Source organism: Electrona antarctica, assembly GCF_951216825.1.
Source record: "Electrona antarctica genome assembly, chromosome: 16".
Lineage (NCBI taxonomy): Eukaryota > Metazoa > Chordata > Actinopteri > Myctophiformes > Myctophidae > Electrona > Electrona antarctica.
This window is the reverse complement of record NC_136797.1, coordinates 33,823,118-33,967,296: the sequence shown is the minus strand read 5'-3', so window position 1 is coordinate 33,967,296 and position 144,179 is coordinate 33,823,118. Positions and strand designations below refer to the sequence as shown.

Sequence of the window (144,179 nt, the reverse complement as noted above, 5' to 3'; positions counted from 1 at the left end):
GCTGGCCTGTTCTGACATCATTCTGACGTCTGCATAGACTCCATATGCCTGACAAAGAACTCCATATATGGTCATAAACACAGACATAATATCTGGGTGGGGCATTCATTTCCAACTTGCATCGTTCCAAGTAGGCCAGTGCCCAACGGGCACCGCTGTAGTGAAAATAATATGACTAAGGTCGACTAAAGAAATTCTTAGCCGATTAATAGGAATTTGTAGACTATTCGATTGGTTGATTTATTTGACAAATCTAAAACTGTTTGCCGCAAACAATCAGCATTTTCAGTTTCATGAGATTGAGAACTGAACATTATTGTTGATTTCACAATGGCTACTGGCAATCAGCTTATGTATTGTATATGTTTTCAAGAATTTGTTAAAGAAAATAGTTAACTACTAAAGTTTTGATTGACTAAGATTCAGAATATACTGATAAACCGATTATTCGACTATGCAGGAACAGCCCTAAGGAATAATACAGTAGGCCTACTTAGTTTTTCCACAATTTCCTGCAATTCCAATAAAACAGCAACACAGGACAAAATTACACTCGTGTAGTTTTCAGTCATGCATCCCATAGGAAATGACTCAATGTGTGATAATGGTTGTGAACCAGTCAAAGGACACTTATTCGGAATAATAAATGGAACCTATTAATACGGTGCGTGATAATTCCTCTACTTCAGATCTTACAAAGAACAAAGAGGGGGACAGGAGTGATGTGCGGCCCAGAATTCATCAGTCAGAGTGACAGTCTTGAAATGGGACAATACCATTGTCCCCTCCCCTCCTGGGCTCAGCTCTGTTTCAGTGAAATAAGTCCTGTATTCATGAGGCTGTGTCCAAGTATTGGTGCTAAAAATCTACCCCGCCCCAATCAAACGTATCATGAAAAATGAGTAACGGTTCTTGGTAATGCGCTCATTTCAGATCAGCCACCTCCCCCTTAAACATTAAATAATGACTATTTCTAAGGAGTCCATATATCAGAAATATATTCATTTCGTATACAGTATAAATGAGGGATTTGTATAGTGTAATAAATAATTAATGATTATGATATTAAAAACAGATACTGAGGTAGAACGTACTGTATAAATTGTATTGTTCCCTACTGGCAATTTTTATTGCCAAATTTTGCCATGGGATGATGAAGTCAGTGGCAGAGGTCTCAATGCTTGAATGGGTCAGTATATCATCCCCTCCTTTCATAATGCTGTCATCAGGGGATAAGAAAGAGCTCATAATGGAGGAGTAGTTTATTTTACTCTCAGTGGACAGTATGTGCAGTCTCAGGCCAGTCCTCTGTGCTATACGAAGGAAATAAATCATTGAAACAATAACAAAAATGACCAGGGACTAAGCAGCGCTACTGAGTGATAAAGGTGAGGCGCCTGACGAGCTCAGAGCCAATAGCAATGCAGCCATGGCATAATAAATTTAACACAAATTGTCTGCTTTAATTGGGTTCATGATCCGTGGACCTGCAGGTGTCAGGAGCCTCCAGTAAAAAGGCCTGACAAATGGGATACCCTGATTTTGAGCGCTAGTCAATGCTATTATAAAGATTAAAGAAATACTAGGTCGGTCTGTAAAAGGCAATAGAGTTCCAGGGGTTTGTATCACCTGGGTGGTGACTCGGTGAACACTCAGCAGACCTATAATGGATCTGTCTGGTTTATGAGACAGACACACATGCACACACACACACACACACACACACACACACACACACACGCACACACGCACACACACACACACACACACACACACACACACACACACACACACACACACACACACACACACACACACACACACACATTCACGTGCGCGTGTGCGCACAAACACACATGGTTGGTTGGTATTACTACAGTATACTACCATTTTTAACCAAGCCTGAAGCCTGAGTCATACTCGTACTCATATATACTCTGTTATTTTTGGTGCAAGGACACTAGGCACAGCCACTAGTATAAATCAGGCATAACTCCAGCACCAATCCCTAAACCTAAACAATAACTGCCTAATCCTAACCATTACCCCAACCTGAATTTTTTCCTTTTGCCCCATTTACACTGGCAGCCAAATCTAGCCTGAATCTAGTTTGAATCAGATCAGCACATCAAGGTTGAAATCAGATTTGTTTAAATAAGTCTAATTGCAGACTGACACATATTATGTGACTTGAGTCACATTCAGAGGTGGTTTCAAATCTGATTCAAATCTGATTTGAGGAGATTCGTCGGATTCCAAGTGACTTGTATGTTACTTGTTTGTGTTGTCGACTTATTTAAAGTCGGATTCCAATCTGGATGTGACTGCAGTCTAAATGGGGCCTAATTGTAAGCCTAACTCCCCAAATCACGACCATTTTCTGCAGTCTATACTACAGACTACTTTCTGTAGTCTATACGCATGCACGCACGCACGCACGCGTGTGCGTGCGTGCGTGCACACTGCACACACACACACACACACACACACACACACACACACACACACACACACACACACACACACACACACACACACACACATTCTAATCTAGCCAGTCTGTCTTCTGCCTTTGTCCCTTTGCTATTAAGTGGTCATGTTTTAGCATTAAAATATTGATGCGACAACCACAATAATTAATGTCCATTTTACACTAAATAAGAATGGTGTTCCTGTTTGTGAACATGGCAACATGCACAATTGATTCTGGTGAATTCTCAGCCACTCAGACAGAAAGTATGAACAAAGTAAAATGCTCAGTGATAATCTAAAGCCCCTCCCACCATCCCCCACCCCCAATATTGTTTATTGTTTGGTAAATGTCCTTTTGATGCTTACCCATGAATTTTGTTTTTGCTTCTTGCACTCTGCATATCTTCAAAGCATTAATTCTCCAGTGTGCAACGCCGTTCACGAGACAATTTTAATATTGAGCTATATTGAGCTATAAAAGAAAGCACACTTGGGAAGGTGAGCTATTTCCATTCAAGTTTCATGCAATTCACACGGCGGCCATTTTCCATCCATCCATCCATCTTCAAACGCTTATGCGTAGTCCGGTCGCGGGGGCAACAGCTCCAGCAGAGAGCTCCAGAATTTTTGCTAATGAAATGCCACCCCACTTTTCCCAACACATGCATGTATGACGTGAGAGCAAAGTGGCCGCTGTGTGAATAGTCATAGGTGGCAGTGGACAAACGTATTGGCTGCAATTCAAATGGCCACATACTTAACGCCATTGGCCTATCATCTGCACAGAACACACTGATAATGATTTAAAAGTGAGATTCTTTTGTTTCTAAATTTGCAGACTTTATTAATCCCATTGGTGGGAATTCTGTTTCAGCTTCACCAAGCTGATGGCTGGTCTGACGGTCATCATGAGCACTCAGAAGGGAGCAGTTATGAGTTGAGAGTCTTGCTCAGGGAGACTTTGACACGTATTAGCCTACTTGGCAGGCCGGGAAGCGCATCAATGACCTTCTGATTATCAGATGGCCTCTCTACCCACCAAGCTATGGCCCGCCAGCAATTGAACAAGACAGGGTTAATAACTTCATTGCGCAAACTGTAGCTATACGTATGTTTAGCAAGTTACTAGGCGTGTAGTTTGGTAGCAAGATCTCAACCTTGTAGAACATAGTCTAATAGGATCACATTCACATCTCTGAGAGGTGTCTCAGAGATGAGGGGCTCCATTTTCATCACCGCTAAACCCCTTATCCCTAAACTTCTTTGCCTTTTTTTACTATTTGAAAAACATTTTTGAATAGATTAACTAGCCAATCTACATTGACACGTTGTGAGCTTGTAGACTGGCCATTTTAACTATTCAAAAATGTTTAGCAAAATAGTAAAAAAGGCAAAGAAGTTTAGGGATAAGGGGTTTAGCAGTGACGAAAATGGAGCCCGAGTTCTCCAAGATGACAGTGGATATTTTCCATAATATTGGAGCACCAATGTTGTTATGTGAATGCGAATGTGACTTTTGTATGAGCCGTGATATAGCGATTGGCATTGCTAGCACCATCAGCATATCTTGAACAATAGTAAAGTTAGCCTTAGCCTATACATCTTAAAGTTTCAATTGAAAACATATTTCTTCACTTGGTTTTCCTTAGTTCATTTTTTCTGTACAGCACCAGGAACCTACAAAGACAGTGAATGGAATGCAACTGTTTCAGTCAATCGTGAATTCTCCTTCCAACCCTCCAAACATTTCTTCAGAAAAGGAGGTGATATAACTACAAATTGCGAGCTTCGGAGTGGAGTGGGGGGAAATGACGCTCCTGACTCCAGGGAGCTGTTGTCACGCTCGCTATCTGCGCATATTGATCCCCCTCAACGCAACACGTGTCTTTGTGACTGAACATGTGAGGGTACTCCCAGACAGTCGAGTCACAAAGATGCAAGATGCAGCTAAGAGCAGGAGCCACACACATGGAAAATGAAGCTTGCGCGCCGCTGCAACTTGCAGCATGGGCGGTGCTATTGGGAAGCACCGCCCACACATGCAGGTTGACCGGGCATGCTTAAACCAGCGCCGTATAGATGAGAGTGTTGTGACAACTCTGTTCACTTCATGGGGCCAGTTCAATGGCTCTTCTCTTCTACATAGACTTCTATTGGCGAGGCGTGACAAAGTCCTGCACCGGAAGTTGGCAGAATACATTGGACTCAGGCAACAGCCCAGCTTTAATGATCTATATAATCCCTTTATTTTAGATAATTTTTTAGACTTTAGTTGTCACTGTACAATACTAGAAAACAGTTGTCATGTTGCACACATGCCTAAAATTGCTGATATTTGCGCCGCCCTTGTTGAAAACATTGTATTTAAGACTCCAGCTTGTCACACTTCAGCTCTGCTTGACTAGCGCTCGAGCGCTGTTTTAATAATAGAGACTTCACCGAGAGGAAGCACTGAAGTGCAAAAGACATGGTGGCCGAAAGTGGTATTACATTATGGGCCAAGCACTATGTATTGCGTGTATTCACGTGCCATGCTCCATACATGAAAGCCATACGTGAACGCGCGCAATGATATCAACGGCCCAGCGTGTTCACGTATATGGCCCATAACCAATCCCAGAATGCACTGGTTCCAACCCGGAAGAACGCCTCATGCGCTGGGTGAGCAACTCAATGCAAGTGGATGAGAGGAGAAATCCGGTGACGTCTCTAACTCTATAAGAGTCTACACCACTTTGGCTCAAACATGTGGTCCATGCTTCGAGTTTGCTCCTACCTATTTTATAAGCCCAACTAATTGTTCAGTTGAATTAACACGAATGTTTTACAGTGTATACACGAATGACACTGTGGGTACCGGTAATATGTGACACTGAAACTTTCAGAAGTTCTTTTGTCTTATGCATTCTTGTTTGTAAGAAAGAGAATGAGCACCTGAAAGGCATGTCAGAGTCACTAGCAGCCAGAAGGGACAGTGTTAGAGGCATGATACGCAACATCTGGAACCATAAGGGAGACCGCATGTACCGCTACACCCTGGACCTGCAGGATCACAGTCATACATGCATGCACACAAACACACATGCACATGCTCACACGCACACACGCATGCACACACACACACACACACACACACACACACACACACACACACACACACACACACACACACACACACACACACACACACACACACACACACACACACACACACACACACACACACACACACAACAATGTTCATTCAATGGACCTGTCTTGCTGCCAAAAAACACAATCCAGTTATATATTTCTACATGAAATATATGATGTATTCCGATTCTGTATTCTGAAATGTGTGTCAGTGTCAGCATTAACTAATGGCACCTCAGACCGATTATAAGCAAACTCTGTAATTAGGGCTTAACTGTCAAGGCTAAATGATAACCTGGTGGAACGCAGATTGTGCATTGCATGATTAATTCAACCATAATGTGACCTGAATGTGAGACAAATTCACAATGCCACAGAATATAATTTTAAGGACACTGTTTTCCAGTGCCTGTCACTTTGATGGGCATGGGGACAGAATCTCATATACATACTTACACAATATATATCTCTCTCTCTCTCTCTCTCTCTCTGACATACACACACGCACGCACGCACAAACACACAAACGAACACACGCATATCGGTATGTATGCTGCATGCACACAGCCACACAGACAGAAAGAGAGAGAATGCACATCAGTGATGTGACTCTCCCCCGAGTATCACCACAATGTCAGTTTTACCCAACACACATACACACACATGATGCACACACACAAACACCATGCACGCACTTGCACGTGCACACACTTGCGTGCGTGCAGACAGACGTGCATGCACAGTCTAGGGTGGGATCCTAGGGGGAGCGGGGAGCTGTATGCTTCAGAGATGACTGTCCACTGATATCTTTCTCTGATAACTATGTGTGAAGGTCATTTGTCCCCTGGCTTGGCAAGCCTTGCCATAAATCACTGTGGAATTGCCATGATGGGTATTCATGGAGGCAGCACACCGCCTCCCAGAACCTCCCTTCTCCCCCACCGTATCCTTGTCTCCCATAACCCAAGCAGATGTGTGCAATAAATAATGACACATCAGGACAATTTCATCTATTACACCCGTGTACCTGCGTGACATGACGCAGTTATACGACCGTCCCCTCCTACACACCCCCAAACTCACTCTGTCTTCTTGCAGGCACCTCCTAGCATCTTGTCATCTCAACTATTACGATTGTTCATTAACGGCAACATTAAAACAACACAACCGTTTTTAACCAATTAGATCCAAAATGTTCATCCCTGTCTTTAAAACGTGCATTACTTGAAGTCTTGTTTTGCACACCACACAATGACAAGCAATACAACCAGCCTAAACCTCATACTGTACACCTTGCACATTCCCATGGGTGTGCGTGCGTGCGTGCGTGCGTGCGTGCGTGCGTGCATGTGTGCGTGCGTGCGTGCGTGCGTGCGTGCGTGCGTGCGTGTGTGAAAGAGAGAGAGAGAGAGTGTGCATGTGCGTGCATGTGCGCATGCTTGTGGACCAGAGAGGGAATGGCAGGTTTGGCCCCTGAGGCGATGACAAAGCGATCAAACTCCACGTGTCAAATATAAATTGCTTTGACCTTTTTTCCTCGCAGACTCCTGGCTCAGTAGCAGCAAGGGACATTTTACCCAACTGGAAATAGTGCTCAAGTCCGCAAAACATGGGGAAATGGCAAGTGAGGAAATTAACAGCGGTAAGTGTTTGTCCTCTATGGGGGAGAAATTCACAACTCAATTCCTCAGGGTATATGCTTTGCCAATTTCCCAAAAGACATTCCAGAAACCTTGAGCATTTATTTCAACATTTTCTGTTCTCAAGGTAAATTGCGTTTCTGTTATAAATGATAATAGACAGCGTCTGAATGCCAAAGCATAATGCTGCCCCACTGTATATCAACCATTATTGCCATAGCCAGCAGACAGGTCAGCAATGTTAATTCAGGCGCAAAAGAATGTCCTACCTTGGCAGCATTCATACTGCATGGGCACCACCCCCACTCCATTAAGTAGAGTGGCCATTTTGTTTTCAAGATGTGTTGTCAAACACTTGACCACATTGACACGTTTCTGTTCCTCATGGCTGCATAAATAGATGCCACAAATGAACTTGTTTTCTATAGTGACCATCTCGACAGAAGTCATGTTTATAAATGGACCCATGGACACTTGACCTTTTGTTTTTTTGGCCTTGTAAATGGCCTATCAATTATTTATGCATAAGACTGGGCGTGTATTACTTTATTTTCCTTCTCATGCTGCTTCTAGTAATTAAAATTTCTGAAGTGTGGCATGTTTAATAACGGAATTAATTTTCCATGGAAAGAATATGAGATTGACCATGCAATGTGTGTGCAAGCTGCAGGCTTCCATTTAGTAGAGAGAGAAAGAATCTAAGAAAGTATCAGGCTGGGAATCACATGCAATATATAGATTTGCATTGCTGCACTAGTAATAATGATGACGACGACAACAACAACAACAATAGTAGTAGTAGTAGTAGTAGGAGGAGCTAATGTATTAATGTATTATATGTTAGTTATTGCAACTTGTTATGAGGAATGTACATAATGGGCTCGGTAAGCTCAAAGACACATTTTAGGTCTATTCACATAGTCTTTTCACCAGTAAATACAATACAATTCATTAAATCTCTAAACCTACAGTGTGTAAACAACTCAGTACTAGGGGCACACATTTGCAGTCACTGCTTGAGTAATTTCAGGCACTTAAGCCACTTTGTAATCCTGTGTGGTACTTTGTGGCTGTAGGCTACAACCTGTACAGTTAACCTGCTACAACTTGTTTTAGTTGGAGCATCTATAGCTATTGAAATGTGTCAGAAGTGTAGTGACCATGTGACTAATCTTGACTCTGTAAGTGTTTCATTTTTGAGCAGTGCACACAGCTCCTTTAAATGGCTATGTGTGTGTCCGTCTGTCTGTGCCTATGTCTCTCGCTTAGAGTAGGACCTATTGACCTCTTACGACCTATTGATCCCCAGATGCTGGGCCATTCACACTAAGCACTCACCCATTGACCACTGCAGCACACACACACACACACACACACACACACACACACACACACACACACACACACACACACACACACACACACACACACACACACAGCACCGCTCAGTTCGCACAGGTGGGATTTTGAATGTACTGTAGGCTACATGTTTTTGTCATACGGAGAGAGAGAGGGAGATAGGGAGAGACCTGAATGAGCTGGAACAGACATATTGGTAGCCAATACCAAGTCCTTTACAGTGCTTTATGGTTGGTGATGAATTAAAGAGCGAGGAGGGTATTGCTCAGAAAGCTAATGATCAAACTGTTTGACCTCTCATGCAGTTAATGTGGAACAGACTGCTCCTGGCGAGCCATGTCTAAATGACAGGCTGTCGCTGAGAGAGAGAACAAAGGATTGTCTCGCACGTTAACGCCACTCATCACTGGCCACTCTCTTTAAAGACAGAAATAAAAGATACCAGATCCAGTGCAAGGAAGCGCATGTCTAACATCACTAGCAGGTCATTTTGTACTTTTGTACACAATTTCTGTTCTTGTGACTTGCGGTATACTTTTCTAACATTTTTTCTCTTCACTTCCTTCCAGTGTCACTTCCTCCCTCATTTATTTTAACAGTTGTTTTTAAGAAAACAAATAATGAAAATAAACTTCAAAGAGGCGCTCTATGGGGCACGTATATCCGCCAGGCTACCCAGGGCTGTGTAACGGCCGAGCTACAGCGATCGTGCTTGTGTGCGTCTGTGCGTGGAATTTACTGCACACATAGTGCGTTTGGAAAGATCCAATGTATGTCAATGACACCGGCTACACCAGATGCACGGATAGTGCGAGCCCTGGATATGCATGCTCTAAAAATAGGATCGGTTCTATTTTTTTACGTGCGTATGCGGCCCCACACGCACGTATATTGTCTCCCAAATGAAGATCGCCCACAGATCTCGTGTAGATAGGAGAGTTTCGCACATACGTCAAACACGCATTCGGTGTAGCTCAACCGAGTCGTACTCGTGGCCAAGACGGAAATAGCAAGACATGCCATCTCCTGTTTATTTACCGTATAAGTGGGCGGACACTTTTTGAGTGGTACAACTGGCTTTGTTATTGAGTGGTGTAAACCACTCCTACAACTGGCTTTGTTAGTGCAGAAAAAATGAGCATGGTTGCTATGTTCACCCTGTTCACCCGGGTGTGATTTCATTACGTCAGACATGATTTCATTACGTCAGACAGGCTATATAAGACCTTACACCACTCAGTTCACACGGGTGTGATTTTTTAGGAGATGGGAAGCAAGTCTATTCATTCCAATGGGAGAGTGGACGTGAACACTAGCCTGGTTAATAAACCAGACCGAATCAGCCGTTGGCAAAAAATGTTTTGCCTGCCAGCGGATTAGGGTCTGGCGAGACTCAGTAGCACGCCTCTTTCCTACAACCGAGAACAGGTCGGGCCAATCGGGACACGGTATGCAATATGGGCGGGCTTTGGTACAGTGACGTTCAATGCTTGAGACCTTTGACTGACAGTAGCTCTGACCAATTGCGTCAAAGAGAAAATGTTTGAACCCACCCCCCGGGAAATGAAATTAAAGTGGAGCCAGCCCAGACTAATATACCGCGACAGTGTTGTGTGATATTAGTCTGGCTTATTAGCCAGGCTACGTGAACACAGCTTCTGAGCCATTCTTTTAGCCCCATGGTCACTGAAATAAATATTCGTCCCGATCGCCACAATTGAAGCCACACAAATCCCCAAGATTTTCATACTAAAATGCCTATTTTCAGAAATACAAATCAGGAGAAATTTTAACTTAGAAGATCATTTGTAGGATTTGTGTACCGTGTCGCCTCTAGTGGCTCCAATCGGGATGGTGTATTTCCTAAATTAACAATCTTTGGTCGTTGTGGGTTGCAGCCGTTAGGACCCGAGTTGTGGCAAGTAAATGGCGGTTCTATGATAAGCGGTTCAATGCATTTGTGGTTCCCTTCCCCCTGGGGTCAGAAGTGAGAGCGCTGTATATAGGCAGGCAAACAGTATGGAACATCAAGAAGATGTTTGACGCTCATTGTCACGTGACTCATGTGTAGGCTACATGATTTGGTGAGGACTCATATTTCTGCAACAAATAGTGACATTTATCACATTTGTGGCTCCTGATCTCTATATAGGGTCTAAGTTAAGTTGCTTCTGGCTCTGCATTGTGTATAGGCCCCTCAATATGTGTTTCTAATGTGGGGTTGATCAGAAAATCGGTTTTATTTAATTCTATTTTGTAAAATAGGTCCCTCCCACAAACCTTTGAAGACAGCTGTTACCAATCTCTGTCTGTGCGTATGCTGAAATGCACGTAACTCAAGAACAGTTAGTCCACCGACTTCAAATTCGACACACAAACCCACAGGGAGTGCAGTGCCCGGTGTCGAGTCGGTCGGACCCACGGTTGTCCAGAACCGCCACAAAAGGCCTCTGTCGGGCTCTGGACAGGGCCCTTGCCCAATGCCCATGATCCATATATGGAGCTGGCCTGTTCTGACATCACAACACTCCATATTTGGGCATGGCTGACACAGAACTCCATATATAGGAATAAAGGGACACAGAGAGACAGATACAGAAATCTCCATATATGGGCATAAAAGGGACACAGACAGATGGGTGGAACGGGTACTCTGACACGGGTACAACGGGTAATGCATAGCCGGGTGGGGCATGGATCTCCAACTTCCATCGTTACTGACTCGGTGCTCTACAGCCGGGCACAGGTCTAGTATTTGAAAAAATCACACCCGTGTGAAGTGAGGGGCGCTCTTGTCGTCGTACATCATCAAATAAAAAAATGATACACTTCTTCATTAATTAATTCGTTTTTATTTATTTTCTCCCCACAAATAGATTATTGTATTCACCAGCCATTTATGTTGCAAGGTTACAGGCTATTTTTGGGGTGCGCAGTATACCAATAGATGGATTGGATTGATGTATTGTAAAATGTAAATTAGCCATTTTCCGTCTTATAGGACTACCAGTGTTTTGCAATCTGTCTTTATCTATCACAGGGGTGGGCAACTTTGACGATGGAGAGGGCCACTATATTTCCACACTCACTCCCTAGGGCCATATATTACTGTCGTAGCAAAAATAGCCGATCTACAAGCTCAAAACGCGTCGCGCTGCGACGCGTTTTGAGCTTGTAGATCGGCTATTTTTGCTATATTCGAATTGGAATCTTGTGTTGAGCAATGAGCCACTAATTTAGACTGAAGTAATTAAAGCAGGTCATGTTTGCATGTTGTGCAATTGTAACAGCTGAAATCAATAATATATCAGTATTCTGATATGTACCTGAGGGCCACATTAAGTGAAGGTGGGGGCCGCATGTGGCCCCCGGGCCGCCAGTTGCCCACCCCTGATCTATCAAAAGGGCAATACGCCCCCTTCCTGCACCAATCGTGTCCCACCTGTGGGGTGCTGTCTGCCTCCAAACCCAATGGAGTGTGAGGGCCGTGGGGACAAGAGCAGGCCTGGTGATGTGTCCCAGTCCAGACATATTAGGTTAATGAAATGTGCACATGCTATAATTGTTATAGTGGGAGGGCATATCCCCCCAAGAAGGACTTAAAAGAGCACATGCACAGTAACATCCTCTGTGGTCATTTCACTTTGAGTGCAGTGTACAAATGGAAAAATACAGACTAAATCTATCATGGCCATGTCTGATGATGACATAGTCATAGGCTATTGATTGCAACTGTAGGTCGCAGATTACTATGAAAACCTGCAAAACCTGTCAGTCAGTCAGGCTGTCCGTCCATGACACACTCCATATGGTCATCTCCATAAATGAAGATCACGACACTGACCTCATCAACCCTGGATAGCCATACATGGAGAAGACTGGATTGTTAGTTCGTTACCCATAGATTTGCATACTGTATATGGAGCCGGCCAGCAACTCTACATCTGACCTCAAACCTCAAATCCTTAGATCTCCATATATGGAGCTGACATGTTCTAACATTCCATATGTTGATCCTTCCCCATTAATATTTCCTCTTCGATGTCTCCCTTTTGACTGATGCTGTCAGTCAAAATTCAAACTCCTGTCCATTACTGTAAAACTCTAGACAGGCCCGCCCCAAATGTATTAGTGCAGACTATTATTAGGGCAGCGGGCAAAAACTAGAGTTCTGAACAGGCCCGAAAATTATTATTATTATTTTTTTACTTACATTGGTACTGCAGCCAACCCACAAAAATATTTTCATTCATATTATTAGGCCTATTAATATTAAAACATGTTATTGTTATCCGCACAGTGTATGTGACAATAAATACCCTTGAACCCTTGCATCTATACCTTATCTCTGACAAATAATGAATAATTAAAGAGTCAGGAAAAAAAAAACACTGATTATGTTAAACAGAAAAACAATCTTGATATGCAAAGAGATGTGGCTAAGCAAACAGTTAACTCAAAGAGGAATGGTGTACACAGTGAAATGTTAATTCGTCCATTTGTAAATTAACTTTACTGTGTAGGAGGTAGGAGAAAGAAGGAGGAGAAATGTGATGGAAAACAATGGCACTACAGAAAGATTGAGAGAGAGAGAGAGAGAGAGAGAGAGAGAGAGAGAGAGAGAGAGAGACATTAAGAGAAGCAAGCTGAATTCTAATACCCAGTGATTACATCTTTTACCATGTCAAGTACATTTCCATTTAAAGTGCATGCTGCTCAAACATCCATGAAGAAGGGCTCTCTGGTTGCCATGAATACTGTAATGACTGGGGGGTCTCCCAGGACCCTGGAGTCACACAGTCCCCACTTTCTTCCTCATCCCCTTCCCTGCCGTCTCAAAGGAATAGTGTCTGTGACAGACTTTTAACGTACAATAGAACTGTGCCTAAAGATACATTATGCAGAATGTGAAGTAAAACATTGACGTTTACCTATGGTATTTTAGTTCCTTTGAGACAATAAATAGTTTTCTTTGCACTCTACTGAGGTGATTATTTACCCTATCATGTGTTGATTAAGGTTCATGCAATCTACTCTGATCTCACACTTCACTCTGGATAAGAGCATAGGGCAGTATTATGAGTGTCTTAAGTACCAGGTCTTATTACTTAACTTAAGACCTGGAGGCGTGATCAATGCCATTTGGCTATTCTGAGTGGCCAAACAGCATTGACCACGCCTCCAGGTCTTAAGTTAAGTCATAAGACCTGGTACTTAAGACACGCATAATACTGCCCTATATCTGCTAAATTGCCTAAATAGCAACTGTAAATTGAAAAACGGAAAGATCATACTACTCACAGGCCATATTTGAATGCATGCCTATAACTGCAAAATGGGACTCAGTCAACGCTAGTTAGATTGCTGCCATCAGTGTTTGTATAGTGAATGCTGACATCACTGAAGGTGTGGTGACTTCCCAAAGTTCTCTCTATTAAAATGCAGCGCTGGTGTTTGCCAATATCAAAGTGCCCTCACCTACCAACACATTACAGCCAGTAAACAACATGACTGATGTGCTGAATTCTGCAGCCTTACACGCATTTATTAAATTACACTTTTCGGCCACACATCAGCTTTCTCCTTTGATTCATGTCCTTTAATGAGTTTGCTGATGTAGACTGGCATGCTGTAATGAAAAGGTAAAGACAGGCAAACAGGAGTGCCATAAATAAGTCTCAGCGCTTGAGAAATAATGACAGGACTTTAATGTCCAATTAGATTAAAAGGCTCAGAGACACAAAGGCAGGATGCCGGCCATGGTGAGTGCACTGCTCAATGAGCCTGTGAGCGACATTGATTAACGCTAAACGGATCTGTTACTCCTATCCACGGTGCTGAGCAACAGCTCCACCTGCCACTGCTCTAACACCATAAATGTGCACAGGCCTATACTGTGTGTGTGTGTGTGTGTGTGTGTGTGTGTGTGTGTGTGTGTGTGTGTGTGTGTGTGTGTGTGTGTGTGTGTGTGTGTGTGTGTGTGTGTGTGTGTGTGTGTGTGTGTGTGATAATATCCCTCCTTGTGTTATAGTCTAAACAGACCTGAAACTGAAGTATCCATCAATTTAGTTTGATGGATACCAGCTGATTATTTATTCACCATTTGTTTTTGCTTATTAATTTCATTCGTAAACGGGAAAAAAGCAAGCTAAGCCAGGCTGGTTTTACAATCTATTACCTTTGATATACGAGTTGAATAAAACACAGGGGAGTTGTCTCTCTCCAATGCCAAAGATCTGACAGTGGCAGCAGCACATGCATAAGATGCATTACGGCCTTTACCAGATTTTGTGGGATCTGTCCATCGGCACATTACTTTTTAAACACTTGTCACAGGCTTAAAGATTCCGAGTTTAAACTTCCTGAAGGCACTTTTTTTGCAGAACAAGAGAACCAGACTTTTAAATGTGTCTGACTGAAGGGAGAGGAAGTAGCCCTGTAGCCTTGTTCCTCATTATCCGTTCCAGACAGTTGTGCGGCTCCTTCCAATGCTGGAGAGAGATGGATGGGCTGATGACAGATATTCCTCCCCTGGATGAGACTGTCAACACCTTTGACATATCACACACAGCCCACATCAGCTCTCCACTCACAGCTCCCAGGATCTGGTGTGCAGCTCCCAGATCAAAGAGGTAACACCATCCTAAAAGGACTGCACTGTGCTTGGGTTGTCCCCTCTTTAAATGTGAGGTCACATGGATGTTCCTCACTGACAGCATTTACTGTAGAATCCCCTTTGGTGACTCACCAGTCAACAGCAACATACATCAGTAAATGTCTTTGTGTCAGATGCTAAACTTTTCACACTGGGAAAAGAAGCATAGATTTTCGTCTTTTCCTCCAAGTAATGTGTATTATATTTCTGACATTTTAGGAACAATGTTTAAACAGGATAATCCTCACTCTCTAAAGATTCTTCTTTTTCAAGTAATGACATGTCAGGTGAGGTCTCTCATTTATTTTGCTTCATAAAACACCTTAAACTAAACTCAGGCTTTATCCATAAAGGTGTTCAAATGTCAAAAGTTAAAACCAAAAGAAGAGGGGCAATTGAGGACAAACTAGAAAAAGTGCCCTTCTGGGCACATGTCTCCACCAGGAGGATAGGACTGTGTGAGATGTTTGGCAAAATGTTTAGGAGTAACATCTTTTTTTGTTTGTTAGTTTTTTGCAACAATTTTCTTCATTTGGTTGAGGAAATGCAGAGTGCCTGGTGACGCCAATTGGATGATTTGAGGCATTTTGTTCCAAAAATGTGTTTTGCAAAAATCAACCTGTTGGTGGCGCTATAACAGGCCAATGTGAAAAGGGTGGGATATATTCCTCAGCCTAGTAAGAAAATGTGTGAAAGATTTCACGTAAATTGCATGCTGCGTTCATGATTTGAGGCTTTTGTTCAAAACGGGGCAATCTTGCAAACTGTGAAAGCCAATTATAGCCAATTAGGATGGAATATGAAATATCGGACAGATCCGACTTGAGCACATGACCATAGAGATACTGTGTAACGATTTGTGAGATTTTTGGACAGAATCTGGAGGAGTAATATCAAAAATGTGTTTTACAAAAGTAAAACTTTTGTTTTACAAAAGTCGGCCTCCTGGTGGCGCTATAAAAGGCAGATGCGGAAAATGCAGGTCAAAGATTTGTCCTTGGCCTCTAGGGAGTGTGCATGCAACGTTTCACGCAGATCGGTGCAGTTTTAGGTAAAACATGTGAAAAGCTGCCTCATGGTGTCGCTATAACAGGCCGTTATGGAAAATGAGGTTCATCATTGGCATCCAGGGAGTGTGTGTGCAAATTTTGGCATCGACCGGGTTAACGGTGCCGGAGATTAGCTGGTAACGGACGGACGGAAGGACGGACGGACGGACACACGGACGGAGTGCAAAACATACTCTCTCCCCATGCCTTCGGCCTGGTGGAGACAATTACATCAAACAATGACAATTCATAATCTCCGTGAAAAGTTTGAGAATATATTTATTGTCCTTTTTGCTGCACTGAAACAAGATCAACTAGAAAAAGTGCCCTTCTGGGCACAGGTCTCCACCAGGAGGATAGGACTACTGTGAGATGTTTGGCAAAATGTTTAGGAGTAATATAAACATGTTTTTTGTTTGTTTGTTTTTTGCAACAATTTTCTTTTGTTGACGAAATGCAGAGCCGGATCACTCAGCATCTCTGAGGATAGAATTCTGGATGCGCAGGACATGTGGTAAATGGTAAATGGTAAATGGTGCATTTATATAGTGCCTTTATCCAAGGCGCTTTACATAGATGAGGCATTACATTCACCCATTCACACACACATTCATACACCGATTGCAGCGGAAGCCATGCAAGGTACCAACCAGCACATCGGGAGCAATTTGGGGTTCAGTGTCTTGCCCAAGGACACTTCGACATGTAGACAGGAGGAGCCGGGATTCGAACCGCCGACCCATGGATCATTGGACGACCTGCTCTACCTCTTGAGCCACAGTCGCCCCCATTTTGAACAAAACGGGCCACTCCTGAAAACTTTGGAAGGCAATGTTAGCCAATCAGTGTAGAATATGAGAAATCCAACAGACTCGTCTTGTTCACATGACTATAGAGATCATGTGTACCGATTTGCGTGAGATTTGGATGAAATCTGTGCGACTAACATACTGTAAGCAATGTGTTTTGCAGAAATCGGCCTCATGGTGGCGCTATAACCGGCAGATGTGGAGGGATGCAGAGACAATGTTTTTCCATGGCCTCTAGGGAGTGCGCATAGATAAGATTGTATACAGATCGATGCAGTTATAGCTAAAAACAGGAATTGGCCTGTTATAGCGCCACCATGAGGCTGATTTGGAAAGAAATGAGTGGCATGTTGTCCTCGGCCTAGTGGAAATGTGCGTGTATAATTTCACGGAAATTGTACACTGTGTTTGTGATTTGTGGCATTTTGTTCGAAACGGACCAATCATGTGAGCTTTGGAAGCCAATCTTAGCCAATCAGGATGGAAGATGGGAAATGGTGCAGATCCGTGTTGATCACATGACTATGAAGATAGTGTATACCGAATTGTGTGATGTATGGATAAAATGTGTACAGTAATCTACAGAAATGTGTTTTGCCTAAATCGGCCTCATGGTGGTGCTATAACAGGCCGTTGAAGAATATTTGGGGCAGAGGTTCATGTTGGCATCCAGGGAGTGTGTATGCAAAGTTTGGCATGGATCGGGCCAACGGTGGCGGAGATTAGCTGGTAACGAACGGACGGAAGGAAGGAAGGAAGGAAGGAAGGAAACACGGACACACACACACACACACACACACACACACACACACACACACACACACACACACACACGGACGGAGTGCAAAACATACTCTCTCCCCATGCCTTCGGCCTGGTGGAGACAAAAAGGAAATGGGCATAGAGGAGTAATGGTGTGCAACAGTGCAACAACAAATATCTTCAGACGAAATCAGGGACACCACCATCTATCCAGCCAAGCAACAGTGTGCCGCAACCTTGTTGTTGTTGTTGTTGCAGTCTAAATAGGCTAGCCATCATCATAATCTTCCTCTTCTATTCCCTCTCCTTTTCCATTCAATCTCTCTTCTTTAAACCAGCTGTCTGGTGTTAAACACATAGTTATGGGTTCATACTGCCAAATTGGGTCTGTTCCGGCCTGGCTGAAAGAGAGCTGACCTTCTCTTACAAGACCTGAGGCTGATTATACAAAATACCTTCTAAATCAGTAGTTCTCAAACTTTCAAGATTTTTCTAAAATGTTGAACAAGCTCACGACATGAAGTGATGCGCTGTGAGCTTGTATATCTGCTATTTTTGAATAGCCAACAAGAATTCTTTAAATGACAGATGCTTTCCTGATTTGAATGGGTCAGAATTTGCACAGTGTGGTATATCCCTGTCCATCAACATGGATGTTGTGGGTTCGAATCCATCGTGGTGCATCTGGCTTTGTTGGGCGTGCGGGGAGGGTGATACTGGTCATTGCACGTAGTCCTATGGGCTGGGGCGGCACATGCCAGTGGGGAATGTTGGGGCGGAAGGAGTAGGATGAAGGCTCTACATCCTCATGGTGGGGGCAGTCAGTAGGATGAAGGCTCTACATCCTCATGGTGGGGGCAGTCAGTAGGATGAAGGCTCTACATCCTCATGGTGGGGGCAGTCAGTAGGATGAAGGCTCTACATCCTCATGGTGGGGGCAGTCAGTAGGATGAAGGCTCTACATCCTCATGGTGAGGGCAGTCAGTAGGATGAAGGCTCTACATCCTCATGGTGGGGGCAGTCAGTAGGATGAAGGCTCTACATCCTCATGGTGGGGGCAGTCAGTAGGATGAAGGCTCTACATCCTCATGGTGGGGGCAGTCAGTAGGATGAAGGCTCTACATCCTCATGGTGGGGGCAGTCAGTAGGATGAAGGCTCTACATCCTCATGGTGGGGGCAGTCAGTAGGATGAAGGCTCTACATCCTCATGGTGGGGGCAGTCAGTAGGATGAAGGCTCTACATCCTCATGGTGGGGGCAGTCAGTAGGATGAAGGCTCTACATCCTCATGGTGAGGGCAGTCAGTAGGATGAAGGCTCTACATCCTCATGGTGGGGGCAGTCAGTAGGATGAAGGCTCTACATCCTCATGGTGGGGGCAGTCAGTAGGATGAAGGCTCTACATCCTCATGGTGGGGGCAGTCAGTAGGATGAAGGCTCTACATCCTCATGGTGGGGGCAGCCAGTAGGATGAAGGCTCTACATCCTCATGGTGGGGGCAGTCAGTAGGATGAAGGCTCTACATCCTCATGGTGGGGGCAGTCAGTAGGATGAAGGCTCTACATCCTCATGGTGGGGGCAGTCAGTAGGATGAAGGCTCTACATCCTCATGGTGAGGGCAGTCAGTAGGATGAAGGCTCTACATCCTCATGGTGGGGGCAGTCAGTAGGATGAAGGCTCTACATCCTCATGGTGGGGGCAGTCAGTAGAATGAAGGCTCTACATCCTCATGGTGAGGGCAGTCAGTAGGATGAAGGCTCTACATCCTCATGGTGGGGGCAGTCAGTAGGATGAAGGCTCTACATCCTCATGGTGAGGGCAGTCAGTAGGATGAAGGCTCTACATCCTCATGGTGGAGGCAGTCAGTAGGATGAAGGCTCTACATCCTCCTGGTGAGGGCAGTCAGTAGGATGAAGGCTCTACATCCTCCTGGTGGGGGCAGTCAGTAGGATGAAGGCTCTACATCCTCATGGTGGGGGCAGTCAGTAGGATGAAGGCTCTACATCCTCCTGGTGGGGGCAGTCAGTAGGATGAAGGCTCTACATCCTCATGGTGGGGGCAGTCAGTAGGATGAAGGCTCTACATCCTCATGGTGGGGGCAGTCAGTAGGATGAAGGCTCTACATCCTCATGGTGGGGGCAGTCAGTAGGATGAAGGCTCTACATCCTCATGGTGGGGGCAGTCAGTAGGATGAAGGCTCTACATCCTCCTGGTGAGGGCAGTCAGTAGGATGAAGGCTCTACATCCTCCTGGTGGGGGCAGTCAGTAGGATGAAGGCTCTACATCCTCATGGTGGGGGCAGTCAGTAGGATGAAGGCTCTACATCCTCCTGGTGGGGGCAGTCAGTAGGATGAAGGCTCTACATCCTCATGGTGGGGGCAGTCAGTAGGATGAAGGCTCTACATCCTCCTGGTGGGGGCAGTCAGTAGGATGAAGGCTCTACATCCTCATGGTGGGGGCAGTCAGTAGGATGAAGGCTCTACATCCTCATGGTGGGGGGCAGTCAGTAGGATGAAGGCTCTACATCCTCATGGTGGGGGCAGTCAGTAGGATGAAGGCTCTACATCCTCATGGTGGGGGCAGTCAGTAGGATGAAGGCTCTACATCCTCCTGGTGGGGGCAGTCAGTAGGATGAAGGCTCTACATCCTCATGGTGGGGGCAGTCAGTAGGATGAAGGCTCTACATCCTCATGGTGGGGGCAGTCAGTAGGATGAAGGCTCTACATCCTCATGGTGGGGGCAGTCAGTAGGATGAAGGCTCTACATCCTCATGGTGGGGGCAGTCAGTAGGATGAAGGCTCTACATCCTCATGGTGGGGGCAGTCAGTAGGATGAAGGCTCTACATCCTCCTGGTGGGGGCAGTCAGTAGGATGAAGGCTCTACATCCTCATGGTGGGGGCAGTCAGTAGGATGAAGGCTCTACATCCTCATGGTGGGGGCAGTCAGTAGGATGAAGGCTCTACATCCTCATGGTGGGGGCAGTCAGTAGGATGAAGGCTCTACATCCTCATGGTGGGGGCAGTCAGTAGGATGAAGGCTCTACATCCTCATGGTGGGGGCAGTCAGTAGGATGAAGGCTCTACATCCTCATGGTGGGGGCAGTCAGTAGGATGAAGGCTCTACATCCTCCTGGTGGTGGCAGTCAGTAGGATGAAGGCTCTACATCCTCATGGTGGGGGCAGTCAGTAGGATGAAGGCTCTACATCCTCATGGTGAGGGCAGTCAGTAGGATGAAGGCTCTACATCCTCATGGTGGGGGCAGTCAGTAGGATGAAGGCTCTACATCCTCATGGTGGGGGCAGTCAGTAGGATGAAGGCTCTACATCCTCATGGTGGGGGCAGTCAGTAGGATGAAGGCTCTACATCCTCCTGGTGGGGGCAGTCAGTAGGATGAAGGCTCTACATCCTCATGGTGGGGGCAGTCAGTAGGATGAAGGCTCTACATCCTCATGGTGGGGGCAGTCAGTAGGATGAAGGCTCTACATCCTCATGGTGAGGGCAGTCAGTAGGATGAAGGCTCTACATCCTCCTGGTGGGGGCAGCCAGTAGGATGAAGGCTCTACATCCTCATGGTGGGGGCAGTCAGTAGGATGAAGGCTCTACATCCTCATGGTGGGGGCAGTCAGTAGGATGAAGGCTCTACATCCTCATGGTGAGGGCAGTCAGTAGGATGAAGGCTCTACATCCTCCTGGTGGGGGCAGTCAGTAGGATGAAGGCTCTACATCCTCATGGTGGGGGCAGTCAGTAGGATGAAGGCTCTACATCCTCATGGTGGGGGCAGTCAGTAGGATGAAGGCTCTACATCCTCATGGTGGGGGCAGTCAGTAGGATGAAGGCTCTACATCCTCATGGTGGGGGCAGTCAGTAGGATGAAGGCTCTACATCCTCCTGGTGGGGGCAGTCAGTAGGATGAAGGCTCTACATCCTCCTGGTGAGGGCAGTCAGTAGGATAAAACACAGAAATGTGTGTGGGGAAGAATTATTAAAAATTAAAATGGGTTTAGCCTCTGAGCTGGAGAAGACAAAATACTGAATTTACACCTTTTATTGCATAGTAAGAATATAGCAGTTTATATTTTTTTATATTTAAATAATATTTGTGAACAATATTTTTCGGTAGAGCACTCGCCTTTCGACCGCAAGGTCATGGGTTCGATCTCATGAGTAACACGGCTTGATGTCGTACGGTAGGCTACTGATGGTAGGTGAGGTGTTGCGCTCCACCTCAGCATTCCATCTGGCAGAGGTCTAGCTAGCGCATTGAAACGGGGATAGACTCCCGCACCCTGGATGATACCGACAATAAGCCTCTCTGACTTATTTAATTTGAAATGGGGGTTAGTGTAGTGGCCTAATGAAAGTCAATTTGGGAGACCAAGTTTGAAAAGCCCTGGTTTGGAATCAATTTATCTTGCACACACTATAGCTGCTGTATCGCCTACCTAGTGTCAAATGTTAATTGGTTTCTTGTGGTTCTTACAGTAGATGGAGTATCACCCACACAGGGCTATATCCAGATCTTTCTCTGCATCTATTAGAATTCAAACTTTGTATCACCAAGACAACTCAAATGTGTCCTTCATTATCCCCTCAGACTTCTTCTTCTTTTACTAGTGAAATTCAGTTGTTGATAAGACTATGTATTATTTGTGACACTTTTCTGTAAATTATAAATTGCATTTTTAAGGAAATATTTGGTTTATGTCAAAACACATTATGGTGTTAACACGACAGTAACATATTTAACAAACAAGCAGCCATTCAAAGGGAGATTAATGTCTATCAGTTTTCAAATGGGAAGATAAAATGAGCTTTGTGGAAGAGTACAATAAGTAGTTACATCATTTTAACAGCACCAAAACTTAATTAACTAGGTTAGCCTTGGGGGCTCTTACAAAATGCCTCCTCAAGCAAGAGCAATGAGCAAGAATGACCCCCAGCTACCACAGACCTGCTTACTGATACAGAAAATATGATTGCTTTTCATATTCCAGTCAATTTCCCACATTTCCCATTTTACCCCAGGATACACAGTAGCCCAGAACACATTAGAATAGGTGCATTGAGGAAAAGGGGGCTGTCCGTGTGGGCGTGATTAGGGAAATGCATTTTAATAAACAACTCTGAAACATAATGAAACATAAAGACAACATAAAAGAAATTAAATGCTTGTTGAAGTATGCAAGACAGATAATGGGATACAGTAGCATAAACAGAAGGGTTTAAAGAGGTGTGTTAATACTGCTTGTTCAATTTATATGTAAATGCAACAACCACCCTAATGGAATGACCTCCGTCAGGTGCCAGAGGATATGAAAACCATCCCCACCCAAAAGCATTCTGAATTTGAGGTTTTACAGGAACAGGATGTCAGCTTGTTATTACAGTAAGCCATTAGAGAGCAGACTAATGAGGTGATCTATTTGGTTTGTCTGTGTAACATCAGAGAGAGATGGAGAGAGAGAGTCTGTGTGTGTGTGTGTGTGTGTGTGTGCGTGCGTGCGTGCGTGCGTGCGTGCGTGCGTGCGTGTGTGTTGGTGTTAGGGTGCAACCGTTAATCAGACTAATTGATTTACCTGATTACAAAAAACAATCAATAAAAATAGCTGTGATCTATAATCGTGTGTAGTACGGCCGTTTGTAAATGGGCCATTTCGGTTGTGTAGCCTACAGTCTTATGTGGTCAATCATGACCACTAAAAAAATTTAAATAAGTATTGTTAAAAATCTGCGTCTGAATTATTCGATTAATCAAAAAAGGTAATCGATAGAATAATCACTAGGAATCAATAATCGATAGTTGCAGCCTGTGCATGTACAGTTGGAGGCCATCGATATTGTCCTTTTCTTTTTGCTGAGGTTTGCGTGATCTGCGCAAAAGGACAGTTAACCCATTTTGGGCGGGTACCCCTTTTGGTGTTTTAAACATTGTTATAATTTAGCTATTGAAAAATAGCAGATCTACAAGCTCATAGCGCGCCACCGAGTGGCGCGCTACGAGCTTGTAGGTCTGCTATTTTTGAAAAATCGTGAAAATATTTATTTCAGAAAACTGGAGGATTTAGAAGGATTTTTTAAAATTTTGAGGTCAGGCCTAAATGGGTCAAATGATAAGGGACAATATCGGTGGCACCCAACTGTAGCCTATGTATGTGCTCATGCATGTGCTCATGCGTGCGTGGAGCAGTAGCTAACCATCTGTGGAGCCCCACATACACCAGATATTTATTTATGTGCCGGCCTGCGTCCCGTGCTGGTGTGGCGGTCGCTCCTCTGTTAGGGAGCAGGCTGAACTTTCACCTTTTCGTGTTCAGTTTAAGGCAGATTGACGGGAGAGCAACAACCCGCCACTGTCTGCCACTTCTCCCTTTCACCTCGTCGTCCTGTCTGAGGGAGGGGCCGAGACACTATTTGTCGGTCTCACACCGAGTCTCCTTGTTAGAGAGACAGCAGGGGCTAATAAGACTGGGGACAAATGATCTACCTCAGATCCCCTCTGAGGGTGAACTTTGACCCTTGCGTGCCCTGTGGACACGGGAGCCCACTTACCTGCTTCCTGTGCCATACAGACAGTAACAAAACACGTGACGGTGTACATCAGAGAACTCTGTGCCCATTTAACAAGATCCACACAAATGCATCCTTTTCGTTGTTATAGGGTTGGTCCCCAGTGTGTGGGAGAATTGTGTAGGATAAAGGCATCAGTACACTGTCAATCAGTCACTAATGGTGTGGAGCAGCGGGAGACCAGGACACCTGCTTCTGCTGGCTGATAATGAATATGATGAAGATGGATAATACTTTGCCCCGTCTGAACCCTGCTTCCAGCTAGGGAGTGATTACTGCAGTAATTGGGATCCATGGTGGCTGCCGCTCGCAGATCGAGGCACTCCGTGATGAGTCTGTCTTGGCAGAAATGTAGATAACATTGACATTACTCATCTCCCCACTGGACCCAAGAGCTGGAACTTCACAAATCACCTCTGACAACTTCATAATCAAAGCTGTGAACCCCGCCTCTGGTTTGGGAGTCTTTTATACTGTATTCACAGTATGGCATAGTGTGATTATCTTTTTCTTTTTTTACGCACCTTATCGTGTGCTTTGTGTGATTTACAGAGAGTGCACATAGATAAGCTGTCAGACACTGCAGGGTTTAGGGTTAAGATACTTACAGATACTTACAGAGCAAGACTAGTCTTCAGTTCAGGCTTAAAAGTTAAGATGATGATGGCACAATCCTCATCTCATCAACAGACCCTGTACGACTGTCGGAATGTCCACTGGCCTCTTTCCATGTGATATTGCCACGCCAGTCAGAGGGAGATAGAAGGACATGTGATCGGGACATGCAAGGAGAAAAGAGGAACGTGAAGGGCACATAGACAACAGGAAGTGACAAATAGATACAGTGACATATTTTGTAATCTGTTGTATTGACTACCACTCTGTGACCGTTAGTGAACAAAATAATGAACTATTGATTCATATGCTACGCGAGACGTCTTCAGACTTGATGTCATTGTTTTAGAAGCAGTGACATCAGAGGGCTGAAGTGGAAGAGGTCCACACACCTCTGTCACTTTGTTCAGTTGAACTGAGACACTGATGTAGCATGGGAGGAGCGATGGGCGTCCTCTAGGTAGTGTCCTAGTGCAGGGAGGGTTCTGGGAATGTGGTGTGCGGGGGGGGGGGGGTTTGTGGGGGAGACGCTCTTAACGACCATCTGCTCAAAGAGGAACGAGCATCACCTTTTTAATGAAGATGGATGTTGGATGGGTCTGACCAGGAGGCTCTAAGCAGGGGTCTAATGACACACTGTCCGATGTGTGTGGACCTCCTAGGTTGCCCTGCGTCTATGAACACCCTCATCGGCCCACGCTACTGCATCGGCATCTACATCAAAGCTGCCATCAAAGCCCACGCACTTATACACATGGGAGTCAAAGCACTTTATACCCGTGACGACGCTAATATATTTGTACATCACATCAAACTTTTATTTTGGGGAGTTTAGCCAACACTCTGGGCATCAACTGATTCTACTTGATAACAAGGTGTTATAATGACATGCCATGAAATACGAGATTCATCCTTTTTTAATCACTATATTTTTTAACCCTATATCGGTGTCCTAGGCTCTTGTGTCTTGTGTCCCTCAGTCTACAGTAAGCATCGCTGAAGTTAGCCAGTCTACAAGCTCACAACTAGTCGCGTTGCGTTCTACTCGTCCTCATTATGCATGCCTCAATGGCCTAAAATGCTAAACATTGCTTGTACTGTTCATAGCTTCTAGTGGTCGAACCCGAACCCTTCAGATTTGCTGATTTCTTGACACAAGTTAGTGTAGAAGGACAATTCAGATGGGCCCTGCATATTGATATCACACCCTTGTTCACAGAAGCCTTTTCTTTGGATTACATGTGGGAATACTGTACTGTACAGTTGGTCTTCTGTCAGCACTTGCTCAAGAGGGTTCAGTAATGCAGATCCCAGGTCAGGATAGCTAGAGTGAAACCTGTAAAGTCTTTCTGCAGATTGGCAGACTTATATGCGATGCCGTTGTGTGACAAACTATAAAAGTGACTTTAGAGTTGATGCTCTGATTGAACCTCATCATAGATGCGGGGAATTATGCAGTTAATATTATAACATCCAAAGAGGAGAGTGGGAGCTTAACACACACATACCCTTTGGCGTTCCCCTGGAGGTTTTCTAAAAAAAAAAAAAAAAAGCCCATGGCCTAACCGCAGTTTTTAACATGGGAACTGTTATATCAGCAGTATTTTATTAGAGTCACCATGTTAAAATAGACAAGACTGGGGTAGAACACAGGCCCTTCTGAATGATTCCTGCAATCCAACCATTTACATCAGCCTGTGGTTATTTCTCTACAAAGATTAGTAGATGAATCACAACAGACTAATGGATAGAATTGAAGGAAGCCCTCCTCTTACCTTCATCTTAGCATGTGGATGGATATTAGACCAAGAGTCCTCTGATATTAGACCAAGAGTCCTCTGATATTAGACCAAGAGTCCTCTGATATTAGACCAAGAGTCCTCTGCGAGCAGTCCCTAAAGATTCAGATTTATTTAACACCCTGAGCGGCATAAACTGAGTTCTCCATCCTATCAAATAGTAACACCCAGCGCTCAGGACGGAGATTAATAAAAGGACGGAGATTTATTGATATCAAAACCGATCGCATCGCTCCACAGGCTGGGAGCGTCTGTTGGGCAACATTCGATGTCATTCCCGGTTGGGACGTCATCCAAAATGTCCCCCCCCCCCATTTTAGTGGATGAGACCGAAAATCTTAAAACGTGAATAACTCTTGATCTAAATCATTCCGTCCAATTCTAAGCAAAGATTATGTTTTAGACGGGCCATCGCGGTCCCGTCTCTAGTCGCGTTAGAATTAATCATACCTCCCGTTGTTGTCGATCGCCTCGGGGGTGTTTTGGCTACATCTAGCTACTTCAGCTACATCCGGGATAGCACCTGGTGCGTCGCAAAATGTGCTCCGTTGCTACAAATCGCTGGGCGCTCTGATTTAATGGTCCTAAATAACGTTAAAAAGACAATTGAGTATGAAAGTGAGTGGTACTGTACTGTACTGTACTGTACTGTACTGTACTGTACTGTACTGTACTGTACTGTACTGTACTGTACTGTACTGTACTGTACTGTACTGTACTGTACTGTACAAGCCCTCCTCCCTGGCCTGTGTGTGTCTGTGTGTTAGGCTGTGCAACAGTGACACTTGGTGGTGAACAAACGCTATAACACTATTTTCGTGCTCGGACAGACCCAGGGACACACAAGCTGTCTATAGGAGTGGTTGCACCACTCAAAAACATAGACATACTGTACATAAATAAAACAGAAAATACAAAATGGTTGAGGCTAAAAATCTAATTACAGCAAATGCCTTACATTCTTTGTTCAAACAATAGCCTAAGTAAAATGAGACTGTGACACTGAAATACAATAAGGCAATAATGCATTAATGCAATAATGCTGCTTCTTACACCTAAGGGTGGCACTGGAGGAAAGGCCATGGGGTCACAAAAATCAGTAGGGGCCATGCTCTCAGGATCATGTATTTGCACAGCCAGTGTCATGGCAATCCAACCATTCAATTTGGAGATATCTGGTGCACAACTGGAAATTTCAATCAATGCCATGGGGTCAACAAAACCAGTAAGGGACATCATCTGGAGAGCATGAGCTGCACAGCAAATTCCATGGCCATCCATTGGTTGTTTTTGAGATTTCTTACTTGAGTGAGTAAATTGTGTGCAAGAGGACATTTGGCCTAATGGTAGCGCTAAAGGAAAGTTATAGGCCATCGACTAGGGACAATGAAGGTGCACAGCAAATTCCATGACAAACCAAACCAGCCAGTATCTGACTGAGGCATGTTGTTCGGGACCAAAGTAGTGAAAGCACAAATGGATGGACTGTAGTATAGTGGGGCTAACAGTATGAGAATGAGGAGACTGGAAAAATGACTGTTCCTCTCTCACTACTGCAGACAAAATATTCAATTCTGGAATGTCACCGACTACAAAGACTATTGAGCACATACCGAGAGTGCATTAAATATTGCCTTTTTACCTAACAAAGCAGTTCAGATTTCATTACTGTAACACCATCGACTATATTACAAGATGAATAATTCTAATGATTGTGGGAAACTCAGCAAGATTAAACACAAGTCCAGATATTGGTGTATGCAATTGCTGTCTATTAATATGCTGAGTGAGAGCATGTGCTGTGCCTGTGCCTTAGTGTAAAAGGGGCTGTTGTAATGAGGGATGATTCAAATAAATTGATACCTCTAAATCATTACACCCTTCTCTCTTACTGCAGTAAAAGAGTTGACTCAGCATTCCCTAACCTTGTGTTTGACTTGGACTGTCATTAGCAAATATAGAGTAGATTAATTAATTGTGGGATCAGAGGGCATGCATTATCTTAAGTGACTATTGTAATATAACTTCAAGAGAAATCACCAATAATCCCTCATCCTGCCACCAGAATGAATGCTCCACTACCTCCAGGAGGGCTGGTCCTGTCATCAAGAATGGAAATGGATTCACTGAGTGCTAGAGAGCCCTGTTTGAACATTAATTCTGCTGCAAATGGAGCTCTTCAAGAAGAGTTAACACAGCTGCTCTCTCACCTCTCTCCTCTTCAACTCTCTCCCTCTCCCACCCCTCCCTCTCTCTCTCTCTCTCTCTCTCTCTCTCTTTCTTTCCCCCGTCTCTCTCTGTAGCTCTCTTATCCATAACACAGTATCTGTTCTCCAGTTCATCTAAAGCCCCATTACGTAATGCCGCTACAGTATGTAAAGTCACTACTAGGTTATAGATGCTTAATAGAGGGGGGAAATATCTTCAGGGGTAAAATGGGCATGTGTGTATTTGACCCAGGGGCAATAAACTAAATATTATTATCAAGTATGAACAGAATGGTGAAAGGTGTGCTCCTGGAGTCAGTGTTTGTTGTTTGGAGAGGGGAATGGCTGCCTGTGTCGGTGTTGCTGTCCTGCCTCCAGCTGTAGCACAATTTAATCCTACTATGCTGTGACATTTTGGAAATACACTGTGACTCATGTAGCCAGGGGAAGCAGAGGCCAAATCACAGTGGGGCCAGTATACAGGACTGCAGCTTGAAGCAGACAACACCACAACCACGTAAACAACTAGTTTCGGTCTAAAATGACCTTCACAACAAGCACCACATTTTCCTCCATATTTAGATGATATTTTTCTGCCCCTGAAAAGATATCACAAATGCTATTTGCCTGATTGTAATACAGTGTAATCTCGTTGGTGAAGTAATACTAACCCCTGCTGGCAAAAAAGAGAACTTTTTCTTTCTTTTCTTTTCTTTTCTTTTCTTTTCTTTTCTTTTCTTTTCTTTTTCGCCTGGCAATGTCACTAATTATTTTCCCATTTTCAGTGAGAAGGTATTTCAACTTTCTCACTGAAAATGGGAAAATAATTATATTAGTTTTTAACTAATATATTATTCAACTTTTCAGTTTCAGTTTTCAAAAGTTGAATTATTATTATTATTATTATTATTATTATTAAATGTATGTATTTACGTATTATAATATAATAATCTAGAACTAATGGAGATATAAATGGAGTTACCTTTAGGTGTTATTACCCATATAAAGCCACTAGAGGTCCCCAAACTATTGAAGATATAATTTTGGAACCTATAGGCTACTTAAATTGCAACATAATGCACAAGCCATACAATTTTAATCCAGCCGTCATTAAAAGGGATTGTGAAAAGAATTGAACACTATGAAAGGTTCAAGGCCACATTTTGATTTGGGGGTTCCAAAATATTTTACAAAAGGATAAATGTCAAGTCAATGAGACAGTGATAGACTACTGTAAGGATAACTGACAGGAATTTAATTTCCAAACAAGAAACAACCATTATATTCTGGGAACAATGTTCAGAAAAGCTGATCCAGGGCTCCTAGGGGGAGTCCCCAGCTATTGAAATTTAGGAACCAAATAGGCTACTGCCTGATAATATTTTTTTCTTTTATCTATTTTATTTTTATTTTACCGTTTTATCATTATCATTATTATTATTACCATGCTGTTGTATTGCCGAAGAAAGCTGAACAGAAATACAGTTTGTTTTACTATGTAGGCTACCTGTTAGTATACACAAGATCGAGATGTAACAATAAAGCACAACCTTGAACCTTGCAACTCGTAACCTTGAGATATGGGGGCCCGGTCCGGTGGTGATGGACCTAATGAACTGCACGGACGTCCTTGGAATTAAAAGGTTTGAGAATAACTGCATTAGAGCTTCCCCCCGCCCTGTGTGCTACCAACTCAAGCACTACCTCCCCTACTCCTTCAAACAGACTGGTTTCCATGCCAACGTGGAGAGAGCAAACACTCCAGCAATGAGGAGAAAAGGTGCTCGACAATAAAAGTCTCCATGGCCAGGGGTTGAGACGTTATAAAGTCTCCATGGCCAGGGGTTGAGACGTTATAAAGTCTCCATGGCCAGGGGTTGAGAGGTTATAAAGTCTCCATGGCCAGGGGTTGAGAGGTTATAAAGTCTCCATGGCCAGAGGTTGAGACGTTATAAAGTCTCCATGGCCAGGGGTTGAGAGGTTATAAAGTCTCCATGGCCAGGGGTTGAGACGTTATAAAGTCTCCATGGCCAGGGGTTGAGAGGTTATAAAGTCTCCATGGCCAGGGGTTGAGACGTTATAAAGTCTCCATGGCCAGGGGTTGAGACGTTATAAAGTCTCCATGGCCAGGGGTTGAGACGTTATAAAGTCTCCATGGCCAGGGGTTGAGACGTTATAAAGTCTCCGTGGTCAGGGGTTGAGAGGTTATAAAGTCTCCATGGCCAGGGGTTGAGAGGTTATAAAGTCTCCATGGTCAGGGGTTGAGAGGTTATAAAGTCTCCATGGCCAGAGGTTGAGACGTTATAAAGTCTCCATGGCCAGGGGTTGAGACGTTATAAAGTCCCCATGGCCAGGGGTTGAGACGTTATAAAGTCTCCATGCAGCGCATGGCAGGGGTTGAGACGTGATAAAGTCTCCATGGCCAGGGGTTGAGACGTTATAAAGTCTCCATGCGCATGGCAGGGGTTGAGACGTGATAAAGTCTCCATGGCCAGGGGTTGAGACGTTATAAAGTCTCCATGCGCATGGCAGGTGTTGAGACGTGATAAAGTCTCCATGGCCAGGGGTTGAGAGGTTATAAAGTCTCCATGCGCATGGCAGGTGTTGAGACGTTATAAAGTCTCCATGCGCATGGCAGGTGTTGGCCAGGGGTTGAGAGGTTATAAAGTCTCCATGGCCAGGGGTTGAGACGTGATAAAGTCTCCATGCGCATGGCAGGTGTTGAGACGTGATAAAGTCTCCATGGCCAGGGGTTGAGAGGTTATAAAGTCTCCATGCGCATGGCCAGGGGTTGAGACGTGATAAAGTCTCCATGGCCAGGGGTTGAGAGGTTATAAAGTCTCCATGCACATGGCAGGCAGGGGTTGAGACGTTATAGGGGGCAACGAAAAACAGGCACATATAGGGAAGGTATACATCATGCAATCAATGGAATGCAATGCAGTTGTATCAGCTTTATTGTGTTCGGAATCGTTATCATTAATCGTCCAGGGAGAGATGTAGCCTATAGGCTAAACAGATATCAAATCACAGTGTGTTAAAAAAAGAAGAAGTGTAGGCCTACAAGTGTATATTGTCTGTGTAACAGAGAGAAGGGGGGGGGGGGGGCAGTATTGTATTTATGTAATTCATTAATTAATCTATCTATCTATCTATTTATTTTGCTTAGCTTTTCTGCAACTTTGTGTAATTTCCGCATCAGGAAAAGTTCTCAGAATTTGCTGACAATATTTGACTTGTGACTGCACTCACCACCTCATATGCTTGCTGGGTGGCTCCCTGAAAATATTTTTTTTTAAAACATTTTAATGAGCCGAGCCTATAGAGTGGTGGCATGTCAGATGGCGGATCGACTAATATTCATATAACTTTTACCAGTGGTTTATTATTATTTATTTATTATTGGCTTATATTATTTTCTACTTTTCTATCCCATTAGGTCCCAATTTCCATTTCCAATTTAGGCCTATCCCATTTCTATCCCTTATTTTTTGTCTTTGTGGAAGTCTTGCTTATTGTTGTTGCTTTCATAATATCTAATCACTTTCACCTTTTCATGTCCTTGTAAACTATATAGAAAATATCAATAAACAGATTGTGGGGGAAAATTGTGTTGTGCTTAGGCATAACCTATTGTGAACATTTTGTGGGTCTTGTGTTTTTTATTGATACCCGCATAGGCCTACATGACTGCATAACCGACTAGGTGCAGCAGTGGGCACCATAGAGTTAAGGTGAGCACTCACTTGCGCCGCGCGCGTGTGTGCCATATATGTGTGTGCGCACGCTTGCCGTGCCGTGTGCGCGTATAGCCTAAAACAAGCCTATGGCTATTATAGCTAGTATCGGCTTCAGTCAGTTATTGTTACGATTGTGAGCAGCAGAGCAGAGTGTAAAATTATTAGGCCTGTCCGGGGTGAGGAGGGGGTGGAAACGCTGACCAAATTAGAGAGGTTGGACACGTCGCGTCATTCCAGAAAGGCGTGACTCCTTCGGACTGTCTGTGTGCAAGCAGTCAATGGTCTCACATGGTATCACAAACTATCTCTGACAGACAGACACAACAAGTCGCATCCCAGGGTGGCTGAGTGAAACAGCACGACAAAATGCAGCATCTTTGACATGTCGCGTTTATAGATAAAGTTGTTGCGACCTGGGTAATAGGTGAGTTAAGACCTGTTCATTAATATAGCATTTTGGCAATTTTATAAGCCTTTAGAACTTGTATAGAACTGTTGCGTAGACCTATGGTCATCATAGGCCCAATTGTAAACTGTTTAGATTATGACACACTGCTTTTTTAAGTAGGTGTGTAGGCCTATTCAATTTGTAGGTGTTTATGATGTTTATGATGTTTTTTGCATAGTACATTTTTATGTCATTAATGTTCAGATGACTTGAATATGAAGGACCCCAAAGCAGACAAGCCATAGTGCTTTCTTGGGTTATAAAAACTAATAGCAGACCTTGCATTGAACTGTACTTCCCTGTGCTTTTTTTCTGCACACTTGCAAGTAATCAATCAATCAATAAATAAATCAATCAATAAATCAATCAATCAATCAATCAATCAATCAATCAATCAATCAATCAATCAGGTTAGTCTACATAAGCAGCACAAGTTCTTTTAATTATCCATTATCATATAGATTATCTTCTCCTTTACGTTTTGATATAGGCTAGCTATACAGAGAATAACATATTAGATTTAGTTACAGATCATTTAATTTAATGTATTACTTCTAGTTTAATGTAACTTATTTTTAACTAATTATCATTTCTGTGTATTTTACTTATATTTTTTATTCTACTGTGTCCTGCCAGGGCTGTACATTGTTTCTGAGGACCTATAGCCATGAATGGAAAAGGTTGCCAACTCCTGGTGTCTCCCTGCGGTGTGCCCCCATCATTGTGCATGATGACAGGGCACCAGTCGCCATCCATCAGGATGCCCATGCATAGTGCTCTGTCTCTCCGAAGGGCCGACCTTAGTTCTTCCACAGGTATGGATAAAGCAAGAGGAGGCGCTATCCATTCCCCTGCCTCCGGGAAACAGCTGGGTGGGAATGCTGTCGTCTTCCCAGCACTGAGCCTCCGCAGGCAGTTGAGTAACTTGAGTACAGGGAGACAGCCATATTTGTCAAGCGCTTCACCTTGCCATCAACTGTCTACTCTTCAGCCTCCCTCCAACACAGTGACAACTGCCATCCAGACAAGACTGGGCGTCTCTGATAGTTTCAAAGGTAATGCTTCAATCTCATATCAATCTCATAATCATCTATAACTAGACTGGCGCCCGGCTGCCGGCTGTAGAGCACCTAGTCAGTAACGATGTAAGTTGGAGATCCATGCCCCAGCAGCCCCACCCGGCTATGCAATACCTGTTGTACCTGTGTCAGAGTACCCGTTTCACCCATCTGTGTCCCTTTTATGCCCATATATGGAGATTTTGAATCTGTCTCTCTGTGTCCCTTTATTCCTATATGGAGTTCTGTGTCAGTCATGCCCAAATATGGAGTGTTGTGCTGTCAGAACAGGCCAGCTCCATATGGACCCTGGGCAGTGGGCCCAGTCCAGAGCCCGGGCAGAGGCATTTTGTGGCGGTTCTGGACAACTGTGGGTCCGACCGGCTCGACACCGGGCACTGCACTCCCTGTGGGTGTGTGGAACGCGTGTGTCGAATTTGGTGGGGCGAACAGACAAACAGACAGGCGTATAGAGGAATGGTGCATTTTCAGCCTAGTTAAAATAACAGATGTACCAGCTCACAACACACTGTGAGCTTGGATGTGTGAGCTTGCAGCTTGTAGACATGAGCTACAAGCTCCAGTTGGGAGCTTGTAGATCAAACCCAGAAGGAAGGAAGGAGACAAAAACAAAACAAATCAATCTCAATCTCTGATGCAGAAGTACACGTGTTCAACCTAGTGAAGTTCTGCTTTAACCTTCTGGGCTACCACTGCCATTAAGTAATGTTTGGATCGAATCCGTCCTTGCTCCCTGTGCTCGAGCACCAATCTCAGAACCTCATCGATTAGACGGACATCTTCTAATGATGGATACTGAGGTTATGAGGTGGTTTCCATCTCATTACTAGCATCCTCTTTTCTGCCGTTATACCGGCCAAGATATGAGTCATTGTTTAAATTAATAACAGAATGTGGTAAACAAGGTATATTTGTCTCAGTTATTTGGACATTCCCACATTGAAATTTGTGACCAGATTTGACTGAGGGACTGCCATTGGATTTTTTGTTATATGAAAGCAGGGAATCATAGCTTCAAATTGACATATTGGTTGCTCAGTTTGACCCACCAGTTTTGGAGATATGGCTTATAGAAAACAGCGAGTTGAGAAAACAGGCTTGAAAGGTTCACTTCTGTAGTCTCTAACATTACACCTAGCTACATGTCTAAGCATTGATTTCATATTTACATGTCGATTTCAGCTCTGATATTTATTTCAGACATGCTCTAGTATGTGAAGAGTTTGCCTGTGCTAATAACTCATTTTGGATAAAAAATACTCTGGTGAAAAGCTGGAGGTTGCACGATGGCAGCCCCTCAGTCAAATCTGATGATTTTGTTGTTAATTGGACTCTATTTCTAAGCAATTTCCCAAACGTTCATGAGCCAGATATTGCTACGATTCTAAAGAACAATCTGATGTTGTGGTGTAGGAAGAACTCTCCCTAGAAGTACAACTCACAATACAATTCTGAATGTTAAATGTAACTTTAGTTTTAACTTAATCAATAATCAGAATGTGACTTCATACTTCACTTCCTCTCAATGTGGCCCTCCCATGCCTACAGTCCCCTCCCTAAACTACTTGTCCTCTTATTTATAGATAATTAACCAAGCATAAAGTTTGTCCCTAAATTCTCAACAGAGGAGAGAAGCAGAAAGAGGAGAAAAGCTCATTAGTGATTAACAGAGCAGAAAGCTTCTCTGGCCTGCTCAGGTCTGGACAGGGATTTCAACAGTCTGCAAGCCTCTGGTGAACCACACAAAATCTGTTGCATTTGTTGTGGTTTCTATTATGGCGTGTCCCCTTGTCAAGTGTAACCAGGGTTTCCGTGTAAAATCTGAAAATATATAAGTGCTCCTTTGACAACATCTTGGTCTGTTCCCAGTTGAATCATTGAGACTTGACAATTATGATGCCTAGTGATACTTCTGGCAAGAAATACTTTTATTTAAATTTAAATTACTAAAATTGTTTAAATTAGCCTACAGTAATCTTGTATGACATCAGTTCTAGCTGAAACGTTAGATCATTGGCAGTGTGAATAAATAGGCAATAATGTATCCTCAGATTCCTCAGCAGTGAGATGTCTTTTTAAAAGGTCTCACCAATTAAAATAAATTCACGGTACTGGTGTGTTACACACCCATTAAGATGCCTTCTAAATCAGTACTTCTCACACTTTCAAGTGTTAACATGTTCAAAAATAGCAGATGTACAAGCTTGGCGCGCTGTGAACTTTTATATCTGCTATTTTTGAATATCCAATGCTAAAATCTAAAACACAGAGCCTTTCCCGGGTTCTAATAAGGGGGGCTGCCCTTATTAGAACCCTCCCGTCCGACCTCCTGTTAGTCCGACCTACATGGCCGGTTAATACTGAGGTTAGCGACCTACGTGGCTGGTTAAGACTGAGGCGTGGCCGGTTAAGATAGGTTAGGGTTTGGATTCTGCCCGGGTTTGGGAGTGTTGTTAATCCGTCAGACGAACGGGAGGTCGGAACAATGACATGTTACCCCGTCACCACCACCACTCCTACTACTCTGCCTAAGCTGTCATGTGGAAGTTGAGTTAGTGAAATCTGACAACTTTTTACCTTTGTGTCCAGCAGGTAATTGTACACCAGGGCCTTCCATGAAGGTGTGTGGCCAGACAGCCAGTGCTAACTTGAGGGTGTCCAGTAGTCCCATGGTTGTCCAGAGTATGGGTCCAGCATCACGGGTGACAGGCCATCTTTTTACATCTGGTCCGCCAGCAACACACACCACCGTACATCCACAAGGTGTTCCTCCACAACACACTGATGCCAGGTTGGTAAGACTTAAGTATGATTTATACATAACCAAGTATAAATCAGGCATTATGTTTCTAAGTGCTAATAAACGTGAACACTCCAACTGCAGTGTATTTGTCATTAAACACTGAAACTGCTTGTATTTCAGATCCTTGATGTCCAGAGAATCTTTAGCCTCCACTACCCTCAGTATAGCTGAAACACAGTCGATGTTGAGTGGCAGACAGGACTGGACCTATGGCTATCGCATCCTTCCTCCACTAGGGCCACCCCAAGGCTATACCCAGGCCAGTGAGGGCGGAGAACATTTCAGCCTTTCCTCAGGCACTGCCATGTCTGGTACAACAGCATCAGGCGGCACCAGCAACTCAGCCTCTCTGCCTTCCTACCTCTTTACGGGTGATTCAGGTAGCCCCAAACAATCGTCACGTTCTAAGAAGCGAGCCCTCTCTTCGTCGCCTTTATCAGATGTCATGGGCATCGATTTCAACTCCATCATACGCACCTCACCTACCTCACTGGTGGCATACATTAATGGTTCCCGGAGCTCTCCGGCCTCACACTCCACCAGCTCACCTGTGCAACCCGAGGTCTACGGTCACTTCCTGGGTGTGAGAGGCCGCTGCATTCCCCATGTCAACACCCGCGGCCTCCCAGGGTCTTTGATGGCCCTGGCACCACTGACAGAAGACCGGTCTGGGGCTGAGTGTGACCGCATGCAGAGGCTGGAGGAAGGTGGTGCTCTGGAGAGTCAGATGGCTAACATGGTGGTGGAACATCAATGTCTCCCAGAGGAAGGAGTAATGTTGGACAAGACCTCAGTGCATCACATGGAGCCTACCAACAACCTGCAACCTTTGCTACAATTACAACCAGCACTGTCAACAGTTATACGATCATCACCTCCTCCCCCCCAGGGCCCACCACCGCCATACCACGCCCACCAAAACATTCACATCAACAGGCATCACAGACAGATACAGACTCCATCCCATAACCCCCATTCCCAAGTTCTCAGACATGGGGTCAGCGTCTTACCCCAAATTCCAATGCTGGAGGAAGAGGAAGGAGAGCTGGAGGACTATGGAGGGCATGGCTGTAGATGGCTGGACTGCAGTGCTGTCTGTGACCAAAAGGAGGAGTTGGTAAGGCACATAGAAAGGATTCATGTGGACCAGCGCAAAGGTGAGGAGTTCACATGCTTCTGGGCGTGGTGTCCACGCAGATTCAAGCCTTTCAACGCACGGTACAAGCTTCTCATCCACATGAGGGTCCATTCAGGAGAGAAACCCAACAAGTGCACGGTACCCATCATTATCCATTTCCTGTGTCTTTTCACGCAGTTATCTTACATGTGGATACTCTATATACAACATAGTAGAGAGATTCATGAAGACTTGAGTACAGTTTTCAGTGTTTCAATGTTCCAAAGGTGGCTCCAGTTTGTGTTCACTGCATCTATGGGTAAGGCTAAAGCTACAGTATGCAATGAATACACAGAAATCACCTACTGATAAACCAGGGGAATGACAGAAACAAGCCAACTCTCCTCCTCCCATCAGCATCTCCCGCAGACTCCCCATCCCATGTCAAAACATGTCACACATGCTCACATTTTTTGTTTATTATCATGTCGAGTGAAGATGCAGTTAGTGTAAATGTATCTACCTAATTATTTTGGTTGTTCAGCACTTTGACTCATGGAGTTCAGCTGAAGCGCCACGTGGAAGTCATCTTGAGCTGGAAAATCTGCCATAACACAGTAGTGGAGTATGTGAGAGGGGAAGAACAGATTCTAAAGAGCGTGGGGGGGTGCCTGGGTGTTTCGACAGATCTGGCAGGAGCGCTTGGGGAGGCTGAAGCTTAGAATCAGGAAAGATTTTGACAACATAGAAGCAGGCAGGGCGTTAGGCAATAACATGAATGACCAGTATGTTTGTACAGGCTTATGTCTCAATGAAACCTTCATAAGACGCATCACACAATGCATCTTAAAAATATGGCTTGTCCTTTTCCCAACTATAGCAATGGGCTAAATTAGTGGAACTGTGAAACTGACATGGCAGTTAACTCAATTATGTAGTTATTAAATCAGCACAAAGGCAGCCTAGCACTTCAGATCTGGCAGGGCCCCAGTTGGTTTCCCGTCTCTCCAAGAATCGTCCAGCTGCCCCTAGGCCTGTCAGCAGGAGAGTGTCTGCCAGGTCATCCTCTGACAAACTTGGCCCTTCTTCTGGGAAGGTGATGCCCCCTAGACTGGCGTTACTCTGGTCTGGTTCTGTAGCCAAAGGCTTTCAGTTAAATTAATCGAAAGCTGTTTATTAATGGGCCTGCCTCTGATGTGTTTTTAGCTTTATTTGTCTGGAAAAGTGATTCAACAGGAAACCAATTCTTCCCAATAATTGACAGTATGTAATTATTATTATTATTATTGATATTAATTTGGCCTGTTGGCAGATCATTAGTGAGGTACCACAAGATTTCATGAAGAGATGGTGTGCACATCCAAATCAATTGGGTTCATAATATGCATGGCAAAGGAGTAATCTTTTCTATATTAGAATGTCCTTGTGGGTTAGTGGACGGTAGCAGTCACAAACGTAATATGCCCATATATGGAGACTGTGGCTCAAGAGGTAGAGCAGGTCGTCCAATGATCCATGGGTCGGCGGTTCGAATCCCGGCTCCTCCTGTCTACATGTCGAAGTGTCCTTGGGCAAGACACTGAACCCCAAATTGCTCCCGATGTGCTGGTTGGTACCTTGCATGGCTTCCGCCGCAATCGGTGTATGAATGTGTGTGTGAATGGGTGAATGTAATGCACAATCTATGTAAAGCGCCTTGGATAAAGGCGCTATATAAATGCACCATTTACCATTTACCATTTTACAACTTTAAACTTGATTTAAAGGATGAATAGTGGCCTAAAATATATACATATCAATATATACATATCTACAGTATAATAATAATAATAATAATAAAACTTTATTTGTATAGCACCTTTCATGACATGAAATGCAGCTCAAAGTGCTTTACAGAGCAATGGAGAGAAAAAAAAATCCAAGGCATAACCATTAAAAAACAAGAGCAGTAATGCAATACAGTGAGGACATGAATAACAAAAAAAATTAAAAGATCAATTAAAAGCAAGAGTATAGAAGTGGGTCTTGAGCTGCGCTTTAAAAATGTCTACAGAGGCTGCCTGTCGAAGGTACAGTGGGAGTTTGTTCCACGCCGTCGGCCCGTAGAAGCAAAACGCTGCTTCCCCATATTTTTTAGTTGCCATTTTTTTAGGCAAAGCGAGCAGGCCAGCAGTGGAAGACCTTAGGGGGCGGTTTGGGACATATTTAGGCAGGCAGTCATGTAGGTAGGAAGGTGCGAGACCATTGAGAGCTTTATAAACAAGTAAAAGAATTTTAAAATCAATCCTAAAAACAACCGGAAGCCAGTGCAGTGAAGCCAGAACTGGAGTAATATGTTCTCTCATCTTAGTTCTAGTTAAAACTCTGGCTGCTGCATTTTGGACAAGTTGTAATCTGTCAGTTGTTTTCTTAGGCAGTCCAGAAAAAAGTGCATTGCAGTAATCAAGCCGAGAAAAAACAAAGGCGTGGATTAGTGTTTTTGCATCGTCCAATGACAAATAGGCTCTGATTCGTGCAATATTTCTAAGGTGAAAAAAAGCAATCTTGGTAACATGATTAATGTGTGAATTAAAATTCAATTCAGAATCAATAATGACCCCCAAGTTCTTTACTGTACTGTTACTTTCTACAGTCAGGTTGCCAAGTCTGCTTATTATTGATTCTTTCTGCTCACTAGAACCGATTATGAGAACTTCTGTCTTATCCTCATTTAGCTTGAGAAAGTTCTCACTCATCCAGCATTTGATGCTAGACAGACAGGTCAACAACGGGTCTAAGGCACAGGGATCATAGACGGTGGGCGGCACGATTACTAATGTAACAATGCCATATGGAGATTGGAGACAACTTTAAACTAGGTTGGCAGGCCACAAAGTAGTCTGAACATCTATATGTGAACTGAAGGCCCGAACATCTAGTTACAAAAAGAAGGCATCTAGTTACAAAAAGAAGGCATCTAGTTACAAAAAGAAGGGATATTCCACACACTGAAAAGTAAGCCCCCAAGGACTGTGTCACCAAAACGACGTGAATAAATGAATGAAATATTGAGAGTTTGCAGTCCTTATTTTTGTACCACATAATTTGAGTATTTTCTCATTTCTATGGTATGCTCATGGAAAGTAAACTGATGATCTCAGAATATACAAATTATGTTTAGGTAAAAGAGAGCACTCTTTCTGTTCCTTGAGCCCACAGGGAACAACATTTATTCTTAGATGAGTAAGACCAACCATTCTTCATTCACCAGTCAAATATTAACTGCACTCACACCCTGCAGTCGACCTTTTGTACCAAAATACTAACTTATTAGTTGGACCCAGCTCTGTTGCTATGGCCCTCAATCATTGGATGAGTCTGTTTATTATGAATCATGCACTTACAAGAAAATGATTTTGCTAAACATAGAATAGATAGAAAGTAACATTTAGTAGTATTTTTGTCATCTTCATTTTATGTTATTTCGGCAGTGAGTGTGCGTGTGTGCATGCATTCGTGCGTACGTACATGCGTGCGTGTGCCTACCGTCCAGGGCTAATATCGCTGATTGGACCAATCAGCTCCACATTTATTGTGCATGCTACCAGTAGGCCAAGGAAGTTTCCCAGAATATCTTTCACATATAAAAAATGAAATATTCCTCAATGGAGGTCAGATTGACCTGGAACTATGCTCAAATATGACAATATGTCATTGTACAGACATTATACATTCTGATGTACAGACTGATGTCATAGACTAGTCACATGACATCCAAGATTCACATGCCATGCCATTATTAGACCCTATCTTGTTTTTACCAAATGAGATATTATAGTGGTTAAATATCTGCAAATGACAGAGGTCAGAGTATCCCTGATGAGAAGCCATCAGAATCTCAGAAATCAATCAAGCAAAACGTGTAGATACTCGGAGAGAAACACTTGGTCAGGCAGCTTGAACAGAAACCACATAGCAGACCATATAATTATCGTAGAGGTAGAGTCCAGCTTTCGTAAAGCAGCATTGGCAGGTACAAGAGCATGATGAATGGCAAATGATCCATGAGCCAGTTTCTGAACAATGACGAGGCTTTGGTTACACAGCAAACATGCAGGGCACGCACAGACTTGCACCTGTCATTTCATAATCTGTTTAATGATGATTGAACACTTTATTAACACATACTTGACTCATATAGACTACCATATCTGTTATATGTGATTATATCTGTTATACCTTCACACAAAGTGAAGAATTCTATTGTGAATCACCACATGGCTAATCTCTATCCATCCATCCATCCATCCAGCCATCCATCCATCCATCCATCCATGTCTGTCTGTCTGTCTGTCTGTCTGTCTGTCTGTCTGTCTGTCTGTCTGTCTGTCTGTCTGTCTGTCTGTCTGTCTGTCTGTCTGTCTGTCTGTCTGTCTACACAGTACCTCACACTCCCTTACTACAGCTACACACAGTCAATTCTTTAGTGTTCATTTATCTCCGAGAGTGTAAAAATTGACCTGTAACAGTTAGTAGTTACGGAGACATACAGTAGCACTGACAGTGAAAGTTCCGTTTCCTGGTTCACAAATTGAACACTTCTCTGTAGTACTTGACCCTCTGAAATCAGTAAAGTACTGGGATGGTGGTTTGGTTGATGAATTAAGTTGAATATGTGAACCCCATCGTATATGATTGATTTTTGATATTTTTATCTGCTTTAGTTCCACAATTAGGAACTTGATATTCAAGTCCTGCTGATGCCAAGAAGTTTTAAATAATTTAATTAGTTTATCATGGATATGAATCTCTAGAAGGGTTTTGATTGTGTAAAAATACATTTTCAACCCACAGCTGAGCCAACACAGTAGGCATATACATACATAATTTATATACATATATACACACACACACACACACACACACACACACACACACACACACACACACACACACACACACACACACACACACACACACACACACACACACACACACACACATACAGTATGCACACATGACATTCACCCTGTTCTGCCAAACAATACAGTATGAACAAAGAAAAGAAAGTCAGATTGTTTTACTCCCACATTTTCCTTCAACAAGTCATATTTGATTTTCTTTTTTAAGAGCAAACAGAACAAATTAAATTCTCTGAAAGTGCCTTAAGATTGTGATGAGGTCTTTGTTTGTTTAGAAACTATATATATTACCTCATGACATTGAAGATAATGTGAAAACTAGAGCTAATTTCATGGCAGTTGGTGTGCTTTTGGACAGTGGAGTGTGAAGAGAGCAAGGCCAGAGAGGATGAATTGAATGCACATGTTAATGTCAAAACTAATTCCTATGTGCGTACACACAATGGCAAATAAAGGTATCTGAATCTGAAGGAGGTGATGCTATGAACTGTATGCAACACAGGTCTCTGGGCAGGAATATAACCCATATAGTATATAAAAGGATAGAGACTGAACTGGCGCGAAGCTCCGCCCCCCCAGCTATTCATGTCAGTGGAAGTTGCTCAGTGGCGTTTTGAAGCACCCGGAAGACTGCCGGAAGTACCATCTCAGAACGTCTACTTCCGCATTTGACCACCAAATTTTGGTGGTCAAATGCGGAAGTGCAACCGAGCGCTCAATGTTAAAGCCCAGCTGCACGGGGTTTCCCGGTCATGAATCCACGGGTCCGCCTGTAGTCCCTCCTCCTACCACTAGGGCCCAGAGCTTCAACGTTGAATAGCCTCACTGGCCCCTTGATATAACCAGAGACGGCTCAGCCGATGCATGCAAAATGCTGTGATTGGCCAGTCTTGACTGGCAGTTCTGCCTTATAGTGCATTGGCAGATGCCATGAAACTCATTGTATCCCCTATAATACAGTCAATGACCTAGCAGGGACCCCCTGAGTCTATACATTTATGGAAGGATGATTGTTATTTCTTAAACATGTAACTTTCTAATTTTGTGGGACATAATATGCTATATAGTTGTTAAAAAGTTACATAGTGCTGCTTTAATATAAAAAAAGGTAATAAAAGTCAAAAGTACAGGTATTAGGAAATGTGCTTGATAAATGACGGTAAGGATGGAAGAGAAAAAGAGAGACAAGATATAGAAATAACTGACCTCAGAGCAAGACAGTGGGCTGCTGGGCACCAGACTGACTGCTGGCACTGACTGGATCAGTCATTGTTTACCGAGAGGCATGCATGGGCGCTTGCCAAGAGCTGTCAGAGACTGGCTGTGGCATTGAGCTTCACTGAGTATCCATGTTGCTGCCTTTTCAGACCAATGAAACATCTAAAAAGCCTCTACGCTTTATGAGAGCTTCATGAGAGCTTGGTGAGATAGAGACAGACAGAAACAGTGAAAGAAGTGAGCGAGAGAGACAGAGAGTGCTGACATATATACAGCCACCCCCTGGCCACTGTCTGGAAGTCTCCCAGTTCTATTTGTACTTTGATTCAGAATAATTATTTATCACGTTCCCTCTGCCTGTCTATATATTTTTTATCTTTTGCTATCCAGTTTAAAAAAAGTGTTGCTTATCCTTTTCATTCCACCATGTTTTGGAGTTGTCAGTGTGCCGAAGAGCATTACAGACAGAATACACAGGCTTGTAATGCTCAATTTATGCCTTGCACATCCTGAATATCGCAGATCTACAAGCTCACAAAGCACTGCAGTGTGTTGTGAGCTTGTCGCTTTTGTCACATTTGAAAAAGAAGTTGCATTTTCCCCACAGTGGGATACAATAAACTGATGATTAGTTCTGCATGGACTGCAGTCAGTGATGTGATCTAATTTGCATTCAGTAGCCTACTATGATAACATAAGAAACAAATGCAAAGTCAAAGTGTAACTCCCAGTCAGTCTGATAACCTCTTTGATATGTCAGCTTAAGAAAGTGGTGTGTTCTATACCGTTATACACTCTATATCAGGGGTGGGCAACTGGCGGCCCGGGGGCCACATGCGGCCCCCACCTTCACTTAATGCGGCCCTCAGGTTAATGTCAGAATTCTGATATAATATTGGTTTCAGCTGATTACAATTCCACAACATGCAAACATGACCCGCTTTAATTACTTCAGTCTAAATTAGTAGCTCAATGCTTCAACACAAGTATAATTAAAGGCATTTGAAATGAAAAATATAAATTTTCAGGATTCTGATTAAATAAAATAGCAAAAATTCAAGATTTCAATTCGAATATAGCGACGACCGTAATATATGGCCCTAGGGAGTGAGTGTTGAAATATAGTGGCCCTCTCCATTGTCAAAGTTGCCCACCGCTGCTCTATATATATATATATAGTACGCCGTTGACCACGTGCAAGCGTATAGCGGCTAGCCTGTACGTCGCACTGGGAATAATTATGGTATACCTACATCACTGGCTGATAGTGGCATTCTCCATCTTTTTTATTTCAAGGACACCCAGTTTTATATGCATTGATTAGGCCAGGGGTTCTCAAAGTTTTTGGCCGGGGACCCCCGGAAATGCTTTGGCAATGTCTCGGGACCCCCGCCCCGCCCCCTCCCGACCCCCAATATAAATTGACTGCTACAATAACCTTAAACCATTTTGGGCGGGAACCCCTTTTGGTGTTTTAAGCATTGTTATAATTTAGCTATTGAAAAATAGCAGATCTACAAGCTCATAGCGCGCCACCGAGTGGCGCGCTACGAGCTTGTAGGTCTGCTATTTTTTTTAAATCGTGAAAATAAAATTTATTTATTTTTTATTCTTTTTTTAAATAATTTGGGGACCCCCCAAAATAATTTGGCGACCCCCCGAGGGGTCGCGACCCACGGGTTGAGAACCCCTGGATTAGGCCACGGACACCCATGAGATTTATTTCTCTGGTACCACAATAAGAATCTATAAGAATATTGTCCAGCATTCCTTTAGTACTGTACTGTACTGTACTGTACTGTACTGTACTGTACTGTACTGTACTGTACTGTACTGTACTGTACTGTACTTATCCTACCCCCTTAGATAGCACTTTTTAGACTTAGATAGCATTTGAAACAGACTTATAGCATGTCATGTAGACAGCACAATAATTGCATTGTATGTAGTCATAGCACATCATAGTACATATGTATAGCATAGTATAGTATATATGTATAGTTAATATGTATAGTGTCGTTATATAGATATGTTCTAGTTACATTCTTAGCTTACGCATGTTTCATGATAAATGCATTTTATATATGTGATGTATTCCCATACTTTTGTTCTTGCCTAATGTAAATCGCTCTGGATTAAGAGCGTCTGCTAAATGCCTAAATTGTAAATTGTAAATTGTAACAGTGAAACCAAGATTGAAATAACCATTCTTGTACATTCTGTAGCATGGTTAAATATTTCGATATGGACCCCCTGGAACCCCCACCAGGATACCGGGGGTCCCTGGACCCCTCGTTGTGAACCGCTGCTCTACAGCATGGGTTTTCAACAGGTGGTCCATGAAGGTGTTGCATGTGGTCCCTGACTATGCATTTAGTAATGTAGGAAAGTGAAGATTCATATTTTAATTTATTGTATTGACCACAAGTTGAGAAACAATGCAGTAAATTATCTGGTGACAAATGATGACGCGTCGATGTTGTCAGTTACTGGGAAGTCGGATGTCAAGAACTTGCACAGAAAAGTGAGTTAGAATCTCAAGGGAAACCGTACCGGATTGCCTGGTTGAGTCACCATTATAAGGAAATGTGCCCCTAATCAATCGCAAGTGTCTGCTTACTCATAGAGTAAGTTACAATGAACAGTAACATGAGTTTAATATGGAAGGTTAATTTCTTTCCCCCACACCACGACCAACACTACAATGGTCCCCAGGTTAATTCTCAGTCAGGGTGGTGGTCCCCAGGTTGATTCTCAGTCAGGGTGGTGGTCCCCAGGTTGATTCTCAGTCAGGGTGGTGGTCCCCAGGTTGATTCTCAGTCAGGGTGGTGGTCCCCAGGTTGATTCTCAGTCAGGGTGGTGGTCCCCAGGTTGATTCTCAGTCAGGGTGGTGGTCCCCAGGTTGATTCTCAGTCAGGGTGGTGGTCCCCAGGTTGATTCTCAGTCAGGGTGGTGGTCCCCAGGTTAATTCTCAGTCAGGGTGGTGGTCCCCAGGTTAATTCTCAGTCAGGGTGGTGGTCCCCAGGTTAATTCTCAGTCAGGGTGGTGGTCCCCAGGTTGATTCTCAGTCAGGTTGGTGGTCCCCAGGTTGATTCTCAGTCAGGGTGGTGGTCCCCAGGTTAATTCTCAGTCAGGGTGGTGGTCCCCAGGTTAATTCTCAGTCAGGGTGGTGGTCCCCAGGTTGATTCTCACTCAGGGTGGTTGTCCCCAGGTTAATTCTCAGTCAGGCTGGTGGTCCCCAGGTTAATTCTCAGTCAGGGTGGTGGTCCCCAGGTTGATTCTCAGTCAGGGTGGTGGTCCCCAGGTTAATTCTCAGTCAGGGTGGTGGTCCCCAGGTTAATTCTCAGTCAGGGTGGTGGTCCCTGGTTCATAATCAGTTGAAAACCCCTGCTCTACAGGATGGTTGTTTTTGTCTTCTGTTTATGAGCTTCGAAAGATAGGTCTGGCTTATCATCCTTTTTTTAACGCAGATGTTCCCAAGAAATATCCCAAGCACGCTAATTGAATAGGAAAGAATGACAAGCATTTGTCATTGGAATTCAAGTAGTAAGATATTAAAGGAAGCTTAATTTTAGTTTGGGCCTTTTCACTGGTTAATGAAGAGGTAGTGGTATGTAAAGAATCCAGTTCTGGAGGAAGAATAACAAAACCTGTCATGGTCTATGACCTATGACTCTCCCCTATGAAGTTTAGGACATTCCAACCTCCCGTGACCAGAGAGAGGGAGAGAGAGAAATGCTGGCTGTACAGTAGGAAAGCATGATGATGATTCACATATTTTAAAAATGAGGTCACTGTAATGGGGGGTGGTAATGAAAGGTGGGCTGCTCTGCTGACTTGCGTGTGTGTTGTATTTATAAATATACGGTAAACGGTAGTTATTCTTCAACTTCAAGTTTATTGTCACTTCACAAGTTTGCAGGTGTAAAAGAGAGGGTGGAATTACTTTTCGAACAATCTCACAACAATCATAAGTCATAAGATTAGAGAAAGAAACAATGGGGAGAAAAGTCAAATAACAGGACAACAATAGTACATTTAAAAAAAGAAAAGAAATGAGGCCTGCAGCATATCGCAGTCTCTTGTTGACCTGTGTTCTACTCTATCCTGTAGAGATCATATTGTCTGTCTGATCATCATTAATGTATTCAGAATGTGTTGCATGCATTTGTTTGGTTAGATCAGCAAGCGGCTGTCAAGTACAGGTGATGCTAGATGAAGAATTAGGAAGCAATTTATTTCCCTGTGCATAAACACTGACCCCTGCTGGTTACACGGACCACAGCCAGAAATGCCTGGCAAAATGTTTTGGCAAAATAATCCTGATGTTTTTTGCAGATATTTTATTACATTTTAAATTTAAATGTGAAGCTGAAAAGGCCTTTTACGACGATCGAAGGCTGCAGGTTCAATCTGCGTTTTCTGGGGACATCTACCTGTAGAAAAAATAATATCAGATATTGTGTTCATATATGTGGTTAAAATAAATGTACCGTAGTACTGCCCCTGTGTAAAAGTGACATTTTGCGTGTGCATTGTTTGTGTCTTTGCAGTTTGAGGGCTGTACAAAGGCATTTTCTCGGCTAGAAAACCTGAAAATCCACCTGCGTAGCCATACAGGGGAGAAGCCGTATGTGTGTCAACACCCTGCGTGCCACAAGGCTTTCAGCAACTCCAGTGATAGAGCTAAACACCAGCGCACCCACCTGGACACAGTAAGCATCCGGCATCTCACATCCCAAATGCATGCTCTCATGCAGGGTTTGCTTTGCTGGGGGTGTGGAAGTCCATGCATGCCTCTTCTTTGGTCATTCATTCATATCACAGGTGGGGATATGTTTGATCTCTTCTTCTGGTCTGACTGAATCAAATACTTGTACTTACACTGTCTGATATGTTTATTACGATTGATAATATGACAGCTTATTAGTCCTGAATTCATGGCACCCTTTTCACATTGGCTTATTATAGCGCCACCAGGAGGCCACAATTACCTACCTGACCTGGCGAGGACCTGTGCTCCAAGGAGCACCTTTTCAAGTTTCTTTTTTGAGGGGCGCTATGCCCAGATTTGAGTGTTTGTGTGAACACAAACATTAGTTTGTGATTGGCTGATCACTTGTGATTGGCTGATCACCCCATAGCGATGACGCCAAAAGTGATTGGCCGGAATGACTTTTGTGATGATTTGATTGGCTGAGCGCGGAATGTGATGTATGATGATAAGAGCGCACCTCACTTCACACAAGTGTGATATTTATATATTTTTTTACTAATTGAACCCTTCTCTCATGTGTATATGAATATGTAAATGGACACTGAAAGAAAATGATGGGATGTATTCAAAGTGTGTGTGTGTGTGTGTGTGTGTGTGTGTGTGTGTGTGTGTGTGTGTGTGTGTGTGTGTGTGTGTGTGTGTGTGTGTGTGTTTGTGTGTGTGTGTGTGTGTGTGTGTGTGTGTGTGTGTGTGCGTGCGTGCGTGCGTGCGTGCGTGCGTGCGTGCGTGCGTGCGTGCGTGCGTGCGTGCGTGCGTGCGTGCGTGCGTGCGTGCGTGCGTGCGTGCGTGCGTGCGTGCGTGCGTGCGTGCATGTTTTCTTATGCCTGTGGTGGTTTAGAAGCCTTATGCATGCCAGGTCCCGGGCTGTGTAAAGCGATACACTGACCCCAGCTCCTTGAGAAAGCATGTGAAATCCCATTCTTCCAAAGAGAGGCAGTTGCGCAAGAAGGTAAGGATTACTCTAACTGCAGTATATGTACAGACGTTTACTTATTCCTGGTTTGATTCTCAGAGAGACGGACCATTTTATGCATGCCACTCCTCTACTGTCTCCCCGTGTTTCTTGTCTCTCTCCACAAATAGCCTACCTTTCAAATAAAGGCTCAGGAAATCCCCCAAATATATCTTTTATACCACCAACATAATTGTATTTTATATAGGGTACTGTGATTTACAATTCAACAATAGTACGCACAATTCAACACATTTTGAAAATATCAGATCTGCAAGCTCACAATGTGTCACGATGTGATGCGTTGTGAGCTAATAGATCTGCTGTTTTGTCTATTTTCTCCATTTTCTCCACAGTTGAAACTGTTTAAGGGGTATTTCTTGTGGCTCCTTCCAAGTGTGATTGATCTTGGTGATGTTAAACTGCCTCCACCATCTGCTATTGCCACAGTATTTGGTCAGTGTAGCACAATGAAGTTAAGAGATTGTTGTGTGAGAATAAAGTGTGTTAGCTCTCGTTTCAGTGAAGGTTATGTCGCCATAGATACAGTCACAGAAGGTGGAGAGATTGTTACTAAAAACAGTAACATTTGATAAAGTCTCCCACTTGCACAGCTTCTTTCAGTAATGTGTTCAAAGTGCTCTTCATACTTTTTCATAGTGTAATACAGTAATAATTCCATCATGTTCTGAACGCTCTAATGCATTTTAGAATAGTTTCTTACAGTAGGACATGCAAATTGGTTCTGTAAACATCTTTGTGTTCATGTTATTTTTATGTCTGCAAAAATACTGGAATAATATACTGTATATAGCTTTATGCAGCACTAGCAAAGAATTTGAGCAACCCTTCATGGGCTTTCACTTCAGTTCATTTTGACCTATTACTTTGAAAGTAATAAATTGCTTGACCAAATGCAATGTTACAGTAATATCATACTGGAATTGTAATAATCTGAAAGATTAGAAGGCACACAATCCAAATGTAAACAAAACGGAAGCCACACCACCAATATTCTATCAAGATTTGAACAACCAAGTTGATTTTAATAGAAGGTCTAATCATTTCCTTCAGCTTGACTAATACAATTTTCATCCTTTTTCCTCTCTTCACATTTAGCCAGATATCGCAATTGTATAGCTCATTAACTCCACACATGAAATCTGGACACTACATCACAAGACCGGTCCAGCCATTACAGTCCACCACAAATTGTCAATCAAGTGTCATTTGCAATTTCAGGAAGAGTTAGAATAGGGAATAGAGGAGAATAAATAAGAAAGCAACACAAAACTCTTCAAGGAAGAACTTCAAGGCACAGTCAAATAATACGATATATGATTAAAACAGCAATGGATCAATAGCACAAAGGCAAACGTGCTCATATCCATGAAAATAGAAGCAGGTAAAAACAAGTACTGTAATTTATTATTACTTATATTATTACTGTGTGTGTTGTATTGTGTACCAATAGGTGGGAAAACGTCAGAGTAGAGGGGAGATATGAGTTAGTGGATGATTGCTAATGTGTGTGTGCGTGCGTGCGTGCGTGCGTGCGTGCGTGCGTGCGTCATGCTGCTCTCAACAATAACCATGATGTTTTCTTTTTCTTTTTTATGCTGGGTCTCTATAGCTTCGCTCCATTGTTGATGTGACCCAGGAAGCGCTGACAGACTGCTTGACCATCCATCCCCTGCAACCAAGCCATTCCCCTCTGGAGATGATTGACAGTGCCTTGGACCCGTCCTGCAGTGCCTCCCATGAGCCATACTCTGGTAACTACAGTATGTTCTCCTCTAGGCCTCAGAGGCTCATGTTCAGGATGACAACCCAAATCCCATGTTTGATTCATCCAGATTGGAATCAGATTGGTTTTATCAAGTCTGAACAACATGCGAATCAGATTTGAACCACATTCCTACGTGGTTGGAAATGCCATTCAAAAGATTTCAAAAGATGTGTCTTGTCTGGACACAAGCCTGATTTATACTTCCTCGTGCGATGGGGTCACCCATCGCACGAGGAAGGTCACCCATGCGATGGGGTCACCCGTGAATTAAGTATGAATTAAACATTACTCACCACTACAGTATGTCATTATGTATGAATCTGAATAAACAAATCCGATCTGGTTACTTACTAAAATAAAGCCATGGAGAACCTAGGGAATGTTTGATTTAAAAACTTGTTAAATATTTACCACCTTTGTGTAGCGATCTGCAAAGGTTTTAGGGAAATACTATTTCTGATTTAGTTTTGTCCTTTCCATTTATGTTATGACATCAGCAGTCCTGATTGAAAATCAGGACTGCTGATTCATTGATGTGGAATAAACAATCTGCTCATCAAGCAGATTGTTTATTTTAGTCTGAAATGTTTCAGGTTCATTGATGCATCATCCCACCAGCTCATCCCTGGGAACCAACATGGACCTTGCTCCTCTACTTACCTCCCCCATTCTCCCACTGCTGCATCCCTACTGAACACCCCACATCTGAGACAAACCAGTCAGCCCTCTGCACAACCGTACCAGTACACAGGTACCAAGAGTATACGTAGTCGTATGATGAATAGAGAAAATTACCGATCTACAGGCTCACAGATTTATATAATAGCTCACTGACATTTTTTCAAACATGAATTTTGTTAGACATTTAAAAAAAATCCTTCTTTTTTTCACCTATGATGCCCAAAAAAGGGCTGCCAGGTTTAAAGTGGTTAAAGGCTATTTAAACTTTGTCACACCAAAGTGTTCAGCAGGTGTATTATCCACTTTCAACTGATTTGCTTGACAGAAATGACATCTATGGGAAGTAAATTGACTAAAATCAGTTTTAGTTGCCTATTAGGTAACTAAATGATGACAACACATAGGAATTTGGGATCCTTGACATGAAAATGTTTGAAAACCACTGATTTATAGAATATGTTTCATATCTGAGTAGCCTTTTAGCAAATGTGTGGGTGGTTTGACAGTCTGTGCAGTGTTCCTTGCCTTTCTTTTTCTTTTGTGTAGCAGGTGGCTGATGTTTTTCTTGGTTGTCTCAAGCATGCAGCTCCACTCAGTGCTGCTTTAAATAGATATCACCCTTTTCCCTCCAGACTTGAAATCCGCAGTGAGGTTGACACAGAAATCACAAAGGCATAATTCAGCTTTTAGTGGGGTGATAAGGACAAGTTTAGAAATGATTCAACTGAGATTTGTTTCATTATTTAGAGTTACGACTTCTTTGTAGAAGGTCTCCCTGAAAAATGACATGACACATAAGGCAAAGAAATGCTACAAACCTTGTTCAAAACTCTGGCTTGTTCATTGAACTAAGTAATGTAAGCTTTTTTCATCTACTCCTATGATCTGTAGAGCTTTCAGAAGAGATCAAGATGCTGTATTGTCCTCCATCATACAGTGGGAGTACAACATGTACCAGTTCACATCACCTGGGGCCAATTCCAGCATTTGATGACTGCCTCCCTAGATCCAGTATCCAGTAAACAGAACTGGGAAAATACCTCACAAAGAGCAATGTCTGGTATTACAGGTGATGAAAACATAGCCTAAAATAACTGTTCTATGAACTGCACTTTTAAAGTAATGTTATGTGTATGTGTAAAATATGTGTAGTGTGTGTGTGTGTGTGTGTGTGTGTGTGTGTGTGTGTGTGTGTGTGTGTGTGTGTGTGTGTGTGTGTGTGTGTGTGTGTGTGTGTGTGTGTGTGTGTGTGTGTGTGTGTGTGTGTGTGTGTGTGTGTGTGTCTCTTCAGAATTTGACTTCCACAGACAATAAGAGCATGTGTGTGCGGTCAGTGGACCAATGCCCGAGCCAGGTCACCAAACTAAATGATGATACATTTGGCATTTTGTCTGCCAAACCAAATTAAGCCAACTGATTCCATATTGATGCTTGAAAATTCAGGATACATGAAGCAGTACAGCAACATGTTTTTTATTTTTTTATTTAGAAAGATCAAGGTGCAGAATCTAACATGCTACATAATATCCATACACTATTAAACTCCTCATGGTAAATGTCTTAATCCAAACATTGTCTTTTTAGATCTTTATTAAGGAGTTAAGAGGTTAATCAACAGGAAGTTGATGTTTACTTGGATTCCTATATTTTAACTACAGTTTCTTGTGACATTTTGCATAAAATGTTGACTTTGCAATCAATGAATAAACATCAGAGATAATTGGCTATGCTTTTGTTAGACCCGCATCATCTAACTATAGTGACAAGACAACAATGCCATACTTAATATATGCATAGACAACCATCTTCTTACATGCATACATATTGTTTATTTTAAGACAGATTTATATTGTATTTTGTATATATACAAAAATGAAAAAATATATACAAATAAATAAATACATGTTTACACGTTTCATTTTGCTTTTGCTGCAGATTAGACGTCAGCTCTTTGTGGTTTTAAAGCTTGTTACTAATGTAATTGCAAATTACAAGTTTAGAACACACTATGAGTCAACCGAGCCACGCAAGCTTTATGTGGCATAGCTGTTGCACAGCAACCAGTTATCTGAAACCTCAAAACTGTTCATGTCAGGATGGCAGCATATTGGGGAATGAAACCAGGGGGGGGTACCAAACATTTGGCCAAAAAGGAAAAAAGGACTATTACAAGTAACAATGCCAAAATAGTGTCCGGGAACTCCAGGGGCAGTTGAAGTAACACTAAAAACAGTCCAGAAACGCATCGGTAGCACTCCTCATCCCGCTGGTAAACTTTCACCAGCACACCAGCACATTCACAGAAGTGAATGTATTGCACATTGTAAAGCGCTTTGGATAAAGGTGCTATATATGCACCATTTACCATAGAAGGGACACACAGTCACATAGTCAGAAAAAACAAAGGGGAGAAACTAACATGCCTCCATTAAAAGCACCAACGTCATGCAGCATGTAATGTTAAGTATAGACTGAGCTTTCAAAGCAAAGACTGATGACAATTATGTAAACACAGCAAGTACAGTATTCTATGTACCAGAATGCAAAGAGACTTAAATGCTCAAAGTTCATAGTGTTTCGCCTTCCTCACCAACCTTGTAGTTTTTTACTTATTTTACTGTTTTGTTGCTGCTGCTGTTGTTGTTTTTCACCTCTGAAGATGCCAGTTACTTGAGGTATGAGAGACACATTAATGGGTAGGGTATATGATATTTTTCCTTTGGGACCTGTCAACGGAGACTAAATCAGTGAACTATCTTCCAGGTTTCAACAAGTAGTCTTGTGCATTGTTAACAGTGACTGCTTGCAAAGAACAGCCCCTTTGGTTGTGTTGGCTTTAGTGTCTACCAGTGATCTTTAATTGTCTCATTAATTTCAACAGATGTTAAGCCCCAGGTGCATGCTTTTGTCAGTGTAGCAAGTGTTAAAAATAATTCAACATTAAGAAATAAAGTGCCTTGCTCCAAATGGGTTTTCAATAGTCGCTTAGCAACAGGAGTTATAACAGCAGTTATAACAGCCTTTCCCCCCCAGTATCTCAAGGGTGGTCAAATAATCTGATAATGGATAGACTGTTGTGATAAAAGATAAAGGTTTTAGGTGTTTTCAAGTCTAAGAAAACAAAACTGTAGTCAATGCTGTAACTATTTGAATATTTCATTATCATCATTTGTCATTTATTTGACAGCGTCAATGCCATAGGATAGGTGCACACATATTGTAGATGTAGCTACCAGAGTTAGGTGGAATTGGGTCTGAATTATAGGGTTGTTGCTCCTTTTTGTAATTCTTGTCGTGGACTCACATTTTCCTCATTTTGGTTTCAAAAGTCAGGCCATGACATCGATGGATGTCCTTTGATAAGAGCACACAAAGGGCAATAATGAGATGTTCATTTTTATGTTGGTGTCCATCTTTACACTTTGCAAAAGTTTTGATCAGATACATCCGTTCATTTAACTAAGGGGATGATGAACAAGGTGACTCTTCCGTAGCCACAATGTTTGATGCTGGTGCCAAAATGTTTTGGTACCAGCTTTGTCAGATGTCGTGCCAGTTCAAATCTCAGATGAGCTGCACAGCAGCCATCCAGGGGTGCAAATTTGTGGCCCATGGGTATTCAAGGTGGTATATGTCACCTCAATCCTGGCACGCCTCACCAGACCACTCACTTTAGGTACTGTATGTCTATTGTACAGTGTAGGGCAGGCTACATACTGTAGGGTACTAAGGGATTGGTTACTCAAATGTAGGCTAATACATTATGTAGCCTACATATTTTTTTTTAAAAAGAAGAAAAATAATATATAGTGCAATATATTGTATATATGTTATGCTTCAATATAAATGTCTATGCCAAGCAATTTATTATATTACTTTTGTAAAAGGAAAAACATATTTATGGAATAGAGAAGAATGCCACAATGTAATAACATAATTTTGTAGCCAACTTAATTACTCACTTACTACTTAATTACTCACATACTACTTACTTATTAGACAGCTAACATTTCAATGTCAAAGGCTGCAGCACCCTCTATCGGTGCAGGATAGTACACTTTTAAACTGTCATTCAGTCAGTAGCCTAGTGGAAAGGCACTGATGAGCAAGGAGGATGCAGAATGACTCATGAGGAGAGAGCAGGATGGAGTCCTCGCTAGCCAGCCTCTGTATATTTTCAAATGATAAGAGACCTAAAACTAACTAACTAATTAACTTGTTTCCTTGTTTGTTTCCTTCAGTGAGTATACAATGTAGTGTGCATGCATAGTTTGCATACTATATTGCTGGTATGCCCCCCCTTTGTTCCTACCCCCACTAGAGTCAGTGCAACACAACCTCTTTGTGGCCTGCGTCCGCAGGTCACAGTTAACTATGAAATTGTGCATTTCCCGCCAGTCAGTCAGTCACTATCCCTGATGTCATCAATATTAAACCCATATATGGGAAACCCCCCATATATGGTCATGCCTTGTGACATCACGTGATGTCATCAATATTAATCCCATATATGGAGATCCGATCCCTGATGTCATCAATATTGGCAAGCAACTCTACATCTCACCTCAAACCTCAAACCATTAGATCTCCATATATGGAGCTTACCTGTTCTGACATTCCATGAGTTGATCCTTCCTCATGCATCCTTCCTCTTCGATGTCTCCCTTTTGACTGATACCTGTCCATTTAAACTCTAGACGGGCCTGCATGCCCCAAAGGTATTGAAGTATTAGTGCAGCCGCGCCCGGCAGCCGGCGAAAACTAGAGTTCTCAACAGGCCCGAAAATGAAGGCCCGGCCCTACCTGGGCCCTCATCAAATCCTGTACACTCAAGACACTGCCCCCGCTGCCACCCTTAGATCTCCATATATTGAGCTGACCTGTTCTGTTCTGACATTCCATATTGATCTGACCTCATCAAACCCTGCACACTCAAGACACGCTCTATATATGGCCAGTACAGAATTCATTCCATATGTTGATCTGACCCCCATGCCAAAGCGCCAGGACTCGCCCAGCAGTCTGCTGTCACCGAGGCGGATGCGTGCACGCGAGGTCGCTTCTCGCCCTCAGGCGTCTTACTGGTTATTATTATTACTATTATTATTATTATTATTATTATTATTATTATATATATTTTAGTTCTAAATTTTTTTCTCTTTTATGTTTTAACTGATTTTTTTTTACCAGCCAGGCAGTGAGTGTCCTGTTTATTATATTTGTGTCTAGTTTGCTGTTATGTGAAGTGAACCTGAATATTTTTGTAGGCTACTTTTTGTATGTAATAATAATGAAAAAAGTAAAAAATAAGTCTTGACGCTGATTCATTCATATTTATGATTATTTTATGCAGCCTGCTGTCTGTCTGTGGGTTGTGTGTAGTGGTGGTTGTGTGTCAGGTCTCCACCCACTGCCATCGGCAGGCAACAGAGGTTGCGCGCAACGCAGCGCTCGGTGAGTGAGTTTTCTAGCAACTGTTGCCCGGCGGTGAGGCAGCGCAGCGCCATAGTCACCGTAGTCCTGGCGACTGTAACCCACCAACAACAACAACCTCTCGTTCCATCATTACCACCTCCTCCTCCACCATCCTCATCCTCATCAACCAGCCCTCAGCCAGGTTTGGATCATAACCTCTTGCTTTTTTTTAATAACACGTTTGCACACAGGTCACCTCTCGCGTGGGGATTCTCTCGATTCGGGGGGACGAAAATGCGTAAGTTTTGCCTGTTACCGAAGCAAGACTGGGGGCGAATAAGCTAGTTAGTTAGCTAGATTGCTAAGCTAAGTGCTAAGAGCTGGCTAGCGACCATAGGTGGGGGTGTTTCTTTGTACAGGCTAGCAAGCTATAGCGTTAGCCACATCACCACAATAGTAAATGGTCCAACTCGTATGCAATAGCGTTGTGTGTATTCTCAGGATGTTCTGATCAAAAGCACTGCGGGATTGGTTGATTGGTTAGACGTATTAAATTTAAACTTGGTGGTGTTGACTTGCACAGGTCTGTGTTTTGCTAGCCATTTGATGCAAGCAGCTCAGATGGAGAAGCAGGTGTCTGTTGTGGCTACAGCTAATATTGCCTTGTTACAATGGGTGTTGTTGGTGTCTCATTTTAGCGCATGTTACGCACGCAATGAAAGTTTTGGGGTTTCAGTCTGCATTTTTGATTGATACACGAAACGATCACATTCGGTCAACAATGGAAAGTGGTTTTAGCAGACGCTAGCCTCCCCAGCCAAGATGTGCGGATAGCCTGACCATTACTTTCTCTTTTGTCTTATGAAGCAGGACAGCTTGCTAGCTACCCATTCACCCTTTTATGGCATTAGGTAGCCAATATAAAAGACAAACTTGCATGCAGCAGTCTGCTCCCGAGCTGGTTAACTTGTTAGAATACGTAATATTTAATTTAATATCGTATATATTATGTTATTCATTATTGTGATGGCAAAATTATGAATCCGAGTGGGGCAAATGTACTGTACTGTTGTATTCAGCTGCAACACAAGGTTTGCCCAGGATAAATTTAATTGACTGATCTATTGCAGTATTGATGTTTATGTCCTTATGCATGGGACAATGGCCTGAGGAACGACAGCCACAAATTAATTTATACACAAATGCAAAGATCTAAAGATTTGATATATGACACCAATTGTTTGAATGTCTGTGAACCTCATTTCAGCCAGGGAAGAAAATAGCATTTCAACATGATATTGTTTTTATAGTTGAGCATTCCTGAATCCCATTAATGGCAAATTGGCAATAGATGGATTGATATAGTCTTAACTGCCTTGAAGAGCCAAAGCCCTCAGGTTTCTTAATGTTGCATCATAATGATTCTGTGGTCCACTGGGTCTCCTGTGCAGTTGCAGCCTTCTATTCCCATTAGGGGAGAGCAGAGAACAGGTGTGTCTTTAAGAGGAGTTGGGGGGACAGAGACAGGTGCACAGTGAGCTTTGAGGGAACTATCAAGCACCTAGAGCCTGGTTTCATGAGCTAATCCAGTGTAAGAACTATTAAACAAATAAAGAAACTTTCTCTGCCATTATCCAGAGTCCAGACAATAACCTTTTCACCTTTAATTCCTTTTGCAGTAGGATTATAACTGCTCCAATATTAGTTCAGTTTTATAATAAGCCTTTCCATTTTTCAGCAAATTAAACTTTGCTTGCATAGATTTTTGAAATCGTGTGTGTGTGTGTGTGTGTGCACGTCTGTGCACGCGCACGTGTGCATGTGTGCGTGCGCAATGGCATAACCTAAATGAACAAGACGTACTAGTATTTCACAATGCAGAGCTGGAAGGTGTTGAGTTTGCTGTATGTAGAGAGAGAGTTATTTTAATTTAAAATACAAGATTCGCCTTTCTGTCATGAGTTGTCTAGCCTCTGTACCCAGGCGTTTGTTTTTTGTTATGAGTTGCAACTTGCAGTCGGGTCTAGGTTAGGTTTTCTGTTTAGATCTTAAGGCCGTTAGACCATTGGTTAGAGGTGGATTATGCAGTGTGATAAAGGGTAGTTCCCTAAATCATTTGGAATTATAAATTAGGCCTGTGGTGCTGGCAGCTGTGCTTTCTGTAGCAACCATTTACACAGCCTAATAAAAAAAACTGTCACTGCCCACATGTTTTCTTTTTGTGCACACTGTGCAGAGCACAGGAATAGGGCTGCAACTATCGATAATCTTAGACATTATTATACTGATTACTTCATTGATTAATCGAGGTGTTTTTTATAATGATACAAATCAATGTTGAATCAATACAGAAAAAAACTTTCTAATCAACTGAATTGATTAGTCTGATCAACCACTTTTATAATGTTTCATTCAATGGTCAAAAATATCGAATCTACAATCTGACATGTCGCATCACGACACGTTCTTAATCTTATATTATTAAAATCTCTATATATATATTATAATTGATTAAAAGCATTTGTTTGATTCACTGTTGCACCCCTAGGGCACATACGAAAATTGTTTATAATTATAGACAACCTGTTGTGTATTTCATCTGTAACCCCCCCAACACACACACACACACACACACACACACACACACACACACACACACACACACACACACACACACACTCTCTCTCTCTCTCTGCAGGATGTTAGGAACTGCTAGTTATCAGCTCATGTTACCACTTACCTGAGGTCAGGTAGTTCAGAAATAGTACCACGCCACCTGCTCCCAGGATCCTGTTCCATTTCCAATCACTTAAAAGAGAGGCAGGCTGATTAATTAAATTATTCATTCATCCATTTTCATGGCTTAGTTGGCAGAAAACAACATGCTTGGTTAGTTATGTGCTTCATCCTGCCAGCCATGATGTGTATTGTTGATGAAACCGGACACTGCAAGGTCTGCGCGTGTTGAGTAAAACCTTGCATACCTCACGTGTGCTTAAGGCCCAATACAACTACTGTGGTAGAATTGGTGTGTGCAGTGATGCTAATATTCATTAGGGGCTGTTCACGACGTCTGGGCCAGACTGATATGTCGGTCCCAGGTAGAGTTGTTACGATACCTGTATTGGAAAAGCTGCCGATATACGACCCAAAATGCTGGTATCGGCGAGTATGCCACTCTATGCTGATCCGATTTGAGTAATTTGTCACATGATGACATCATGAGGTTATTTAATTTACTGTAGTATTTTGAATGCTTCAGTTGATGTTGTAAAACTGTACTGTAAAACTGTAAACTACAATTTAGCTACACTTTAACAATATGAATGATATTTAAATGTATTCCTAGATCAGTGGTTCTCAAACCACCGGTCAATGACCCCCGTAACTCTATGGAACCAAATGGACCCATAAAAGTTAACATGATTTTTAAAACGATATTTGATAGTTATAAATAGGGATGTCCCGCTACACTTTTTTTTCGTTCCCGATCCGATCCCGATACCACAATTTCTGTGTTAGCCGATACCGAATACCGATACCAGTGTTGTGATCTCGTGTTGTGTTAACAGCTATCTAGCTATATATCTCGTGTTGTGTTTATAGCAGACTCCTCACTCACAATGTGCACTTGTAGTTTGGGCAACTCGAAAACAAACTCCACATGCCCCAACATTTTATTTACCTGCCATAGTGTCAACCCCAGAACCCCTTACCCCTGTGTCGGGTTGGTGGTTAGACTGGCATATTCCCCGATACCGATATGATCCGATATGACAAATAAGAGCCGATACCGATACTTTTCCGATACCGATACAGTATCGGGACATCTCTAGTTATAAATAATTATAGTGCTTGACGATTGATGTGGACATCCCTAAAGACACTTGGACACTTTGGTAGAGGTTTGGGTTGTGTACTTTGTAGTTTACCTTGTCATGGTGTAACTACTAGTCTGACTAGTGACATATTTGCTTTGTTGTGCCGTTGATTAGAAATTAATAATCCAAAAATAGTTATGTCATCTGATGGCATGAATTTACATTGCACGTTGAAACGGCTCTCCAAGTCAATGTTTTTAGCACGCACATAGACAAACACAAGGACGCAAACAGCAGATGTGCCACTGCCAATACATATTAACATCAGGAGGAAAAAAAGAAGAAACATTTCAACTTGGATGTTGATTTTGTTGTTTGTATTTGGAAGAAAAGCCAGACTTGCGGTTACAAATAGTAAAATCAACTGGAAGGTGAACATTTTAATTAAATATGCCCAATATTATTGGCAGAATCGGCTTTGGTTTCATTATTCGTTTGTGTTAGAATAGTGACTTTGAGAGTAGTGTCTCCGTACAATTTAAGTCAATGAGGAAAATCATGAGAAGGTAACTACATGTATTATACATAACCCAAACCTCTACCAAAGTGTCCTTGTGCTGCCTTTAATGCTTAATTTATACTCTTGTCAATTGTCAGGTGTTACGTGCCAAAAATAGTAGATGTGCAAGCTCACCATGGCAATGTCTGTGATCTTGTACATTGTACTAATTGTCTAGTTTCTGCAAAAGACACTGGCATGCAACAAAGTATAATTCAGGCATTACTACATTTCTCTGTACTACTGGCATTGGAGATTATCGTTACAATACTCTGTGGAGGAGACAGAGCTATTCTTGGATTGTTCAATCATGCACTGGGCTAGTGACAATGTTTTGTTGTTGTTGTTTTCTTTATATGAAAAGCAACATCGGCCTATCTTGCTTTTCTCCACTCCAAAATACATCTCCTCTCCGGGTTTCCTTCATTACAACGTAAAATGCAGTCTTAATTGAACTGTAAAATTGGACATCCATTTGACACTGCACCTGGTCATGCTTCTGTGTTGTTAATATAAAAAAGTAATTATGTTTACCCAGCATCTATCTTGCTTGTAAATTTGACAATTTTTGGATTCATGTTGGTTTGTTCTGCTTTCTCGCTAATTTTAATTAGCTTTGGATGACTAAATAACTAAATAAGATATTTAATAAGGTCCAATTTTCACCAAAAAGTGATTAAGGAGAGGAAATGCAGGGCAAAATGTTGCCCTCTCTGGCTTTTGTTCCTCTGTGTCTCTGAGCATTTGTTCAGTGGAGCACCGTGTTTAAGTGGGCCACAAGGGAGTGTCGAGTGCCTCAGTGGTTGTGTGTTTTGGGGAGGGGAAGGGGGTGGGGTGGTGGGGGGGGAGGGGTCTGTTATGATGCAGTGGCTTATTTTTGTATACCCAGGAAGTCACTCTTCTTCCTTTGGACCTGAGTCCATGGATTAAGTTGGTTCTGATGAACCATGTACAACTTTCAAATTGGCATCTCTATGTTGGGAATGTTATCATTATTAAAATAAATTAAAATTAAAACTCAAAATGTAAAAAATTAGATCTACAAATTCTGCAATTTGTAGATCTAACATAAAGTTTATAGTACATAAATGGTACTGTTAAAGCCGTCGAAACGGATAAAATAAGGTGTCCAGTAGTCCACTGTCTACTGTTTTCTGTTCATTTTTATCACAAGAATATGGTAAGGCATCCACTAATTCTTTTCTGCGATTGTAATTTATGGAAATTAGAAAACACAAATAAATTGGAGTAATGAACATCAGTGCTTGTATTTCCTGATTATGCTGCTGTCCTGCACATTAAGATGCCTTTGCAACCAGAGTGATCAGACATGTCTTTGTAGTCTGACTCTGATTTTAAGGGGTTATGCAGGCTAGGTCTGTTTGGAATGAGAGAACTGAGTTCAACAACACATCTTTATGATATTGAAGATTAAGATAGGAGGCAGGCTGTCCCTGGTGAGATTCAGAGCTGTTATGAGACCCAGGTTAATTAACCAAGAGAGGTTTGGTCATGGAAACCGCGACGGGGAGGGGACACTTAACTTTGCGGAGCAGGAGAGGTAGGTGGGGACTGGGGGATATACATTCACATTATTAGCTCAAAACATCATTCTTAGAGCATCACAGTTGATGTCTTAAAATGAAATCACTGATAGACAACACGGCCTGCTGACGTACAAAGTAAACAAACAATGTTAATGATTTTGTAGTAACAAGATGTATTTTTTACATAATGTTGGCAACTTACTGTTAGAGAAAAACAATGTGAGCTTAAAATAACATTCAGATGACTAAAAGGGGTGACGGGGGGTGACTTTGGCAGAGTGAACATAAAAAAGAGAAGCTATTTGGGGTTTGAGGTTAAATATTAACTTGTTTTATGGCTGTGAACATGGAAACAAGAGTGTGTGCCACTGATGCATAAGGCTCTCGGTACATTGAGTACCAAGGCAGAAATGTGTGCTGGGATAGTAGCAGCTTTAGTAGTGACATTGAGTTGGGGAAAGCAGACAAGTCTTTAACCCATTTAGACCTGAGGACGCATCTGTGTCATATTATAGCTTTAAACCCATTTTGGGCGGGAACCCCTTTTGGTGTTTTAACTAAGCATTATGTTATACTTTAGCTATTGAAAAATAGCAGATCTACAAGCTCATAGCGTGCCACCGAGTGGCGCGCTATGAACTTGTAGGTCTGCTATTTTTGAAAAATCGTAAAAATGCGGCACAAATCTTTGAATATATATTCTTTCAAAGCGAACGTTTTTATTTCGACGTCAGGCCTGAATGGGTTAAGGAAACATGTCTTTTTATTATAGCAGCATTATGTGTTCATTGAGGCATTAAGGCAGATTCCTGTCTTCACCTAACCAAATCATTAACTATGACTCTGTATATAATTCTCCATAGAATAATTCAAGAGGTTTTGTAAAAGAACTGCATCACTCCCAAACAAAGAAAACAAGTGGTTCTTTCAGGTCACCTACTGTATCAGTTTCAAACATCAGCTGTAAAGATACAATCAAATCGAGACTCTGCTTTTGAAAGCTCAATTTGGCCTACAGTATATTGTCTTGTGATATAACATAATCTCGTTAGAATCTAAATTTAGTACAGTCAGAAGAATATAAAACGCATGCTCACATGCACGTGAGCACATCTCTGGCCTTGCTAAATCACCCGTCCACAATACCTTTTCCAACTGAGACAATATTATACCGTCACCGTCAAGCACTGGTGTATTAGGGGGGAAAAATGTACTTTTACCAATACTTGACTTCCTGTGTTGTTCCAGGCCATCATTTAAGGCTAGTGTATTTTCTGTGTCATTCAGGCGCCATGCAGACACCTGAGGCAGGCGCTGACTCCACCTCCACCGTCCCCCTCCAGACCACTGTGCCTGTCCAGTCTACTGGCTCCACCCAGCAGGTGTGTGTGTGTGTGTGTGTGTGTGTGTGTGTGTGTGTGTGTGTGTGTGTGTGTGTGTGTGTGTGTTGACTTCAAATCAATGTCACGGCTTATTTCAAACCTTTGCAGGTTAATGGAAACCTGTTTCTCAATTATTCGATTAATTAACCTACATAAGCAAGATCAAGGTTGTACATTATTTGTTACATCTTGTACACGGATACATAAGAATAAAAAATGTTATTTGGATTAAGATATTTCACTTTCAAAAAAACTTTTGGTCATTTTATCGTCTACTCAGGCTTCTGTGAACACCCCAGACGGTTTTTAAGTTGCTCGATTGAGTCGATTCAGTATTTAGTTATTTGATATTCATTTTAGCTGAAAGTTTTGAAAGTGAAATATTATATTTTTAGTCGCTTACTGATTCTAAATATCGGTTTTGATATATTCTTGGTTAATTGTCCAGCCCTAATACTAGTGCATTCTCTTTAGCAGACCCAGACTGTTCAACAGGTTCAGCACGTTTACCCAACACAAGTGCAGTATGTGGAGGAGAACAGTGGCGTCTACACCAACGGCACCATGTGAGTCAATCTATTAGCCTAGCTAGGCTCTCTGAGTCTGGACACACTGTTATTATCACAATGTCTCTCTTTTCTAAACAACATTTTGTACCGTTCACGCCTCCCACTCATGACAGAGGTGGGAGTGAGTCGAGGTATTTGGGTTTGTGTGGTTGTGCCTGAAGGTGATCACTCATCCTGAGGATGAGTGACGTGTGTGCGTGCGTGGTCATCTGATGATGATCAGAAGTATCTGTTGTCTGAAGAAGTCGCTACTCCTCACTCGCTGCACCAATCGCTCTGAATTTCCACACAGGCATTGACCATTACAGGTTTTAACGAGGCCCAACCTTTTTTCAATTTAACAATAGGTGCTGCTATAACAGCCCACTTTACCTTTTGCCCTATAATTCTTGAACCGTAAGTCGCAAAACCTTTTTCTCTGGATTCCTTAGGTCATGACGCATCTCCCCATATAGGCCACACCCATTTGCGTCTAGAAAGATTTTCCACCATTTAGAATTTTCTTCAAACCACACTTTTTGCTCTTCCACCTACAGATTTTGTCCAAATCTCACAAAAATAAGTACAGATGATCTCTGGACCTATCCGATGAAAACAGCACAGGCAGAATTTTGTTCCTAGAAGCTTTGTCATTGGTCGAAAAAAACCTGGTCGAAATGACTACCCAAAATCTTTGAATGTGTAGATTGCGGCCCATAGATGTGTCACATATACTAAATTTTTTACCCATTTTTTACCCATTGCTTGCTGTCTGAATACCAAAAGAAAAAAAAGGTCATTCAAATTGGCTTTAAGAGTTTGGCTGGGATACCCGATCTGTCACTGAGTTCCCTCTGGAAAGTCCCTGTAGTGAGGAATCCCAGAGTGGACAGTACTTGACATGTAAAGGTATGGCAGCATCACATTGGCACACATCTAACTAAACGTTACTTGGGAAATAAAAGCGACTTACAAGGCTCACTCACCATCATGACTAAAACACTCATTCCTATCTGATTCTGTTATCTTTGAAAAGCACAGTTGACAGCCTCTTGCAATAAAGCACAAGCAGGAATGGTCAAATTTGAAACACAATAAATGTCTTTGACATGGGTGTGACTCTTGTCTTGATATTTATTAAATTAATCAAGGCTGTAATCTACAATGCATCATCAATCAAATAATTCTAGATATCACATGTTTGCAGATGACACGGTTTTGTACACCTGTGCGCCAACGCTCGAGGTTGCTGTCGCAAATTTGTCTTGATTTCATCTCCCTGCAGCATGAATTAATAAAAAGAAAATTATTGTTAAATGGCAAAAAAAAAACAAGTCTATGTTGTTCAGTGTTCACTCCACGCGCTGTTGCAGCTCCAGTGAACATCTCCACTCTACTACTACTCTAGATGGAACTCCCATTGAGTGGGTGGAGCACTACAAATACCTTGGTTTCTGGTTGGATATACACCTTAATTTTAAATGTCATATTGATTCTTTGTGCAAAAAGCTTAAATTCACTTTAGGCTTATTCTACAGATTGAAGGCTTGTTTTGCTTGTTCAGCTCGCAAGAAAATGGTCACTGGCCTCTTTCTGTCCCAGTTAGACTATGGTGATACCTATTTATAGGTTTGCTTTCTCCTCCACCTTGGCCAAACTGGATCCCCTGTACCATGCTGCACTGAGATTCATAACTAACTCCTTTCAGAACACCTCATTGTTCGTTGTATGCTGCAGTTGGTTGGTTCTCTTTGACTTCACGCAGGCTGCATCATTGGTATATTTTCATTTACAAAGCCATTCTTGGTGATTTGCTCCCTTACATTTCCTCCAAATTTAATTTGGTAAAAGATGGTCTAAACCACAAATGTCTGGCTACAGTGTGTAGTACCAGCCTTTAAATCTGAGGGGGGTAAAAGTGTCTTACTTACTTTGGCCCCTGGTCGTGGAATGACCTGCAAACCAGATTAAAATTAGCCTTGAAAGTTCCCTTGAGAAGTTTCAAAAGGATCATCTTGACTGTACAATCCAACACCTGCACATGTTCGGATGTGTACTAGCCTTTGCATATATATATATATTTTTTTTCTCCTGTCCATAAATGTAGTGTTGTATATATTGTATAGGAGGTATTTTTCATGGATTTATTGTTTGGCTGTTGTATAACTTGTACTTGTACAATGTAGCGTTGAAAGTGATTTAATGATGTATTCTGCTGCTTGGCCAGTTCCCACTTGAAAAAGAGATGCAGTCTCAATGTGTTTTTACTGGTTAAATAAAGGCTTAAAATAAATAAATAAATCATGCCAAAATGCCACAAAAGGAGCGCAATACACAGTTCTCTGCCGTTTGAGGATGTGCTGTGCTCTGCCATGCCTACAGTAAGACGAGGCCAGTTTACCGGTATTTGTATAGCACATTTCAACAAGTGCTTTACATAACTCATCTACTGCCAATGGCGTCTATAGTCTTCATTTCAAATCCAATGCTTGACCACCATTGACGTCATTTGGTGTTTTTTACAATAGAGGGCGCTCTTCCGCAACCTGTGAGTTAATCTATGGGTTCCGGATCAGAGGACAACAAGATTTTATTTTTCACAATGAAAGTAGAGACTCTCTTCTTTATATTCTGTAGGTATTGAAAGATTAGTAAAAAAGAAAACTGGCAGTGGCTGCAGACTGTTCTAGAGAAACTCTGGCAGTTAAAACATGAATAGGACACATAACATAATATAGCAAGCAGTAAGGTACTTACGTCTAGTCTGAAATACATTGTAATGATTTTCCATATCTAAGTAAGGTTTTATATTATGAATATGTACTTGATAGTTGGTGCGTGCAGTAGTAATCATTGTTAGTAGTAACAAGGGTCTCCACGTGTTTCTGGTCGGGATACCAATTTTAAGGTTTAAGAGGGGGAAATCAACAAAGAAATGCATAGTGTTAATTCAGCAAGTCTGGCCTATATTTTAAATGTGTAGTTATTGCCCTGTGTCTCATTTCATTTTCCGTTGCTGGGAACATTGCCCAGCTATGTCTATTATGGCCTTAAGACAGACACCACAGGTGATTTGCATTGTCATGGAAACGATACGTTCACTAAACGGTGAAAACCTGCATTCCAAGAGGCCAGAAAATAGCACAGCTAATTTGCACAAAGTAGCAATCAAAGTGCCATTTAAACTGGTCAAGTCAAGTAGAGCCCGTCTGATGCCAGAGACCTAGATCACAGATTAGTGATTACCAATGTTTTTGTATTAAAGAAAAGATAAGGTGCAAAATCTTGAAATCTGTCGAGCAAAAAATAAATAAATAAAATTATCACATAAATATAATTTTATTTTATTTAACCACTTAAAACCTATTCAAAATGTTTTGTAAAAGAACCGATCTACAAGCTCACAACATGCATGCATTGTGAGTGTAGATCTGCATATAATGACCACTTTGTAGCTGACTTTAACTCTGACACATTGCTAGTCCTAAATAGGGTACTCTTAGGGTGAGGGTAGATGTGTGTGTGTGTGTGTGGTCTAAATGGGAAAATAAATACAAATAATGGAAAATTCGTGCTTCATACACAATCAATAGAATGAATAAAAATCTAATATAAAGAGTCCTACCCATGACCCACGGAAGTCCAACGACTCTGGGAGTGCCATCTCGGATGGCGCAAATGACATGCCCAAAATGGGGACGCCTGGTTGAAAGTGGCACAAAATCAGGACCCATCGCATAATTGCTGATATTGATGTCAAGGCAACATGTGTCAATACAGCATATTGACGCATATACTGTATATCGACGGCCAGACCCATATGGATTGTAAAGGACAAAAGAGGTCCGGGAGCGTTACCCTAACTTGAGGTCTTCCTTTTGAACAGAAGGACCTACTCTTATTCGGAGCCCCAGCTGTACAGCCAGAACAGCGGGGGAAGCTACTTTGACACACAGGGCAGCTCATCACAGGTGTCCACCGTGGTGACGTCTCATGGCATGACCAATAATGGAGGAGGGGGCAACGGAGGCATGGGCATGGGCCTGGTGGCGGGGCAGGTAAGCAACAGCAGCTCTGGAGCATACCTATTACCTAGGCCTGTCAAAATGATTACATAATAGCCAAATCGCATTTCATTGAGATTATCACAATTATCTTTACATGCGGTAATCGTCATAATAGTTTCCATGTTAGTAAATGTTCACACGTTTGCCAATATTTTCAAAAGATTGCGGAAATACAGCAGATCTACAAGAATGCCTCGTTGTGACCTTGTAGATCAGCTTTCCACTATTTCTATTTTGAAATGAAAAGGTTATTCAATATGTCCGTTATTTTGGTTTTGCTGATGAAGCCAAACAGAAATTGTATTCTGATGTTCAATGCCAAAGACTAGATTAAATTGCTAATATCTATTATTTGTGTGACAATTGATGGTCAAGTAAAATGTTATTATCGTGACGACCTTAGGCCTACCTCATGGACAACTCTGTCCCCCACCCGGCCCCCCAGACCACACGAGCGTCCCCGGCCACTGTGAGTACGGTAAATGCCTTTCTGCCTTATTCTGTCCCACCTGTTGACATCATTTACTATTTGTTGATTATACAGTAGGCATGCAACAGTTAATTGAACCAATCAGTTTGTATATGATGAGGTCCCAGTTAATCAGGGATATGGTGATCCGGGGAGTAAAGGCCTATTCATACCCCAGTTTTAGGTGATAAGGTCATGTTGTAGTTTTTGGTGGTCAACTTAACGCCTAAAACTGAAGTATGAATAGTCCTTAATTAACTCACTCAACTCGCCGTTATTCAGTGTTGAATAACGCCATTCAATAAAAATATATTAATAATACATAATGAGTTTGATAATGATCTTTGACAAACAAAAAACATATATTTATTTGAAAAACATTGCGCTGATTGTTATTTTTTTGCTGGTGAAAGTCTGCTTTTTAACAGCTTCTCTTCTATTTATTTTAAGATGTTTCTGTAAAATAAGCATTATTTTAGGGATTTGCTGAAATCAAAGAGGTTAGGGTTCTGCTATGCTTGGGTTTAGCTGTGCTTGCTTTGGGGCCTATCCTAGGTTGTCCTTATTTTTTTTCCTAGTGGTTAGCAGTTATGTAGTTCCACAGAAACGGCTTATTATTATTTTTTCTTCCTTATGTTTTCGTTTCCCCTGTTTTTCTATTTTGTTATCCTTTGCTTGGTCTATCAGATTGAAATGGCGATTGAGACGCTCCAAAAGTCGGAGGGTTTATCCGGTCAGAGAAGCTCGCTGCTCAACAGCCATGTAAGTCGCCATATGAGTGCTTCACCTTGCCTTGTCTTAACTTTGCTAAGCTTGCTATCTCCTTCTCTCAGCTCAATTTCCTTCTTTTAGCTTTTATTATGGTTCCTGCTGCATTTCCCCCCCACCATTACTATTTGTTGAAATGTGTTGCTGTTCTAGGGGTGCTTCTTTAGGGCTGCAGCGGATAGCAAAAGGGCTATTGGATTTGGGGTAGAGTGGATTAACCACATGAACCCGAGCATCCCTATTCTGGGTATGTCATAATAGGTGAACATTTGGTGAAAAAAGCTCACAACACACTGAGTATGTAGCAGTCAACAGACCACTGGTGAGCCCCCAGTCAATTAAGTATATAGGATCTAATCACTTGAACCATTGAACTTGAACATTCATCCCAAAATAGCAGATGTACAACCTCACAATGTGTTGCATTGTGATGCGTTTTGAGCTTGTAGGTTATTTGTGGTTATAGTTGTAACTCGGGTCCGTTTCACTAAGACTAGAGGGTTTAATATTCTCTTCCAGCTTCAGTGGCTGCTGGACAACTACGAGACCGCTGAGGGAGTGAGTCTGCCACGGTCCACTCTGTACTGCCACTACCTGCGCCACTGCCAGGAGCAGAAACTAGACCCTGTCAACGCAGCATCCTTTGGCAAACTCATCCGTTCCATTTTCATGGGGCTCCGTACACGCCGCCTTGGCACGAGGTAAGAATACACACCGAAACATATGTTCTGTAAAAAGTTCTTTTCATCTGTTCTTCTCTTCTATCCCTTCTCCTATTGATGCAATCTTTCCATCCTTGTGATCATTTTTCTTTTACATAGATCACATAGATCACTCCAGCTGTTAGATAGCTAAAGGACCACTTTTCAACCAGTCTTCATATAATTGGTCCTCACTAATGTTCATGATAAAATACAAGTCTGTGTCTCATAGGAGGGCTGTGGGCAGTTCAAAAACCGTCCAACCCGGTGAAGTGGTCCTTTAATGATAATAATAACTGGAATCTTTATAGAACCTTTCAAAAATCTAATAAATAAATAAACAAACAAACTATTTGAGTGTCTGTGGAGGATAATGTCATCTTATAGTGAGATCTCACCTCTGCCTGTGCCTGCAGAGGGAACTCCAAATACCATTATTATGGTATCCGGGTGAAACCAGACTCCCCTCTCAGCAGACTACAGGAGGACATCCAGTACATGGCCCTCAGACAGCAACCTGTTCAGCAGAAACAAAGGTACACACACACACACACACACACACACACACACACACACACACACACACACACACACACACACACACACACACACACACAGCGTGTCACGTTTGAGAACTACTGATTAAGAAGCCATTTGTAGAATCGACCTCATGTCGTTAATCTCTCAGTCTTCAAATAATGTGTACACTCTCAGTGTTACAGACCTGTAAGGGTCCACATTTGATTCCTAAATATCAATCATTTATCTGGGGACCCTCTCAACAAGTACCCCTGGGGGTGCCCCGCTCCAGACCCCCACGTGGTGTAGCTGTGCACTAAGGTGTGAGTGATGTGGTTTCAGGTTCAAACCGGTGCAGAAGGTGCTCCCCAGTGGCTCTGGGGAGAACTACTCAGGTGAAGGCCAGAATCCTTCCAGCGCAGCAGAACAGGTCATTATCGCACAGAGCCAGCACCACCAGCAGTTCCTAGGTTAGCAGCTCTTCTCTTTTTTTTGTGTGTACCATATTCTCATGCTTCCTGTTTGTCCTTTTGTTCTCCATTTTGACGGAGACCCATTTGACTTTGTAATAAAGGTTAATGTATCTTAATTAGAGCCGGACCGATGCCAGGTTTTTGGATTGGATCACGCTTTTTGAGAGTCTTAGACCATAGATTACTTTTGTTTTGAAAGAAAAAAAGAGAACAAAATTGAAAGTGCAGGATCAAATATGTATTTGCAATAAAAGAGCACTGTCCACAATCTTCCGATAAACCTTATTAGATTCATCAGGTACCTGATTGGTTTCAGGATTGAACCCCTAAATATATTTAGAGAAAATTAAGTGCAAATACATTAAGATAAATGATGTCAGTGTGTTTAATGTAGGGATTAAATGTTTTCCTGTATCGTAGCTATCCTGCTTATAAGGAGCATACAAAAAAGTATTCTTTATTTCTATATTTTGCTGTGTTTGTTTCATCTGACTTGGATTTATTGTGAACCATCAATAATTGCACTAATACCAGGAAAGATTATGGAGGACTGTGTCACCATGATTGACTGGATCAATAGAGGTCCTTTTACCCTGAGCTCACATAACAGGATACAACCCAGACTGGTTTCATCCAAACGCTCATGGACATTATGAGTAAAGACCGACGTGTTGTTTCTAAAGACTGAATCTGATGTCTGAAAAATAATCTCAGAAATACTCTGGCTGGACCAGAGGCATATCTACAATAAGGCGAGGGCAGGCGACCGCCTGTCCAAATCCATTTCTTGCCTGGCCAAAATCCATACAATGAGAAAAAAAGAGGACAAAAACAAGACCTGATAACTATTAATGGACAGCTGATTGGCCGTTGCGGTAGAGCGCGACCCTCAATCACCCATTGGAATGTAAATGCATGCCTTTCAGCCTTTGTATCCTACCTGTCTGGCAAAAAGAAAACCTTTAGTGCTACGATTGTGCGCGGGGAGACGCCAATTAACACATATCTTGCCTGCCCAAAACGTAATTCCTGGATACGCCACTGGGCTGGACTGAAAGCAAATTAAACTCCACATGACCCGTCACTATGGGAAAGGAGTCAGACAAAAGGAGGACAAACCAGGACCAATAGTGGTTAGATTTCTGTGATGTAAGGACAGATCTTTTTTGCCTGAGAAAGACTTCAGAAACACTCTCCGGCTGAAATTGAAGCGATTGAAATTGAAGCCACCAATGAGAGGGAGTCAAGAGAGATTGGGACCGTGGTCATAAGAGCCAATATGATTATATAAGCAAGTGGATTGCCAGCAGTACTCACTATAACGGTGGACACTCAATGACACATTTCGGTGATGATTAAGCCTTATTCCAAGTCATTGGATTGATCATTATTACATTTGAAGAAGAAGCTTAACTGTCCTATATACCTCCACTCCAAACGTTTAAATGCTAAAAGCTAAAACCTTTAGCTTTAGTATCTTCATCTTTAGCTGTTATAAATATGTCTTGTTGAAAAACTGAAAATTGGTTGTACTGTACGGTATTTGTTTTGTGTTTTGAGGGTAATTAAAAAAAATATATACAGTACTGTATATCAATGCTTCAACTGAAAACAAAGATTGCCGATCTACAAGCTCAGCTATTTTTGCTATTTTGCGAATATATTATTTAGCCATTTCTGCTTTGCTAATATGCAATATGCTTTCCTCTAAATATAATATGCAGGACTTCTAAGATGAATTTCATTGTTACCCCTCAACAGATGCATCACGAGCGCTGCCTGACTTTGTGGAGCTGGATCTGGGAGAGAGCAAAGCAGATATCAACATCAGCCTAGAGGACGTAAAAGCCCTTCAGTGTCTTTACAGAGAGCACTGTGAGGTTAGAGCATCAGAATCACTTAATTTACCATGTAACAGTAGCTCCACAGGAGTTGTTGTGATTTGTTGACACAGTGTATAGGACTAGGGTTGTCATCGGAATCGGTTCGTGAGCAGAAAAACGTGATCGGGACATCCCTAGCGTCAATATTATATCCATATCATGATATTAGACTGGATATTGTCTGTAATTTTGGATATTGTACTATTGTGATATGGCATAATGTGTTCTATAAAAATATAAATATCGGTTTGGGAAAAATCGGTATCGGCAGATACTCAAAATCAAATGATCAGAATCGGATCGGGAGCAAAATAACCGGGACATTCCTATATACTGTAAGACACTTCATAACTTAACATGGCATCCACAGGCTTTATCATCGGTATCCTGGCCAAGAGAATAATAATGAGGAATGACTCGTTGGAAAACTGTTCCAGACTAGAACTATAGCACACAGACGCTACCTTATATCCCACAACCCACATAATCTTTTTTTATTTTTAACAATTTGATAATATAAGAGTAGCTGTATGTGTACTACAATAATACATTATGATTTAAATGTAAAAAACATTTATTCCTTTCCATACATAGATACCAAGGCTACTGGGAGAGGGCCTAAGAGCCACATGCGGTTCTAGTGCAGCAGGTTGCTTACCTCTGATTTAGCCGTTAGACTATGATTTGGCGTTTAGGCTATAACATTGTAACATCATGTTTGTCCTAGTGATGACAACATGACACGTTACTTTTCGCTAATTACACTGTCCAAAGATTTGTCTCCATAGAGTCTCCCTCTGGTTGCACTGTAATGATGTAATGACAGTCCTTCATTTATGATATCCCATCCCCCAATGTCCTATGACGTTTCATACAGTACTCAGACTCAACTCGTCACTTCACCCCCAAACATCATTCCTCAATGATTGAAGGAGCAAGGGCGTACCTCCTGGAAGAGATTTGTGCTCTGCTGAGTGCAACTTTCTAGTTACAAATCGGATAATTCTTTTTTTATGAAAGATGGTTTAATTGCACTGTATGAAAAAAGTCAAATCATCTGGCTGATCTTAGTGGAGCTCATCACTGTTGACATGTCATTGAATGGTAAGTGCTTGTTTGTTTCAGGCTATCCTCGACGTGGTTGTCAACCTCCAGTTCAGTCTTATTGAGAAGCTGTGGCAGACATTCTGGCGTTATTCACCCTCTGACTCAGTAGAGGGCACCACCATTACAGAAAACAGGTCAGCTCCATTTATCAAAACTCTTATGACAGTCAGGTTTTAACTGAAAAAATATAATACAAGGCGTATTAAACTGGAAGTACTTCACCCTGTACACATTCACATTTGTGAAATAATATCGCTGTAGGGCAAAAACCATCATTCTACATTGTATTGCGATGTGTTGTGAGCTTGTAGATCTCTGCTATGTCCAAAGTTTCAAAGTTTGCCCAAAATAGGGATGGCAGGTTGAGTCTTTCTGTGTTTATAGTAAATAAGCAATGAAAAGTATTAACAAGAGCTTATAACTACATTGGATCTATTGGGTCTATTTTTGTCCATTTCCTGAAAAGTAACGGTTTTGGACATACAAGATTCCCACCCGACAGCTATGATACTGTATGATACTGTATTTTTATGTATATGATGTATTACCATGTTTTTGTTCTTGCTTACTGTAAATCGCTCTGGATTAAGAGTGTCTGCTAAAGTGTATGATAGGCCATATGAAGAGGCCTGTATGTAACATTGGTTTCTTGATTGCACAGCAGTGTGAGTGAGATTGAAGACCGACTACCCTGCTCACAGCTACTGGAGCTGTGCAGGAACGAGGCTGTGCTCAAATGGATGACCACATGTGACCATCTGATGTACCAGGCCCTTGTTGAGATCCTCATCCCCGATGTCCTCAGACCCATTCCCAGTAATGTCTCATTTACACATGGTTCCACACAGTGTTGACTTTTACAGCAAATTTCGATTTTAGTTTTAGTCATATATATTGTTCATATATTTAGTTGTCAGTGAAAAAAGGTAGCTGACGAACATTTTTCGTCATAGTATTAGTCGACGAAATCAACACTGGTTGCTTGGTCAGTGTTGCTTGTCAAGATATTCAAGGTATTGTCAGCGAGCATCACAGTCGTGACGAGGCTTCTATCCAAGGCTGTGGCGTGATCCATTTTGAATGTCTTTGCATTGTTTTGTCCTTATTCACTGTTTTTTATTGTGTAGGTGCCTTGACTCAAGCCATCCGCAACTTTGCCAAAAGCCTGGAAGGTTGGCTGAACAATGCCATGAATGCCATTCCACAGAGAATGATTCAGACCAAGGTACACATACTGTACTGTAGTGCACACAAACACAGTGCATATTTTCTTTCCACCACATTTTCTGTCTCTGAACATACCAGTGGTGTCAACTGCGGGGGTGCTTGGTAGCTGGAGCACCCCCCAAGAAAATAGGAACACAATATAGCACCCCCTGAGCTCCCCTCCCCCATGACTAGGGTTTTGTCACGTAGGCACACGACTCACACCTTTACGGGCGGTGGTGGGGGCTTGGGCCACTGGGGGTGGGCATTGCCTGTTCCCTGTTCACAGAACAGGTATAAATGCTAATATGGTGGCTTTTGTTTTTTGATTATTGATCATGCTGAAATGTTGAAACAAGATGCAGAAACAATTTAATTCTTTACTGTTGATCATTGATCATGCTGAAATGTTGAAACAAGATGCTGAAACAATTGAATGTGTTCGTTGTGAACTAAAATCGGCGGCGCAGGCGGGGGAGGGGGGGCGATCACCCCCGACAGTTATAAGAACTATTCGCCACTGGAACATACTGTATTGAAAGATAATTTCTCTTCCCAAAAGATGAATTTGATGGTTAACACCCCGAGCGGTCTCCGTCCTGTTGGGCAACATTCAATGTCATTTCCGGTTGGAACGTCATCCAAAGTAATCCCCCCCATTTTAGTGGATGAGATCGGAAATCTTAAAACGTAAATAGCTCTTGATCTAAATCAATCCGTCCAATTCTAACCAAAGATTATGTTTTTGTGCATCGCGGTCCCGTCGCTAGTCGCGTTAGAAGTAATCATACCTCCTGTTGTTGTCGATCGCCTCAAGTGTTTTGGCTACATCTAGCTACTTGAGCTACATTCAAGATGGCTCCTGGTGCACCTTGAAATGCGCTCCGTAGCTGCAAATCGCTGGGCGCCCTGATTTAATGGTCCTAAATACCCCCGGGCGTTCGGGATATATCTGGATATTTAATAGTTGGGTCTTTTCTACTTCTTAATATTGACATAACCGATTTAACATTTTGGTTTCTGTGTGTGCCCCATGCTCAGGTTGCTGCTGTTAGTGCCTTTGCGCAAACACTGCGCAGATACACATCTCTGAACCACCTGGCTCAGGCAGCACGCGCTGTGTTGCAGAACACCTCACAGATCAACCAGATGCTGAGTGACCTCAACCGTGTGGACTTTGCTAATGTCCAGGTCTGAATTTCTGTCTGTGCTTTGTTGGTAATTTCCTTAGAGTATATATTAATAGAGACGTCACCGGATTTCTCCTCTCATCCACTTGCATTGAGTTGCTCACCCAGCGCATGTGGTGTTCTTCCGGGTTGGAAACAGTGCATTCTGGGATTGCTTATGGGCCAGACGTGAGCGCGCTGGGCCGTTGACTATCATTGCGCCATTTACGCGCGTTCACGTATGAAGCATAGCGTTCATGTGTCATCGGCCCATAACGTGAACGTGTGCAATGCATAGTGCTGGCTCGAGCTGCAATACCAAATTCGACCACTATGTCCATTTCGCCTCAGGGTTTCCTCTCGGTGACGTCTCTATTATATTTATACTCTACGGTAATTTTCTATAAATCACCTGTCTTTCCCACTGCAGCTCGACAGTTCCTGCTCAAGTGGTCCTTCTACAGGTCTGCTTCTGACGTGACGTGACGTGCAAAATGTTGTGCCCGTGATTTGTTTTTTAGTTTTTGCGTAGATCACTGGTTCTCAGCATCGGGAACCACCAGAGTCTGTCTTCCACTCTGAAGACAGAGTCTTCCACTCTGTCTTCCATCCTGTCTTCCATCTCAAAGGACAGCTTATGCACCGTAGCCTATTCGCCTCACTAGCTTAGTGTTCAATGTTGTCAGTTTTTCCTCTAGCACCACCGTTAGCCAAAAAGGTCTACTTGGGCTATAGGCTGAATTGCCATTAAACTTGCAGAGCACATTCATGCTTGCCGGAGCATGAACAATACTCATTTTGCTGACACCATGTCCTGTTCTTTAGCGCCACCCGTAAGCCAAAATCTTGCACGCAATATAAAAACAAATCTAATGGGGAGATTGCAGAATGAACCCTGCTGGTTTTCATGACCCCCCCATTGCCATGATCCTTGTGCTCCCTACAGATTCTAGCACCCCCATGTCCTTTCCTCTATCGCAACCATAGAGTATATAAAAGGATAGAGACTGAACTGGCGCGAAGCTCGGCCCCCCCAGCTATTCATGTCAGTGGAAGTTGCTCAGTGGCGTTTTGAAGCACCCGGAAGACTGCCGGAAGTCCCTCCTCCGGACCTCAACTTTGAGGTCCGGAGTGACGTATGCAACCGAGCGCTCAATGTTAAAGCCCAGCTGCACGGGGTTTCCCGGTCATGAATCCACGGGTCCGCCTGTAGTCCCTCCTCCTACCACTAGGACCCAGACCTTCAACGTTGAATAGCCTCACTGGCCCCTTGATCGCGACCCTAAAGCTAGAAGTTCCACTTCGGTATAAGAAGCAGAAAGTCCTTTTAGTTTTGTTATTATTATATCTCATCCTGAATCCTACACTGTTATGCCTTTTTCAGTTTTGAACTATTATTTTTTCCCCCTCTCTCTCATGTCAATAGGAGCAAGCATCGTGGGTGTGCCAGTGTGAGGAGGGTGTGGTGCAACGCTTGGAGCAGGACTTCAAGGCCACACTACAACAGCAAAGCTCCCTGGAGCAGTGGGCTGCCTGGTTGGACAACGTGGTCACTCAGGTCCTCAGGCCATATGAACACCGGCCCAGCTTTCCCACTGCAGCTCGACAGTTCCTGCTCAAGTGGTCCTTCTACAGGTCTGCTTCTGACTGGAAATGTTGTGCCTGTGATTTGTTTTTTAGTTTTTGCGTAGATCACTGGTTCTCAGTTTTTGTACACTCTTAGAGTTATTAACAGTGGCATTGTAGATTGGGGTCCCAGAGATATATTGTATCAAACGCCTTATGTTTATCCTCTGGCGGCCCTTGAAATCACTGGAGTATATCGGGGGTCGCAAATTTATTTAGCTCATCAAAAAGATATAAAAACAAAATTACACAGAATGAGTGAAATACTTACAAATATATTTTAACAATAATTGTTACAAAACCCTTACATAGCCTGTGCGGACAAATGTGGACCAAACGTGACCAAACACATTAATTGCCCGGAACTATTTAATCCATTACATTCATGCGCCCAGTCGATTTATAAACAGTGACGCCTTTTCCGGACGGACCGGCGGAAGTTCATGATGTTTGTGTAGCAGCTAACAATAGAGCTAACACTCTAGAGCAGCTAACACTCTAGAGTCGATCGACAACAACGGGAGACAAGAATAAATCTATCGAGACTAGCGACTGGACCGCGGAGCGCCGTCTAACACAGGATCTTTTTTCATAAAAAGACGGGATGATTTAGATCGCGAGTTATGAATGTTTTAAGATTTTCGTTTTCATCAGCTAAACAGAGGAGGGAGTTTTTCGATGACGTCTCACTCTTGCGCGTCACTGAGGAGAGCCCAGGAGGCACGCCTGGGCTATACAGCCATGCGATCTGTTCTCGTATCAATAAACTTCGTCTTTTGGACAATACTTCGTCCTGGGCGTCGGGCGTTATTAATAGAAAGGACAAAGAACTTCGTCCTGGGCGCTAGGGGTGTTAATTATGTGCATAAAATTACCTCCAGGCTTATGTTTGGGCTCGAGTCAATCAATGGCAGCATTATTTTGGGTTGGGGGTCTGAAAAGTTTGCGAACCCATGGCGTAGATCAGTGGTTCCCAAACTTTTCAGGTCGGGACCCAAAAGAGAGATTAGATGTTTGCCCGGGACCTAAACTTGTAAAAATGGCCGATCTACAAGCACACGACGCGTCGCTGCGAATAATTAGAAAACAAAATGTAGGAAACCAAAGAATCAAGGGACCCATAACAATGTGTCTGTGACCCACGAATGGGTCCCGACCCAGTGTTTGGGAACCTATGGCGTAGAATAGATGTGAAGTGAGGTGATGTTGTTTTCTCTCTCTCAGCTCCATGGTGATCAGAGACCTGACCCTGCGCAGTGCTGCCAGCTTCGGCTCCTTCCACCTCATCCGCCTGCTGTACGACGAGTACATGTTCTACCTGGTGGAGCACCGCGTGGCTCAGGCCACCGGAGAGACGCCCATTGGAATCATGGGGGAGGTATGTATGCCTGGGGCATATTGCTCTTTATACTGTCTAGAAGTGTGTGTGTGTGTGTGTGTGTGTGTGTGTGTGTGTGTGTGTGTGTGTGTGTGTGTGTGTGTGTGTGTGTGTGTGTGTGTGTGTGTGTGTGTGTGTGTGTGTGTGTGTGTGTGTGTGTGTGTGACAGACAAGGTAGTAGGGCTGGGGCGGTATGGGGTTTTTACCGCGGTAATCATTTTATTATTCATTTTTGAGTGGTGCAACCACTCCAAGGAACAGCAATGTCCGTGTCAACCGTGTGTGTGTTCAACCATGTTTGTGTGTGACTACTATGAGCACCAGTACCAATGAGTACCAAAAGTGGCGCTGTTGTGCCAGAAACAGAGAGAGAGAGATAGTGCTGCACTGTTGCCTGCTAATGAGAGAGAGAGTGCACCGTGTGCACCACTCAGTTCACACGGGTGTGATTTTTTATTTTACCGCGGTAATTAACCCGATGCCGTGGTATGCGTTACATAGCGGCGATATTGCGGTTATTGCACCCAGCCTTACAAGGTAGTACTGATGTCATAGATGGCCACAGACTGGCCACATGATGTCTTGTCCACAATGGAAGCCACGCCGTAAGACCCCGACTTGTTTATTCTACTTTGCAACATAGTTCCATTCAAAGTTTCTAGTGTATTAACAGCAATTTCTTTTCAAGTATTAAATGAGATTTTCCTGTTTTCTTTGCAAGGTACAAGAAATGTAATGTCAACACCATTTGTTTCTTTTTGTCATCTAGTTTGATAGCCTCAACACCCTGTCTCCGGCTAATCTTGACAAAGGTATGTGGCTGAGTTTAATTATTATGAAAGTATTCATGTCAGCCGAGTGCATAATCTGCGTATGCCCTTTTCATTTGATTGCAAAGACAAAGATCTGAGAATGAATTGACCTTGAAGGGAAGAAATCCATACTGTAAAACCAAGTTCAGACAATGTTGGAAAATGGCTCTGCATCAGTGTTCACGTCCATGAGATCAGTGAGATTAGGGCTTTAACTTATTATTTTCGTAGTGATTATTCTTTCAATTAATCGGATAATCAAGAATTGTGTTTTTATATCATTTATATCGTCGCTGTCGGGAGGATACCACTTAACTCCATTTTGTAGGTTTTAGATTTTTGTTTTTTCATAAATCAATGCTATTAAACACCCTGTACATTTCTGTGTTGTTTCGATGATATTGAACCAATGAAAAGTATCAAACTGCTTCGGAAAGAAGCTCTCAACTCCATTGCAGCCTCAACCACAGGCTGCTGCTGCAGTCAGACGCGGAGCGGAAGATAAACACACTTCTCTCGCTAGTTTACTGATACTGCAACTCCGTCTCCGAGAATCCCTCTTTGCAGAAGTTATTGTAATATTTAAAGTCCACCTTATTATTGTAGGCCTATATAAGCAGTGGCATGAGGCATCGGGGCGTTCTTTCACAAGTTGCGATGCATTGTGTGAGCTTGGAGATCCATTGTCGACTGTTCTTATCAATGATGGACAATGATGGAGAGAACCTCCTAAATTCCACTTGAGCTGGATTTGGATAAAGTGGTGATATAATGACACAAAATACCAACTTTGATGAGGCAGTATTGCTTTGTTTTAATAAGATTTTTTGAGTTTTCTGACATTTTTATATCAAGTTTTTTCATCTTCCCGACAGCAGAGATATATAGAACAAATCGCTGCATAGATCTGCTATTTTTGGAAGTTTGAAAGAAAAATGTGATCGATTTTAAACGATAAAACAGATGAACTGTTGCACCCCCTAAGTGAGATGGATAGTGACCTGGACGTGTGTCCTGTATTGTATAGATGACATCAGTGACCTGGATAGCGACATGGATGAGGACATGGAGGAATCCGGAGAGCCTCTTGCCAAACGGGAGAAGATGGAGGTGATCCAGGTGATCCAGATGGCCTCTCCGGAGGACATCTCCCATCCCGTGGTTGGGGGGGTTGTCCACCAGAGTGTCCTCCACTCCCTGCCGCAGCCCCCCGAGGACCACGGCGAGCACATCCTGACCCCCTCCGCCGGAACCCCGACCATCCGCCACTGCAGCGCCACAGGCAACACGTACGCCTCTGTCTGAGGGGTACGGCCCCTCGATGGCCTGTCTTTTCTCTCTCACTCTCTCTCTCTACAGTACATATCGTTCTCTCTGTGTGTCTTAGATATTTCCCTCACTGTTCTTGTGCGCTTTGTCTGTCTGCACTGACGTGGCTGGTCACAGTCTCCTCTGCCTCTTCACCCTCATCCTTGGAGGAGTGTTGAAATAACGGATACTTGGGATAAGATGTGCCGTCAGCATCATCTGACTGTTAAAACTTCTCCCAAGAGTCTGTGCTCTGTTAAGCTGATGTATACTTAGTTGTGCGGCGCCACGCGCAACAAAGTATATGAAGCCCTTTACAATCCAACAGCCCGAGGAGGGAACCTGAGGGAATGGGTGTAATTTGACCCATATGATGCTGTCTGAACAGGCGTATGTCACTGGCTCAATCTATTTATACAAGTGGATTTTATGTTGATGTTGTCATTTTTAGATGCTCTTTAGTGTAGTAGCCTGAATGTGATAAGAATTTGACTTTTTTTTATTTTCTTTTATTTTTCTTACCGGGCATGGACCAAAAACAAAACAACAAGAGGAAGCCGGCGATGAGAGCCATCTTTGGCCACTACATAGCTAGGCTTCCTGTCCTACAGTGCCGCGTTGCAAGAGCAGAAGGAATGTCAGGGATTTTATGTACCTCGGCTTTATCATAGTGCCTTATCCTAAATGCAGCTGTCCATGTAATCCTGACTGTGTGGTTCAGAGACCACAGGGCCTCTTTGTTATCCCCCAGCCACAGTTTTAGCTCCCTGGTAACTTGTGGCTAGATTTGGGCTGGTTCATCAGTGTGGAGGCTTTGGGGACACAGGCTCAGAGATGCCTGTTGATCTCTCTGGATCAGTTCTGTTAAGCTTATATAAGGTTAGTGCTTATATTAAAGTGGCTACAGTCAACTTTGTGAAATTTTGGTTTTGGTGAGCCCTTGAGTTTCTTAGTGTCATTATTTTTGTTGTTTTGTTTTTGTTTTCTCTCAAGGCCCAGCCATAGGACAAGTACATTTGTTTACAAAGCTTAGTACAGAAGAGGTCAATTAAAATTGCCATACTTTTTTACTGTATATTCTTTTATTGATGCACTTCCTTTGTGCAGATCAATCGATCTCACATTTCCTGTGAGTTCGTATCATCATGCAGATGATATTGCATAGTGAAGGAAAAGTCTACATTCCCTAGAACCTAGGGAACTGAGTTGAATGGCGATGGTGTCATTCTCCCAAAGCCATTACATCATACATTTATGAAATACATTCCATTTTAACGATTATGTCAAAGCAAAAATGTTGACTGTAGCTGCTTTAAGCTCCTGAATCATGGTCCTTAGCCTTTCTCTTTCTCTCACTCTGTCAACTTGAGGGCTATTCTTGCATTAGCCTCTGCTATTGGGTGAGGTGTGTTTTTGCCTGTGTTTGTGCACATGGGTGCATGGGTGTGCACATGTACCTGCATGAGTGTGTGGTGATGTGTGTCTTTGTTTACGAGCGTGTGCCCTGTGCATGAATGTGTGTTGGAAGTGGAACACATCCATCAATCACCCTACCTCAAACCAGTGGTGCCAGCCCTGTGACTCGTGCAGTGCAGTCACCAAACCTTATTGCACACACCACTGTACTGCATCAATCTCAACATCCCACACCATACAGGAGATATAATGTACATTGCTTATGTCACCTCATTTCTAATACACATTTTCATTACCGTTTTTAGTCCACACATTCTTCATCCCGTGGCTGTTTAATGGGGGGTGCATACGTTGGTTAGATATACCAACAGTCCTACAGTCATTAGTCGGACAAACCCGTGCTGTGGGTTTAAAATCACATGTGGCTCCCGACATGCGTGGCGGGTTAAAACTCACCCGTGGCTTCCTGTGAGGTTAGGGTTTGGGGAGGGTGTCTGACTCATGGTGTGTCCGACTGTTGGTATGTCTAACTAAACACATGCCCCCGTTTAATGGTCATCTTTGTACAGTGGACCAAAAGTAGATATTTTCTGATATTCAAAGATAGTGTATATACAATGAGAGACTACATCAATTTGATTCTTTTCACGTGGCTGAATCTGATTGTTTATCTGTGATTGTTTCTTTTGGTAGCTTTTCTGTAATTGCTTTATAGACTGTGAAAAAGGAAGGGGACATCACTGGAAACTAAATCTGTACTTGAACTGTTATTTAATATTCATTTATGTTGTGGAGAATTTAAAAGATTAATACTTCTCAAATGAGGAACTTTTGTTATTACTGAAATATTCGTTTTCTTGTTTCATTTTATGTTTTACATTCTTGAGGAGACGAGTTCTACCAATTCTGCATAGTGTATTTATTTATTGATGGTTAATGAGTCCTACCACTGACAAATAGACAGACTTAATGTACAGACCAACTGGAGAGTTTACAGAAGATTGAGATTATTTTTTAACCACTGAGCCACTTAACCATGAAATATCCCGGCTACAACCTCACAACAAACACACATTGTGAGCTTGTAGATCTGCTATCTTGGAAACATTTATGATTTGTTTCCCCCCGCCTATAATGACATGCCCAAAATTGGGATGCCATGGTTAAAGTGGTTAAGGTTTCAAGCCAGAAGGCCTGAATTTATTATCATTATTATGATTATTTCCTCAGCTTTTTTCAAATTCTGATAAATGCTAGAGAGACATGAAACTTTCAGGATTAGTAGATCTGATTTTCAAACCTGTACGTACCCAAATCCATTCTTTTTAATTAATTTATAATTAAATGTTGAATATTGTAACATTTGAAGGCCATACAAGTATCTTCTACACCGTAACTGCGATTGAGACTAAACTTGGTACGCATATTCTGGCATATATGCTCTACGACAATTTGCCCACTAAGCACTGCCAATAAAATGTTCCTGACATTTAGAATGTTTTGCGAAACACATTTTAACAGATTGATATGAAATGTGGAAATGTTAAAGGCTGCTTGATAAGCACGTGTACAAAAGCACGTGTACAGTAGTTTTGGATTCAGCAAAAGCATTAAAGAATTGTTACACATGCTATTGGGCCCAGGTGTTACTTGGAATCTCATTTCTGGTGGGCATGGCCTTTGACTTTTTAGCTTATAACTCAGCGTGTGATTGGACAATCGCTATGAAACCTGCTGAGCTCACCTGACTCCCTATTTTGAACATTTAAGCATTTTTACCAAGTTGATCAATGTGAGGCCGAATGGTGACTACTGTATATTCGCTAAATGTCCATAGACACTAATTGTTTTTATGTCAGCCAGTGAAAACAATTGAAACTCAATTCAATTCTCGTTCTGAATACTCATGATACAGTAATGAAAAGGATGCCATTTGATGATGGATTATTTCATAGTTTATGATTTATAAATGGAAATTTTGTGAATCTTTTCTCATTCATCTCAATTGTATGGCATGCTCATCAACTACATTACTTTGTTTTTGGTGTGTGTGTGCGTGTGTGTGTGTGTATACATGCATACATACAAACACATTTTTTGTGTTTTTATTTTCTGAGAGATTCTGTATGATCTTTATTGGGTTTGTCATAAATGTCATAAAATGTCGTACACATTTTAATAAATTATTTGCACCATATCTTAGTCACATTTATCCATTAACAGGATGTGCTGTAACTATCCTGTATGGTACTAACCTAGGATGAGTGCCTACGTAGAAACCTGTCTCCTGAATGTTTGGCAGGTGTGAATTGGTTGTATTATCACAGGTAAAACACCTATTACAAATATGATGATGAATCTGGCATTACAACTACATCCTGCTTGCATACAATGGCTCGTTTACCAACCAAGAAACTACATTGCACCGACAGTTGCAAGCTACAGCTGCAGCTTATCTGTTCCAAAATGTAGAATCATATTAATCAATGACAAATATGATAATGAATGTTAAATATAACCGCTATAGGGAGCATGAATTCTGGGATTGGTTAAAAATACATTGAAGTCCAATTTGTCAAAATAGGTTTTCTTGTAAATCACTTGAAGAGGGATACTTGCAAGGGGAACTCATGCAAGAGTCATTGTCTTTACAGTAGATTGTAGTTGTTGGCCTAATGAATTTCCTCTGACCTGTTGAAATGATAACCATCACCTGTATGATACAGGCTGCCACTGGCAAGTTTGCTGAACAAAGGGAGAACTCTGAACTATTCTAAAACAAAGTTGGTATAAATCACAAAAAAAATAATTCTAAGAGCTTGCATGATTAACTCAAGTAATCATTACAAAGAAACACAGCTTTCTCCCTTTTTATTGAAAATGTTAGAATTGGTAGTATGTACCTCTTCATAACAAAATTACACTTTTGCCTATGGCAGTTTTCCATGCCATGATGCCAACCATAAAGGGATTTTAATTAATGAATCTTTGTCACATAAGAAAATGCTATAGATGTGTTATTCTGTGCCTGAAGTGCAAACTGTGTAGAACATTTTCATTTAACCTTAATTATGTGCTTTGGGATAATAAATGCACATCTACTACTGTATGTGCTGCTAGAATCTATTTTTCTAGTGTTTTCTGTATGGGTTTTTTGATTATTTAGAATATGTGCCAGACATTGAAACTCCTTTCTGCATCTCAAAGCCTGGCTAATAAACACTGGACTCAATCTAATGCTGCCAACACAAATTGTACTTGTGTTCCTCATGATGTTTTTAAAATTTTAAATTAGTCTTTTGTAACAGCTGCCCATTTCCAACCAGACATTAGAAAGATAAGCTATTCCTTAACCACTCAGGCCCTATCTTGAGGGCCCCATATACTTATTACTTAAATGTACGAAGAATGGCGAAACCAGACGATCCACAAGCTTACAACGTGTCACGATGTGAGGCTTTGAGAGATTGTAGATCTGCTGTTTTCGTGGTTTCTTGGAAGATTTCCAAGCAATTTCATCTTTAATGACTTTTCCAATATAGGGATGCCAGGTTGAAAGTGGTTAACTTCTTACAGAAGCTAGGAAATGCCTCTCCACCTGGATAATATGGCGGCTTCACTGACCCATAATAGACTCCAGTGCCTTTGAATTCACCTCGGCCAGAGCAGATTGCTTTGGTGACTATTGGCCTCTGGTGAGCTCCAGATAGTGGCTGTGCAGAGCATACATTTCAATGCTGAAGTGCTGCTACTAAGAGGATACCTTGGTTGAGGATTTGTAAAGATCTCTCTTCAGGCTGGACTGGATCCTCTAATCAATGTGACCACACACACACTACTAGTTTACACATGATTGATTTTTACCTCCAGATGGATTGAGGTTATACTGTATAAAGCCTGTTTTAGTACTTCGTCGCATGACCGCGTAGTGCGCCGAAAATATATTTCTAGCGCGTGACACTGTCGTGCATCGAAGCATAAATTAGGCTCAAATCTTAAATCCCTTAATGAACAAGGAGCGTTAAATGATTTCTAACACTACATTCATTATATCATCTTTCTTTATCTTTACTCAAAATGATATTTTCTGAATGCTGTGGTCAGTTTGAGATTTCCGTTTGGATGTTTTAAGTGCCATTTGATTGTCTACTGAGTTGTGGCCATCTGTAGCACGCTCTAATGCAAGCACAAGCATTTGGCAGTGGCATTTGGGGAAGGTTTTTAGTTTAATTCACCCTAGACTAAAACCATTGTATATAAACTAAAATGGAAAAGTATATTTATTTGTGTCTTAACTATTTGGTTTGTTATTTTAGTGATGGATTACATCAGAAATGTTGGCAAAAGTGCTTTTGTGATTTCCCTCTTTTGATGATGTATAGTATCTAATATATATACACATTTCATGTGACTTTCTTTTTGTGTGCTGTTTCAGGTTCTTAGTATGCTGTATCTTTTCAAATTGGCAAGAGAAAACCAATGCGTGTAGGGTGATTTGTATTGTGTATTTTACATAAAAATGAGGAAAACTGGGGAACTTTTATATTTATAAAGACATTATCTTTTAGTGTGTCGTATTGATGAATATAGAAACTATTAAAGACACATGTAGTTTGGTTTTCTGAATATTTCAGACTTCAGCTCAGGCTAGCTTATTAGTGTTGTTTTCTTAAAATTTGTGGCTTGTCTTTCCAGTAATAAACTTTTTTTCTTGTTGAAAAGAAATGTTTCTCATATGACTGTGTTAAATTATATATGGATATATTGAACACTATCCAACACTAGAGTCCTAGGACAGGTGCAGATAGAGCCCCCCCCCCCTCTTTGGGTGCTTGAGCACCTGCCCCTTTGCCTCTGATGCCATAAGTGCCCTTTCAAAACAAGTTATGCCCAACACACTGGCCCTTATCAAGAACATTTAACAAATAGTAACTTATTTCACTATCATAATTATTAAAATGAGCTGGCTGGAAGTCAGTTTGTTTCACTTTTTGCTTGATGTAGTGATGTCAAGTGCCCTCCCACCTCGTTAATCTTGCAGCTGCATTGCAAACAACTCGACAGGCACTTTAATAGCAAGCATGGTAAATCCACTCACCCATTGACAGTTTAGCTACGAAACTGAAATGTGTTCATTTCATGAGCTTTTGTCAGCTTGGTTTGTACAGAGTGAGGCAAATTGTTTCCTCACATTTCCAATCATGTGATAATGAAGTAAACGGGCTCATGGCTTTGGTTTGGCCTCATCTTATTAAAGTTAACATGTTAGGCTGTTTGTGGAAATTGTGGTAGAGAACTAGAGATACAGGAGGCAGATATAGGGGGCAATAGCAGGAATGACATGGTATTGTGGAAAATCTTGCTTCCATTATGTATTACATTACTATATCAATGTGCCCTTCCAGTTGTCTCTTCACGACCATACAGTGTAAAACAACTAGCTTTCATTCAAACATACATAATGACCAACATCATTCAAACTTGGTATGTCCAACACTGGAGTCCTACAGTGCAGTGTAAACCAACTCACTTTTATTCAAAGTAAACATTCATAAATAATGACCAACATCATTAAAACTCAGTATATATTCAGAAAGTATAACATACATTGTGTATAATTAAGATATAGACTAAGCACTTGATTTCCTTAAATCTTTACAGAACTTTAAGTTTGAATTGTCACCCATTGGGTTCATCATTGAAAAGGGTAGCAAAAAATATAAAAGTAAAGTCCCAAATATGAATATTTTCTGAACGAGAGGAGCACAAAGTGATCAAGACTGCAATCTGATAAATTGTATTCACTTTTCATAGCATCACTATGGCTTTCCATTCTTCCCGTTACTGGAATCCACCAGAACTGGAACAGTGAATTATTTAAACCACCATACTCAAATGTTGAATGGATAACCGTGAGGCATCTCACCAGACACTGGCAACACAATCTTAACACTAGTAGATAACATAATATATATATATATGTAATAGACACCCACAAAAGACTATGACCACATACTGGTGGGGAAAAAAAGATTATATAAAGTGCTAACAAATGCTATAAGACAATCTAATAAACATGGCAGTCGATAATGTGTTATTATATCACTAATACACTAAATGGGGAAATGTTTTCATTTATAACAAATTAATTTGGGCCAACATCACAATACTTTATCAAGAGCCCTGGCTGGTTGATAAATTAAACTGTTCTTTGTGGTTTGGAAGACAAGCTGGGGTCGTTTAGAATTGGGCATTTGAATTGCTCCACAATTCACTTAACAGTTAACATTTTCTGGAACTATTTAAGACAGTACAAATAAAAACTTGACAGCCTTGACAAATTATTTAATGGTAATATAAAGTAGCTGCAGTACAATTTTACAATAAAATGGAGATTACATGATTTTACGTGAAGAAAAACAAAATTCAACTCTCACAAAGTCATACTCGTATCATCACCAATGAGTGAGGATTAATATCCCCCCCCCCCATCCAACATCCAAACCCCCCCATGCAGTCCAATGGTTGCAGTGCTCTTTAAGAACGCCCGTCCTGCAGGTACTGTACATCGTCTTAATGCAGTTGCCTTATACAGTACCTCAATCAAGAGGTTGCGGGTCAGCTATGGGCATGGTGTGCAGAACTTCATCCAGGAGCTGCAGAGCTCGGTGTAAATGGATCTCGATCCAGCATGGGGTCTCTTTGATGCTTTGCCGTGGATAGTCCGGTCCCCAGCCCTTCACGAAGCTCATCCGCAGGATACACAGCCTACGCAGGTCGTCCACACCGATACCTGCAGCTGCAGACAAACCTAGAACAAAATGACGGTATTAGTTTAGCACTGCAGGGCCAACTCTCAAGTTAACAGTGGTGAAGATTGTCACAATAACAGGCCCATTATTAGTACAGTTGAGACATTCATAGACATTTAGTAATCACTACTTTGGTCAAATCTTAAAAAGAAAAGATCAAAATTGAGATCTACAAGTTCACAATGTGTCACATCGCAACACATTGTATGCTTGTAGATCGGGTATCTTTGCCATTATTATCATGACAAAATATATGGCATAAGTTGTTCATGTGAATGGTGCAAAAGTGCTATCACTTAGCCCAGTGTTGTCTGACTCATTCTGGGGTGAGGGCTACATTGGTCAAAAGGTCACTTGAAGTGGGCCAGAACTAGCCTAGATCCAGCCCACTCTCTGAGTGGACTGCATCTCTTGGTCTGGTGTTGTGCTGTGAACCTATAATTTCTTCGGTACAAAAATGTATTATCCAATGAGAATCGGTGGTGGGGGTGGGTCTAACGAACAACCAATCAGCGCCGAGTCCCGTTTTCAGCATCATCACGCAGCGCAACACACAGAGGAAGGAGGGGAAAACAACACCAATGGCTATTGGTTGAGGTAAATTCTAATCCCCTCCCCCTTGAAATCGCTCAGACAGGAGACAATGTCAGACTGAAGCTTCAACAAAGCTACAGTCTGATAATCAGGCTAGGCCAGAACCAGTTGCGGACCCGCGCTCACACGCATTCACTCATACAGCATTATTTTTCAGTCTGTTTTCTCAGTCACTGCTATAACTATATTAGCTTATATATTAGTCCAACATTGATGGATTTTAATTACATTTTGTTTAACCATTCTAAATTATGCTTAACATACCATATGTACACACAGCAGAGGTTTAAAACACAACTTTTTGTAATCTAAAGACACTTAAAACAAGTTTCTGGTCATCCTGTAAATATGTAAATTAAAGTCTCCACCTGGGGAAAAAAACAAAAAAAACACTAAACCTTAATCAGTTGATTGTGAATGGTATAACAAGTACTGTCATTTAGCCATCCTTTGATGGATTTGCATGAATTTTGGAATGAATATTCCTAATAAGAGGCCCCAAGCCAAGGTTTTTGAAAACAAGCAGAATCATTAGACATTATGTAATACGCCACACCGACATGCATCTATCATAAAATAATCCATGTGATAACGAGCAAAGGATTGTGGATGTGATAAAGAGGATTGATACGGTATACGTGATGAATTTTGCGTCAATCAGTCTTGAGGTGTAATAATATTTATTGTGACTATAGCGCTCCCATCTGGAAAACCAGGGTTAAGGGCCGTTTACCCTGGCACCCCAGGGTAAATAATAGGGCATAACAGGGCGAATAATAGGGCTTAAGTGGTTCTGGGACACTCACTGATGGCTGGGGCGATGCCTCCCACAGAGCCTGGCCCTGGAATGTTCCCAGCCACTGCTGCTGCCTGGGCTGCAGCTGCTGCCTGGGCTGTTGCTGCCTGCTGCTGCATCTGCCTGTGGCATTGACGCAAGTCAAATACCTAGAACACAGGAAGAAAGCTCAGGACTGATGACAAGACAAAAGACGGAACAAGAACTGATGACGGTACTGTCGCTACCCATGGTTACACATGGTAGTTACGCTGGCTTAAGCAGTTAGTAGTACAGCACCGACTACTAGAGAGAGGGTCTTACAGGTCCACAAGCAGGGCTTCCCAGTACTTTACTATAGGCCAGGAGGATTTCTGGATGCCCAGATGTTGCATTGTTTTTATTCTGGATAATCCATTGAGACCTGGAACGCATCCATGTCACGTTAGCGTTTAACCACATTAACCATTAACCCATTTTGGGTGGGAACCCCTTTTGGTGTTTTAAACATTATGTTATAATTTAGCTATTGAAAAATAGCAGATCTACAAGCTCATAGCGCGCCACCGAGTGGCGCGCTATGAACTTGTAGGTCTGCTATTTTTGAAAAATCGTTAAAATGTGCCTCAAATCTTTCCGAAAATTGTCATGATTTAGAAAACCTTTTTTTTAAAATGTCGACGTCAGGCCTGAATGGGTTAAAGGAGGAGTTTATCAATCTTCACCTTAATGTAAGCGCTGGGATAGATCTTGTGCACTGCATCACCAGTGGCACGTCCAGCTTCTTACCTTAATGTAAGCGCTGGGATAGATCTTGTGCACTGCATCACCAGTGGCACGTCCAGCTTCTTACCTTAATGTAAGCGCTGGGATAGATCTTGTGCACTGCATCACCAGTGGCACGTCCAGCTTCTTACCTTAATGTAAGCGCTGGGATAGATCTTGTGCACTGCATCACCAGTGGCACGTCCAGCTTCTCACCTTAATGTAAGCGCTGGGATAGATCTTGTGCACTGCATCACCAGGGGCACGTCCAGCTTCTCACCTTAATGTAAGCGCTGGGATAGATCTTGTGCACTGCATCACCAGGGGCACGTCCAGCTTCTCACCTTAATGTAAGCGCTGGGATAGATCTTGTGCACTGCATCACCAGGGGCACGTCCAGCTTCTCACCTTAATGTAAGCGCTGGGATAGATCTTGTGCACTGCATCACCAGGGGCACGTCCAGCTTCTCACCTTAATGTAAGCGCTGGGATAGATCTTGTGCACTGCATCACCAGGGGCACGTCCAGCTTCTTACCTTAATGTAAGCGCTGGGATAGATCTTGTGCACTGCATCACCAGGGGCACGTCCAGCTTCTCACCTTAATGTAAGCGCTGGGATAGATCTTGTGCACTGCATCACCAGGGGCACGTCCAGCTTCTCACCTTAATGTAAGCGCTGGGATAGATCTTGTGCACTGCATCACCAGGGGCACGTCCAGCTTCTCACCTTAATGTAAGCGCTGGGATAGATCTTGTGCACTGCATCACCAGGGGCACGTCCAGCTTCTCACCTTAATGTAAGCGCTGGGATAGATCTTGTGAACTGCATCACCAGGGGCACGTCCAGCTTCTCACCTTAATGTAAGCGCTGGGATAGATCTTGTGCACTGCATCACCAGGGGCACGTCCAGCTTCTCACCTTAATGTAAGCGCTGGGATAGATCTTGTGCACTGCGTCACCAGGGGCACGTCCAGCTTCTCACCTTAATGTAAGCGCTGGGATAGATCTTGTGCACTGCGTCACCAGGGGCACGTCCAGCTTCTTACCTTAATGTAAGCGCTGGGATAGATCTTGTGCACTGCATCACCAGGGGCACGTCCGGCTTCTCGATCCAAGTAGTAACTCTGCACAAACACTGCATGATCACTCAGGCAGCGAACCCAGACATCTCCCTCTCCTTTACACTCCAGCTGCACACCTTTACCAATGTGGAGCCTGGGAAGACAGATATGGCAGTGAATGAAACAAAACACATGGCAATGAGATATAGTATATTGTTCTTTAACCCATTCAGGCCTGACGTCGACATTTTTAAAAAAAAGTTTTCTAAATCATGACAATTTTTGGAAAGAAAAAGGCACATTTTAACGATTTTTCAAAAATAGCAGACCTACAAGTTCATAGCGCGCCACTCGGTGGCGCGCTATGAGCTTGTAGATCTGCTATTTTTCAATAGCTAAATTATAACAATGTTTAAAACACCAAAAGGGGTTCCCGCCCCAAAATGGGTTAATGGTTAATGTGGTTAAACGCTAACGTGACATGGATGCGTTCCAGGTCTCAATGGATTAAGGAGACAAATGCACATATATCAGACCCTTCTAACAGAATGAGGCCGGGTACCTGGCTCTCTCAATATTCTCTGTCCTGTGGACATTGCTCAGCTGGCCCAAGCAGAATCGATCCCCTCCTGAAGGGTCCACATAGCCATCCACTGTCACTACTGGGCAGGTGGCGGGTACCTTGAATGTCTCTCCTACTTGGACATCCATCTCAAAGTAAGCAATTGAGCACCAGTAATCAGGAGCTACAGCAAAGAAACAAACCCCTTTAGAATCAATAACCTTGACAAAGCAGCAAAATTCTAGTTTGTAAAGAGAATATTTGTGTATTATGTGCCATCTAGAGCTCAGTCGGTAGCGTTCATACCTGGGTGATTCGATATAGGAGGCTGAAATGCAAGCTCATTGGCAACTGGCCCTGAAAAAATACAAAAGCACATTCATGAACCACTTAAACTTATGCAGTATACTTAGTTGACCGAGTCCCTCAGAGCCTCAGAGGTTTATACTAGGCCTCCTCCTGTTTTCATTCTAAACTAAATATCTTTGGCGAGAATAGCCGCACGGGTGGTTGCATAATTGCATTGCAGCGTGTTGTAATGCATTGTGAACTGCTATGGCCAGCCATATTTGTATTTTATATCTTCTCTGTTCTTTGCGATGCCGTCTCCCATGTTACTGGCATGTGTGTTAGAAATGGTGAGATTAGACAACATTTAGTTTGTCATATCTGCAGTGGAAAACAAAGCTACTTGAGGTGAGTCGAAATGGGCCGGTTCTATGCAATGGAAAAGCACCATAAAGTTTGTTTTGCGGAATTAAATCATGACAAAGTAAACTTTAAAAAGCCACATGACAAAAAGGCTGATATACAGTTGTTAAGGCTCACAAAAACAAATCCATTGTGTGACGACTATACAGTTGGAAATGTCAGATAAGGAGTAAGGACACTCACAGTAATGTCCTGTGTGAACCAGGGGTTGGTGGTGCTGAAGATGCCCATTCTGGTGCTGCGGCACATTAGGGGTGAAACTACTGTTTCTGCTCCAGTTGGGGTTGGAATCTGAAATAGAATTATAGACTAGTTAAAAGATTCTACACTTTCAAGCTTTAAAATAATAACTTAAATACTGTCCCTGAAGAAACAGTGTGCTTGAGTAGCTCTCTACTTGATGATGTATTGTATTGAGCCACGTGGCATCACAGCTCCCCTCCCTTTGTCTTCCTATTGGTTGACCGTTGAACCACATGACATCACAGCCCCGGGAATAATTACAATAACAATAGTGTCGAGTCCACAATAATAATTTGTTCTCAGATTGAAGAGACCACATGTTGTAGAATCCCTCCTCATAGGCCTAATCAGGTTGTATCTTACTTGAGGGCCCAGCGGTGATGCTGGAAAAAGCCAAGTTAGAGGCTGCGCTGCTGCCTTCAGGTGGGGGAAGCAAAGTCGGGGTGCCGAAGCTGTCCTGGGGACCTGGCCTTGATGGGGGATGCTGGATGGTCTGCAGGTGACTCTCAGCGCTGGAGTGAGATTGCTGGTTGTCAAAGTCATATTCATCCTTAACCATGAGGGGCCCTAGCAGGACAAAAAGTGTAGTATATGTGACTATTCCATAGAATGACCATGGTGAATAATGCCTAACCAGGTTCTTCCTTACCTGAGCCTGAAAGGGTCAGTCCTGATAGGTCTGTGTGAATAAGAAAAATATATTATGTATTTGTGTAACTCTTGGTTGCATCTGTGCTTTTTTTAACCTGTAAATACCATAGTTTAAATAATCAGAGCCCTATGTGACAATACAAAAACGAGGATTTCCTACTCACCAATTCCTGGTGAAACAACTCTCTCGTAGTGGTATGGGTTGACGCAAACATTGTCACATTTCAGGTCAAAGGCATACTGGCAGTATTTCACTTGCTTTAACTCGTTCTTGTGTAGATCAGGCCATCGCCAAAGTCGAGCATAGACAACGTGGGGAAAGCCTTTGCGCCCAGCAATCTGACAGACAGACCGCAATATCTCAAAATTAGCTCAAAAGCTTTTCTTTACAATGATGTAATATGTAAAATATTTATTGTTTATTTAACTCAGAGTTAAATTCAAATTACACGTAATATACCACTAAAGCTATACCTGTAGTCGTCCGTCCAGGGTGCGCTGAATGGTCACACACTTGCTAGGATGAGCTCCATTGGTAGTGATGGCTGTAATCAGGGAATCCAACTCATCTTTTTTCTCCTTCAGTTTCTTGACGAGGCTTTCAATGGCTCGCTTGGCAAAGCTTTCACTCTCTCCTCCCTGTCTGTGGCACATCAGGCTGTGCACAATGCTCAAGCAGGCATCATTACTTGTGGGAGTGTTTGTGATCGACATAATAGCTCCTTAAAAGTTACAATCCTAGAGAGGACCTTCACTTATGTCCTGGCCCTTTTCCAGGTCAGATATGTTGAGATGAAACTAGTGTAGGAATGATATTACCATAGGCTTCGCAATCTGAAACAGAAGAAAAGCAGTTACCTATGACAGTGGTTCTCAAGGTGGCTTCCGGGGACCCCCATGGGTCCATGAGGGGGTTTCAGGGGGTCCTCAGCTAAATTAGCTAATATATAGTAGTATAAAAATCAGTTTACCACAGTAACCCTATATACACAGGCTATTTAAAAAATGTCTGATCTACATGTGAGCTTGGAAAAATAATAAATACTATAAAAAAAAAGAAACGTGTATGCGAGTCCCTGGTACACACTATTTTCAGATGGAGTCCGCAGCTACAAATACAATTTGTAGGTCAAAGGCAAACTGACAACCACAGACCATGACCATCAGGTCTGTTGATGGTCCATTATTTAAAAAACAAATAAAATAAAAAACTATGTAGGCCTACAACAGCAGTCAAAAATGTCGCTGTATGGTGATTTAAACACAAGATAAAATGTGATTACATTCAATTCAAAACTCATGGTAAATCCTCAAATAAACACAATTAAACCCTGTGAAATAGTAATGCATGCATATTGATTGGCCAGTGGCTGATGGATTATAAATTTTATCAGTCACATTTACTATTTTATTTTAAATGACCAAACAAATCTTTTGTGGTTGATGAAGAGAGAGAAGACAACCTCAGCAATTGGCTGTCAACACTAAAATGTTACGTTTTTGTAGTCGTTATTTTTCTCATTTGGTCAAAATTATGTGAAAACTAGCTTATTTGTGCGACATCTCAAATAAATAGACACTTTTTGGGCAATCGATTCAAAAGCACATCGATGCAAAGGAGGGTTATAATCGTTCACAGCTGTGGATTGTGTGATGCACGTACGTTTATGATACAACATCGATATGCACGTAGCTAGCTCTAGCCTCTAACTAAAGGCAAATTACATGTATACACACATATGTTTTTGCTGTTCATGTAGCCTACGTAACTACGTACGTTACACAATCTCATTTAGCTCGCATTTATGTAAAATGAAATGTCTTAATCACGTCAGTTTGAGACTTACACAAACGCCTCCAGAGTAATGTTTACAGTCAGTAGCAGAATATTTGTTGTTGTATTTATCACAGGTGTATGAATTAAAAAATAAATAAAAAATGCTATCGCTCGATAGCTTTAGCTAGCTAGCATAATAAGCTAACAACAAGAAGACATGCAGCAACTTCTCCAGCCTACAGATAGATAGTCTTCCTCGTTAGGCTACGTGCCAGATGTCTTGATAATTAAATAAAATACAAAACACATTTTAATGTTTTGCTCGAATAGGTTATTCTGCAAAAAGACAATAACTACGCAGATTATAGTTGGCCAAGAAAATAAACAAAACACCCTAGCCACTGCGTTAAATCTGAAGGGTGGTTATTATACTTCGTCGTACTATAACAGTGTGTCGCGCGCCGAAAACTGCAGATCTCCAAGCTCACGATGCGTCACGTCCTCCACGCAATGTGAGCTTGTAGCTCTTTTCGGCGCGCGACACTGTCCTACGACGGAGTATAAATTGAGCACAACTGCGCAGGTGCGCGTGAAATTTAATTCCATCCACCCATGGCTCTCTCTGACTAGTTTTTTGCGGTCTGTGACTGTTAAAGAATGAGATGTTTTATTTGGTCATTAACAAATGCTTGCCACCAAATAGTCTAATAATAGTCATTATGTTCAGCCACTGCCCCTGTACCGTATTGTATTGTACCCATGCTGTCAGATTTGGAAAATATTGGAGTCATCGCTGACGCTGATCACAAACAACATCTTCAGGTATTAAACAGTTAAATGGCCACCATCCATGCTTGTCAAAAGTGACAAATGAGTTTCTTTGTTCGCCTGTTTATGCCAGCTATTCATTCTGACATGAAAGATAAAACAGACCATCATATACATCATATACTAGTTCACTAGTTGGCATTCTGTATCTAAAGTGGATAATGTGCTTCAAATATGTAGGCTAAGTAAGGTAAGGTAATTTTATTTATAAAGCGCCTTTCAAAAACAATTGTTACAAGGTGCTGTACAATCAAATAATAGAATAAAACAAGAACAAAACATTCAGAAATAAAGCAGCAAAGAACTGGAACTGGGAACTGGAAAAATGTAGGCAGGGCATATAAATGAACAAAACTAAATAATAAACTAAAACACTATAGCAAACCAAAATGTTTACGATACAAATTAGTTTTTAGCAGCTTTTTGAAGTTATCGACTGACTCTGATTTTTTTTTAAGTAAGGTAGTAAGTCATGTGTAGGTGCTACAAATGCAAAAGCTTGATCACCTTTAGTTCTCAGCTTGGTAGCAGGGACAGTGAGAAGACCTTTGTCAGAAGACCTTAAAGTTGTCTCACTGATTTACCCTACCCTGGGGTGCACCAATTCAGTTAAATAAATTGGGCCCAGCCCATGAAGAGATTTATAATTCATTAATACAAAAAAATTCTGGAGTCAATTGGTAGCCAGTGTAAGGCAGCAAGCAAGGGTGTAATATCTGTTTGTTAAAAGTCTAGCAGCTGCATTCTTCACAAGCTGGAGGTGTGTATAGAAGAGTGACTCTCAGGGTAGTACACACAAACAATGAGTTACAATAGTCCAAACGGGATGAAATAAAGGCATTGATACGTTTTTCCAGGTCTTGTGGTGTTAAGTATAAAGTATAAAGTCTGCCAACACAAGCACACACTGAAAGGAGCTGAACCTCAGGCCTTTTGAGTAGGCTACTCTTTGAGGTCTCTCTCCCTTTGGGATGAGATATGACAGCTTCACATACCAAAATTGAAACAACTTCTGGAAGGTCAACAACACCTAGTAGGAAGGTGTACGATTTGTGTATGAGAGATTTGCCTATATCTTTGTTCTTCATATGAAAGACAATAAGACATACATTTCTAATGCATTTTTAAGGTTTGTGTGTGTGTGCCAGCAAATATTGTGAACATAGTAGCCTTCATTACTTTATATGAGTGAACTGAAGTAAGGGAAGGTTTAACTAATGCATACTATGTCTAATTATTTTATGTGACAGAATGCAGTCCATTTCTGAGCTGGATTTGTCCTTGAGCATGGCCCTCGTTTTGACATTTTACAACACAGTAAGTTTACTCTCTTTGAGTTCAATTAAATCCTGAGGATTGTCAGAGTTGTATATTTATGATCTGTTACTTATTTGTGCACAACAATTTTGTCTATCGATCACTGTATTTATTTTATACTGTAGCGCCTCACTATTACAATTTGGCAAAATGATTACCATATTTAATCAGTTATTGATGCTTGTCTCATTTTATTCCTATATAATTCTTAACATGCCAGTAATGTCAGTAGACTTTCTAAACGCCACAACATGAACATTGTAGTGGCCTCTGACACTGATTTGTTCACAAACTTTGGAACTGGCTTTCCATGTTTTCACACCTATTTGATATTGACTGGCCATATATATTTTTGTGTGTCAGCTTGTGCCACACAAAAAATAATTTACTTACAAATGTAAAACCTGCATGGGAGTCATTCAGCAAACCAATTAGGTGTAGTTGACTAATATCAGTCTCATGGCAATCTGGGAACCCCTCCGGGGCCCGGGGGCACCTCCTTTTTTGTGTAGAAACAGGAACTCGGTTTGGCTGGCTCCACCCCTTTCTTAGTCCACTTCCTCCCGAGTGCTTTTGTGTTTATTCCTACTAACAACAACACTACATGTTTAGGGCAGGGGTGCTGTCTGATTTCTGCAGAAATCTGTCTTGAGAGAGTCTCATAGTAATCAGTGTCAGCTTAGACACCGACCCCCCTCCAATATGAGCCAACTATAATTTACAGTTACAATTCACAACTATCATGGCTTTTGTGCTAGATGGTGCAATTTGGGATTTGTTTGTTCAGTGGTTCTCAACCTTTTCAGGCCGTGGCCCCCCAAAATAATCACATTTATTTTGAACTGATGAGCAGTAGCACTTGGAATGTGGAGTTGAGGCATTCAATTTACGGTACTATGACTCGGTTCCACAGATACATATCGTGATCTTGGCCTCGACAGTAGTTGTTCAGGGATTGCAGTATATCATTTCCATTCATTCTCCAAACTCATTTTCCAGTGAATGTTCTTGGGGCAGGTCAATTATTTAACAGGATTTCTACATTGTATCTTTTTTATAATCATTGCAATTCAATCACATGAATCTTCATAATAGCCAACCAGCTGGTGAAAGTGGGCGAACATTCAGTCACAACACTTCACATTTGAGCTTGTGGATTGGCTATTTTGTTCTGTACAATGAAGTATTTAGGGTTTATATGGTTAACATGATTTTCTGCATTGCACCACTCTGTCCCATGCCCTGTGATTTCTAATGGGGGCCCTGGATATAACTGTATTTAATAATGTTTATTAATTAGTACTAATTCATTATTTATTTTAATTATTTAGTTATTTGTCGCTTATCTATTGATCTATTTATTGATGTATCTTATCCACAAAGAGGACCTTGATGAAATATTCAATAGCTCCTCCATGTAGAAGAAATAGTTCTGTGAGACATCACCTGACTTGTCAGTGGCTGTGGCATTATGGTGCAAAATGCAAATGCATAATTTTGATGGAAGTAAAACGCTTTCCTCCTCCTATTTTCTATGTTGTATTGTCTCCCCCTAGTGGTTTTAATCCATCCTGTAGCAATAGCATTATTTATCAATCTGTGACAGTCACCCAAGGGAATGAAATGTGTTGATTGTCATGATTGAAGACCAGGACCTTCTGACTTCTTGGCTAACTACTGTAGGTTGCTCAGTGAGGACCGACAGCGATGCCACCTGCGTGCATGGCATGCATGAATTCAATTCAACATGGGGGAGTGAAAAAGGACACTAAATTAATGGATACAGCATAGTTTTCACAGTAATGTTGAAGACAATAAATGTCAAGTAAGTTGTCAACTCACCGTATTTCTTCATGGGCAGCATTAATCAGCAAATCTTATTTAGTGTGAGAATCAATTTGTAAGCCTAATCTTGGATGTATGTTGTGAAATTGCTAAAAATCTGATTTCGGTCCTTGAAGATAGGTTTGGGAGCAAAGTGGTGGACACTTACAGTCAGACTTACAGATGGATGGACACACAGACAAGATGGCCTGATAGAGGGACGGATAGCCACATAGACAAACAGTCTATTATTAGAAAATATTAATATTCTAGACAGGGTGAAGTGTACAATCTTTTGAAGAAGATTCAAGCAGAAAAAAAGAATAACAGCAGCGTAGCCCCAGACAGTCTATAAATCTTGCTACCACAGGCCAATATTATCACCTTTAATGCACCGGCTGGAAGATGACCCCTACTGCTTTTGATGACCCTTTCCTGTAACACCACCATATTAGGCCAACATTTCAGAGATCTCAAAATCCAGTGGTCAGATTCCCATTCCCATTTGCTGAGTGCATTCATGACTTGGTAATCCTATGGCTCTATGCCAAATCAAAATCTTGCTTTAATCCAGCCTTTTCCCCCATGCGGCAGACATACAGATAGGGCTGACCCAAAAAAATCTATCGATTAATCGACGATCGATCGATATGCACGGGAATCGATCTTGAAATAAAAAATCGAATAGTCATTAAAAAAAAAAAGCGGCCGCTTTTGGTCCGCGAGCCGGCCCCATTTGGTCCGCGAGCCATACTGCATGCTGGCGCCTCGCAGACCTCGCAACGCCTCCTCCCCTCTCCCCCCTCCCCCCTCACTCAAGTACGCCCCGCACCAATCCGATAGACAAGTTAATTTGCTGGGAAACCATGGGCGATAGTCTTTCTAGAGGTCGATTCTGTGGGCAGCCCCTCCCTTCTGTTTTCTCAAGAGTGAGCTTTTTTTATATATAGCCGGTATACATAAAATGTTGCCATGGCGCTTCTAATTCATTTTAATTATCAACACATCTGTCATTCCATTGGTGTGAGAACGAAGTGTGTTATTGAAGAATTACTTACTACATCACCTACAAGTGAAGAGCAAGGCATGCCGGTGGTAGGCTGTATCTTCTCCCCAAACACCTCTACTCTCCCATGTAGTTAGTTCTCTCTTCCTTGCAACCATGGTTAAGGTTCTAATGGATCTGAAGTCTTCTTCAGTGATGGTGGAAAGACACTCTCTCCCTAATTATGAGATCATTCTTTGAACTCGGCGGCACAGTGGCACAGTTGGTAGTGCTGTCGCCTCACAGCTAGAAGGTCTTGGGTTCGATTCCCGCTCGGGACGCTGTGGGTGCTGGCGGCGTGTTTCCTCCTCCACGTCATCAGTGCCCATACCCGAGGCGGGGTTGGCGAAAGGGCCCTTCTGTGTGTGTGGAGTTTGCATGTTCTCCCCGTGTCCCCTAGGGTAGGTACCCCCACAAAAAACATGCAGTAATCCTGGTGTTCCTTCCACGTGCTACGTCCAACCAGGGAAACTCCCCCCTGTCAAGGAGCAACTTGGACACTCAGGCATGAAGGAAGCATGAGTTCAAGTCCGTTGCTCTACCCATGTTGGCGGAGGGTGTGTAGAGCCCAGGATCACATTAGATAATTGACACAGGGGTGAAAAATGGGTTACAAAAATCGTGGGATAAAAATTATAAAAATAAAAAAAAGAAAAACTCATAATTTATTATTACTCATGTACTTCACTCATCATTGAACAATCTGCCATATCAGTCTCTGCTTTTGCTCAAATTTGTCTATAGGATGGAAGTGGTGTATTCCCCTGTGATTTTCATAAACAATTCATTCCTTGCTATGCTACTTGGAATAGTGGCCATTGAAATGTATATATGCCTCTGCTTCACATATTTTGAGATTCTCGAGATAGTGAGAGCTGAATATAAATGTGACATAATGTGGGGTTTTATTAATACGAGGTAAAATTGTTGAACTAATCCAGGGATTAAATATGTAGTGTGTATATATATAAGAAAAACATATTTTATAAATTTTCTATACTTTATTTAAAGTCTAATACTACATAACAGTATACTTGGAATGGGTAGATTATAATGTATTCACAGCACTGTAATGATGATAGTCAAGCCATATTATTTGTGTGTAAAGACAAAGAAAAGGGAAATAACAGCCTTTATTTAATTTATGACCATAATCCATTTATTAATCCGAAGAAGCATTTAATTAATCACTCTCAATTTGTCTCTTTTTGTCTGTTTTTATGTGTAGCTATTTTCAAAGTAGATACTGAAATGCAAGAACCAAGAAATATGACAAATACCGGTACTTACACAAAAAAGAAAATTTACATAAACTCTATAGAACTTGAATTTATAGGACAAAATATTATGGTGGAGCAAATATTGCCAAACCAATACAATACAATACAATAATGCCCCCGGTTAATTTAACTCTTTCGTGTATGGGTCAATTTTGAATATCTGTGTTTTGTGTCACCATTTCTGCCCTTAGTTTCCCATCAATCTACATTGTTCATCTAAACTAAAGCACAATTCTTTGACTGTTGTGTTTACAGACAGAAATGCAATAGGTCTCTCTAATTCTAAAGGTCCAATGCCAAAACATTAATATTGCATATACTTTGATCAGCTGGCAGTGTTAGTTGTCATATTAGCTCATTTGTAAAGAGCTGGAAATCTACCTGCATAATAGTGTTTTCGTCTGTTCTGATCTGTCTCCATTTCATTTACTGTTCTGTTCATGACCATTTATGGAGAACTACGTTCTTAATGTATCTTCTTTAATATTCTGTAATATTTGTACTCACAACTCATCCCAAATATGAATCACGCTCCTGCCAAGTCATGTTCCAAGAATGATATGAACAATACTGCACACAACCTACCACTGTGAATCAGTATTAAAAGAAAACGGTAGGAATTCCTCAGCAAGTGACCTAACTGGAGACAAGGATAACGCAAATAAGCATTTATAACTTAACTTTGCATCTAGTGGCTTTCAATATTCTAAATTGTTACACTGACTGACACAGATCGTCTGTCTATAGTTCTCAAAACCTTGCACACTTGAAACATGTGTTTATCTCTTTTTAAACATTTCAGTCAATGAATACCTCTCCTCCTACATATACAATAATATAATGAACACCTCCTCCTACATATACAATAATATAATGAACACCTCTTCTCCTACAGATACAACATAATGAACACCTCCTCCTACATATACAATAATATAATGAACACCTCTTCTCCTACATATACAATAATATAATGAACACCTCCTCCTACATATACAATAATATAATGAACACCTCTTCTCCTACAGATACAACATAATGAACACCTCTCCTCCTACATATACAATAATATAATGAACACCTCTCCTCCTACATATACAATAATATAATGAACACCTCTCCTCCTACATATACAATAATATAATGAACACCTCTCCTCCTACAGATACAACATAATGAACACCTCTCCTCCTACATATACAATAATATAATGAACACCTCTCCTCCTACATATACAATAATATAATGAACACCTCTTCTCCTACAGATACAACATAATGAACACCTCTCCTCCTACATATACAATAATATAATGAACACCTCTTCTCCTACAGATACAATAATATAATGAACACCTCTCCTCCTACATATACAATAATATAATGAACACCTCTCCTCCTACATATACAATAATATAATGAACACCTCTCCTACATATACAATAATATAATGAAGACCTCTCCTCCTACATATACAATAATATAATGAACACCTCTCCTACATATACAATAATATAATGAACACCTCTTCTCCTACAGATACAACATAATGAACACCTTCTCCTACAGATACAACATAATGAACACCTCTCCTCCTACATATACAATAATATAATGAACACCTTCTCCTACAGATACAACATAATGAACACCTCTCCTCCTACAGATACAATAATATAATGAACACCTCCTACAGATACAACATAATGAACACCTTCTCCTACAGATACAACATAATGAACACCTCTTCTCCTACATATATAACATACCTTCTCCTAGTCAGTTTGATAGTACATAATGCAGTTTAAGCAGAGTGATTATTCTCAGATCAAGGTGTGCTGGATATAACGGTCAGGTTTTGTGGATTACTGTTTTATTAAAGTCTGCCAAGCTGCAGATATAACATGGATAACCTCAGACTTTAAGTATAAGGCACACAATGTTAATAATGGCCAACAATGGCCAACAATTACCAGAACAATTTTATTGCACAATATGCATAATTGTGTTGTAAAAAAAAAAGAAACGTAACAGTTTAGACTCTGCAAATATCTGTGAATGACCTCCAATTAAATGAGTATCTTGCGGAGTCAGGAGGTTCCACAACGTTGCTGTTATCTACTTCCTACTGTTGACAGCAGACGTTAGGTGATGATGTGACATGATTATTTTTTCCATTTGTTCTGTTGCTATGGCCTTGATAAGGGTCTGGAGTGTGCCTATGTTAGAAAAAGGAAGTGGGAGGGATCCAATGGCAGCAAGTAACCTAACGGCTGGTTTGCGTTGGAGACCAGGAATCTGACACCACCCTCTCTCGACTGTTGCCCACTTGGAGTGGCGTCTCATCCTGAGTGATGGTCTACAAGACTCCAGGCTCCCGACACCTTGTTATCACCATGGCATGGCCGGGTACAGAGCGTGGCTCGCCTGGCATGTGACGATAGGAAGATGAGGGTGGGCTTGTGAGGAGAGCATGAATTGGTGGGAGCATTGTGATTATCCCTTATTTACTGTATACGGAAATAGATCCTCATCCTGTACATCTGTTATTTTCGGCACGCGACTTATAAATGAATCAAGACACTTTTGATACAAATATACCCCAATGGGTGTGGTGAATTGTGTTTTCTGGAAACTTTACTTTCCTTTCTCAGGGAAACTCCCATTTTTAGGTTTAGCTCACAAGAGGTCTGACTCATAGGAGGGGAAGCTATTAATGCATAGAGTAAAGATGGCACCTGTAGAATTGGATGATTTAGACAACAAGATTAAACTGTTTCCTTGTATTATAATCTTGTCCCGAAGGAATACCTACAGTGAAAGACATTTTCTAACTGCATGCAAATATAACTTTTTTCATTTATTTCTTCTTCTTCCTGTATTTTTTTATTTTTTTTATCATTTGCCTTCTACATGGACAGTAGATAACAACATTTTTTGATTTTGTTCTCATTTTCTATTTCTTTTGCAAAACAGACATAATTGCAAGATATTTCAAGTGGAATATTATATTAATCTGCAGTTGACAGACCTTACCTCACCCCTATTTACATTGGACATTGCATAAGGATGTAGCAGCTAGCCTATACAGTACAGTACATTCTCCAATGTTTACAAGTCCAATCAGTCCTGTAATCCCTAACTATCTGGTTTGTATTTCAAGATTTAATATACTGTAAATATAACATTTAAGCGATTCTCATCCTACTACTATGAGCAATTAATATAATTAAGAAATCATTCATCACATTTACACTATAAAGTTCATTTGTCTAAAAATTACATTTTGTTCATTCTTAAGTTATACTGAATCATTGCTTTATAATGTAGCATCTTAAGCAGCCGTTACCAAAATGCAATGGAAATGGTAAATGGTGCATTTATACATAGATTGTGCGTTACATTCACCCATTCACACACACATTCACACACCGACGGCAGTGGAAACCATGCAAGGCACCAACCTGCACATCGGGAGCAATTAGGGGTTCAGTGTCTTGCTCAAGGACACTTTGACACTAACTCGGGTTCGAACTGGCAACCTTGCGGTTACCGTCCGGCCACTCTAACCCTGATCCACCGGCAAAAGTATATGGAGATATACTTTTTATACAACCACAAATTCACAGCACAATGCACTTTCATATCTCATTTCCTGTACAATAGAATCATGACCCACATTTTTATTGATGGCTTTACCTTAAATACTCCTGCTTGATTGATAGATAGATACAGTAGATAGATTGTTTGATTTAGAATAGACTATGCAAATGATTAAGCACAGGATTATGGTGTTGATTGGTATGTTATTAGTATTATAATTGTCTTCTCAGGTGGAGTTGTTTGAAATACCAGCAATTCTCAATTCGGCAATCAGTCCACAGTCTCTGCAGTATCAGTTTTATGACTATCGACAGCCACATTCTGCTACCACCATACCCTCGTACTTATGGTTGAAAGTGACCACTCCATTGTCACGATAAAGGAGTGAGATGGGCTCCAGTTTAGTGGGGACACAGCAGGCACGCGAAGCTCTCTTGGGACTTCTAACGCTCAGCAAAGTCTGGACTATGGCATGTTTGGTAGGTGAGACCTCTGAAGTCATAGGAGGGTTGCACACACCATTGCACTCATAAGCGTCATAACCCATAGGCTGGATGATCCATGAATCCCAGCCAATATCTTTAAAATCCACCCAGAGTGGGGTCCTCTTGCATGGCTCACTCTTAACATTGCGACGGATGCGGGGAGGTGTGTCAAAGATAAGGTTGGATTGCATTTGTGTGAGAGACTGTTTGTCCATCTCCTGTTGGTTCTGCTCTAGATTCTCAGGAAGGTCATTCTCATGTCCAATCATCTGGTCGAGTTCTCGCTCATCCTCGTCATGGTCTCTACTCTGATCATCCGAGAATACAATCATCACTGCATTGTGTTTCCCCTCCAAGAGTCTGTAAATATCAACGTGAACCAACTGTCGTTCTGTAATCTGTAATGGGATCCCATCCTCTTCTGACCCACAGTTAGCAATGTGAACCTCCAATCTGTATGCTGTACAGCCTGATCTTTGCCAGAGTTTGATCACATGAGTCAGGTCAAATGAGATCCAGCTGTTATCTCTGACACGGATGTGCTTTGTCACCAGTTCCTCCAAGTCCTTCATCTCCACCACCTCTTCCTTATCCGTTCTTCTCCTTCTTGCTGTCCCCACCTCATTTGTCCAGAGAATACCCTCATGTATTTTGTAGATAGTAACCTTGCAGTCAAGGCCAGCATATGGTCTTTGGGTCTTCTTGAGTGTAGTGTAAAGGCGGAGCTCAGCTATTGCTATGTGTTCGTGGTGGGGGATGGAGATGTTGAATAGCAAGGTGTGTATCCTCACCCCCCTGACTGTCATACTGTAGGGGGAGGAATCTGAAATTAAAATATCAATAAGGGTGTCTCAGTTGGATTTTTATATTCGTTTGGGGAAAGGATGAGCCCAATATTTTCATCAATTTTGGAGGTACACATTTGCAATTATCAGTACAAAGAATGATCAAACTACAATGTCTTTACAATTGATTAAAGTGCAGTTTTGTAAAACTTGCAACTTATATGCAGTAGAAATACAATGCAATAAAGACATTGCCCATTTCCAATTCAATTTCTTTCTCCATAAAATGTCAGTGAACTGTTCCCTTGAAATATCAGTCACAATTACAAGTTATTGACAGCTTATTTCTGATGTCACATATCATTTCCATCAATGACAAACTTCCTGTACGAATCAAATTATACATTCAGACAAAAAAAATGGGTTTGTACCTTCATTCTTGAAACTGCGTACAATGTTGGCAGAGGGCACGACAGTGCGGTCATGGGCAAAACGGTTGTAAAGTTCCAGCATGTACTCCGGTGGTTCCTTGCGGTCAGAGTGGCTCCCAGGTTGGGGCCCCTGTTCTGTGGGATTTAGTGTGGACAGAAACTGTCTCAAGAGGTCCTGTGTATCCAAGTCATCATTCTGTCCCAACAAAGTGTTGTCAAGAGCACCATCACTGACAGAAGATGCCCTGTGATGGCTCTCAGTAGACATCATGGGACTGCTCTGATTCTGATCAGTCGACAACAGAAGTAGGACACTCAGAGTGCAGATATGCCCAAGTCTGGAGAAAACTGAAGCAGTCATGGTTAAGCCCAAGGACGGGATCCAAAGATTGAGTATCAAGTATGGAGATACAGTTGGATCCTCAGAAGAGGACACATGCAAATCGTTCCACCCTATCCAGGGTAGATTCTTTCCTTGAGGGACAACAGGTTGGCATTGGGGGCAGAGAGAAAACAGCTTTGTCCTTGTTGATCTGGTGATTGGGTGCAGAGGGCAGGGCTGTGTTGTCCAATGTGCTGTGCTGACATGTTGGGAGATCTCACTTAGGCCCTGCTCGGCCCACCTCTCTCTCTTTTCCAGAGACTTACAGTGCGCTATGGATACCCACAACTTCTCCTCATCTTCTGTCTTCTTGATAAGCTCCTTTGATGGATTTCTGTGACATGCCACAAGTGAAAATAACTACTCTTCATTTCTAAATTCCCTACTGAATACAAAGAATTTAGCCAGGACAATTTGCTAATTCTCTTTTACACATAACTAAGGGGCCAAGAAATAAGAAAAACAATCATCTTGATTTGATTACTTGAAAATGCATTGTAATACATTGTAATATTACATGTCTATGTACTCCGCACATTTATAGTGGTCATTGTCAATATGTTGACTCATAACATGGGACCTCCACAAGAGGTCAGAGTAGTCTTAATATCTAGTACAGCTTGTCTTGAAATGGAGAGTACATATATTTTGTTTACATAGCGAACCAAGTACAGCCCTCCCATAGCCCTCCCATATCACCAGCTAGTGAGTTTAGCAGTGTCGGGGATTATAGGGGAGATCAGGAAGTATAACAACTGTGTGTGTGTGTGTGTGTGTGTGTGTGTGTGTGTGTGTGTGTGTGTGTGTGTGTGTGTGTGTGTGTGTGTGTGTGTGTGTGTGTGTGTGTGTGTGTGTGTGTGTGTGTGTGTGTGTGTGTGTGTGTGTGTGTGTGTGTGTGTGTGCGCGTGTGCGTGTGCCAGTCATGAAAGATAAAACAAGAATTAGAAACTATGGATTTAATTTATTTCCATTCAATATCGCAATGCAAAAAGAGGACCACTGCAAAGCAAAATTGCACTACTGAATATAGCATAGCCTAATGATGTTAGCTAATTCACTGCTTTTTGCTTACCAGGTGATAACATTCACAACTGTTAATAAATAACATGAGTATTACAATAAATATTACAATATAAATACCTTCATTTAGAATAATAACAATCTTTTATTACACATTTACAATGCCATTTGCCTCAATTTGTTCAGAAAACAAAACCAAGCACCTGCTGAAAGAAAACATTGCAATCTAATAAGGTCAATTTTCAAGAAATGTGTCAATTCCAATTAGCCTGGATGTGTATGACGAGTAGGCTATACGCCTACATCTCCATTGGAGGATGATTTTTAATATCTTTGATTCCATTGTGTCAGTCATTCTTACATTTCTTAGGTCTACAAGACTTAGGTCAGCATTCATCACAAGGGCACAAACTCATAGTTTAAGAAAGTATGTATTATATAAATCCACTCATTCTGATGTAGGGCTAAAAAATGTACATACATTACATTGTTTTCAGTTATACTGTATACTACTTTAATATATTTAAGATGAAGAGAGGGCCAGTTACAGTCCTACGTGATTCATTATGATTATCAGAAGAATATCACCATCTTGGTTAATATCTATTCAAATTACCCCCAGATAATCTTCACATTCATGTTCAACAGCAATATTTCCTGCAAACAAAACAGAGCAATTTGAGCCAAAAAAACATTTCCTCTCATCTGTGTGCAAGAGTGGTGAAATGCCTAAAATTCATACACCAACGATGGAATGTGGATGTGATCTTGCCTGACCCTGCTGTCAACGTTAGACCCAGGAGTCAAGTGGTGGAGGTTTGCTTTCCACCAAGCCCACTGCAGGCCTCCCAGCTCTGATGAAGTGCTTTCTCTCAGGGATAGCCTGGATAAATAACACACAAAAACAGGGAAGCGTTCCAGGAAAGTTTTAGTCGCTGTCAGGCAGAAACCTTGGGTCTTTTGATTTGATATGTCATCTTTTTTTTTTTAGTGGTGCAAACCACTCCAACAACCAGCTTCGTCTGTATGTTTGTGTACCTGTGTACGTGTCTGTGTACGTGTCCGTGCAAAGGTGAGCATGGTTACTATGGTTAGTGTGTGACGTCACTGACATAGCTGATCAGACTATATAAGACCTTGCACCACTCAGTTCACACGGGTGTGATTTTTTAATATATAAATCAGTGTCCCATTTTATACTTCATCGTATGACAGTGTGCAGCGAAAGTAGCGAAAACAGCAGATCTACAAGCACACACATCGCATTGCCTTGTGTTGTGAGCTTGTAGATTTGCCATTCTTGCTATTTTTACGTTCCTGCCTATGACATGCGAAAACAGGGATCCCAGGATGAAAGTGGATAATCTGTCTGTGTTTTTTATAAATATTTAACCAATGGATTACCTGGATAGGTTCTCTCTCCATCATGTGTCCTTTTCCATCCCCACTCTGTTCTAAGGTGGAGTAGCCATCTGTGAAAGTGTGTCATCACAGTCAGATTATTTTCCAGTATAATGTACACATGACTGTCAACTTCTGCAGCCGGAATGTCAATTACATTTCCTCTCGCAAAGCAAGTGTAGAACTGTAAAAACCCTACACTTACACAAGTGACACAAACCCGATTGACACAAGGAATTAACAATCACACTGATTTGAAATAAATCTGTTCAGAATTACAACCTAATGCATTATTGCAATGCATTAGGTTATAGCATTATATAACATCATAGTTGTCCTACAGTAGTGAGCGATGATGACAACATGCCACAGTATACCATTTACATCTCTTTACTGTCAACAGATTTGTCTCCATAGCCTGTCTGTCTACTCCGGTTGCATCGTAATGATGTAATATCAGTCCTTTATTATATCCATTACCCCCATTCCTTTCCTCATCATGACCCATGCCCAACACATGTCATCACATGCCCCAGAGTCCAGACAGACAGACAGAAAGTTGGAGAGATAGGGCAGAGATTTGTGCTCTGCTGAGAACACCTTTCTTTGTTTTTCTTTGGCGATGAATATCTCAACCTGATACAAAATTCATGCTGAACCACAAACGACAAACTTTGCCTGAAGTGGCAGCTACTCATTCAAAGTGAAATCCAAGATAGCTAAAGGGTAATATTTTCTGCAAATAGAGCACTGTCATGCTCTCCCCAAAGTTCATACATCATTCATACCGTTTTCTTTTTTCCAAAAAAGGGGTGGATGCGTCTGGGATGCACTCGTACACGGAGGGCATGTCTGTCTACTAACCTTGACACTCATACACGGAGGGCATGTCTGTCTACTAACCTTGACACTTGAGTTTATTTCCCCTTACTGTATCTCTACATGGGGACTATAAAGGCTATATCTTGCGCCACCTTTTACCCCTTATTCCTAAACTTATTTGCCTTTCCTCCTATGCACAGCTTTGTGTGTTTGTACCACGGAGCAAACACTGAGCAGGGTATGTGATGATGTATGGTGATATTAAGAGCGCCTCTCACTTCACACAAGTGTGGTTTTTTAATATATTGAAAATACTTTCAAATAGCCGATCTACAAGCTCACAGCGTGTCGATGTAGATCGGCTAGGTGAACTATTTTAAAATATTTTTCTAAATAGTAAAAATGGCAAAATAAGTTTAGGGAAGGGGTGGTGCAAGATAGGGCCCAATAATTAACATCCACATCATTCTAAAATTATCTGAATAAATAAATGAGATAATAGATTGCAACTCTTGTGTCACATCCCCTTTGCTTTGGCCTGGCCTGGAGGGCCTGTGTTGTCTGTCTCCCTTTAGTGTACCGGTACTCTCCCATCTGTATGTGTTTCGCCCCACAGATCTATATGTAGGCGTCGGCCAAGGTTCCCATCTTCCCCAATCATAGGTGCATTGGGAGCACCTGATCACTGCTCCCTGGAGCCCTATAAAAGAGTTGGTGGCAGCCATTCCTATTGTCCCTCTCCAGATGACAGCACCCTTCTGTTTGTTTCCCTTCCTTTCTTGATTTAAACACCATACAACACCCCACACTACATTGATCACACATCCACACTGACACTACTGATATTGCTGACTTACACATCCCACATTCCTTCGTTTGTAAGAATAATTTAAGTTATTATACCTTTTTTAATAAATGATATTGTTAAAAGTGTTACACTGCCTGCATCCTCCTCCATTTGTCATGGCCCCACGGGCCGGGTTGTGACACTCGTTTAATATCATACATTTATATAATAATAATAATATATAAGTCCTGGTGGTTTGTGTGGCAGTATAACCTTACATCCACAACAACACTGGTTTATAGTTGGTCTGTGATTCAAGACTCAATTGAGTCCACTACTTTTTAACACCATGATGAATATGTTTCAATGCTGTAATTAGCTTACCTTGGTTTTTCTCCATGAGAGGCAGGGTGATGTCATCATTGCCTTGTTTTGCACTCTTTGATTTTTTAGATGCTCCAGTAGTTTGCTGCAGGGTTACATCATAACAACTTTAACAATATGCTTTTGTGTTTGCGGGGATTCCAGGGGGTCCCCACCCCAGCAATTTAACCACTTTAACCCTTCTAGAGTTTCAGGCGATACTCACAAGTCACACCTACTGTATGATGCACATATGCCTGAGTTATAGCAATCCCTGGGTACCTATCAGCATTTTTAAGAGGCCAAGCCTGAAGGGCCTTTGGTCCCTTATTTTCTCCACCAGGCCGAAGGCATGGGGAGAGAGTATGTTTTGCACTCCGTCCGTCCGTGTGTGTGTGTGTGTCTGTCCGTCCGTGTGTGTGTCCGTCCATCCGTCCGTCTGTGTACAGCTAATCTCCGGCACCGTTAACCCGGTCGATGCCCAACTTTGCATACACACTCCCTAGATGCCAACGATGAACCTCTGCCCCAAATGTTCCAAAACGGCCTGTTATAGCGCCACCAAGAGGCCATATTTTGTCCAAAAATCCTGCAAATCGTTACACAGTATCTCTATAGTCATGTGCTCAAGACAGATCTGTCTGATATTTCAAATTCCATCGTGATTGTCTAACATTGGCTTTCAAAGTTTACAGCATTGGCCCGTTTTGAACAAAAAGCCTCAAATCATGAACGCAGCGTGCAATTTACGTGAAATCTTTCACAGACGTTCCTTCCTACTAGGCTGAGGAATATATCCCACCCTTTTCACATTGGCCTGTTATAACGCCACCAACAGGTGGATCTTTGCAAAACACATTTTTGGAACAAAATGCCTCAAATCATCCAATTGCCATCCAAGGCGTAAGAAGAAATGGCACCCTTTTCACATTGGCTTATTATAGCGCCACCAGGTGGCAGCCGGTTCTCACATTAGCCAATTTTAAAGTTACTAGACCAGTGCCCGGCCGTAGAGCACCGAGTCGGTAATAATGGAAGTTGGAGATCCATGCCCCACCCGGCTATGCAATACCCGTTGTACCCGTGTCAGAGTACCCGTTCCACCCATCTGTCTGTGTCCCTTTTATGCCCATATATGGAGATTTCTGTATCTGTCTCTCTGTGTCCCTTTATTATAGAGTTCTGTGTCAGGCATGCCCAATTATGAAGTGTTGTGATGTCAGAACAGGCCAGCTCCATATATGGAGACATAGGGGTGATCAGGTCCAGAGCCCGGGCAAAGGCAATTTTTGTGCTGGTTCTGGACAACAGGCTATGCGACGGACTCGACACCGGGCACTGCACTCCCTGTGGGGGTGTGGAACGCATGTGTCGAATTTGAAGTCGGTGGGGCGTACGGTTTTCGAGTTACGTGGATTTCAGATGTACACACGTACGCACGTACACACGTACGCACGGACGTACGTAGTACGTACGTACACACAGAGACTTGGTGCATTTATAGATAGATGTATTGAAAATAGCTGATATACAAGCTTAAAAAAAAGACATTTTGGAATAAAATCTTTGAATATGTTTTTAAACATTTTAACAACAAAAATCTCTCCCTGGCAAAAGGTATTTCCAAATAGCCCTGTATATATATTGGCTGTGTACATTCATTTGGGGGTCCTTGAACCCCAAATTAGTTAGACTAATTAACAGCAAGGGGAATAGACTGGGGAACTTACCTTGAAGTGGCTCTTGTTCCAACCTGCCTTACAAAGACTACCCCTCAAGTCCTTGTAGGCCCATATTGTCTGAAGCACATGGGCTGCTGCCTTGGTCTCACGCATAGATTGGCTGGAAAAAGTAGACATGTACATGCATCATATCAAAACAATACTAATAATACATTTGAATCCTCTTGAATTAAAGAAGTCTGTGTTAATGAATGTCTCCTCTCCAATGATCAATTAGATGTGAACAATGGAATGTTTGGCCACTATGGCGCTTCTGAGGAAATCTAAACTGCATGGACTAATGTATCCCGCCTTGTCCTTCTCGCATCGTATCCAGGGGCGGTTGGTGCTCCTTTGAGCCTTTGATCAAGGACCCCAAACAGATGTCCACAAAGGAGCACAATGCGTAGAGCTCACTAGGCCGCAGGCCTGTCACAATTATTACTTAATCGCCTGATATTATTTAAGATAATCATCAGAATCGTTTCAGTTCATTTGTATAAATTCAGCTGTTGAAATATTTCAATGACATTTGGATGTAAACAAAACCATTATTGTAAAATTGGTTCCATAATATAGTTCACCTTTAATTTTTTTGTTTTTGAATCTGTTAGTTGGAAGACACAAACCTTGTCTTGTTGATGGCTACCAATTTCTGAACAGTGTGGCCCTGTATGAGAGCCCGTGCGTTCTCTGGGCTATCAGAAATTATCTCATGGATTGTGTTCAAAATAGACACCACTGTATCTGACTCGAGATTCTTTGCTGGGTGTTGCTGGCCACATGGCAGGTTATTGACCAGGTCCCTCATAGCATAGCTCCCTATAATGAGAGAAAAACAACATTATAATGTATTTTGTGCGTGCATGTGCTTACATGTGTGTGGTTGTTAGTAAAACGCTACACCCCCACCTATTAAGTCTTTATTTCGTCGATCTATGGCCAAGTTGCGAAGTGCAATAGCCACAGCCCGCACCACCTTGTCAGCATCGGAACGTAGCAACTCCACCAAGACAGGAAGACCTTTCTCCTTTCTTACTGTTGCGCGTATATAGCTGGACCACTATGAGCCGGGAACATAGAAAAAAGATTGTTCATTTATACTCATATGATGAAGGTGTTCTACAACAGAGTATGCCACGAAACCATACTTAGTTGACCAGCGTCCTCCAGGGCTCTACACTACAGTATACATACTAGATTCTCTAGTGTTTCCCTCTACACCAAATGTCTTTGCAGAAAATAGCCGATCTACAAGCTCACAGCACACTTCGCTGCGCCCTGTTGTGATCTTGTAGATCTGATATTTTATTTTAAAGTAAAATATCAAACAAGCACACACACACAACCTTAGCATACAGTATAACGCACGCACGCACGCACGCACGCACGCGCGCAGCACTGTAGCATCTGTTACATCTCACTCACAGCCCAGTGTCCTGCAGCGAGGTTCTGCAGAGCCCCAGCAGCTGCTTCCAGGGTGTTGTGGTTCTGACTGCGAGTGAGGAGAGAAAGGTACAGCCTCACCACCTCTGGTTGGTACAGTAGCTCCAGTCCTTAAAGACAAAGTGTGTGTGTGTGTGTGTGTGTGTGTGTGTGTGTGTGTGTGTGTGTGTGTGTGTGTGTGTGTGTGTGTGTGTGTGTGTGTGTGTGTGTGTGTGTGTGTGTGTGTGTGTGTGTGTGTGTGTGTGTGTGTGTGTGTGTGTGTGTGTGTGTGTGTGTGTGTGTGTGTGTGTGTGTGTGTGTGTGTGTGTGTGTGGAGAGAGAGGGGGGTGTGAGATAAGCTAAAGTCATCCTAACATATTGTTAGACACAGAATACACATACTCCCACACCAGATAGATAATTAGCCAGCAGTATGCGCACACACACAGTGGCCCAAATTACATTATGTTTTTGGCTGGACCAGCAGGCAAGCCTAATAGACTCACATTGCTGGCTGACTGATTAATCGTCCCTCCAGTTTGTAGGATGTAGTCTATCCTCGGTTGGTCTAACAACCATAGCGATAACTATCCCACCGTGCAGACTACCTGAGTGAGGTCCCTCTCACTCAGGCCTGGCACTGACAAAACAACCGTGAGGTGCGTGTTTACCCAGCAGGCATACAGGATTCGGATTAACACCTGGCCGGGTATAGCCAGATATTAGAGCATCTCTAGCCGTCTTTTTTTGAGAGATGCTTCTCCTCCTAGGGATAAGGAGCTTTCCATGTCGCCTTCAATTGCGTCAAGCATTTGTCACAAAAACAGAACGTAGTCACTCTGCCACTAACTGCTTGTATCTTGTATACATGCACTGTATGCACCCGGCATACATTATGCCACAATTTGCTAGTGAATGGTTTTCTGCTCCATTATTACTAACTAAAAAGGTGTGCTCCACTTGTATTTCTTGTTGGAATTGGCAGCATCTAGTAGTATACCATAGGGGTGGGACGATATGGGTACCTCACGATACGATATATATCGCGATATTAGGCCCTCGATAACGATAATATCACGATATTCAATATATTGCGATATTTGCGATATATCAATATATTGTATGTAATTTCATCAACGATATATCACGATATCTGCAACTACAAAATACTTGGAACTGAAAAAATGCTATTTTCGTGCTCGGACATAAGGAGGTCCCTCCTTGTGTCCGAGCACGAAAATAGCACACATAGCTGTCTATAGTGGTTGCACCACTCAAACACTAAATTAATAGTGTTTGGAAAAAAAACACGGGAGGACGTATCGATATATATGGCCATATCGATATTTCAGCACACCCCTAGGGGGGATTCTCTTTCAGTAGGCTCTGAAATTCAATGTGATGGGCCTTTATTGGCATGGGATAATAGTATTACAAATGTGTAACCAGAACTGGCAACTTTGGAATCAAGCATAGTATAGAAATGCAAACCGAAACAGCTTTTGCCGTTGGAAAATGTACAGTATATAAACAACATATGATGATTGACAGTCAGAATAGTGGTTGTATTCCTTTGGATGTCCTACTCCTTTTCCTGTCACAACAGCTCATAGATCTAGTTTCACATTGCTGTACTTTACCCAACAGATATGGGTCTGGTGTATTTGTGTTGTGGGCCGCATGGTGTCACAATGTATTTGTGTGTGGGGGGGTCTGTGGCGGGTGCAGGAACGCATGCATAGTAAGTAGCCTTGCCGAGCCATGAGGCCCATAGGGCAGGACCCTATCTCCTGTTTCTGTAGCGTGAGGCAGCTTGATGTACAAGTACACCCCCTGGACATGACGCTAGTATGTCGCAGGAACGCATGCATGCATCCCTAGTTTATCTCATTGTGTTGGTCGATTTGTGTATCATAGTTAATCTCATTGTGTTGGTCGTTTTGTGCACGCATGTCTGTCCTGAGTACTCCAGAGGGACAGCTGGGGCGGTGGTAATTCCAGCACAAAAATATTAAATAACATATGTGTCATTCACGGATTCAAAAGATATTCCAGTATTGGTCTACTGGTAACGTGCACAAAAGGTTTGCTGATTGGTCAAGAGGTTTGCAAGATTAGTTCCATGCAGACTCACGCACACATTCACACACTCACAAACGGAGAGGGGCAAAAACATAATCTCCGCCTGGCCTTTGCGCTCTGGCAGAGATAATGAGTCTGTTTGTATACTGTACTGAATGTCTTTCGGTCTGTAAATCTGTCCTCTGTCCAGAGGATGGTGCTTAGCTGAATATAATTCACTGCTAAAGGGTCAAATACAATGACCTACAGTACAGTGGAAAAGATAGGCCAGAACTCCAGTTCCCATGAGCCTGTTCACCTGACCTGTTCCCACTCCAACACACCTGCTCACATTAGACTGAATCAATCATTCTACTGTACCTGTCTTTACCCCTTTTCATTTATATTCATAATTGTATTGTTTTTGGCCTATAGTGACGTACCCAAGATAGGGATGTCAAGTTCAGAGGTTAAGTTGAAGGAGAAAGGAATGTATCTGCTTTGTTCTGTTCTGACAGCATAATTCAACTGCTTGTCTAGTCCACTCACCTTCACACATTGTTGTACCACTTTCCCCATCCGGTACAAACACTGTAGTCGTGTTTCACTGTGCAGACTACAGTACACGTGATATAGTGCAAATCCCAGTGGTACCAACAAAATTCAACATTGCTGCTTCAGGCCATGACAGATACAAAAACGAATCTTATTAGTATGTTGACACACTGGGCCAATCGCTTTCAATAATGCAACACTCCTCAATGAATATATCTCTGCTGTCGGGAAGAAACCACTTAACTCCAAAATGTTCTTTTTTTTAGGAAATGAAAAATATACATTTTTCAGGAAATGAAGGAAACCTTATATTTTGAAAACAAAGCAATACGCTTTCATCAAAGTTGGTGTTGTGACTTTATATATTGTCAATTACTTGCATGAGAGGGGGAGAGGCGGTGGAGTTAGCTGTTTTAGCAGACTTTTGAGTGTCCAATGGAGTTAAGAGTTTTTGTCCCAAGCTGTTTTTACTACTTTTCATTGGTTTAATATTTTCGAAACAACACAGACGATGTATGCAAAACAAAAAATCAAAAACCTCAAAAATGGAGTTAGGTGGCTTCCTCCCGACAGCAACGCTATGTACTGACTGCTAGTTTAAATCAAATAGGCTCTGTTTTAGCCATTTTCATTGCAACATTTGTTATGCAAAATGTAATAACACTGTCGAGTACGGTTTGCCATTGGCTGTAAAAGAGAGCCACATGGTGGTGCTCTGGTGCAGCAATTACAGTAATCAGGCTGAATGGCTGTCAGGCTTTAAAAGATGGTCATATTTTCAAATATGGCCCCCTTTGGAAAAGGCTGTGCACAGCACATGAAAATTTGGGTTCAAGATTATTTTATTGGCATATTTTAAGTCAAATGAACTAATCAAGATCATTACCTTTCATTGGTTCTGTACGCTTTGGTAAATCCAATGAACCATATTTTCTGTCCATAAATCCATTTTTCCAACCTGTACAGTCACAAGTCACAAGCAGAAGCATGTGCACACATGTCACATGCACAGACACACATGCATGCACATGCGCAAACACACACACACACACACACACACACACACACACACACACACACACACACACACACACACACACACACACACACACACACACACACACACACACACACACACACACACACACACACACAATGTTCACAAAAATACATGAATATACCTGAATACTGTATGTCTCTGTATATTCAATACAATGCAAACACATATAAAAACTGTGAAGACAACTGTGTATTTGGAACCAATTAAAGCAGACTGACCTTGACTGAACCAATCCTCTGTTGAATAGTGAAGGCACAAACAAAAGAGAGACCAGAGTTCAAGGTTAGATTGTGCTACAGCAGCCCACAAAAGTATGGTAGATCTAGAATATAGCTCCTCGTGGATAAACAACTTGTAAGCCTGATTTATGCTTCCTCATACAGAGGTGTTGCGCACAGAAAATAACCAATACAAGCTCACAACACACATTGTAAGCTTGTAGATTGGCTATTCTTGGCATGTGACAGAATATAATGTGGATGACTGTTGTTGCATATAAGCCATTCCGGATGGGAACCCCTGTTGGTGTTATTATGTTATGCTTTAGCTATTGGAAAATAGCATATCTACAAGCTCATAGCGCGGCACAGAGTGCAGCGCTATGAGCTTGTAGATATGCTATTTTTGAAAAATCTTGGCGCAAATCTTTCAATATATTCTTTCAGAGCGAATGTTTTTAACTCAAATCTTTGCTTCTGGGAGGTCCCTGGAACAACATATTTTCAGATGGGGGGTCGGCGGCCAATTACATATATTTTTGGGGGTCCTTGACATGAAAATGTTTGAGAACGACTGACATACTGTAGTAACATGGGTCTTTCAGAAAACTGTCAGGATTTAGAAGGCATTTGTAGAATCGTCCTCAGGACTAAATGGGATAAGCATGCGTTGTTGTCACGTTTATCAGGCTCAGAGCTACATTGAATTGGCCAGACCGGCACACGACAAAAATTATTAATAAGTAAATTAACTCATTCACTTATCATGTTCTATCCACCTTTGGTTCGTTTCCCTCCAAAACAGTCGGCCTCATTCTTTTTCTTCTGATGCCCTCCTGACTTTGGCAAATGATTGGAGAAGGGCTCTTGAAATCGCTCTGCCCCTGGTATTTCTTTGTGAACATGATAGGATAGATTTCGCAGGATGCACACACAGTTCTCTACTGACTGAAAGACATTAAGAATGACATCACATTTTGATTAAATCAAGACCACAGAAGGTTTCATAAGCACAGGATACAGGCACATCCCAATTCACTTAATGATTATCACAGAAAGTCAAACAAAACTGTTGACAGACAGACAAAATTGTGTTTTTTGCAAACAATATGCTCCACTTGGCTGCACGCATATACATTGAAAACAACTGGGCTAATCGTATTCAGCAGTGTTCATTGACAATAACTATGAAACAAACGTAACCAAATATTGTGACAGACTTTTCTTTCTTAAAAAAAACAAAACAAATTAAGATACCATCTGAACTAGACAGCAGACTGGCAGGTTTTAATCTGGTGTGTGTACTCGCTTTGGTTATGGGATTGCATTACAACGACCTATCAATCTGCATTGTAAATTTAATATTAGTGCTGAGTGCATATACAGAGAGTACCTGTACAGTGTACATCACTGGATAATGCATTTAGAATTGGAATGCTTCTCAAAAGGAAACACTTTTTTTGGGTGCAGATGATATCTATTGTATTGTGTTAATAGCTTCAATTTCCAGGATTCATTTTCTCCTGCCTTTCTGTGCCAACATAAATTAAATATCATGCTCCCACATCATGACATCTCATCAATGTCTAAAAATCAAAAATCAAGTCTCTGTGGAAATACCAAAAAATGCTTAGTCGTGGTATTTCTCTCTATAGCAGATTCAAGTTATATTCTCAAATTGGTCTTGGGTTGATTTTTCCTTAGATAAGTGTGTGCAGTGTGCCTCAGTAACCTTGTTGTCAGTCTCCTTGTTGATCACAGCTGAGTGAAGAGCGTGAAGGAGAGCATCCACCAGACCCTCACACTGCCTCAGCCTCTGTCGAGCCTCTGCCCCATCTGAGCTCACATTCCTGGGGAAACCAGTTCTGTTAGCAAGCTGAGAGAACAGGAAGATGCATTATTATGATAATCATAATGATTATTATTATTATTATTATTATTATTATTATTTATTAGCTGTTGAAACAGATCTTGAGGCACGTCACAAGAAAAAAAGAAAAAAATAGTACGAAGAAAATATGAAAGAAAAAATGTATATGTCAAGAATAAAGGGGGAGAAATGAATCACTGATTGATTTGTTTGAAAATTCATTGATTGATTTGAAAATGTTATTCACAGTATGTAGAATTTCAAACGAAAGCACAAGTCAATACAAAAACTGCTACGAAGACGAAACCATGAAAAGCACTAAGACTTGTTTACATCAGGGTCCTCCATTTTCAATTAATCAGAACATTTAAAGACATACAAATATACACTTCTATGAAAAAACAGGAAATCATTATGTAAAAAATCACACCCGTGTGAACTGAGTGGTGCAGTGACGTCACACACTAACCATAGCAACCATGCTCGTTTTTTTGGTACGAACACGGGTACACGGGTACAAAGCCAGTTGTTGGAGTGGTTTGCACCACTCAAAAAGGGAAAACATGTACATTTTCCACCTAAATTAATTTAATATAATATAAAAAGGTTTCAAATAAAGCTTGTGGGTAAAAAGTAAAAGTAAAAGAGGACATGAAACTGAGTAAAACCCATAGAATAGAATAGCCTACTATAGGATAAAAGTTGTGTATACTAGAGCGGTGCCCGGGGGGCCAGTTGCCGTGGCAGCCTGGGCAGACGACTTTTGTGGCAGTTCTGGACAACCGTGTCTCTGACCGGCTCGACACCGGGCACTGCACTTATATTGTGATGTCAGCGGTATCCCCTTTTATGCCCATATATGGAGTTTATGCCTTTGTCAGGCATTCCCAAATATGGAGTCTATGCATATGTCAGAAGTTGGTGGGATGAACACGTATTTAGGCATGCCCAAATGGAGTCTGGCCCAGGCAGAGGCCTTGTGATGTCAGCTGTGGCCCAGGCAGAGGCCTTTTGTGGCGGTTCTGGACAACCGTGGGTCCGACACCGGGAACTGCACTCCCTGTGGGGGTGTGGAACGCGTGTGTCGACTTTGAAGTAGGTGGGGTGAACGGTTCTTGAGTTATGTGCATTACGTACACACACACAGAGACTTGGTGCATTTATAGTTAGATAGAGAGGGTCAGCCGCTATAAAGAATAAAGCTTAGAGGAAGATTTGCTGATGAAAGAGGGTAAAAGATCACCGTTAAAAGATTGTTTTAATACAAGTTGACACAATAAAGACAGACTTTGCAGTTGTATCGTGTTGTGTTTCTTGGTTACCTCAGACATCCAGAAGTGTTCTTAAAGACGGTGGTCCACTCAGTGTCCTGGAGTCTACAGTGTTCAGTAGGATCTCTCCTCCAGCCCGACTGGGGTATGACCACTTCATCGGTCAGAGTCTGAAGACCGTGGTTGATGACGCTCATCTTCAGAGGCTCATGAGAGGAAAGATTCCACAGTGTTCCTATAAAGAAAATGTCAAATTGTATTATGCTCCAGGGACACTGCAGTTACCCTCATTTACAGTGACAACAAGCAAGCAATAATTATACTAACAACAAAAGCAAAAATATCTGTTGGAGTAACTAACACTAACTTAATCAGATAGTGAAATAAGAAAATATTTTAAATAGTAAAAATACCAAAAAATAGAAGTGTGTGTAGGTGTATGCTTGCGTGTGTGTGCGTGCATGTGTTGATTTGAACACAGCGAAGACATCCGTGTCTGTACCTGTGACCAGCTCTCTGACCTCCATGCTGCTGGACTTCCTAAGCAGTCGCACCAAGGCCGGGATACCTTCACAGACCTTGATGGCTACTTTGTTGTTGTGGTCCTTGCCGTAGGAGATGTTGCGTAAGGCGCCGCAGGCCTTGCGGTGGACCTCGGGCTTGGGGTGGTCCAGTAACTCCACCAGTATTGGCACCCCCATCAGCTGCCTGACCTCCTGTTTGATGCGATCGTTCTCGTAGCACAGGTGCTGCAGGTAGGCGGCTGCGTTGGACTTGACGGGGTCCATGGGGTGGCTGAGCATGGATATCACCTCCCGCAGATTGGGGTCTCGCCACCGGGGGTCTCTGCGCATACTGTCCAGGCTGACCATGCTGCTGCGTTTGTGGGGGAACTGTAGGGTCTGGGCCCGAGACACGGTCTGGTAGAACGGGTTTGAGTTGGCATCCACCTGGGGCATGATGGCGTCTTCATAGCCACCTCTGCAGAAACAGAGAGAGAGGCAGAAGTGTGTGTGTGTGTGTGTGTGTGTGTGTGTGTGTGTGTGTGTGTGTGTGTGTGTGTGTGTGTGTGTGTGTGTGTGTGTGTGTGTGTGTGTGTGTGTGTGTGTGTGTGTGTGTGTGTGTGTGTGTGTGTGTGTGTGTGTGTGTGTGTGTGTGTCAGACAAGAGAGAGAAACTGTGTGCATGAGGGTGGAGTCGAGGGAGATTACTGTTAACATTAGCCCAAACCCCCCGTTCAGTGGTATCATTTAATGTATGCAATGTTAGTCATCTAACATATCTCAATTAAAGACAGAGGCCCAGTGAATGAAACTGTATCCCAGAGTACATGGGCAATATCCTTTGTGAACAGTCACTTTACTGTATATGGGTTGAGGAAAGAGCGTCTGGCATGCAGTAACAAGTGAAACCTCCTTATTTATCGACTTTGTGGCAGGCTGCCATCTCATGATTGATAGCACCTGCTCCTAAACTTCAGCCCATCTGTCTCTCCTGCCCACTAGGCTGGCTGCATGGGACAAACTAAAGATCTCTGTTGGGCCGTACAGCTATGGAGTGTAATCCATTATATACTGTACTTCATCGCATGATAGTGTCCCGCTTCGTGTTGCATGACTTGCATCCGTGACGCGTTATGTCGGTTATTTCTGGCATGCAACACCGGTCCGCCATACAGTGGAGTATAAAGTAAGCATAATATTTATAATTATCACTGCAGGTCCTTTGCGGCAAAAGGATAGAATATTAATGTGCATGTTATTTGAATGACTTAATTGCTACTGGAGAAAATTGCTTCAGGAGAATTGTGCTCTTTTTCTTTTTACAAATCACACATTGACACACACATGATTACACATGCACAGGCATACACATACTGTATACTACCATGCTCCCACGTCCTGTAATTTCAGTTTCTTCATTAGAGCTATATTAATTTAAATAATTCCCGCCTCCTTGTTTTAATTTATTTTAATTTCTTGGAGGTGATAAACAGAGTTTCTTATTCAATAACTATTAGCCTATACAGTATAAATTCGACCTTGCAAATTAAAATATATTCCTAATTGAAAGAAATATTTCCTCACAGCCTTCTCATGTCTAATCTCAATGTGTGAGGATGGTGATCGTAAGTACTGAACATTTCTGTACAGAAGATGCCTCCAGTACTCAGACAGCTTCCTACACACATCAAAAATCAATGGTCTGTAAAGTGCAAACCATTAGCCTTTGTTAAAGGTAACCCCATTATAGGGAGAGCCTATCCATATTTCAGTGACAGCGACACAAATTGAATGTCCATAACTGCTAATGAGACTAACTACTAATGAGAATCAAATGCTTGAACAAAACACCTACCACAGAGAAGTTAACACGGCCATTGTATTGTTTCATAAAAAATCTCTCTATATGATAATGACACTTTGGATAATGTAAAAAATGTAAAATGATGGCTATTGCTCTATTGGCTGTTTTACCATGGGTATGTGATTACCCAGTAATTACCTGGTGCGGGACGGTTCCCTGAGAAGCTCCAAGGTGGTGATGGGTCTGAACTGGTGGATGCCCCCCAGTGTTGCGTAACTGGCAGGCGGGTGGTCAGTCTTAGCATCCTGGGCATCCATGCCTCGCTCCCCATGGTCTTCACCTTCAGCCTGGCTGCCGAGGCTCATGGGACCATAGTTGTCCCTGGGAGGAAGGGGCAGGGTGTAGTGAGTCCCAGGCTGGAGGTTTCTTGAGGGCCAGTAGCTGGGGAGACCATTTCGGGACAGGCTTCCATACCCTGGACATATGTCCCCTCCAAGGCCACCGAAGTTGTCGGGAACGTTGTAGTGGCTGCTGTTCTGGCCCTCTGTGTTCACAGACGGGGCCTCCACTGGCCAAGTGTGGCCGAGTGTAGTGACAGTGGTACTACTGGTTGTTATTGTTGGTTCAAGGGACTCGGCGGCTTGGCTGTTTGCTGCAGACGTGGACTGCTCAGGTGGGATTTCTGGAACAAATTGAGAGGGTGGCTGGCATGTGTCAGGTGTATCAGTTGCATCAGGTGCTTCAGGTGTTTCAGGTGTATCAGGTGTCTCAAGTGTTTCAGGCGTGTCAGACATCTCGAGGTTGAGCGGCCCAGCGGTATCTGGAGTTTCTACATGCTCGCACTCCTGCTCCACTGCTCTGGAGTCCTAGAATGAGGTACAAAGGTACACAGCAAAAGTGTCATTTTGAGTGTAAAAAATATATCATAATAAGGGTCCATTTCCCATTACTGTGTGCCAGACAGACAGACAGGTTATGACTTGATGAATAATGATCCCTATACCTCCCTAACAATTGTGGACAGAATGGGAAGGCAACTGTAGTTCGGGGCAGAGAAAAATGTTATAACGGAGCGACTGTGGCTCAGGAGGTAGAGCAGGTCGTCCAATGATCCGTGGGTCAGCGGTTCGAATCACGGCTCCTCCTGTCTACATGTCGAAGTGTCCTTGGGCAAGACAGTGATCCCCACGTTGTCTCACTCCAATGAGTTGGTCTGTGCCTTACATGGTAGCTTGCCACCATTGGTGTGTGCATGTGGGAAGTGAGGACGTTGGCGTCGACTGTTCGCCTCCCAATGTATGAATAAATGGACCATTGTAAAGCGCTTTGAGCACTTAAAAAGCGCTATAAATGATTATTATAACATTGTAAGACAAGTCCTGCCATCGCGTGTCGCATGTGTGTGTATAACATCTCATACAGCTTGTATGAGACTGAGTAATACCAGTAAGATGCCTGATGGTGAGAAGTGTCCGCCTGGGTGACAGCGGACTGCTGGGTGAAATGTCAGAACAGGTCAGCTCCATATATGGAGATCTAAGGGTGGCAGCGGGGGCAGTGTCTTGAGTGTACAGGGTTTGATGAGGGCCCAGGTAGTGTCGGGCCTTCATTTTAGGGCCTGTTGAGAACTCTAGTTTTCGCCGGCTGCCGGGCCGGCTGCCGGGCCGGCTGCATTAATAACTTTGGGGAAGGCACGTCTAGAGTTTAAATGAACAGGTATCAGTCAAAAGGGAGACATCGAAAAGGAAGGATGGATGGGGAAGGATCAATGTATGGAATGTCAGAACAGGTTCCGACATATATGGAGATCTAAGGGTGGCAGCGGGGGCAGTGTCTTGAGTGTACAGGGTTTGATGAGGGCCCAGGTAGGGTCGGGCCTTCATTTTAGGGCCTGTTGAGAACTCTAGTTTTCGCCGGCTGCCGGGCCGGCTGCATTAATAACTTTGGGGAAGGCACGTCTAGAGTTTAAATGAACAGGTATCAGTCAAAAAGGAGACATCGAAAAGGAAGGATGGATGGGGAAGGATCAATGTATGGAATGTCAGAACAGGTTCCGACATATATCTATATATGGATATCTAATGGCTTGAGGTCAGATGTAGAGTTGCTGGCCAATATTGATGACATCAGGGATCTCCATATATGGTCTTAGTAGCGACTGCAGGTCGCATTTACTATGACATCAGGGATCTCCGATGTCACGTGATGTCACGAGACCTGGGCACCATATATGGGGGCTTTCCCTAGCTCTGGTCCATAGCTCTAATGCGTTGCATTTAGAGCTATGTTACTCTCGACTTCCGCTGCTCGCATGAATGCAGACCAGCCTCTCGTCTTAAAATAAAAATAACCTTTTTTCTACTCACCAAAACAAAGGCGGGTTGTGTCATTAGAAAGCCTACTTTCCTTAGTGGGTGCACTCTGAGCCCCCCACCACACATGGCTTTCCCATGTATGGGGATTTTGAGTGATACACTGACTGGCTGACTGACGGGCAAAAATGTATGATTTCATAGTAAATGTGACCCGCGGTCGCAATAAGTCAAAAACCTTTTGTTTATAAAATTCCTTTATTTTTTATATTTTGTTGTAACATAATCTGACTTGCAGAAATATTTTGTATCATCACAGAATAGACACAGACACATTAGAACTTATACAATTGGGTCCCTATTTTCGTACATGCATTACCTATTTTTTGAGTGGTGTAAACCACTCCTACAACTGGCTTTTGTGTGCAGAAAAAAATGAGCATGGTTGCTATGTTCAAAATAATTTCTGACGTAATTAAATCACACCCGGGTGAACTGGATGACCGTAGCAACCGTGGTCATTTTCTCTGCGCAAAAACAGCCAGTTGTGAAATCACATCCGGGTGTGATACATACATTTATCAAAAATGATAGCTTTTTTTACTTAACATATTTTGTGTGATTTCATTACGTCAGACATTACGTCAGACCACAGCTGATCATGCTATATAAAACCTTACACCACTCAGTTCACACGGGTGTGATTTTTTTTACTATTTTGAAAAAAACATTTTTAAAAGTTCAAATAGCCAATCTACAAGCTCACAACATGTCGCTGCAGATCGGCTATTTGAAGTATCAAATGTTTTTCAAAATAGTAAAAAAAAGGCAAAGAAGTTTAGAGATAAGGGGTACGAAAATAGGGTCCCCTAGGTCTCATAATTCAATCACTGTCCCCTCTAATATCAAAACAATTATTCAAAGTAGAGCTGAAACTCAATTAAAAAAATCTAAGTAGAGGTTTTGTAATTAATTAATAAAAAATAATTGCATGTTTAATTGCATATCAATATTTAACCTGAGAAGCATCAATCAATGAGTCAATTAAGCAACAAAATATAGTTTATTTCTTTATCAAGGTGGTACTAAACAGACCAACAGATCAGTGCAAGTTTTACCATAAAGTGCAGCCTTTTAGTTATATATTCTGAGATTCAGGCACCGGTGTCCGGTATGATCGGTATGCCTTAAACTTGTCCAGTGAGAAAGGTTCTGTGGTGCAAAAAGACCCTTAGAGGAAAACCACTAGAGTCGTTGCTTCTTGACTCGCACTTAATCCGCTACGTTGCTATTGCTACTACTTCTGCCACCTCCTCCCATGTTTCCTCCTGATCGGAGTCTTCTTCAGTTTGAGAGTCAGTGACTAAAGAACCTCCCTCTGGCTGCTCTGCATCAAGAGGGCACTCCATCTTCCCCAAATTGATCACGTCGTCGCTGAAGGGCTGGTCAGCCCAGTGCAGATTCTCCACAAGCTCCTTGGCCGGCTCCTCCCTCAATCTATTGGTCGTCATCTGGAGAACATGTCCAGTCTGCTGTGCTGAGGGGCATCCCCGACCACTAGCCTGTAGTGTTCCACGTCTGTCAGCTGGGGGGGCTGGGACTGTTCCACAGCCAGGGAAGGGAGATCCCTGTGATGGTGACTCAGTGGTGCAGTGATGCCATACTGGAAGGCTGCCTGAATACCGCCATACAGAAACACCAGGATGGAGAGTACAACAGTGAGGAGAACAGGGATCTGCAGGGGCACAGGTAAGTCATTGAGGAGCGCCCTGAGTAACTCACTGATCCCCTGGCCAACATGCTTCAGAGACTCTGTGATGAACGTGGTGATGGTGACCGATATGGCCTTAGTAGGAGGTACCAACAGGATTGGGTTGACCATGCGAACTTCATAGTATTTCTTACAGGGGTCATCTGTAAGAAAGGGTCCATGTACTTCTGAAACACTCCTGCAGGCTGTCACTCCAGTCAATCGTCTTCATCCCAGTGCATTTGTCATTTACTCTGTCCATTTTCACAATGTTGTTTTGGTGCTCAGCAAAAGCAACCTTATAGAGGTAGAACCAGTTCCAGACGATACTGATGAAGAAGCAGATAGCAAACATTCTCTTGCATTGGACAAACCAAGCTCAAGACCACAGCTCAATGCAAATGGCGGTGACTATGACTATCACACACAGGGACACCTTCAAGACGGTATTGATCTCCACACCAAAGGTGTCCTCAAAGTGCCACTTCCAGGATTTGTAGTCATGCGGTTTGAGATCAACCAACATTTGACCAATAGAATCACCCAGCGCCTCTGATATCCAGCTCTCCTCACCCCCCAGAAGCTTCCGAATCTCCACCACATCTTGTGCGGACAGTCTCACCTTGGCGTCATAAAATATTATGTTCTTGAGGTCACTGGGCACACCAATTATGTCTATCTTCTTCAGGAGCCTGGTGAGAAATTGTTTGAACACTGGCGTGCACGTGGGCTGTTCTTGAAGAAATGCAATGTTCCTCTTCTGATCTTCAACTTGCTTTCGCAAAATTTCCACTTTGTGGTTACAAACTGGCAGCTCATCTTCATTGTAGTCCTGAATGTATTCTCTTATATTTATTGGCAGACTCGGATAGTTTGATGCCTCTATGGGTTTTCTCATGGTTTTAGTGGTCGGATCGTAGTTGAGCATATCATATGGGTCAATCCAGTCGTCGTGTTGTCCCATCGCTGCATGCAGTGACAGGCTGCATACCAGCAGCACAATGAGCTGCATGCTGGCACAGACAGACATTTTTTCCAGGCTAACAAGCTAGCTGGCTGTGTAGTTTGCAATGCTTTGCAGACAATCCGGTACCCTTTTGTGTGGCGTTTGACTTATGAAAGACACATTTCAAGGAGCATCTGTGATGCAGGTCGGTGATGCCCAAATATGGAGTCCATGATGTCATAGTCTTCAAGTATTCTGACTAGAAACAACAGTAACCATAACCTGAACTCACCCAAACATATTACCAAGTCCTCACTGATGTGTGCGCCTAGTTTGAAATCGGTCAGTCCCATATGCGCATGATATGCCTGGGCAACTCGGTCGGAGCTGCAGTTTTTCACAACCGGTTCTCCATATATGGGCATATATTGGCATAGGCTGCTTGATGCCAGTATTCTCAACTCCCTTGAACCAAACCCAAATGCTGTAGTAGACATCCGAGACAGTGTTTGGTTTTCTTGGAAAGACAAAACATGCTTTTGTATCTAAATGTTAACTTTTACCTTCATTAAATCATAAAGGCCACTGAACTCATTTGTCCTAGAAATCATCTGTCATCCTCATTCTAGCACAATATTCTAGGCTTTGTACACCACCAGCAAATTTGCCTGCCAATGACTAATGAGTTCTGTTGAAAATGAGTTTAGATTGGACCCTGATGAGACAAGCTGGGGTCCAGCTATTGTTGAGTAGAGTAGAGTAAATTGCACTTAAGTCAATGTCCTGACGGTTTTGACATAACTCTTTCACAACATTGCTTGTTTTGAACGAAACCAATTGATTTCCATTAAACAACAACTGTCAAGTGATTTAAATTAGTCTTATGAAATACAGTACAATGACGTTTCACATTCTCCCCACTATAGTATTCTCTGTCAATCAGTTTAAGTAAAAATAAAAAATAAAACGTCTTGTTACCGATGGGACTCTTTAATGGATGTCTGATATTAAAAGCATATAATGGCTCATAAATCCTGGCAAGAAGAAATAAGCCCTACAAAATACATTACTGTTATCTCTTTAGACATAAAGCACAGACACTGTTGTGCATGCATCAGGAAATAGATAAGATAATAATAAGATAAGCCAATATATTTGCTGTTTCCATTTGGGCTGAGAACAGAAGGTTGTATACGGCCAGGGGTGTATAGAATCTGAATGTGTTTTAGAATGTGTTTAATTTAGGTTGCCTAAAATAAATGTAGAGACACAAATAATGGTAGAGAGTTTAGGGAGGGCGTTGGGGGGTGGAGGGGGATTCCTATGTCATCATCAGTCATGTAAAACATTACAAGAGTGACAGGAAGCACATTATGTGAGATTCGAAGTAATGATGTTAGGCTTGAAAATCTAGTAACTAATGCAGCTTGTTATCAAGGTTATTTGAACCTGACCCCTTTTTGGCAGAAGAAGGTCCCCTTCCTGCCATTCAGCCAATCAGAAGCAAGAGAAAAGAATGATGCCAACAGCGTACTAGCGATGCATTCAATCTGATAAAGTCTCAAACCTCTGTGTCTGTCTGCTGTGGTGTGTCTGTCTCTGTTGAGCTGTCATTGGCAGAGGTCACCATGGAGATGTTGGAGGTGGGCGTGTCCAGATCATCATTGGTGGATGGGTGGTCCTGAGCTGCCTCTTTAGAATCTTGGGATAAGGGCAAGGGCAGAGGCAAGGGGCAAGGCCCCTCCGAGCTATGCTCCTAAATCACACACACACACACACACACACACACACACACACACACACACACACACACACACACACACACACACACACACACACAATATTACTTTCTGGTGTCAAGCTTAGAAGATTTTTCTATAGGACCAGTTACACAAAATAAGTTCGCCAGTTAGTTTGTCCTTTTATTATCTCCAGAAGGCGAAAGGCAAAATTCTTGCTCCTGTGTTTCTGTTCGTCTGTCCGCCGCTAGGAAGTGAATCCCAAAGTATTTTAATATTAATATTTTTTGAAATATTTTGAATTCTATCATCTCAGGTTCACTGTCCCACCGTCCCTCCATACGCCATGCACGTGGTGAAGAGGTCTCAGCAATGCCTCTACTGCCTCTGGCGCCTGAAGACATTCAGGGTGAGCCACTGAGCCCCCATCCCAGCCCAGGTCCTTCTTCAACTGCACCGTTGAGAGCATCCTTACGAGCGGCACTAAATGGTATGGAAACGGCACCGCCATCAACCACAAAGCACTACAGCCCACCTTCTCAGAGGTGAGCTTCACTCCCTACAGTGAACACTCTAATGTCAATACAAGAATCATGTGTAACTAACAAGGGCTGAGCAGATCATCAAGTAGGTACACCAACACCACTGCTGTAGCCGCAGCCAGGCAAACGATACCTGTGTATTAGAACAGGGGTTCTCAACCCGTGGGTCGCGACCCCTCGGGGGGTCGCCAAATTATTTTAGGGGGTCCCCAAATTATAAAAAAAAAAAAAAAAAAAAAGATTTATTTTTTTATTTATTTTTTCACGATTTTTCAAAAATAGCAGACCTACAAGCTCGTAGCGCGCCACTCGGTGGCGCGCTATGAGCTTGTAGATCTGCTATTTTTAAATAGCTAAATTATAACAATGCTTAAAACACCAAAAGGGGTTCCCGCCCAAAATGGTTTAAGGTTATTGTAGCAGTCAATTTATATTGGGGGTCGGGAGGGGGCGGGGCGGGGGTCCCGAGACGTTGCCAAAGCATTTTCGGGGGTCCCCGGCCAAAAACGTTGAGAACCCCTGTATTAGAAGCCATTCCATCAGACTTCAGAATCAGATTAATATACTGTATTACTGATTTTGTATTTTATAGGGAGTAGTTATACGTATCTTGCTCAGTGACCCTTCGACACATAGGCCAGGGCACAAACCGGAGCAGTGGGGGCACTTCCGTTTCCCAGATGGCCTCTATACCCACTCAGCTATAGCCACCCAAGATGGTATCATTTATGTCTACTCTGTCTCTGAGGAGGGCTGTGAACAGTTCAAAAACCTGCCTGCCAGTGACATCAGCAGTAGCCTAGTTTGGTCTTTTCAAACTTTTAAAATTTTGTATTAATGGCTTCTATTTCAACATAAGTTTCCAGGAAGAGAAATCTATAGGTTACGAAAGTAACCCCGGTTATTTGTATAATACGAGCGAGATGTCTAGCTTATAACCGAGACATTGAAGTGTGTATTATGACTAAATAAACTGTATTTCCCATTAGCTTGGAACCCCCATCATTATCAATGATGTCATTGGTAGACAGGTTTCGGAACTGTCCATAGCCCACCAATGAGACGCAGAGCAGTGAGTACATTGTTCCACGATTTGTCGTTAAGTCACAGTTGCACACTTGGTGCTACTTTCTTTCCAACACGATTGATGAGACCGTTTTGTAATTAAAGCTTCTTGTGCTTTATTGACTACACACATGCACATGATCAACACAGAATTATATCGGTGCACCAAGTCTATACAGTCCAGCCTTGCTGGGTCTGCTGTTTGCTATGCATTTAAATCAAAGTCCTTTATAACATTGCACCATTGAGCCAGCTCTCTCTCTCTCTCTCTCTCTCTCTCGCCCGCACGCGCACACGCACACGCACACGCACACACACAAACTATTCTGGTGGCATAGCTACATTCTGTATCTAACATTGTGGATGATCATGAGCCCATGCAGTAGAAATTAGGATAAATATATCCACACCATATCCCCTGTAATGAAGTGGCCATCTGTTACTTTGCACATTTATATATTCCTTAATTTGTTTTAACTTTGATTGGAATCAATAGCTTCCATTATAACATGCTAACTTTCCAGGAATAAAAAGCCTGTCATTTCTATTAGCTTGGGATCCCCATCAATGATGTCACTGGTATGCAGGTTTCTGAACTGTCCACAGTCCTCGATCCTCTGAGACACAGGCAGAGTAGACAAATGAGATGTTTCTTTCCATTTATAATTGTTATGCTGATGAGACAGCCATGCAGCTTATCCTATTTTGCACTTACATTGATATGGTTGGGACAATATCTAGATATCTAGAAGTAGGGGATCACGCACGCACGCACGCACGCACGCACGCACGCACGCACGCACGCACGCACGCACGCACACACACAGGTGGCATACATGCTGTATCTAGCATTGTGGATGTCCCGAGCCCAGTAGAAATTAGGATACATACCAGAATACACGCCTTAACAGACGACGTCACACTGATAAGCAACAGCATGCGCACGCATAACGGCAGCAGAAGAACACCACCTCTCATAAGATGCAATGGAAAAGTTCTAACTGCACTCACGTGTAAAAATGCCCCATCAAACTTTCAGATGCTCTTTTTATCCCAGTGTGGAGGAAGAATGATTAGGATTTATTGTGATCTCTCGCCCTTGAAATATATAATCCATTGGTTTCTGTTGTGTTTGAACAATAATAGCAATTCAAAACAGTTGTCCTCAAAACCACACCTCCAGTCGCTGTCATAAGAACGGGAGGTGCGCTCATGATCACGGCAGCAGAGCCTGGTTGTCTATGGCTGCACGCGCACCTGCATCCCATCAAGTATAATTTATACTTCGTCCCACGATGGTGTCAGTCGCATCCACGATGCGATGTGAGCTTGTATATCAGCTGTTCTCTGTGCGCAATACTGTTGCGCTTTGAAGTATAAATGTCTCCTAGGGTGCATCTCACTAGCCAACACACAAGAGAGATTGAATGGACTGAAACCAGCGCTCCCCAAAACAACAGGTTTGGAGATCTGTTGGGATTGATTACATGAAACAGTCACCCGTGCGCCGCCCAGTCCCAATGTTTGTAAACAAATAATTGGTCTACTCTATACATACCATGTTTAGGGTTATGAAAGAAAAATGTGTTTATCTCATCTGGTGAAAAGCTGGAGGCTTCAGGATGGCAGCCCCTCAGTCAAATCCTGTCACATTTGTGTGTTGTATCCTACTGACTCACTTAACACTTGACTGAGGAGCCCCCACCGGGAAGAAGATGTACAGCCTTTGTCCTACTCCTCCCACCCCCAACACGTCCCGTCCTAGGAATACATGCAGTGATAATCATAAATATCACCGTCCCCGCCCGACTTCCCTCCTCCAAACACAGGGCCTCTCAGGCCTAATGTGTTCATATAGACGGAGACGCTCCACAAGGCCGGATGCACCACGGTGGATTCGAACCCACAACCTCTGTGGTGGTGCAGAACTACGTGCACTGGCATGTAGTTCTGAATGTGGTTTGACATGGCTCATGAACGTCATGTCACTCAGCTGTGACAAGTCTTCATATTCCATTAACTTTCTAAGTTGTTAAACTGATTCCCCACTATTTAAACAGTAAATGATTTTTTTTAGACTTTTATCTAAACTAATCTAAATGTATCCTTCGTTTTATCCTACCGCAGAACTGAAGCACAGGCAATTTCCCACATAATTATTCAGTATTCTGTTCTAATATGCTCTATTAATGTTGTTAAATTAACTCTAAATTCCCATTTTGAAGGCAGCCGCATCAAACACTGCAGTCATTGCAATTCTTGTAATGTAGTAAGTCTGGAGCCAAAGAGCATCGGGCTCATTAGTACAAGAGCTTGATCACACGCAATCTTGATTTCTCAACCAGGCCCAGTTTCCATGCAATGAAATGTGTTAGAGGGAGAGAGAGGACCAAACGAACACACAGAACACACTGAGGCCCCTTTTCCACCGGTTGGTTCCCAATGGGAACCGGTTCAGTTCCTTTTGGTTTTTAGTCCATGAGCCAGAGCTCCAAAATTGAAACGTTAATTATGAATTGAGTGGGCAAAACCATATCTATATTAGATTGTTATCACCATGAAACTTCCCCAATTTAGTACTTACATGAAGACATTGATTTATTGTATAACAAATTTTACATTTTTAAATATGCAAATGAGGCATTATGTAGGAGAATATGCTAAATAATCGAAAATATGAAAAAGCTACTACTGTGGAAGGGTTTTCATGTATTCATTTACTTGTATTGATCCTATAAACAATTTAATATAGGGTATAGTTTGCCCACCAATTTTGGAGCTCTGGCTCATGGACTAAAAAACAAAAAGAACTGAACCGGTTCCCATTGGGAACCAACCGGTGGAAAAGGGGTCTCATGAGAGGATCCTAACATGAGCACCTATGGGTAAATGATTGGAACCATAGTTATGTGGTGCCAAAGTGACAGACTCTTGTCAGATACTAGGCAGTATTTGTATTATTCTTCAAGACCACAGCTTAATTAAGGGATTGGAGAACCATAGTAAGTTGGCTAAGTAACTGTTTTGCTGTTGGCTGGGATAGTGAGTCTTGCTCAAGCTCCAGGGATCCCCAGGGCCTTATTTGAATAACGCACAACTCATTCACTCACTCAGAGTGAACAGGTACTGTACGTCTGGCTGTGACAAGCTGAGGCTCTCTGCTGCTTCATCTGTACAGCCCCACTCTTATGCTGCTGCTTTAGATTTACAAATGTGTTGGGGTCAGTGATGCAGAAGACATAATTCATACTGCTTGTTCTAATCTAGTCGACTCTCCTATCAAGACCAATAGTGCTGCTTTATTTTTGAAAGGCTCACAGTCTGGTGGTATATAGAGTGAGTTTAGATTCAGTGCCCATCTCAAGGACATGAAATCTCACTTAATGCTGGATGCATAATGCTACCCCTTGTAGAGGTAAGACCAAGGTAAATCCATTTTAGTCCAAGTCTAGAATAAATTATCAATAACATATATGACGTGTTTCGAGCAGTGTGGCTGAAACCGTAATGGCTCCATATCCATAGGATGCTAAAACATGAAGTCATGCCTCTGAAGTAAGTCAGAATACATTATTCACTAATCTGTCACAACAGACCGCAGGCCCCCCCCCCCCCCCCCCCCCCCCCATCAGGGTATTGAATCGATACAGTAGGTGTCAATCTAGAGAAGATACTGTGCATTAATTGCAACCAAAAGCGATATCTAAAATGAAAGATACTTCTCATTTCAGACATTTAAGCTGTACGGTTGCCTCTACACATTAGTCGAATATACAGCACAGAACAGATGTATCTATTTATTTTTTCTATTTGTCCTTTATTTGCAATCTGGCCCGACCAAAAAAAAAAAAAAGCATTACACACACATCCTGTAAGACCCTTTCCCAAACTCCCCACTGAGACCCTGGACCCTCCTTTCTCTTTACGGCTTTACTGTATGTTATAGAAGCCTCTGGTCCTCAAACAGTTAAATACTGCATGGTCAGATTTAATGTCTCTCTGACACACCAAGGCTATATGGTGAGCTGTGTGTGTTAGAGAATATGCAGCACATGAACCTGCCTCACAGCCACTGCTTATAATGCAACCAATGATCAATACCCTCCTTAAAAGCGTATGGTTTTTAGACACACACACACACACACACACACACACACACACACACACACACACACACACACACACACACACACACACACACACACACACACACACGTAAGAGATGCTATATGTACAGTACGTCCCTGCACACAGACACACACACACACACACACACACACACACACAAGGAGATTGCACCGAACAGTGGTGAGAGAAGAGTAGTGCTGTGCCTTCATGCAGCATGACAGAGGTGGAATGCAAAGCGCTGCTGTGGGCTAGAGCTTTCTGTGGTGTAGGGCAAAAAAGCAAATATTAGAGGCATTCAAAGGTAAAAAAATATATATAAATATATATTCTTACCTCTTTCACTTCAGCAGGCATTGCTAAATCTGCTCTGATTGTAATAGACCCTCACACAGACGGCAAATATTAGTCCCCTCTGAGGTGCAAAAACTGCGTCTTTCCCCCCCTCTCCCTTGGCTGGTTTCTTCCTTCACTTTCCCTCTGAGTGTCAAGGCTGTTCAAACGTGAGCGGCCATCCCTCCACCCAGCGACCACTGCACATCAGCACACTCTCCCCCTTCCTCTCTCTCTCTCTCACTCTCTCCCCTTCCCTCTCTCTTTCTGCCGTCCCCTCCCTCACTCCATCTCTCTCTCTCTCTCTCTCTCTCTCTCGCTCTCTCTCCCCCCCTCTCTCTCTCTCTCATGCACACATAGTACTACACACACCATTCACACAGGCACACGTGCACATTCCCTCACACGTCCACCGTCCACACAGTGAGCTGGGATGAATGCAGTACTTTGCCATCCTGAAAGAGATGCTGAATCAACAACTAAAATCAGGCAGCCTCATCACAACACTCAACCCTCTGATCTGCGTTGTCATAGCAACAGCAGCAGTTAATGTGCGTGCGCGTGCATGTGTGTCAGAGAGGGGGGGGGGGGGGGGGGGGGGTCTATTAGTCGGATGCTGAATCAAACTATCCAGTCAGTTTGGTACTCTAAGTGAGGAGCCCTGCAAATCCTTGCGCTGTCCCTATTTTCTGGCACTTCGATCCATTCCCTCTGTACACAATAGACATAGTCAAATCTTAATTTAACTGTGTAAAGATTGACCTGCAAGGGTAAAGTTTTACACTTGATTTTACTTAACGCTCCGGTGCAGACGGTGCAGACTGAGAAAGGGGAACGTGCTCGTATACACTCTCCAGTTCCCTGTGGGCTCAGAAATAGATGCAGCTGGAGCATTGAGAAGCCCACACTTAGTTTAGTTCTGTCACCCACATTCAGGACAACAGGAGACTTAAGGAAAGAGGGATGGAAAAGTACAGAAATAGAGAGATATACTGCATGAAGTACCAAGACAATTCATCATAGGCTACTGCACACAAACATATTTGGCTACCAGGAAAAAAAATATTTTATTCCCTGCGAGACACTCGTCTTTGTCTTCATGAGACCTATTTAAACAAGAGGCTGACGCAAGGAACAGCTAATGCCACTTGCCCATTTATATTTAATTTATAGTCCATCGTACAACAGTGTTGCAAACTGTAGCAGATCTACAACCACACAACACAAAGTATAAATCAAGCTTAATGAGAGTGTTTGTAAAACAGACAAGCAAGAGTTATGATATATAAACCAGGAATAATTATTCTCCAAGCTAAATCTCTCATCTGCCCTGAAAATAAATATTTCTTGTCCCAGTTTGCCTCAAAGCATGCGTAATTAAATTTTGTCTTCTCAAAAAATGGTAGTTTGTGTTCAAAATATTTTTCTGCACAAATAACCCCCACATACAGTACACATGAGTCACACATACGACAATCTGTCTCGAGAGACTACACATACCATGACACACACATACCATGTAGTAAACATGTCTAACAACCATTTGAACACTGATGCTAATTGGTACTGACTTGGTTGCACAAAAACTACAACATAAATAGTAAGATAGCTGTCTCCATCGGATCCAGGTTCTGATGAAGACATGGGGGTTAGTTTCAGGTCCGTATCTTGGACAGTATCACTGTCAATATCATGTCAGTATCATGGTCAGTATCATGTCAGAATCGTGGTCAGTATCATGTCGGTATCAAATCTGTATCATATCGGTATCACTGTCAGTATCATGGTCACATTGGTCAGTATCACTGTCAGTATCATATCGGTATCATATCAGTATCACTGTCAGTATCATGTCATTATCACAGTCAGTATCATGTCAGTATCACGGTCAATATCATGTCAGTATCACGGTCAATATCATGTCAGTATCATGTCCGTATCACAGTCAGTATCATGTCAGCATATCAGTATCACTGTCATTATCACGGTCAGTATCACTGTCAGTTTCAAGTCAGTATCATGTTAGTATCATGTCATTATCACGGTCAGCATCACTGTCAGTTTCAGGTCAGTATCATGTCAGTATCATGTTAGTATCATGTCATTATCACGGTCAGCATCACTGTCAGTTTCAGGTCAGTATCATGTTAGTATCATGTCATTATCACGGTCAGCATCACTGTCAGTTTCAGGTCAGTATCATGTCAGTATCATGTTAGTATCATGTCATTATCACGGTCAGCATCACTGTCAGTTTCAGGTCAGTATCATGTTAGTATCATGTCATTATCACGGTCAGCATCATGTCACTATCATGTTCAGTATCATGTCAGTATCATGTCAGTATCACGGTCAGTATCATGTCAGTATCACGTCGGTATCATGTCAGTATCACGGTCAGTAGAGCGAGGAGTTGCTTTGTCTAGCGGCATAATTGACCCCAATTTTGCTTCTAAAATGACATAATAGTTTGCAGATAAATTATTATTATGAATTCACAGCTAAATACCAGTAAGACGCCTGAGGGCGAGAAGCACCGCGTGCACGCATCCGCCTCATTGATGGCAGACTGCTGGGCGAGCACTGGTGCTTTGGCATGGGGGGTCAGATCAACATGGAATGAATTCTGTACTGTCCATATAAGGAGCAGGTCTTGAGTATACAGGGTTTGATGAGGTCAGATCAACATATGGAATGTCAGAACAGGTCAGCTCCATACAGTATATGGAGATTCAAGGGTGGTAGCGGGGACATTCTCTTGAGTGTAGGGTTTGATGAGGTCCCAGGTAGGGCCGGGCCTTAATTTTCGGGCCTGTTGAGAACTCTAGTTTTCGCCGGCTGCCGGGCGCAGCTGCACTAATAATAACTTTGGGACAGGCCCGTCTAGAGTTTGAAATTTGAATGGACAGGTATCAATCAAAAGGGAGACATCGAAGAGGAAGGATGGATGGGGAAGGATCAACATATGGAATGTCAGAACAGGTTCTGACATATCCATATATAGAGATCTAAGGATTTGAGGTTTGAGGTCAGATGTAGAGTTGCTAGCCAGAGAGAAACAACCGATCCCACAGAACCACTGACCCCACGCACCTACAATCTACCTCAGCCCCCTCAATAGCAGCCATTCCCTGCAGTATTTATGCTGAGGCAAAGGTACACACAAAAGTTACAGGTACAGTGTTCCTTTCCTTTCTAATATTATTGTTCATTATTTAACTTCATTCAACTAATAGCTGTTATTTGCAACATAAGTCAATGATTCTCGGATAATGCTGTTGCCCCATGCTGTAGACTAGTCGGAACTGTCTCACACACCATTAGAACCAATAAGGTCAGGTTGTTTTTCTGCAGTGCATAGTATGAATGCATCAAATAAAACCAACTATAGTGCAGATCAGTATGCCATTCTGTATGCTGATGAATTCAAAAGCGCCTGCATGGTGACATTTTCCCCAACTACAGGCGTCAGCTTTAGGCGGCAACACTGCTGTCTTGAGAATAGTGAGGCTTTGTATTGGCAGGATGTGAATATTAAAATAACTCTAAGACCTCTAACCTCTATCATGACATATGGGATATAGGAGAATCTATAATCCAAACTGTATGCACGTAAAAAAAAGAAACAAAAAGGGAACATTGAATGTAAAAGGTTTTGCGTAGACTGTGTGGGCAGCCACCCACACACAGCCACCCACCCACCCACACACACAGTCACAGAAAGATCCATGTTACATTACACTGCCGCACAGTAGTAATTGTGTGTAGTAATTGTGATTAATAACTCCACATTCTTTGCTCGCTCAGCA

At 42.2% G+C, this 144,179-nt stretch overlaps 5 protein-coding genes across 13 annotated transcripts; 2 read left to right on the top strand and 3 right to left on the bottom strand.

Moving 5' to 3' along the window:
• Nucleotides 1–33,126: 33,126 nt before the first annotated feature.
• glis3 (GLIS family zinc finger 3) lies at nucleotides 33,127–53,594 on the top strand (the record flags this gene model as incomplete). Its single annotated transcript, XM_079523999.1, has 9 exons — nucleotides 33,127–33,231; nucleotides 33,892–34,310; nucleotides 36,927–37,125; nucleotides 37,258–38,413; nucleotides 48,927–49,088; nucleotides 49,989–50,099; nucleotides 51,736–51,917; nucleotides 52,485–52,642; nucleotides 53,464–53,594. The coding sequence occupies exons 2-9, from the start codon at nucleotides 33,923–33,925 to the stop codon at nucleotides 53,592–53,594; spliced, it is 2,487 nt and encodes an 828-aa protein (XP_079380125.1). The 5' UTR covers nucleotides 33,127–33,231; nucleotides 33,892–33,922.
• A 4,404-nt stretch (nucleotides 53,595–57,998) lies between these two features.
• On the top strand, nucleotides 57,999–86,943 carry rfx3 (regulatory factor X, 3 (influences HLA class II expression)). Of its 7 annotated transcripts, none has more exons than XM_079523568.1 (18): nucleotides 57,999–58,189; nucleotides 65,202–65,296; nucleotides 65,771–65,862; nucleotides 69,731–69,902; nucleotides 70,315–70,389; nucleotides 71,068–71,142; nucleotides 71,668–71,849; nucleotides 72,266–72,385; nucleotides 72,711–72,838; nucleotides 74,603–74,721; nucleotides 75,850–75,965; nucleotides 76,493–76,647; nucleotides 76,959–77,056; nucleotides 78,079–78,228; nucleotides 79,633–79,841; nucleotides 81,057–81,210; nucleotides 81,980–82,022; nucleotides 83,050–86,943. In XM_079523568.1, the coding sequence occupies exons 2-18, from the start codon at nucleotides 65,207–65,209 to the stop codon at nucleotides 83,325–83,327; spliced, it is 2,256 nt and encodes a 751-aa protein (XP_079379694.1). In that variant the 5' UTR covers nucleotides 57,999–58,189; nucleotides 65,202–65,206; the 3' UTR covers nucleotides 83,328–86,943. The 7 variants fall into 7 exon arrangements, with proteins under 7 accessions (XP_079379694.1, XP_079379693.1, XP_079379695.1 ...); XM_079523567.1 differs by having other exon boundaries at nucleotides 58,090–58,189; nucleotides 65,774–65,862; XM_079523569.1 differs by lacking the exon at nucleotides 57,999–58,189 and adding an exon at nucleotides 58,266–58,285 and having other exon boundaries at nucleotides 65,774–65,862; nucleotides 70,315–70,380.
• A 3,313-nt stretch (nucleotides 86,944–90,256) lies between these two features.
• LOC306939923 (mothers against decapentaplegic homolog 4-like) lies at nucleotides 90,257–100,053 on the bottom strand. 3 transcript variants are annotated; one of them, XM_079524742.1, is made up of 11 exons: nucleotides 100,035–100,053; nucleotides 97,397–97,756; nucleotides 97,087–97,261; nucleotides 96,921–96,950; nucleotides 96,635–96,838; nucleotides 96,212–96,319; nucleotides 95,624–95,674; nucleotides 95,318–95,501; nucleotides 94,741–94,909; nucleotides 92,959–93,097; nucleotides 90,257–91,557 (listed from the first exon to the last, which is right to left on the bottom strand). In XM_079524742.1, the coding sequence occupies exons 2-11, from the start codon at nucleotides 97,634–97,636 to the stop codon at nucleotides 91,346–91,348; spliced, it is 1,512 nt and encodes a 503-aa protein (XP_079380868.1). In that variant the 5' UTR covers nucleotides 97,637–97,756; nucleotides 100,035–100,053; the 3' UTR covers nucleotides 90,257–91,345. The 3 variants fall into 3 exon arrangements, with proteins under 3 accessions (XP_079380868.1, XP_079380867.1, XP_079380866.1); XM_079524741.1 differs by lacking the exon at nucleotides 100,035–100,053 and adding an exon at nucleotides 99,142–99,195; XM_079524740.1 differs by lacking the exon at nucleotides 100,035–100,053 and adding an exon at nucleotides 98,770–99,122.
• Nucleotides 100,054–108,899: 8,846 nt separating this feature from the next.
• Nucleotides 108,900–110,564, bottom strand: LOC306939409 (bone morphogenetic protein 10-like; the record flags this gene model as incomplete). Its single annotated transcript, XM_079523998.1, has 2 exons — nucleotides 108,900–109,903; nucleotides 110,297–110,564. 2 exons carry the CDS (start codon nucleotides 110,562–110,564, stop codon nucleotides 108,900–108,902), a joined length of 1,272 nt encoding a protein of 423 aa, XP_079380124.1.
• Nucleotides 110,565–112,488: 1,924 nt separating this feature from the next.
• LOC306939408 (uncharacterized protein) lies at nucleotides 112,489–134,774 on the bottom strand (the record flags this gene model as incomplete). The annotated part of the gene is made up of 19 exons (XM_079523997.1): nucleotides 112,489–112,581; nucleotides 113,103–113,170; nucleotides 115,093–115,177; nucleotides 116,802–116,913; nucleotides 117,422–117,614; nucleotides 117,705–117,855; nucleotides 118,221–118,348; nucleotides 121,720–121,791; nucleotides 122,112–122,129; nucleotides 122,891–123,059; nucleotides 123,844–123,961; nucleotides 125,304–125,487; nucleotides 125,755–126,233; nucleotides 127,757–128,424; nucleotides 131,172–131,381; nucleotides 131,426–131,784; nucleotides 132,164–132,395; nucleotides 134,134–134,322; nucleotides 134,628–134,774. The coding sequence occupies 19 exons, from the start codon at nucleotides 134,772–134,774 to the stop codon at nucleotides 112,489–112,491; spliced, it is 3,675 nt and encodes a 1,224-aa protein (XP_079380123.1).
• Nucleotides 134,775–144,179: the final 9,405 nt, after the last annotated feature.

Bases quoted from the DNA above. Each gene is read 5' to 3' on its own strand.
- LOC306939923 (XM_079524742.1), bottom strand. From the start codon at position 97,636: ATGTCGATCACAAACACTCCCACAAGTAATGATGCCTGCTTGAGCATT. The intron at 97,262-97,396 runs GTATAGCTTTAG...TCTGTCTGTCAG, and splicing joins CCCTGGACGGACGACTACAG to ATTGCTGGGCGCAAAGGCTT. The intron at 91,558-92,958 runs GTGAGTGTCCCA...ATTTTGTTCTAG, and splicing joins AGGCATCGCCCCAGCCATCA to GTTTGTCTGCAGCTGCAGGT.
- rfx3 (XM_079523563.1), top strand. The intron at 65,863-69,730 runs GTGAGTCAATCT...CCTTTTGAACAG, and splicing joins GTCTACACCAACGGCACCAT to AAGGACCTACTCTTATTCGG. The intron at 79,842-81,056 runs GTCTGCTTCTGA...TCTCTCTCTCAG, and splicing joins CTCAAGTGGTCCTTCTACAG to CTCCATGGTGATCAGAGACC.